Here is a 125,447-nt window from a genome sequence, read left to right on the forward strand (position 1 = left end):
CACACACACACACACACACACACACACACACACACACACACACACACACACACACACGCATGCACACATCACACGCACACACGCACACTCTTACTGGGCCACTGTGGGCCAGGGTGTCTTGAGAATTGACTGACAGCTATAGCTTGCCTCACGAAAGTCATGATTGTGCTCTGTGGACCAGATGTGGACCAGCTCCCTCCATGGAGCCCACCCTGTCTATCTCTCTTCTATTCTTTCTTCCTATTCCCCCTCTACCCCCCCCCCCCCCCCCCCCCTCTACCCCGAGACGGTCGAGGCAGATGGCCGCCCACCCTAGAGTCGGGTTCTGCCTGACGTTTCTTCCTAAAGGGGAGTTTTTCGTTACCATTGTCGCAATATTGCTTGCTCTGGGTGGATCTTTGTTGGTTGTAAAGTGTCTTGAGACAACTTGTTGTGATTTGACACTTTAATAAAATTGAATTGAATTGAATTGAATTGCTCACTACGAGTATTTTTGCTGAAACAGTAAAGGATGACAACAATGCAACAATGAGCGAGCCGTTGAGGCGCATTATGGTCAGTGAAATTAACTCACTCAGTGCCACAGGACGCCTTTGGACGCCTCCCCTTTAAAGAGCTGAGCTATGAGGCCGCTGGAGATGTGCCTCAAAAGGGTCTTATTCTTATTCTTGATAAAATAAAATAAATCTATTGTGGGGTAAGGTTAGGGTTCAATCGATGCTTCCATTTTGTAACTCGTATAAGTAAGCTAATTATCTGGATTCGGTAAGCTTGCAGTTAAACAAATCTATCACTGAATCTTTTAATCTCAATACTGCAGCCTTCCACAATGCACATCAATCCCAAATTAATTCACTCACTGCATGGCATGACCTTAGACAAGGTCATCATGACCTTAGACAAGGTAATTTATTTTATGCCACCAGCATAGAATAAATGAAGATGTCTCCATGATCATGGTATTCCATTCACTTTAACGTATGCAAGTGACGTGTCAAGATATACATACATTTTCATCAAGGTGTAGTATATGTTTTATCTTACTTTACATTATCTTACTTTTGAAGAAACAGGAATGCAGCATTTGGAATGGGGCAAAAAAACTCAGGCTGGTCAGTCTGAACTGTATGAGCAGTGCAGGGTGTGTGTGTGTGTGTGTGTGTGTGTGTGTGTGTGTGTGTGTGTGTGTGTGTGTGTGTGTGTGTGTGTGTGTGTGTGTGTGTGTGTGTGTGTGTGTGTGTGTGTGTGTGTGTGTGTGTGTGTGTGTGTGTGTGTGTGTGTGTGTGTGTGTGTGTGTGTGTGTGTGTGTGTGTGTGTGTGTGTGTGTGGCAGCGTTGGCCGAACGGTTTGCGGAGCGGTCTTGTTATCGGAAGGTCGCCAGTTCGAATCCCCGGACCGGCACGTTAAAATTACCACCGCTGAAGTGCCCTTGAGCAAGGCATTGAACCCCTACCATGAAATGTGTGTGTGTGTGCGCGCGCGTGGTGGTCAATGGGTGTTAGGCTGCTCAACAGTATGCTCATAGACGAAAAACTGTCCAAATTTCATTCTGACCCCTCCACGAAAAGGCCTCGTTGTCCTGAACCCTTATCTATCATTTATACATTATGGATCAATAGTGTGCACTGAAGTGCCCTTGAGCAAGGCATTGAACCCCTACCATGAAATGTTCTATGAGCAGGGTCTGGCTGTAAACAAGCATCTCGAGCTTAGTCCATTCACCCTGGGTAAACAAAGAACTTTGTGTGTGTGTGTGTGTGTGTGTGTGTGTGTGTGTGTGTGTGTGTGTGTGTGTGTGTGTGTGTGTGTGTGTGTGTGCGTGCGCGCGGTGGTCAATGGGTGTTAGGCTGCTCAACAGTAAACAAAAAATAGAAAGGAGAGGTCGCACAACTCGTAGTCCCGATGCCAAAAAAGTTTTATTGTCACCAACGTTTCGACGAACAAGTTGCCTTCTTCAGGGTATAACAGGGAAGGTAGAGATGCTCATATTTATAGAGGTTGGGACAAAGGTGAGTACCACAGACGAAAAACTGTCTAAGTCCAAATTTCATTCTGACCCCTCCACGAAAAGGCCTCGTTGTCCTGAACCCTTATCTATCATTTATACATTATGGATCAATAGTGTGCACTTAGACTGTTATTCGTCTGTGGCATTCAGGCCAACATCCAGATTGGATGATTGGTTCCTGGCAAATTTGTACCAAAATATGGAGACAGATATAAAGAATGCAACATGCGTCAGTACAAATACATATACATTTGTTAAATGCATTAAAAAGGCTGCTCAACAGTGCCACTTTAGGGCACCCAGCGGTATTGCCACACTCACAAGAGGACGAAGCAGGAGCAGGTCAGAGGATTATGTGAGGGTGGTTGCAGGGACGTGCACACATAGACATCAAAGGGGGCTTCAGCCCCTGCCCTTTTACCCTTCTGTAATACAACTGAGAGACTGCCCTCTCCAGACCGTACAAAAGAAATGCAAAACGCCTCTCCTTTTCATGCCATATACCGGAAGGCAGCATTCAGGAGAATTGCTTTTTTTCCCCCGAAGTCTCCTGAACTTGGAATTCAGAATTTTGTGTTGAACAAATTTGTGCGACGCGTTGTGAGCTTGTAGATCTGCTATTTTGGTCCAAAAGTGCCCTCTTACGGGATTTCAGCCCCTGCCCCTCTAACACTCTCTGCACGTCCCTGCATGGGTGATTGATTGATTGAAATATTTATTAACAGTTTGCAGAATTACAGTACATTTCAAGCACAAACTCAATACAAAGGCTGTTAACTGTGAGTGGACGACCCAATTAAGCATTACACTTGTTTACAAGAGGGTCCACCATGTTCAATTCATCAAAACATTTAGAGACGTACAAATAGACACTTCTATATAGACAAAGAACAGAACAGGAATTTATCATAATGGAGGTAAAAAGGGAAAAGAAACATATACAGTGAGGGAAAAAGGGGGGGGGGGGGGGGGGGGGGGGGGGCGGTGGGGGGGGATTCAGATTTTACGGGGGCCAGTTTCGAATTGCAGCCATCCGTAGGTGCCCTTTGAGAGCGGTTTTGAAGGATTCAAGGGATTCGCATGTCTTAATGACTGTTGGTAGGGCGTTCCACATTTTGGTGGTTGAACTGAAGAACACTACACTCAGACATGTAATGTTATCCACACCAGGAGACATGGCTCTTTAATCAGCACACCTGCAAAGTTCATTATTTGTACCGAATAGAGAAACCTTGAAAACCTTGTATGTCCAAAACATTTCCCTTTTTTTATCATTTTAAAAACATTGTAAAATAGTGATATCTGCTATTTTGGCTACATTTATGTGACACTTTTGTATGATGAAGTAGGGCCTCAATAGGTCCTGTTATTTATTTGCCTTGCTCATCATGAAATAAATTATTGAATTCTTCACCAAAGACCTTGGACTCTTTTCTTTTCAAATCTGCAATTTACACCCTGACAAGCAGTACTACTTGGAGGAAGGATACCTTTTGTCTATATTGTCTTACCTGTATCACCAAAGAGCACCCATCTAAGAGCCACTAACAGATCCCTGCAGTGCTTCCATTCCTCTATTTTCTGAAGTAGGGCCTTAACAGTTCTACTGCATGACCCACGTTCCTCGCTATTTAATCCAATATTCTACGCTGCCGAGATTGTTTTATTACCTTTAGAGCATATGCCGAAGTATTTGCAGCTTTCAACCACGAAAATCCGGCGAAAATTAGTCCCATGGTTTGTTGTTAAGTCAAAGTCAAAGTCGTACGATTAGTCACAGACGTTACCGCAGTGAAATTTGTTCTCCGCATTTGACCCATCTCTTAGAGCAGGGGTTCTCAACCCGTGGGTCGCCAAATTATTTTAAAAAAAAACACGATTTTTCAAAAATAGCAGACCTACAAGCTCGTAGCGCGCCACTCGGTGGCGCGCTATGAGCTTGTAGATCTGCTATTTTTCAATAGCTAAATTATAACAATGCTTAAAACACCAAAAGGGGTTCCCGCCCAAAATGGTTTAAGGTTATTGTAGCAGTCAATTTATATTGGGGGTCGGGAGGGGGCGGGGCGGGGGTCCCGAGACATTGCCAAAGCATTTCCGGGGGTCCCCGGCCAAAAACGTTGAGAACCCCTGTCTTAGAGCAGTGAGCCACAGCGTGCGCTGCGCTCGGGAATCATTAGTTGATTTGACCCCCAATCCAACCCATTGATGCTGAGTGCCAAGCAGGGAGGCATTGGGTCCCATTTTTATAGTCTTTTGTATATGACCCGGCCGGGGATCGAACCCCGACCTCCCAGTTTCAGGGCGGACACTCTAACAAGGCCACTGTCTGGTTGATCAGAAGAACCAGCGGCCATGACAATGCGAAACGAAACCACCCTGCACAGCATGTTGTAGTCTAAACAAACGGCCCGTCCACTTGCATTGGGCTCAATTTCCCAGAAGCCCTAGCAGAGGATGACTTGATTTCCGGTCTCGTCATCATAACGCGATGGCCTCGTCACCAGGTCAGGGACAAATCCGCTATTTATTTTTAAAACAGCGAATTAAACGCATTAAACAAACAGCGGGTTTAGCGTATTACGCGTGGAACCCTGGATTAAACAATTAGCCGCCGTCAAAGTGTTAATTTATGAAAAAAGATAAACATTTGGAGATGCAAGAGAACTTGGAGATAGATGCAAGGTTTCTGCCCGACAGCAACGATATTCTATATAGAAGAGAGAGAGACAGACAGACAGACAGACAGACAGACAGACAGACAGACAGACAGACAGACAGACAGACAGACAGACAGACAGACAGACAGACATGAATACAGCGACAGAAAGCAAGATAGAAAGCAAGAAAGGAAGCAAGAAAGGAAGCAAGAAAGAAAGCAAGAAAGAAAGCAAAAGAAAGCAAGCAAGCAAGAAAGAAAGAAAGAAAGAAAGAAAGCAAAGAGAACAAGACGCATCTGCAGGGTGGGGGAGGGAGAGAGGAGGGAAACGAAGCCCAGCAAAACGAGGTGGGAATTATTCATGAGTCATGACTCAAAAAAACCCATATGGACGATACGACATACAAGGATATCAAATATCTTATCAATTATGCATGCCGTTGGTTGGTTGGAAACCCCACTGCCCCAGATGGGGATCACTGACCTTTATGCAAAGTGGAAATCAGAATTAAACTCCTGGCGGAGCTTCCTGAGAAAATGCTTAACCCTCCCTTAATCCATTCTGGGCGGGAACCCCTGTTGGTGTTATGCTTTAGCTATTGAAAAAATAGCAGATCTACAAGCTCAAATCTACAAGCTCAAATCGTAAAAATGTGTTGCAAATCTTTGAATATATATTCTTTCAGAGCCAACGTTTTTAAGTCTTTGCTTCTGGGAGCTTCTGGAACGTTTTTTTTCAGATGTGGGGGGGGGGGGGGGGGGGGTCGGCCAATTACATATTATTCTGGAGCTCCTTGACATGAAAATGTTTGAGAACCACTGACACAGAAACATTGTTTTTTCAGAAAACGTTCAGCATTTAGAAGGCATTTGTAGAATCGTCCTCAGGTCTAATTGGGTTAATCTGCATCAAAAAAGGGCGTTCTTCAACACTAACCAGGACGGATGTACCTCCTCACGCACAGAGCATGGATTTTTGTATTACTATGAAGGTTGTGCATGGTATACTGTAGCCTGGCACCTCTTTGTATTACTATGAAGGTTGTGCAAGGTATACTGTAGCCTGGCGCCTCTTTGTATTACTATGAAGGTTGTGCAAGGTATACTGTAGCCTGGCGCCTCTTTGTATTACTATGAAGGTTGTGAAGGTATACTGTAGCCTGGTGCCTCTTTGTATTACTATGAAGGTTGTGAAGGTATACTGTAGCCTGGCGTCTCTTTGTATTACTATGAAGGTTGTGCAAGGTATACTGTAGCCTGGCGCCTCTTTGTATTACTATGAAGGTTGTGAAGGTATACTGTAGCCTGGCGCCTCTTTGTATTACTATGAAGGTTGTGAATGTATACTGTAGCCTGGCGCCTCTTTGTATTACTATGAAGGTTGTGAAGGTATACTGTAGTCTGGCGCCTCTTTGCCAGTCGACTGCAGACGGAGTACAATGAAGATGTTTAGGCTATTGATAACTTCCACTTCTGTGTGGGCTTTATCTACTTGATCCATACCTTGTTGTACGTCAAATAGCAAAAAAAGAATCACACCCGTGTGAAGTGAGGGGTGCTCTTATCATTATACATCATCATACATCTCATGAACAACTGAATTTATGTGATTGTTTTTGAGTGGTGCAACCACTCCAAGGAACAGCAATGTCCGTGTTAACCTACCTATGTGACACCTACCTGTGTGAATATGTGACTATGAGCACCAGTACCAATGAGTACCAAAAGTGGCGCTGTTGTGCCAGAAACAGAGAGAGAGAGATAGCGCTGCACTGTTGCCTGCTAATGACAGAGAGAGAGAGGGGGGGGGATTTGCAACACTCACAGTGTTCTCACAGTTCACAAAGGTGTGATTTTGTTTAATATTTACGTCATATTTGGCGGACATTTGACCTAATTTCTCCTTGCATTGTCAAATATTGAGACGTGTGGGGACAAAAGCTGTATATAGGAGGGGCCCCTCAGAAATAGTCAACGTTGGCCTACCATGACATGTCTAGATAGAATAGGGTTCAGGTGGTTACAATAAAAAGAACCGTCTGACAATGTATGTCCTTTTCATTTCATCTCTGATGTGTGTGTATCTCTCCGTCTCCTTGCTTGACATTTTGTCTCCATTGAGCCTTGCAGCCTTAATATTGCTGCATGCCAACCACAATAACTGGTCCATGGATCATCGTCGCCAAAACCACTTCTGCTCTTTCTCCCCGAGGGGGGGCCGATGATGGTGGAACGACACTTCCAGAAATATTACAATGGCCCTATCTCACATAGTTGAATACATAAACAGAGCAGAGTACTCCAGTCCAGAACTCTCTCTCTCCTCCCTTTGGAATTAATATCAGCTAAAAGCAATATGAGTTCTTGTTGTGTGCGCATGCATTGTGTGTCTCTGTGTGTGTGTGTGTGTGTGTGTGTGTGTGTGTGTGTGTGTGTGTGTGTGTGTGTGTGTGTGTGTGTGTGTGTGTGTGTGTGTACAGTTATACATATACAGCAGATGAAATGAAACCTTTATTAAAGCAGGGGAGGAGGCTGTAAATAGCAACCGCAGCTGAATGGAGGCAGACCAATCATGCAGGACAATCATGACCTTTAAAGGTGCGTGCATGATATACTTGATTTTCAAATAATAGTCCCATATTGCGCCCATATAGAGGATATGGGCATGCATAAAGTCAATGGCAAATCGAGACTAGTTAGGCACCCAGTTATTGCATGGGTGAAATGGGCTCTCTCACTCTCTCTCTCTCTCTCCCCCTCCCCCCAGATTGTGTGGGTGAAATAGGCGCTCTCTCCCTCTTCCTCTCTATCTCGCCAATCTAAGCCAGGGGTTCTCAACGTTTTTGGCCGGGGACCCCCGAAAATGCTTTGGCAACGTCTCGGGACCCCCGCCCCGCCCCCTCCCGACCCCCAATATAAATTGACTGCTACAATAACCTTAAACCATTTTGGGCGGGAACCCCTTTTGGTGTTTTAAGCATTGTTATAATTTAGCTATTTAAAAATAGCAGATCTACAAGCTCATAGCGCGCCACCGAGTGGCGCGCTACGAGCTTGTAGGTCTGCTATTTTTGAAAAATCGTGATTAAAAAAAAAATCTTTTTATTTTTTGAAAATAATTTGGGGACCCCCTAAAAGAATTTGGCGACCCCCCGAGGGGTCGCGACCCACGGGTTGAGAACCCCTGATCTAAGCTATGGTCTGATGTCACACATAAACCTAAAATGCCTACAGTACTGTATTTCCCCCCTGCATGCGCCATCTGGAAGCAGCCCCCCACATTGATTACATTTCGGTCAATGAATAATTAATTGTTTAATAATAATTCCACCCCTGTTTTGTAATTTCTTTCCTGCAGTTCAAACAATGACGATACGGCAACAGAGGGCGGGCCTCTCAAGGCCTGCTTTGGCCTGGAGGAGAGTTTACGCTTGCTGCTGCCCATGTGTAAAACTCCATTAACTCTGCATATCCCCTATAAGTCAGGCTCCCATCGTCTTCTCAATGCTTTTTTTATCTGCGTGATTCTGTTGGGGTTTATTTTCCGCCCCCGCAAATGCTAATGTGGAAATGTAATTATCAGATGTCCTTGAAGGAGAGATCGGAAGAGGTTGTTTTCCGCAAAAAGAGATGAGCTGTCCGATGGCTGACCAAGGACTCAACCCTCTCCTGTTTCGTAATTATTCTTCTGACAGTTCCCCCGGGGGCACGGAGACCAAACATGACCAGAATACAATACTTTGATGGACACGCAGGCTCCACGGCAGAAGAGAAACTGTATTTATTGTTGTTGTTTTAGTACGGTACGTGAAAACGGACACGTTATTCCACCTGGAGGTGTTTACACTCACACTGCACGGTGGGTGAGAATATTCAGCTGACAGGAAGCCAGTAACAGGTTGAAAAGGTGAAGGGCATTAGCACGTTGCACAGGGTGAGGATAGGCTGAGAACTGGGCATGCACCTGTAGGGTTAGCGCACGCACGCACGCGCACGCGCACACACACACACACACACACACACACCAGATCCAAACACTGATCAGAAGAAGGTTACATTACGGTCACACCAGATACAACTGCTGCACATGCTTAACACGCGCGCACGCGCACGTGCACGCACACACACACACACACACATAGGGCGTCAATGGCTCAGGGGTAAAGTGGCCGGAATTGTGAAGTTCCCAGTTCGATACTGGGCTCCCCCAGACTAAGTGTCAAAGTGTCCTTGAGCAAGATGCTGAAACACTCATTTCTCCCCATGTGCAGGTTGGTGCCTTGCATGGTTTCCTCTGCCATCGGTGTGTGAGTGAATGTAATGCACAAAGCGCTATATAAATGCATCATTTAGAACACACACACACACACACACACACACACACACACACACACACACACACACACACACACACACACACACACACACACACACACACACACACACACACACACACACACACACACACACACACACACACACACACACACACACACACACACACACAATCTCTCCCTTTCAAGTTCTAATGAGATAATTCTCCCCATTTCCCCCAGAATCATCGCTTCTTTATTTAATTAATATTTCTTTCATATTTAATCCCTGCCGTCGGGACTGGCTGGACCTGTCAGGATGGACGGGGTGAGAGAATGGAGGGAGCTGGGAGAGAGAGAGAGAGAGAGAGAGAGAGAGAGAGAGAGAGAGAGAGAGAGAGAGAGAGAGAGAGAGAGAGAGAGAGAGAGAGACCCATTCTGGACGGGAACCCCTTTTGGTGTTTTAAGCATTATGTTATACTTTAGCTATTTTAGCAGATCTACAAGCTCATAGCACAGCACCGAGTGCCGCACTACAAGCTTGTAGATCTGCTAATATTTTTTTTTTCGTGAAAATGTGGCACAAAACTTTGAATACATATTCATATTTAACTCAAATATGGGGGTGGGGGGGTCCCTGGAACAACATATTTTCAGATGGGGGTCGGCAGCCAAATACAGATAATTCCGGGGGTCCCTGACATGGAAAGGTTGAGAACGACTGACAGAGAAACAGGTTTTTCAGAAAACTGTTTTTAGAAGCCTTTTTTTAAAAGAATCTGCCTCAGGTCTGGGTTAAGAGTTGGACGGAGACTGAGGAAAGAGAGAATAGAACAAGAAATAGGCAACATGCGTGCACGTGTGTGTGTGTGTGTGTGTGTGTGTGTGTGTGTGTGTGTGTGTGTGTGTGTGTGTGTGTGTGTGTGTGTGTGTGTGTGTGTGTGTGTGTGTGTGTGTCGGGTGGGAAGCTCAGTGATCCCTGTTTGGGGGCAATATTCTGCACTTGACTGAAGTCCAATCAGTGACCAAAATTGTGGTCATGCCCCCCGAGGCAGCCGCCCGACTCCGACGCAAAGGAACATCATAAAAACACACAATGCACCACAGAGCCCTTTTGAAAGACATGAAAGACACATTCTTTTGTATGATCAAACAATAGGGGCCTAACAGTCGGCCACCATGTTTCTTTCCACCGGTGCAGGTTCCAAGTGTGTACAAAATCCCATTCATTTCTCCATAGACATTTCAGACAATCCTATTATTATTATTGAGTTCTAAGTCCTGGAACCGAGCCAACCAGGATCCCGGGAAAACGTGGCCGTAATAACATTCTGTTCATAGAAGATAATTGGAAAACGGGGAAAAAGGCGAAGGTATTAAGATTGTGTACATGTCCATCATGTTAAGAATGAAGAAAACGCAGAAACATGGTGAAATTTGAGTGTGTGTGTGTGTGTGTGTGTGTGTGTGTGTGTGTGTGTGTGTGTGTGTGTGTGTGTGTGTGTGTGTGTGTGTGTGTGTGTGTGTGTGTGTGTGTGTGTGTGTGTGTGTGTGTGTGTGTACTATAGTAACAATGCTATAACAATGTATAATGTTAAAACCTAAACCATATAAGATTGAGAAATGAAAAAAGATTGAGATTGATGGGAGTCAAGTGTGAGTGGCAACGTGCTGTTGATCATCTCTTTGAGATGTTTCTCCGATGTGTTACTATGGGTGTGAGTGCTATTAGGCTGCCGGGAATTTGGTTACTTTACTGTTTCTGCATTATTTAAAGCATGATGGTGCTCTACTCTCACAGAGGGATTGGATTCCAGAGGGAAATACATTTTGATTGCACGGCCTGCAGTCCAATTTTTATAAACCAATAAATATTGGTCTACTGTATATTGGGGAGGAACACCTTTCGGCATTAAGCCTTTGCGAAAAAAGGAAGCGTATGTTCATTAAGTCAAAAAAAGAAAAGCAATTGTCGGTGTTTCCATTAAACTGATAAAATGCGCATATGAAATAAGTTCATGAAATATGCAGTAGGTGGCACTGTTTTGCCAGTAAAGTGAGGCTCATGTAAAGTAGGCCTAATCCATGTTCACACCATTGATTTGACGCTCTTTCTGCATGCTCTCAGTTTAACGGACGGGACCCCATATACTGCGCTGTAATCTGATCCCTGGTCAGTGGCTGACCGTCAGCCAGTCTACAGCAGCTCGCCAGCGGGCATCTGCTGCTTTAACAGTATTGACACCTACAGTCAAAGAATGATTTGTTGTGTAATGCTTGTCTTAATATATTCGAGGCACATGTCGCCGGACTCGATTGGAGCATACTGGTCGTTTATACTGTAAATTGATTGATTGATTGATTGCAGCTGCAAACAGTTGTGAATAACTTGTTTCATCGGCTATAGCCTAGCCTACACGTTTATATTAGGTTGCTTATCTTATGCAATGAATATAAATATAATATAAGAATAGATGAAGCATATTGCATGGATCGAAATCGAATAGCCTGCAGGGACCCAGGCAGCTAGGTTATATAAAAGTTTAGTCCACTACTCGTAGTCTGTGTGTGTGTGTGTGTGTGTGTGTGTGTGTGTGTGTGTGTGTGTGTGTGTGTGTGTGTGTGTGTGTGTGTGTGTCTTGCATCCATACAGTAGCGATCCAGATATCAAAATGATCAGAGCGTCCTGATCAACTCGGGAGGATTCAGACTTCATATGGGATCTTTGAACACACGACACAATTATGAATCGGTCGGGTAGTAGTACATTGGGACCTTATATGTATCCACAACATCACTCCCTCTCCAGCCACCCTCCCACCGTTCACTCCACTGCCTCCCCATCGTTTGTTTTAGTTATTTTCCAACTGTTCAAAAGCGATATAATGCGAGTTCAATGCTTTCTAATTAAAAACCTTTTCCGCAAGTATTTACATACACCATTTGCGCATTTCCCTTTTTTCGAAAAAAACAAAATTCCGCCACCTTCAAGCGAAAAAGTGTTTTTGCGAAAAATGGAGACTTATTCGCATTTTGAGGTGTTTCCATCCAGGAGATTTTGCGCAAGAGCCTTAGGGCTGTATTTTGCGTGTCTTAAGTACCAGGTCTTATTACTTAACTTAAGACCTGGAGGCGTGATCAATGCCATTTGGCTATTCTGAGTGGCCAAAGAGCATTGACCATGCCTCCAGGTCTTAAGTTAAGTAATAAGACCTGGTACTTAAGACACGCAAAATACAGCCCTATTAATGCGCAAAAACACGGCTTTATGGAAACACACCTACTGACAGGTTTCTGCTACGGTGAAAAAAAAAGAAAAGTGTGTGAATAAAAGATCTCATTAATTGAGATTCAGTGTCATCTAGTACTCCCTGCCTGTTTAACATTAACAAGCTGCAGGCTATCTTCGTCCTATACTTTCTTTTGTCCTCCTGAGCCTCTACAATTGCAAAATTGAAAATATCACGGGTCGACACAAAATGCCATCATGTACGGTAACAATGCGCTGTCATGGTGTTGTGGGGCAACACACAGAATGCACACATACCCACCGACTCATTCAGGTCAGTGAAAACAGGACAAATTGCCAAGAATGAATGCATGAACTGAACGGAAAATGCCCTCTTTTGTGCACTCTGCTTGTACCACTCTTTAAACAAAAGCAAGTATTATGCGATTCCCTGTATTTCACAAAAGTAGTTAAACTAAATACTACTTCGATTTTTGCTTATGTGTATCTGTATTTTCACAGAGACAGAGATATTTGCCTGATGAAGACCTAGTCGGTCGAAATGTTGCAATTTGTTGCCTTAAAATAAAGTAAGTCTCGGAGCTCTACAAACTGGTGTGCGGATGTTCTTCCTCTTCCTATCTGTATTTTCAGACATAATAAAAATGAACTTTCAACGTTGCAGAGAGACTATTTATACAGTAGAGTTCCTATACAGTATTTTGAGTTATGAATTGTGCTGCAAGGATAAAATAAAACAAGATAATTACCATATGCATTACATTGTTAGATCACCTACTGCAATTGGTACTGTATCTGGTCAAACTGTTCATCCTCCACTATTGCACCGATAAAATCACATAAATCCAAATTACCTTTAAGCTATAATACTTCCTCTTTTAACCCATTCAGGATGCCCTTTTGGTGTTTTAAGCATCATGTTATACTTTAGCTGTTGAAAAATAGCAGATCTACATGCTCATAGCCGCACTATACGAGCTTGTAGATCTGCTATTTTTGAAAAATCATGAAAATGTGGCGCAAATCTATATTCTTTCAGAGCGAACGTTTTTAACTCAAATCTTTGCTTCTGGGGGGGTCCTTGGAACAACAAATTTTCATATGGGGGTCCATGGCCAAATACAGATAACTCTGGGGGCCATTGACATGACAAAGGTTGAGCACCGCTGACATAGAAACATGACAAAGGTTGAGCACCGCTGACATAGAAACATGACAAAGGTTGAGCACCGCTGACATAGAAACATGACAAAGGTTGAGCACCGCTGACATAGAAACATTCAGAGACATTCAGAAAACTTTAAGGATTTAGAAGACTTTTTTCCCGGCCTCAGTCCTAAAAGCGCCATTCATCAACGCTTTGCTGCCAAACAATTCTTCACCGCATGGAATTCCATGGTGACAAATTGACAGTTTTTAGATCACTATTGTGCTCAAAGCATGCATGTCTCATCGTAAATTCTGTCGCCAAGCTATATTATGCTTAGATGATTTCTATTTATATATTAGGATAAATTTGCGCGACTGTAAAGATGAAACGGAAGTGGGGAGGAGGCTCCACTTCCGCTTTATATATTACTCATGATAGAACTTCCGTTGCTCCAGACTGTATGAAGGAAGCATTTGGAAATTGCGAGAGGCAAAAGTCTGGTAACGGCAAGACTAGAGATGTAGAAGTAAAAGTAATAGAAATATTCAAGGAAAGTACATATACCTCAAAATTGTACTTAAGCAAGTATGTTACTGCACCACTCTGGCAACCATCAAGTGCTCAATTTGCTCTGCCGTGGGGCCATAATAGCTGAGCCCACTGAGGGACAAGCCTCTCATACTCTGACCAGATGGAGCCATCTGCCCTGTTCGCTCCAATCATACCGTAGGCTGTTTCAATTACTGGCACTCACCAAGATTCAAGATTCAAGAGCTGATCCCCCTGCGCTGGTTCACCAGAGTAACATTCTTTGGTTTTGGATCCTCAACATTGTAGCGACAATTAATACAATTTCAGAATATATACAGTGTGCTTGTGTACATTTATCTGTATGTTAATGTCTGCAATCATAACATGGTAAATTACAGTAAATGGTAAACGGTGAATTTATACAGCATTTTTATTCAAAGCGCTTTTACACACACACACATTCATGCACCCATTGGCGGAGGAAACCATGCAAGGCAGCAACCTGCACATCGGGATCAATTAGGGGTTCAGTGTCTTGGAATGGCTCAAGGACACTTCGACACTAACTCTGGGAAAGCCAGCCATCGAATTGGGCTACCGGCCACTCTACCTCAAGGGTGCCTGCCTGCCTCGCATCGCTCAGCCCACTCAGGTGGTATCAAAATAAACAGGGACCTGCACAGCAAGTTAACTTTTGTGTGTGTGTGTGTGTGTGTGTGTGTGTGTGTGTGCACGCGCGGCTTCTGTCTGCTTACGGTGCTGCGTCACTTTTGAGACACCCAAACAAACCACTTCAATATGATGGACACATTTAGTCAACACTCACACATGATTCTGTTCAACTGATCTGATTTATGATTAGTCGTATGACTGAGTCGCGCGCACGCGCACACACACACACACACACACACACACACACACACACACACACGCTCAGCGGGCTGTCGGCACGTCCCGTCTCTTGTTTGGGAACGACGGCTGTCTTTCTCTCGGCCCCCCGCTGGGCTGTTCCACACAGTAGCGATCCAGATAAATATCAAAGACGTTTGAAAATAGTCGGGGGGGGGCACGACCGTCCTGTAAGCAACTCGTGACAGTTCAGATTGGATCTTTGATCACTCACACTAGACGATATGTTATGCCCAAGAGAAGGGAGAGAGAGAGAGAGAGAGAGAGAGAGAGAGCGAGAGAGAGAGAGCTCAATAAAAACAACAATGTATCTATATACTAGGGCTAATAACTTTAACTATAGGCCATAGGCCTACCTATTATGTAACCCCCCCCCCCCCCCTTTTTTTAAATAATAGTTTAAAAACATTTAAAAACTGTGTACATTAGTGACTGACTATAATCTAGTTGATCTTGAGGCCTACAAAAACGGGGAAAAATTCAACTAGTACCAACAAGGTCAAATAGTGGACATACTAGTCGACTAGTTGAATAGTCGACTAGTTGAATAGTCGACTAGTTGAATAGTCGACCAGTTGAATAGTCGACCAGTTGAATAGTCGACCAGTTGAATAGTCGACTAGTTGAATAGTCGACTAGTTGCTTAAAGCCCTACTACAGTATATACAGTATATTTACACATAGTACAGTATATCTATCCGGTGCGGTACCTGATGTACAGTAAGACGTCTAGTGTCCAGTTGTCTTTGACAGGACGTCTAGTGTCCAGTTGTCTTTCCAGTTGTCTTTGACAGGACGTCTAGTGTCCAGTTGTCTTTGACAGGACGTCTAGTGTCCAGTTGTCTTTGACAGGACGTCTAGTGTCCAGTTGCACACTCTTGGGTGTAGCTCTCTGTCTCTGGGCACTGTGTCAAGCTTTGCTGTATTTAGACCTGAGGCTGATTCTAAAAAAAAATGGCTTCAAAATCCTAACAGTTTTCAGAAAGTGGTGCTCAACCTTTTTCATGTCAAGGACCCCCAGAATTATCTGTATTTGGCCGCGGACCCCCATCTGAAAATATGTTGTTCCAGGGACTCCCCCAGAAGGAAAGATTTGAGTTAAAAACGTTTGCTCTGAAAGAATATATATTCAAAGATTTGTGCCACATTTTCACGATTTTTCAAAAATAGCAGACCTACAAGCTCGTAGATCTGCTATTTTTCAATTGCTAAAGTATAACATAATGCTTCAAACACCAAAAGGGGTTCCCGTCCTGAATGGCTTAAGAACACCCTTTTGAGTGTAATATTGCAATTATACAACAGTTACCCTTAAAACTAAGATAATTGCTGAAAAAATATTTTTCAATGACAGAAGTAGCCACTACGACCACAAATGTCCCAAGAAACTAGCTACTGTAGCCTAACCACCGAGTCTGCTGTGCTCTGGGAGAAAAGCACGGCTGAATTCTTTGTTTTGATTAGCCGTTCCTATATCGTGGTTTAAGCACGGCTAGAAAGCCGTTTCAACCAATCAGATTGCTTCCTCGAAACGACCTGTTGTATAATATGTTAATCCCCCCCCCCCCCAATCATGTCACTGATAATAACCTTTTCATAGATTTTTAGTCCCTCTAGCGCGAGAGAGCAGAGCTCTTAGGATGGCAATGTCAGTCAGTTCAAACCACTTTGGTGCAGTTGCATGTAAGGAGCAGCATGGCTTCTAGAATGGCCGCTATAGTGGGGCTTTTAGACTCTTCCTACTTTATTTGATAGTAGCCCTATAGTGTAGCCTTCTTCTGACGCATATATGCATCGTGCACTCACATTGAGATGGAGGGCCCTTTGCCACTAGACACTTCAGACACCGCCACCCCACGCCATCAATCTCGGTGCGATGCTTCGCCACTGTCAGGAGGATGCCATTAACCCATTTAGGACTCAGACCAGATTCTACAAAATGTCTTCTAAATCCTGACAGTTTTCTGAAAACCCTGTGTTTCTATATCAGTGGTTCTCAGACCTTTTCGTGTCAAGGGCCCCCAGAATTATATATGTAAATGGCCGCTGACCACCATCTAAAAATATGTTGTTCCAGGGACCAGAAGAGGTCTGGTCCCTGGAGGTCCCTGGAAGGTCCCAGAAGCAAATATTTGAGTTAAAACGTTCACTGTGAAAGAATATATATTTTGCATTTTCACGCTTTGAGTGCCGCACTATGAGCTTGTAGATCTGCTTTTTTTCCAACGGCTAAAGCTTAAAATAATGGTTAAAGTGGTTCAAAGCTAAAGCGACACCGATGCGTTCCCCGTCCTAATGGGGTTAAAACACTGCAAAGGGCAGCGCAGCACAGGGAGCACCTTGAGCAAGCACCACTTACCTAGCCATCCGACACAAAGCAGCGCCGCGCGGCCACAAGAGCGCCGCCGCGCTGGCTCATTTAACTTTCAGTAGGATGTTCACAACAAGCCGCTCCAAGACCCTGCCATTGATACATGGCGTGTGAGCATTAGAGCCGTTCGAGAGGAACAACTTTACAAGGGCTCCTCCAAGAATGCTTTCCTCGATGGAAGATGAGCATGCGGAGGAGATTTTTATCCCCCCGCCACTTCCACGTCGCCGAACGAATGCTAATGTAACCGATGGCAAACCATTACCCTTTGAGAAAGGGGACCGGAGAAAGGCATTAATGATTAGATCCGCTGGAGTCACTGCTGTTGACTGGGCGGTGAAAAGCCATGGCCGTGAATCAGCGTCTTCTCAAAGCCGAGTAGTGTTTGTTTGTAATAGTATTTTGTTTACTAGTGTTTGTTTGTAATAGTATGCGCTCAGCCGGTGGCTTATAGAATTATACGCATGTATACTCGTATAATGGTAGTGTCGCATGTACCGAAAATAACCGATCGACAATCGACGCACTGTGCATGACGTGCGGTGCATGTGAAACTTAATCGTTTACCCGCCAGGAACATAGGAATTTTAAAACGTAGAATCTTGTAGCCTGCCACAAACGGAAAAGCCGTTTTAACAGCGATGTATTCATTAATGCATGTTTTAATACGATCGTATCGAAATCTACCGTCAGTTAGCTTTGTTATGCTTCTGACACAATGGGCGCGGCCATTTTGAAAATGCGCGCGCATCCACTTACATTGCCGGCTCTGGTTTCAGACGGCTTTATCTCACAGAAGCGACATTGCAGAGGACGCTTTGTCCCAGACAAGCGTTTTCAACGGCCTGTAGCAGGCGCTGTGATACTCGCGGTCCACTTTTTCCACCACCGACCGAGAGAACGAGCACACAGCTTCGTCAACACACACGGAATGGTTTCATAGTAAAATGCGATACGGATATTTGGCTCTTCAAAGTAAGTGTCACGCGTGATTAAACCATGGCAATACGCAATCGAGGGATTAATTAATGGCGGCAGGCTAAGAGTTAATGGTTGTGTAACAACACTACAGTCTACAGTGGGACCGATTTGCGGGCCAAGGACCAATTTTTGTGGGTCACGACTCAAGTAAAAATCCCATTTTCTTTTCATACGGTATATCTACAAACATCACACACACACACACACACACACACACACACACACACACACACACACACACACACACACACACACACACACACACACACACACACACACACACACACACACACACACACACACACACACACACACGCACACACACAGTCATATTTTTTGTTTTTTTAGTTAAAAGGTTAAATCACTATATTCTGATAGTAATCATTGCTATAGTGTTTGTTCAGTAACGGGGGTCTCCCAGTCTCTCCAGCTCTTCAATAAGTAGTGAAAATAGCTGATCTACAAGCTCGCAACGCGGTGGAAAGCGCATGTAGCTCTGCTATTTTCTCTATAGTTTGGGTCCCGGGGCAAACTTCTTTTGGGTCTCGAGTCGACCTGAGATGTTTTGGAACCACTGTTGTATAACACGCTGCACAACCAAGCGAACCAGTCACCTTGGATCAATAGAGGATATTTTATAATGGGGTCTTGACGTGTTCCAACGCTTAAGAGCCATTTTCGCTCAAACCAAAACTCTATTCGAGACAAATCGGAACCCCAATGCATCTCAGGTGATGAAACCCCTCGATGGCTCAACTGGCTGCAATAGAGGCGTGTAATCATTCTTTTCAATTTGTGTTTCCTGGGCGCGTCTCTGTGATTCTGCCTTACACTCTCACTGAGACACTCTGTCTCTCTCTTTCTTCTGCACAAACGTTCAGAGAAATATGCACACGCACAAACTCACGTGCACACAGAAACAGACACACATGCACATGCTATTTTCTGCACTGCCTATCTCTGCTGCTCTGCATACGCACACACAATACGCAGAAACGTGAAGGCCTTGCAATTTCTCATAACAGAAAATAATCATCCATGGAACGAACGCTAGCTAGCTTTCTCCACTTGCTTGGACATTTTCATGGGGTAATCATTGCTGTTGATGTAGTTATGCCACGAAAAAGAAAAAAAAGAAAAAGAAAAATCTGTTATTCTGCAAATTAATCACACCAGTAGTTATTCTGGGCTAAGCGAAACTGGTTGACATTCTGCTGATACACAAACATCCACAATGGTCCACCTTGGAATATTCATATTGCTGGATGACATTTAATCCATTCTGGGCGGGAACCCCTCTTGGTGTTTTAAACCATTATGTTATACTTTAGCTAATGAAAAATAGCAGATCTACAAGCGAGCTTCCTATTTTTTAATAATCGTGAAAATGTGGCGCAAATCTTTGAATATATATTCTTTCAGAGCACACGTTTTTTAACTCAAATCTTTGCTTCTGCAAGGTCCCTGGAACAACATTTTTTGAGATAGGGGGTCGGCCGGCGGTCAAATACATACAATTCTGGGGCTCCTTGACATGAAATAGTTTGAGAACGACTGACATTTCTGAGAACCGTCATGATTCAGAAGGCATTTTGTAGAATGGTACTCTGGTCTAAATGGGTTAAGCACCTTAAATGAAGTGATGACTCTCCAAATCCCACTCTCTCTCTCTCTCCTCTGGAAAACTTGCTATTTACCGAGTCTTAGTGAGTGGTGGGAGTGTGTAGGAGGGGAGGGCGCTCTCTGGCGCTCTCATGCTATACAGTTGCAGATGAAACCCCCCTGGAGGTTGAATAGCAGCTGCTCTAGCTGCAGGCGAGGCTTTGTACAGTACATCTGCATCTTCCAAAAGTCCATTTCCAGCCCTCCTTCTCTCCTGCCGCCTTCCCCTGGCACCCTCTCTCTCTCTCTTCTCTGAAACCTAAAGATAGCACAGGTTTTAGCCCCCGGGAAAACAGCCTGGTCGACAAACAGCAGCCCGCGCTGACAAGCATGCACGGCCGTTTCCCAGATTTTCCACTTTTACCCTTCTAACACGGCCCGAGACTCGTTTCTTGTACGGCTTTGACACCTACTATAGTAATATATACACACATCACAAGGACATGCAACCGTTTTGACCCCAAGCGTAGTCCTGTGTGGTTCCATCTGTCATCTTTGGTTCTCTGTGCAGGCTCAGGGGACAGTGTTGATTTTTGACACCACGTTTTTATTTTAGTTTTAGTCATAGCCGACTTGAATAGTTTATTTAGTTTTAGTCACATTTTAGTCACCTGGAATGTTTGTGTTAAGTCTAGTTTTAGTCGACTAAATCTACAGTTGATTGATGCCGTCGTAATGGCTGATTTTACACTTGCTGAAAATACAACACAAGTGAGTCTTGTAGATCTGCCATCAGCATGCAAACCAAGTATAAAATGACTTATACTGGAGCTCTTGTCCCTAGTCCCTTCCTAACATTTTGGTCTAGTTTTTATTTGTTAACGAAATTGTCAATATATTTAGTCTTAGTTTTAGTTATCGTAGCTTAGTTTTAATTTAGTTTCCATTTAGTTTGACAGTGAAAAAAAGGTAGTCGACGAACACTTTTCGTCACTGCATGGCAGTTTGGCTGAGCGCTGATGATGTGTTGGGGGGGGCATCCCCCTCATCCACCCCCCCCCCCCCCCCCCACCCCCTGAGGCTTGGGCTAAGGCCTTATCACTGCCTAAGGCGAGGGGGTCGTGTGTATACTTGAGCAGCCAAATGAAATAAATCAGCGGGTATTGGCTTTATACAGCCGGGGCCTGGCGTCGGCCTGTCTGGAAAGGTCAGTGGTGGAAATGCTGCGGCCTTGGGGGGGGGGGGGGGGGGGGGGGGGGGGTTGCACGTTGTCAGACTTTCACACAGCTTTGTCCTCCTCTGCTGCTTCGAGGACCCGCGCAGGCAGAGATCAAAGGGGCCCCATTTGCATCGCAGCTTTTTCACCCCCCCCAGGGTATGTGCATTTGTGTGTGTGCGTGTGCGTGTGCATGTGTGTGTGTGCGTATGTGCACACACGCACATGCTTACACGGGCTTAACCAACACAGCGTGAAACAGGAAGTATAATTATTCATAAGCATTCATAGTCAACTCAAGCCCCCCAGTAAGGCTATCCAACGTTGAAGCTGCCACTACCTACTGGCGAAATGTGGAACTGCAGCACTTTCATAGAGGTGGACGGACGTCACGTGCGTCAGCCCCGGACATCAAATGTGAGGTCCGGGGCTAGGCTAAACTTCCGCTCGCTCGAGCCATTGAGTTATAATTATACTTAATTATACTGCTTCAAAACGCCACTGAGCAACTTCTATTGAAATTAATAACCTTTTATTACTCGATGACTCAACTGCATCAGCAAGACCTCTTCCTGTGTGCACCGAGGGGAGGAGCTCCCAAAACACTCACTAGCCAATCACATACAACCAAAAGAACAACACACTTCTGTCTTCTGTCTACACAGGATGTTTTCACTTAGCACTCAGTGTGTTGCAGCGTGGCGTGCTCACCCATACTAGTAGGTAAAAAAGGGGACAAAATATTCAGTGGTTCACATGGGAGTGGTGTGAAGCCACAAGAAAGCCAGATCAAGTGGGCTTTGCTGCAGTTCGTTCAAGGATGTGCTCTTTTCTCCCAGGGTCAAAACTTTCTTCCAAAAACCTTCTGCCGAACTTCAGGGGGAACTACAGGTTGAATGCCGACAATTTACGGCCGTCTTTTAGGCTAGACTGCCTACGTTTAAAGTTACCTTTGAACAGCCTGCAGTGCACCGACCACTGAGTGGCTTGTCATGAAAATCCACTTTAAAATGGTGTAATCGGCCCAGGCGGTGGCGTAACCGTCTGGGCACCCGACTGGTAATCCAGTCGCAGTGTGCCGCGGGTTCGACTCCCGAGCCCGACACGGCCTTTACTGCATGTCTTCCCCCATCTCTCTCCCGTTTCCTGTCAGCCTACTGTCTGTCCCTTCAAAAAACCAATAAAAGGCATAAGCCGCAAAAAAAATATCTTTAAAAAAAGAATAAAAATGGTGTAATCGCTTGTTGTAGTGCTTTCGCGATGACGTCATCAAAACGCGTCTCATATCCTATTCTGTTTGGTGGATTGCCCGTATGACTAAAGTGTTTTACAGTTAATTAACTCGAGCAACTCGTGAACAGAAGTTCAGTTGGAATGCATCATTTATTCTCCGTTGTACGGTGTCGTTCAACAAAAATAGCCTATCTACAAGCTCGCAATATGTTGCATCGCGATACGTTGTGAATGTGATCTTGCAAATCGACTCCTTTCCTTCGTTATAGAATGCAAACAGGCGACATTGCACTACAAGGACTGGATTTATAGCGCTTTTTTCTAGTCTTTCCGAATTCCGACCACTCAATATGCTTCACTTTCCCCCGACAGAAGCAACCATGAAAATTGCCAACCGGCCCATCGGGAGCAGTTATGGGTTCAGTATGTCTTGCTCCATTAAGGACACTTCAACATAAAGGGGGAGAACCAGGGAATCGAACCAGGGACCTTCTCAGATGGCCTCTCTACCTCCTTTACCCTCAGTTAGCAACGCAAAGTGGCCATGCTTTGAATTGGCAAGGACGAAACCGGCAAGGGAGTGAGACGAGCATCTTCATGCATGAGAAAGGTTATAACATTCGAGAGACAAGAGAGAGATAGTAGAGAGATGATGCTGTGAACACTGACGTGAAAATGGACCATACAGTTGGAGGCCATCGATATTGTCCTTTTCTTTTTGCTGAGGTTTACGTGATCTGCGCAAAAGGACAGTTAACCCATTTTGGGCGGGAACCCCTTTTGGTGTTTTAAACATTATGTTATAATTTAGCTATTGAAAAATAGCAGATCTTCAAGCTCATAGCGCGCCACCGAGTGGCGCGCTACGAGCTTGTAGGTCTGCTATTTTTGAAAAATCGTGAAAATATTTATTTCAGAAAACTGGAGGATTTAGAAGGATTTTTTTAAATGTTGAGGTCAGGCCTAAATGGGTCAAATGATAAGGGACAATATCGGTGGCACCCAACTGTAACTGTAAAAGTCACACCCCGAGAAGAAGGCTGTGCCGAATGAACAGCAGGGGTGGTGGCAGGATAACACTGGTTTCGGTGACTCTGCCAAACCACTTATGTGAGAACAAAAGTATACCCTTGCTTTTACTCTCAAGAGTTGAGAATTGCGTGTGTAGGAATTGAGAGGTGGAAATAAATAGCAGGTTCACAGAAGGGAGACGAGAGGAGACGAGAGAAGAGGAGAGGAGAGTCTACGAAAAGTGTAGCTAAAAGGCTGCAAGATACAGTTGGGTGCCACCGATATTGTCCCTTATCATTTGACCCATTTAGGCCTGACCTCAAAACTTTTAAAAATCCTTCTAAATCCTTCTAAATCCTTCTAAATTTTCACGATTTTTCAAAAATAGCAGACCTACAAGCTCGTAGCGCGCCACTCGGTGGCGCGCTATGAGCTTGTAGTGCTTTGCCATTGGCAAAGCACCGTGGAGTGGAGAGTTCAAATTGCTCCTCCCCGCCCCTCTCTACGGAACTGAATTTTCTGTTTATATCAAGTACTTCCCAGTAGCCAGAGACGTGGCGTTCTTATTATAACTGTCAAGGGTGCTTGCCTTGAAACATACCTTGAAATTATTTATTTACAGTTTGCTAATAAACACAGTGGTACGGTTTCACAACAACCGAATGAATCACTCATGACTTGTTTCAGCATCTTGTTTCAACATTTCAGCACCATATCAACAGTAATGAATGAACGATCAACAGCAGTGGTGTAATGGTGATTTATTTTTCTCGGCACCACAGCATTTTAATGACATCACACGCACACACGTACATGTGCACATGGCATGCACACAGAACAGCTGATATGAGCCTATATTTATAGTGTATGAGTTTTAGACGCACAAACACAAAAGTATACTCCCAGGGTCAAACCTTTCTTCCAAAACCTTCTGCCGAACTTCAGGGGGTTTAATGCATAGTTTATTCTCCGTTGTACGGTGTTGTTCAACAAAAATAGCCTATCTACAAGCTCGCAATATGTTGCATCGCGATACATTGTGAATGTGATCTTGCAAATCGACTCCTTTCCCACGTTAATATAGAATGCAAAGAGGCGACATTGCACTACAAGGACGCATGCTTTCCTAATGTTGTGCAGCCTTAGTAGGTGAAAGAAAAAAAGAAAGGAAAAGTAATGATAGGGAAGGGCAGAGGAAAAGAGAAAATAGGAGTGTTCTGACAGAGGAGGGCGAGAGAAAAGCAAGTGAGGGACAATAGGTGAAGAGAAGAGAACCACAACCTCCAAACGATCTCCCCCTCTGCATCTCAATGACGGCACCGCATGAATATCAAAGCAGTGCTGTTGACTGACAACCACGATGAGATGCACGAGAGAGAGAGAGAGAGAGAGAGAGAGAGAGAGAGAGAGAGAGAGAGAGAGAGAGAGAGAGAGATCTCAGCGGTAATGAGGACTGGAGAGAGTGGGGAGACATTATTGCACACGCATCCCTTTCCCAAGATCAAGGGGCAAGGGGTTTTTGATTGCTATTGCGGACGCATGTAAATGTGAGCGCCGGTTCTTTTAGTGTAAAGGAAGAAAAAAAAGAAAAACGCGCTACGAGCTGGTAGATCTGCTATTTTTGAAGAATCGTGAAAACTGTCAGAATTTAGAAGACATTTTTTTTATTTTGACGTCAGGCCAAAAATGGGTTAAGAGAGCTAGCCCTCTCAGCTGAGCTAAACTAGTGAGATTATATTTTTTTAGCAGAGTGGTTTAGCTCAGTACTTATGCGATTATGGGATTTTCTGTGTTATTTTATGGGATTTTTTTTTTATCTGTCATTTTCACTTCCCGCCCTCTCCTCCATGTGCCCTCGGCTCGTACTTGCTGAACCCAAAACGTCTCTCTGGGCCGTAAAAAAAAAACGCTCTCATCCTTGCTTATTCTTTCACAAAGAGAAAAGAGGACGAATTATAGCTGGAGCGGTCTCTATACTCTCACACACACACGCAATTAAAAATGTTCCTCTCCCTTCCCCTGCCCTCATTCAAGTTAATTAACATATACGTCCACTCGCCTCTATCTCACAGTCTCAGCATTTGTTTGACGTCCCGTAACACAAAGGGACACTATAAAAAAGTAAGTATCCGGACCAGTGCACTCACAGATCACATCGGGACTCTTCCAGAAAAGAATAGCAGCAGTGGCTTTGGGGTGTCTCTCTCTCTCTCTCTCTCTCTGAACCGCAGCCCAACACAATTATTATCAGTGAGGGGTGATAATAGACGTCACAGGGAGGTGTAAATGGCTTTTAGATTTGCACCTCATCATCACATCATCATCGCCCAGGTCGAGGCGCCAGTCTAGTCAAACGCATTATCATAAAGGACTTTGTATGGTATACGTATCCATACTTGGATATATACGTAGATACACCACCTATTAGGTGTTTTAAAACAATCATGTGGTGTTTAATATGTGTTCAACTCATCGGTTCAATAGGCACAACTATAATAGTACATGTGTCTTTCTTTCTCTTTCGTTCTAATCTCTACACAGCCGGTGGAGGTTCTATAATGACCCAGTTTGAATGCATAGCCTTCAGTGTCATTGGTTGATAACAGCAGAAAATAAATGTTGCCGCTTGTGAGAGGGGCAGAGAAATTCAACCCTGGTTTTCCACGTGTGTGCATTATAGAATTAACACGTTTCCATCCCTGGAGCTTATTGTAAGCAAGAATTCGGTACGTGCTCATTTGGCCAGCCACATAGTGTATGAACTATAATGAGCAAAACAAAGGCACAGCATTATTCTCCAAGCTTAGGCAATAATCCCTTTATCTGCTCTTATAAATTGTTTCTTGTGTGAGGGAAACGTGTGCCAAATGCTCATCCTCTGTAGTGAAAATATTTTTCGTATGTTAACATATGAACAGAGAGAGAGAGAGAGAGGTCGCGCTGAAACAACAGAGCTTCATTTTTTCTTCTTTTTTCAGACTAAAAGGCCCGGCAGATGATCAATCCTAAAAACAAACGGAAGTCAATGCAGTGAAGCTAATTCTGGAGTAGGTCCAACACCAGGCTCTACATTTCTCACTGGAGAACACACACACACACACACACACACACACACACACACACACACACACACACACACACACACACACACACACACACACACACACACACACACACACACACACACACACACACACACACACACACACACACACACACACACACACACACACACACACACACACACACACACAAATTGTAAATTAAAATAAGTTCCAGCATGCAGATGCTACACACTGGATTGGACAATGTACAGTAGGAAGACCATGGAGTTCCACTATTGCGCCAACTGTATATTTCCCTGTTTTGGCACAGTAGCCGTGTTAAGTCTCAGGGGATGGCTGTTCATCAGACGGTGACCAAAACACAACAAAATATCCTGCAGCACCTCCTACACCTGCAATTTACTATAATGATTCACAGTGACTGCAGAGCCTCTGCCTGCAGCATATGCAGAGAGAGGTTAAGAGAGATAGGTAGAGTCAGAGAGAGACAGACAGACAGACAGAGAGAGAGACAGGAAGAAGGTAATGCAGTGAGAAAAGACAGAGAAAAACATAATAACAGAATGACTGACATCATATTGATGCAGTTTCATGTTACGCCGAAGCTCCAGTGCAGCCAGCGGGCGTCTGTCAGCGCTGCATCATCGTCAACGCAGGGAATGTTCTATATCCATTATTTTTGTCATAATCGTGTCCATATTGAAAAATGTAATTTCTAAAAAAGAAAAACGAACACACACACGCACACTGTCTTCAAATGCAGTGAAAAAATTCTAAAAAACTTAATTAGAGAAACAGCAACGTTTCGGCTCATCAGGCTATCTTTTCCTATGAAGGCCGCATAGGCCTAAACGTTGCTGTTTCCCTATTAAAGACTTTTCGCTGCATTTGAAGACAGTGTGCAGGTGTTTGTTCTTGTTCATTGTCGGGCACGTTACCCTATCCTACGCACCTGTCACCTGTAGGTGTGCAAAGGCCTTGCTTTTTATATTCATAATGTTCCAATTTCCAATGCCAAAAACACAATGAATTCGTTAATCACAATTATTAGTGTGGCTAAGGTCGATTAAAAAAAGGCTTCTAAATCCTAACATTTTCTAGAAAAACCCATGTTTCTATGTCAGTGGTGCTCAACATTTTTCATGTCAAGGACCCCCAGAATTATCTCTATTTGGCCACGGACCCCCATCTCAAAATATGTAGTTCCAGGGACCCCCCCAGAAGCAAAGCTTTGAGTTAAAAATGTTCCCTCTGAAAGAATATATATTCAAAGATTTTCACTACATTTTCACATTTTTTTTAAAATAGCAGACCTACAAGCTCATAGCGCGGCACTCGGTACTGCGCTATGAGCTTGTAGATCTGCTATTTTTCAATAGCTAATGTATAACAGAATGCTTAAAACACCAAAAGGGGTTCCCGTCCATGTGTAATGGTGACACCCCCGTATGAGGACGGGGTCCACGCAGTAACCATAGTCTGCATTGGCACAATAATGAAATGCTGTAGCAACCAAATATGAAGTCCACTAAGTGCTTTCCTCTGACGTTTAGTGACCTGACCAGTCTCCTTTAGGGAGAAATAAAAATAACTGTGGAGTGTGCTGATAGGATAGTGTGTCAACCACATAATGTGCACTGTGTGTGTTGTGGAAGAGTAGCCTAAAGCCTAGTCCTTGAACCACAAATCACATTGGTCCCTCGTTCCATTCCAGGTGGAAACATTGAGTGTTAATGTAAAGGGTGTAATTCTGTATGTACTTATATATCTCAATATTCCAATTGTAATGTGTTTGTTCATTAACAGGGGTCTCCCCGTCTAATATACATTACAGTGTATATAGTTTTTAACCATTTTTTAAATAAAAACATAACTTAGGCTACACTACCATTAACTCAAGAGTGTACAAATGTAACCAAATGGTATACAGTACACTCTCAGAGTTAAATTAACAATTTTCCAGTGCATACATACTGTATGTGTCCTTCCCCATCTCAATTATTTTTTTGTTTCCCTAATCTCTAATCTCTAGTTAACATTTTAGTTTAAGATACATAACAAAACAAACACTTAAACCAACAAACAAACAAATAATTTTCTGCAGTTACAAGAGAGGTTTAACGTTTGAGAGACCTGTACAATGTCGATGCCTCTAGACTTCATGTGTATACTGTACTGTCTACTCTACTGTAAACAGTGCCTGAACATGGCCTGGGGGGTTTAGGCACCACGGTAGGTTTCATGCGGCCCTAGCAGACCAGGTGTCAGTGGCTGTGCCTTGGGCACGCAGCAGCAGCAGGGCTGGACTGGCCACAGGTCATACCGGGCATATTCCCGGTGGGCCGCGACCGTAGGGGGTCGCCATTATTATTTTTTGGAAAGGCAGGTCAATAGGCGGCAGGCCACCAGGAAAGGTCCGGGCGTGCTGCCATTCTGCCAGTGCCATCATGATAATTTCACTGTACCTGTATCAGTGAGTGACAAATAAACCCTCTACAAAGGGTTGTGTAGTTGTCTGTTGGTTTGTATCATTTATGTTGTACTGTAAAAGTGGTGGTATTAGGGCTTGTTTGTTTGTGTGTGCCTAGACGGAGCGGGGGATAGAGTTTCTGCTATCTGCGCGCTGGTTGTGGTGGGCCGGTCTGGGCCAAATTCACGCGAAAATGACCGGGCCGAATTTTTGTCCCAGTCCAGCCCTGAGCAGCAGCAGCACCCATAGGGCCCTAGCAGACCAGGTGTCAGTGGCTGTGCCTTGGGCACGCAGCAGCAGCAGCACCCATAGGTAATACGATCAGTTGGAGCAAAGCCCCAGGTCTTCTTTTGGGTAGATACTAGTGTGAATTCTAATTACTGGAAGCTGGGCTGACAGCGGTCTCGGGCAGCCGGTGACGTCGGCCTTGACTCTTCACAACTGGCTTAAAAAAGACCAGACATTCCTGAGGGCAACTCTGGCTATTTTGTTTGTGTGGCCCTGCATTGTGGCCGTTTCAAGGTCCAGGGCAACATGATGGGGATTTGGGTGGGTTTGTACATCACTAGCAGTGTTGTTTTTGGCAGCAAATTTAGATTTTAGTTTTAGTCATAGTCTGTTGAATATAGTTTTCATTTAGTTTCAGTCACATTTTAGTCACCTGGAATGTTTTAGTGTTAGTTTAGTTTTAGTCGACTAAATATAATAACATTTTAGGTGACTAAATCTACAGTCGATTTAGTCGACTAAAATGTATTTTGGCAGGCCTTGATGCCGTCGTAATGATTTTTTTTGCTTGTAGATTGTCTATTTTCAGCATGCAACCAATTGAAAAATGACTTATACTGGATCTCTTCTCCACTAGTCCCTTCCAAAAATGTTAGTGTAATTTTTATTTGTTGACGAAATTCTCAATAATTATATTTAGTCATAGTTTTAGTCATCCTAGCTTAGTTTTCATTTAGTTTTCGTTGGTGGAAAAAGGTAGTCGACGAACATTTTTCGTCTTAAGTTTTAGTCGACGATATATCAACACACGATGTTGCTGGCACGTGTACAGACAAGCAATCAGCAGTATACACATGTTGCCATTCAGAAACCATCTGCTTTGCCCGACGCTGCGCCTGGTTTGGGATATACCTGCCGCAAATGTGCACAGCACGAAGGCTCTTCCGAATGACTCAGCTTTTTACAGTAAAACAATTCTAGCGGTTTTGGATGTTATCAGACGATTTAAGTAGCCGTCATCAGCCCTTATCGTGACCATGCAATGGCACCAGTATGGACATTTCTTACATACTGACGTGGTTGTCAGCCATTGTCCGACGTTGGTCACGTTTTCCGACTACTATGCCTATTACTAAACGCTAACCTCAGTCTTAACTGGCCACGTAACTAAACATAAAGCGATGTTGTACAGCGTTTCACATTGGTTTTCCTAGTCGCCTACTCGCGGTAGGCAGTACGTAGGAAATGTCCATAATGCCCCATCGCATGGTCTGATAAGGAGCATATTGGTTGATATCGGTTGATACCATCCGAAGCGGGTGCAAATGCGCCCAGCACATCTTGGACCTGTGTATTTAGTTTCTCTCGCTTATTGATGCAATTCCACATCTGTGGTTTGAAATGTCTTGTTGACAGCCGTGCGTGACGACGAAGGGATTGACAAGTAAATTGGAAAGAGGGAGCCAGTAGAGGCAGCAAGAACAAAACAACACAATCACTGAGAAGGCTATCACAAAGCAGGCTATCACACATAGTACATAACAGAACTGAATGCAAACACCCACCCACACCCAGGCGTGCGCAGTGCCTCACATGCCTCACATACACGCAGTGCCTCACATACACGCACGCGTGCGTGTATGTGAGGCCACCTGGCTGAAACAAACATAGTAAAACGTAGTAAAAGACTGTGGGTGTATGGGATTTTCTTCACTAAACCTGGGTAAAACACCTGCCTGTAGAAAACAAAAATATGCAGGGATGTGGACAAGGAAACAAACCTATACCTTCTATGATGACACTGAACATCATCAAGCTACCCAAGGACCGACCCACCTCAGACATCAGCAACATTATGAAAATCACAAAGATAATTGTCTGGGTGAAAATCACCCAAGTGTAGTGTTCCAAGGGTTTGTATAGGATTTATACATATAGAGGCGTATCATTCTATATAAACAGATGTATATTCTATTAACCCTTTGACCTATGTACAGTATGCTTCAATCTGTTCTCTGACTGAGTGTATTAATGTGGTCCCAGCACTGTGTCCTTTGCATGACATGTGTCCTGTGTGTGACATGTTGTTTTCCATCTGAACCCTGCACATATTCTGATTACTCCCACCTCAGATATTCTGAATATTCCCTCAAGATCAGAACTGGTTGGGTGGGGAATATGGTATGATGTTTTGTTCAGTACGATAACTTGTTGTCATGCCAAGTCGACTTTTTGGCAGTACCCAAATGTTCTGGAAAGTTCTGAGAAAAGGATGACTAATAGAACTTGGAAAAGGCCACGGAATATTCGTGTGCCGGCCCGGTATCGGTGATATTGTGAAATCATCTGTGTTGTGAAATCATCCTCTATATCAGGGGTTCTCAACCCGTGGGTCGCGACCCCTCGGGGGGGTCGCCAAATTATTTTAGGGGGTCCCCAAATTATAAAAAAAAAAAAAAAAAAAAGATTTTTATTTTTATTTTTTTCACGATTTTTCAAAAATAGCAGACCTACAAGCTCGTAGCGCGCCACTCGGTGGCGCGCTATGAGCTTGTAGATCTGCTATTTTTCAATAGCTAAATTATAACAATGCTTAAAACACCAAAAGGGGTTCCCGCCCAAAATGGTTTAAGGTTATTGTAGCAGTCAATTTATATTGGGGTTCGGGAGGGGCGGGGCGGGGGTCCCGAGACATTGCCAAAGCATTTCCGGGGGTCCCCGGCCAAAAACGTTGAGAACCCCTGCTCTATATAACCTGAGGGCAAGCAAAGTGAAGGAAGCTAATATGCCAGACTAACAACCGAGGAACAAGTGCGACTCTACTTCTGTACGGTTCATCGGCTGCTTGCACAGCTATCCTTTTTCGACTCTTGTACTTTTCTTTTTGGATTCATCGTTGTACTTTACTTTTGGACTTATTCTCATTTTTGTATTATCTTCAAATAAACCTTTTGATTACTAGACCTAATTGTTTTTGCCTCATTATCTACTGGAATATTGACATTCCTCAATAGGTTAAAGAAAAACAAGTCTTGTCTTTACGTGTGTCTTTATGAAAGGCACACTGAGAACCCTCTCATTTATCTGCATGACATGGCATGACTCAGATTTCTTTTGTGTCAGGCCAATTCAATAGGGTGGCAACATTGACGTAGAATGCGGTGTCATGTTTATTATGTCTATGGCAACAAAAGTACAGTAACAGCATAATTCTACAATGTACTGTAGTACTGTAGCTGCTCTAACCATTACAACTTACACCCACACATCCACAAAATGATCCCAGTCATTTCTTTGTATAGTTCAGTTATTTGCCATAAAGTATCTGCCCTGTGCATTTTTTGATTACCAGGCAAACAGAAATGTATTCTTTATTCATATGCTCCAATGTCCATATGAATCCAACGCCAAAAACACAATTCAATCGTTAATAGCAATTATTCGTGTGACAATTCATCCGCCAACTCAAATTTGTAATCATGACAGCCCTAATGACACCGACTCGTATCCAACCCTCAGGTCGGCTGGTCTGACTGCAAATACACCATTCATTTCCACTCACATTGGCGGTGTGTTGCTTCTACGGGATGAGACTGTTTAATTGGCCATTATTGTTGCAAGGAAGGGACTCATATGTCTCCCGAGTGTATTGGGTGAAGTGCTATTGATGTATGCATTGGGTGTGAGACCGCTGGATCCCATTGTCCCTGCATGCGTGCCACTCGATAGTCGGCGGGGGTATTAATGACATCCATGTGTGTGCCGTAAATGCGTTGCCATCTCCACGAGAGAGAGAGAGAGAGAGAGAGAGAGAGAGAGAGAGAGAGAGAGAGAGAGAGAGAGAGAGAGAGCACAACCTGAACAGACACCGATTATTCCCCTCTGTAGCCTGTATTGATCATTACACTCTAGACTCATCAATACGCTGCAACAGATGAGGTGGCTTCCTGAGAATTAGCTGCAGGACAGGACATGTAGAGAGAGAAAAAATGACAATTAGAAGTAATTATCTCTATTTACCACACAGCAAACAAAAACCGTGGGTGGTTTTGTCCAAATCTTGGAAACTGGAAAAAAAGACCCCCAGAGTGAATTCCGGCACCCTTGGAGACAACATGTCTGAGGAGTTTGGCCAGGAGTCAGGGTACACTTCTAAATCACTTCACAAAACATATACTGTACTGTGTACTGTACTGTACTGTATCTTCCTGACATTCGTGCTGAGCTACAAGCACGGGATATTGGGATAGTCTACTCTAGAAGGTTATTGAGAGTTCCAAAGGACACAGGGTCACAATTTAAAATGCAATATATAGAGAGCTCAACATGTAGAGACGAAGCACTGAAGTGAAACCCTACTGTTCCAAATCATACATCATGCCTCATACGACATAATGTCGTATGAGGCATGTCGTCGACATGCCTGAGGAACGATAAGCATTAATGAAGAAAATCTACAAGCATCTACAAGTTCACAATCGCGTTGCGTTTGCGAGCTTGTTAATGAATATGATTGTACCATCATTGAACAATGTTATCCAGAGGACTTATGTGGCAAATTATCATGCTGGGTTTTTCGTTTGTTTATTCTTTTCTTTACAACAGTCAGAAGGATAATAAATTGACAATACTAGTGTTGATTCATGCGTTTTATTGCCTCCACGGATATTCTTTACAAGTTGCAGGTTACAGCAGGCTACTAGTGCAGAGCGCTCTATCATGATGCATTGCTGCAGGGCTTACCAGTCCAGAATCATGTTGAACACTGGTTGTATCATGCATCTGTCACTGTAGCATCTGAACGATGCTTTGTTTCTGATCTCTTCACTACACTGACCCGACAACACTAAAAAAAGAAGTGGAGTCAAGTGTGGGAAGAAGCTAGGCTGCAATAAACGCTGGCAGTCTTTGATTCCTACTTCTTACCAATGCAACTTGAAAGAAGGGTGTATCTGTTGGAACTTGGAAGGAAGCCAGCAAGGGTTCTGGCAGAGAACAATCTGTGTTTATAATTGATAGTTAGAGAGCAAAGATGATTTCATAAGAGTACCGGGCGCAGCCAGAATGGAACTATATGCAATGATGATGATGTTGTACTGCTTTCGGAGACTGCAACTCATTTTGCTCATTTAAGAGCCCGATGGTCCGACCCATAACTGTGTTTACATCTATTGATTTTTTTTTTAAAGTGTGTATATTATAGTCATTACCACACAGTGGCTCCATATAATAGAGATGAAGGGCAGAATTAACAGTGCCACGGGAGGCAAGATGATGTGTACAGCATCTTGGGACTCTCAATTATTTCATCATCATTGTCAATATCCATGAGCTCGGTATATTTTCTCCTATAAGGCCAGTCCTCTCTCTTCTTCATACAACAATATGACGGGCGGTGTAAATAGCCGGTCACGATGGGTTGTGACGTGATGTTTGTTTGTAGATTATGGGACATTTTTCAACATATAATGTGGACATGTGTGTGTAAAAGATTAAAGGTATATTCAGTGATTTGACTTAATTCAAATATCACTTATTTTTTCTTTTTTTCTGGATAATCCTCCCTACTATAGAGTGTGCTGACCATATAAGGAGTTCCTCCCTGTCCCCAGTGAGCCCCTGGGGTCAAAAAACCCTAGTTTCAGTTTTGGTGGCGGGTGGCAAAACCGTCATCCAATCAGGATGAGTGGGGCCTTCCTCCAATCATGATCGAGTGGGGGCGGGCCTTGGTGCACATGCTGTTGGCCTGTTGCACTTCCCCCCACTGTAGAGCGTGCATGTGCACATTTTGTTACCGGGGCGGACTGGGTGGTTTTCCAAATCACCCAAATCACTGAATGCTCCTTTAAAGGGTTTAACTCCATTTGACTCCTTTTTTCGGGGTGCAATTGAGGTCAGAAAACCTTTAAAGGTATATTCAGTGATTTCACTTAATTCAAATATCACTTATTTGTTCTTATTTTTTGGATAATCCTCCCTACTATAGAGTGTGCTGACCATATAAGGAGTTCCTCCCTGTCCTCAGTGAGCCCCTGGGGTCCCCTCTCATCCAATCAGGATGAGAGGGGCCTTCCTCCAATCATGATCGAGTGGGGCGGGCCTTGGTGCACGTGCTGTTGGTCTGTTGTACTTCCCCCACTGTAGAGCGTGTGCATGTGCACATCTTGTTACCGGGGCGGACCGGGTTTTTTTCCAAATCACCCAAATCACTAAATGCTCCTTTAACAAAAAAAAGGCAGAACTTCAAGAATTAATTTGTGTTTCATACACAAAGGCAATAAAACGTTGCCTACATTTTTTCAAAAAGGAAAATATATAGTTTTTGCAGTGTGCAATTGTGCGTTTTATTTATCAGTAATAAACTCATATTCATAAAGCGTGTCGTTTTGTGTAGGAGCATTCTCCTGTTCAGGCAGCCATGAACGTGTGGAGGGCTCACCGAGGGGCTTCTCAACCCCTCTGAATAGTGCTGCTATTTCCAAGAGGAGAGCAATATACTGTACTGTACTGTATGTCTTAACCACTTTCAACCTGACGTCATGAAAATAGCTGATCTACAAGCTCACAATACACCACGCTGTGACACACTGTGAGATTGTAGATCGCCTATATATTTTCACTGAACAGCAAAACTCCACCGTATCAAATGGGGCTTATATGTGGAAAGAAACCTTCTCTTACTTGGGATGGGCCAGCTCTGTAGCAAGACAACGTTTAGTGCTGAAAGGCAAAAAAGAAAGCCAAACCTTTTCACCCTCACTGATGGAACTTCACACTCAAAAACGGGTATGAAAAAACTAATTTCCCGGCTAATGCTTGGCAAAAAAAACCCCACAGGGGAATGTCCAATATTGCAAATGTAACGTACAATATGTGCAAAGGTGTCTTTTTAGACTATACAGTGCTACACACATGTAGATTGAGACACACATTTCCTCACAATTGTGCTCAAGAAGGCAATGTGAGGCAATTTATTGCCATGTCAAAATAAATGCCACTTCAAGTGCAACCGTCATCCAATTCCGTAATCCGTACTGTCATTTTCAATTCAAAATGTTATTTCAGGGACACACACTGTGCTTCTATACTGCATCAATGGAGTGAGTTTATTTATTTTTTTCAAATCAAAATCTGATCATGTTCACTCAAGTGTATAAGCCTTACTTCCATTACACCAGGTATTCAGTAATGACATCTGTATTCATAATGCCTCCCCCTCGCTCTCTCAATAGCAACAGAACCAGGCAGCCACTAGCCTCGGAAACCCAGACGTTATTATTTCCAGGGAGAAAAGAAAAGTCTGGGTCCGAGCCCACTTCAATTCGGCATAGAGTAGCGCAAACATCACTCACTCTCTGCTGATTTCTGATCGTCTGCACCTTTGTTAAATTGACGCACACACGCACACATATACACACACACACACACTCCTCTCACTCTCTGTCGCTCTAATTAATTAGTCTCATGTCTAGCAGCTGCGCATAGTTTCTGCCGGCGGATCCTGCCGGGAGCTGCCTATGCAATAAAAAGCATAGGTGAGTTCCAGGCTAGGCAGCCACTGACCGCGCCGATGCCATCACTGCCCCTCAACTCACAGAGGACATGAGGCTGCAGTCACATTCCCTTTGTATCGATCAGAGCATGATCAGTAAACATGCCCTGTTTACTCTGAGTCTGTGTGTGGGACGGTGTGTGTAAATGGTGCATTTATATAGCACTCACACACACACCGATGCCGGAGGAAACCATGCAAGGCACCAACCTGCTCATCGGGAGCAGTTGGGGTACAGCGTCTTGCTCAAGGAGGACACTTCGACAATAACTCTGGGGGGAGAACTGGGAACCATACGGTTCACAAGCAGCCTCTCTACCCCTGAGCCACTGCTGCCACCACACTGTGTGTGTGTGTGTGTGTGTGTGTGTGAGTGAGTGAGTGAGTGAGTGAGTGAGTGAGTGAGTGAGTGAGTGAGTGAGTGAGTGTGTGTGTGTGTGTGTGTGTGTGTGTGTGTGTGTGTGTGAGTGAGTGAAAGAGAGACATAGCGACAGAGAAAGAGATATTCAGTATGTGCGTGTGTGCGTGCGTGCGTGCGTCCAGTTTACATCTGCAAGGCAGGGCCATGAAGACCAGTCCCCATGCAGCTGGCACCTCAGTAGACAGACCAGGTGTGTGTGTGTGTGTGTGTGTGTGTGTGTGTGTGTGTGTGTGTGTGTGTGTGTGTGTGTGTGTGTGTGTGTGTGTGTGTGTGTGTGTGTGTGTGTGTGTGTGTGTGTGTGTGTGTGTGTGTGTGCCTGTGAGGCAGCGTTTTGTCTGTGTGAGGGGGAGCCAGAGCTCAGCACAGTTGATGTGTCCTCGAGCAAGACAGAAATCGCAATGCTTATTTATCGTTGAGTCACACTGGAAAAGCACATCTGCTAAATGCCTAGAGGGTAAATGTAGTAGTGCGCGTGCGTGCATGTGCGCACGTGCACTACTACACTACTACGCACGCATGCAGGCACGCACACACGCACGCACACACACACTTATAATTGCATGGAAATAAGTGAGGCAGAGGCTCCTGTTGTACTCCTGTCGTAGTACGTGTTCAGTCCAGTTCAAAGAGCAGACAAAACTTATTTTACGCCTCATTTCAGCGTCCGCTGCCATTATGTTAATCAGCCAGATTTCTCTCTTGTGATTGCACTGCAGCACTTCAAAAAAGTGCACCAGATTGGACAGCTGAATGACATTTTCTAATATTCTCATTCCAACCTTTATCTGAACCAGAAAATAAGACTCTGTAACGTCTGGTGCAATGTGATGACATTCGGCTGTCATCTTGGAAATCAGAGCCTTCAAGGTGACAAAGGGACAAAGGGACCCCTTATACGCTGGATGGGCTAGAGAGTGTTGTTTTATTCTAATTCTAGTCTCAATCTAAGGGAGATGTATTGTCATTTAAGGTTTTGTATAAGGTTGCAACAGCACAAATAGACACTTAGGGTAAGTGATGTGTTTAGGTTAAAACAAAAAGTATTGCTGTATAGAGTGTTTGTTCAGTAACAGGGGTCCTCTTAAGGTAGTTATAATGTCCACTCAGCTTGTAATGCATTATGAACACCACTTACATTATACATTATGAATGTTATAAGTTGTCATATTGCATGATTTCAAACATTTATAACGTGTGTTATAATGCACCTGCCGTCCTGGGTGACGACAGACTGCTGGGCGAGTGCCGTCGCTTTGGCATGGGATCAACTTTGACCAAGAAATGCACAATGAAAAACAGGTATCTCACTTCAATTTGTGATGGAAATGCTGAGAAATGCTGGGAAATGCTGGGAAATGCTAGATTCCATAGTTAAATGCAACCTGCGGTCGCAATTATACCGGTAAATGTGATTATAATGCATTATAGACCCAACATTTATATAAAAGTACATTCATAAAATGTAATACATTTCCTTCATCTTGCATGTTTTTAGTGAAGTACAGAATACTGAAAAGTAGTTTCTTCTCACTGCACCAGAAATCATTTGTGTATATTTCTGCCATCCTAAATCCCCCAAAAAACGCTTCTGGGGTGCTTTTGTGTCGAGATCATGATCAGCAGCAGCATGGCTGAGCTCATTAGTTTACCCAATTCTGACATTAGCAGTGTCAACGAATTCCGGAGAGTTCAGGATGCTGAGGCAGTCAAAGTCAGAGGCGTTGGAAGTTTATTGCAGGATAACACGGAGAGAACTACATCAGACGTACTGTAGTTCTCTCCCAAAAAGAAAGAGAAGACGCGCCCAATAAGTAGGCCTACATTATAGTATGATTAAATATGGTGTTCCATCTGTTCCGTGTCAAAGGATAAAAAGACAGACCTTAATGTCAACTATTCGCATCTGTCTACTCAAAACGATTGTTGGAATCCCCCCCCCCCCCCCCCCTACACCAGCTAAGAAATGTAGAGATTAGTGTGTGGAGGAGTATAGTTAGTAACAACCTTCTGGTCACAAGGCCACGTTTCTAAAACCTCGGGCTGTCACATGGCTGAAACCGCTCAAAGAGATTGAGTGGCCCAGGAACGGAGATGGTTTATGCGTTGCCCTTCGGTGTTGGTACGATGACAAAGCGTTGATTCGGCGTGGCAATGATGAGCAGTGAGGCGATGGCATAGACAGCTTGTTACTTGTCACTGATAGCTGACAATTCATTTAATCCCGTAGACCGTAGTGTTGTACCCTAATGGCCAAAACCAATACAATCAGGGATCACAAAAGTCATAGGTCTGCACATTTACACATGCATACATACATACATACATGCATGTATGCATGTGGGCCTTCTATGTCTGGCGATGGCATAATTCACTTTTAGCAACGGTAACGTGATACGCAGATCATGCACATGGCAACCCTACTGTATGCAATATTGATGCGGGTGAGGAGAGATAGGGCGGTACACAGTAAAATCCTTGGTGTTTCATGAATCCATTTTTAACTAAGAGACCCTGAACCTCTCCCTAACCCCAACCCCTCATCCATTTATAATTCAGAGAGGGTACATGTACAGTATGTAACCAAATGGACCCTCATGGGTCCCTTTGTTTACATTTTGCACGCTCACATTAACCCATTCAGGCCTGACGTCGAAATAAAAAAAACGTTCGCTCTGAAAGAATATATATTCAAAGATTTGTGCCGCATTTTTACGATTTTTCAAAAATAGCAGACCTACAAGTTCATAGCGTGCCACTCGGTGGCGCGCTATGAGCTTGTAGATCTGCTATTTTTCAATAGCTAAAGTATAACATAATGCTTAGTTAAAACACCAAAAGGGGTTCCCGCCCAAAATGGGTTAAAAGCTATAATATGACACAGATGCGTCCTCAGGTCTAAATGGGTTAAGACCGAAGATTTTGCGGTGTACAGCGAGGAGTGGAGGACGGGAAGAGGAGGAAGAGAGAACAGAAACGAGCTATGACAGGAATAATACCAGGAAATGGAGCCCGTTCCCACTGACACGGCAAGGGCACAGCGATGACAAAGCGGTCTCGCCCGCGCGAAACACTTTCTCTCCGCGTAATGAAACCGTTAACGCGGAGCCATGTTCACCGTTGTTCCCCTTTTCGCCGCGCGGCCCTCTGCCTCATTACTCAGCTGGGTTCATTAAGGACTATTATAACCACATGAGGAAAAATGATGCCTTTTTTTCGGGCACTCCGCGACCCCAAATCAGCTAGCCGATCCGCTCGGACAGAAACCACAGGGGGAGATGGTTACGGCATGCCAGTGTGTGTGACTGTGCATGGTAATGGCTGTTTACCGCTGCTCGCTTCACCCCTGGTTGATGTGTCAGGCTTGATGAGACCACAGAGGCACTGACCATCCTCCAATCAAAGGCTATTTGGACAACATTGGACAAGAAACCATGCGTAGTGTGCGCGCGCACACACACACACACACACACACACACACACACACACACACACACACACACACACACACACACACACACACACACACACACACACACACACACACACACACACACACACACACACACACACACACACACACACACACACACACACACACACACACAGTGTCTGTGTGTGTGTGCATCCTCCCAAACTCCTGTGAGTTAGAACAAACACCCACAAATCGAAAAAGCGGCATTTGGGGCACGGTGGCGCAGTCGGTAGCACTGAGCCTCTGAGCTAGAAGGTCCTGGGTTTCGATTCCCGCTGTGGACGCTGTGGGCGTGTTCTCTCCTCCGCGTCATCAGTGGCCATAACCTAGGTGGGGTTGGCAAAAGGGCATTTCTGTGTGGAGTTTGCATGTTCTCCCCGTGTCTATAGGGTAGGTACCCTCACATGTTCTCCCTGTGTCTATAGGGTAGGTACCCTCACATGTTCTCCCTGTGTCTATAGGGTAGGTACCCTCACATGTTCTCCCTGTGTCCCCTAGGGTAGGTATACCCGTCCCTCACATGTTCTCCCCGTGTCCCCTAGGGTAGGTACCCTCACAAAACAACATGCAGTACTCCTGGTCTCTAAAACTGCCTCCCCCTGACCAGGCAGGGGTTTTACACTACAAATTTGAAACTGGGTGAAAAAAATGGGTTACAAAAATTGTGTGATAAAAAATAAATACAAATAAAATAGCGGCGATCCAAAACATGAACTGCAATGTACTTCAAGAAACACGTTCACACACTAAATCACAGAGAGGGACGCATACTGTACATCCAACTATACAGTACCAAATTATGTATGTCATACTGAATACCCTGGTTTACAGTATGGAACTGCATACAGTATTCACACAATACATGATGCAGACGTACACTAACACGGCACAGCACAACTGCCTCCCGGTGTCCAGTCAGCTGAACATAATCTGAGGGAGGGGAGGTCGGGCACGGCAGCCTCAAGTGGACGAGGTTTATTCCAACACATGTACTGGAGCTCTGCTCTCCCAAACTGAACTGGGCTTTGAACCAGAAAATGAGGCCAGCTTAATTTCGTTTCATGGGAGACGGGGGGAAAAGAAAACACACACACACACACACACACACACACACACACACACACACACACACACACACACACACACACACACACACACACACACACACACACACACACACACACACACACACACACACACACACACACACACACACACACACACACACACACACACACACACACACACACACACACAGTCTCTCTGCCACTTTATTTCAGCCTCAGGCAGCCATATCTCAGTCTGTTGGACAAAGTATTCAACAATGCTTCCAGCTTTGACAGCTTTCAGGGCCCTAACCCAAAATAAATGTTTTCTTGTTCGTGAAAATAATATTGGACTCAAGCCTGACTACCCTTGTCTTATGCTGATTTGTTTGTGATTGTTGTTGTTGGGGGGGGGGGGGGGGGGGTATGTTGACTATGTTTGGACAATCATTCTATTTTAATGAATTATGGCTGTAGTAGAGTTTGTCTCTTGTCGCTGTCCGGGACAGATGGCAAAGACGAGAACAGACATCCGATTGAACAGCTTTCACATTGTGGCCACAATGGACCAAAACATCCGATTTTTCTCAGTTGTTGAGTGAAATTGAAAGTGCACCCTAGTCACTCACATCTCAAAGAGCTCAACTATAGCGTCTGGAACTGTAGTCTAGACGGAAGTCTAGATATCGTGTGGGATTTTGTAAAATCCTGTTATGGCACACAGTAAGTGTTCACCATTGGACCTTATGGTCTTACATGAAGACATGAAGTCTTGTGTCTTGTTTCATAATGGGAAATTACGGTCACAACATCAATATTGAGGTATTTTGTTCACACCACTCCCAACCCTACAATACTGCACACCAGACATCCACAATCCTACTCCTAACTAACTATAGAATGCCCACACCGTGGTGTTCGTCAGCTATTGCCCAGCTTCAGATACATTTATTCAGATTCCGATACCTTTATTAGCCATTGTGTGTACACACATAGGACTTTGTTTCGGCATCATCGACACAAGACAGACACAAGCAAACAATGTGCAGGGAAGATAAAATAAATATAAAGTGCAGAGTTATAGTTCATAGTGCAACATATTGCCGGTGTCACTAAGGGGCAAGGGTTCTCAACCCGTAGGTCGCGACCCCTCGGGGGGTCGCCAAATTATTTTAGGGGGTCCCCAAAAATGTTTCAAAAAAAAAAAAAAAAAAAAAGGTTTTTTAATTTTTTATTTTCACGATTTTTTTTAAATAGCAGACCTACAAGCTCGTAGCGCGCCACTCGGTGGCGCGCTATGAGCTTGTAGAGACATTGCCAAAGCATTTCCGGGGGTCCCCGGCCAAAAACGTTGAGAACCCCTGTCATATAGTGCCGGTGTCACTAAGGGGCGGGGTGGGAGGGAAGCCAGAGTCATTGAGCAGCCTGGCATCCGAGGGGGGGGAAAACGTAGTCTGTGCCGGGCTTTCGTAGACTCCAGCAGACGCTCACGTCTCTTGTCGCCGCCCAGGACAGACAGATGGCAAAGACAAGTTCACGGCAAACAATTCCGAGCGCTAACTATCATCTGAACCGACATCATGCCCGCGACACAATTATGTTCTTCCTTTGTGCTTTCAGATTGTGGCCACAATAGAGCAGAATCTATTATCCATTACAGCCAGTCAATTATGTTAGACAACATGAGGACAAAAAACATTCCAATCGTATTGCCATTATGAATGTTTCCCGCAAATGTGCTACGTGAACATTGATTTCTCAGTTGTTCATTTGAGTGAAATTGATTTGAAAGTGCATCCTATAGTCACATCTCAAATTAAAGAGCTCATTTGGCGCCTGGAACTGTACTCCAGGAAGTCATAGAATGGAATCACCACCTGACATTGTTAATATTCACACAAAAAGATATGATTGCCCTTTTAGAGTGAATCGCACACCAATCATACCGATTTGTAATGCTTGAATTTAAATGTAACAATAAACTCAAGATACAAATGTAATGTCACTCAAATAATCGAAAAATAAATAAATGCAGAATTCCGTGAACGCCAAAGACATTCACATTTATATCCACAATCGTTCAGTTGGATGTTCTCTCCCAACAGAGAGGCAAGTGCAACCCTAGAGTAATTAGTACAGGAAATCTATGGAAAATACAGGATCAACCTCTAACTAATTGCACACAAAAAAAACTCAGCTGATTTTGCATCTTCAATATATCCTGAATAACAGAAAAAATGTTGCCTGGAATTGTCTGAGGGGAAAGTGTTGAAAATGGCCTGTACAGTATGGCCACCATTGACATCCTATATAAGGCAAATATTTTCTAGATTTCCTTTTGCTTTAAGTAACATGTGACATGTCAAACTAGAGGGTTTTCATGATGCTGAATCCATTCCAAGCATTAGTTTTGCATAAAAACACTCATTGGGCTAAATTTGGCCATAGCAACTAGCACTTTCCCTTCAGACAATTCCAGGGCCCTAACCCAAAATAAATGTTTTCTTGTTCATGAAAATAATATTGGACTCAAGCCTGACTACCCTTGTCTTATGCTGATTTGTTTGTGATTGTTGTTGTTGTGTGGGGGGGGGGGGGGGGGGGGTATGTTGACTATGTCTATTTGAATGGATACCATGTTGTAATTTAATGAATTATGGCTGTAGTAGAGTTTGTCTCTTGTCGCTGTCCAGGACAGATGGCAAAGACGAGACCACTGCAAGATTTTTCGAGATCTATCATCTGAACAGACATCAGATTGAACAGCTTTCAATGGACCAAAACATCTGATTTTTCTCAGTTGTTGAGTGAAATTGAAAGTGCACCCTAGTCACTCACATCTCAAAGAGCTCAACTATAGCGTCTGGAACTGTAGTCTAGACGGAAGTCTAGATATCGTGTGGGATTTTGTAAAATCCTGTTATGGCATACAGTAAGTGTTCACCATTGGACCTTATGGTCTTACATGAAGACATGAAGTCTTGTGTCTTGTTTTATAATGGGAAATTACGGTCACAACATCAATATTGAGGTATTTTGTTCACACCACTCCCAACCCTACAATACTGCACACCAGCCATCCACAATCCTACTCCTAACTAACTATAGAATGCATTTGGGCACTTTCCCTTCAGACAATTCCAGGCAACTTTTTTTCTGTTATTCAGGATATATTGAAGATGCTAAAATTTAGCATAACTAATTGCAAAAAAAACAAACTCAACTGATTTAATCAGTTGAGTTTTTTCTGTTATTCAGGATATATTGAAGATGCTAAAATTTAGCATAACTAATTGCAAAAAAACCAAACTCAACTGATTTAATCAGTTGAGTTTGTTTTTTTTGCAATTAGTTAGAGGTCAAATTACATTATGACTGTACTAAATCTAGTAAGAGAGTGGCGACACGCTTTGATCTCGCCGCAAAGCGGGGTGCTATGTGCTATAGTTCCAAACATTGGAACTATCCCATTGAGATAGAATGAGCACTTCCACATTCCATTGTTACAATGGGAGTCAACGCTAGTGTCGTCACTCTCATATCACGCTGGTGCAACCGTAACATCTGGAGTTTCGAACCCGGGGCTCAATCAATGGAAGAATAGAGACACCACCTGACCCCACTGCAGATGTTCTAGTTATATTGTATTAAGATATTCATATACGCAACGGATTGGGTAAAATAAGGTGTTTTAAGTAACTTCACTGATTCCCAGCTCCCCATTTCAGTCTTTTTATTTGCCATTATGCACAAATGCATAGCATAGGACAGCTCAGATCATCAAGTTTCTCTCTCTCTCTCTCTCTCTCTCTCTCTCTCTCTCTCTCTCTCTCTCTCTCTCTCTCTCTCTCTCTCTCTCTCTCTCTCTCTCTCTCTCTCTCTCTCTCTCTCTCTCTCTCTCTCTCTCTCTCTCTCTCTCTCTCTCTCTCATCAGTGGCTCAATGATCTCAGTTGCCTTGAAGTAAGTGCATCCTGCAGTAAAGACGACAACAGATATTTTATGGGTTTAATTCCTAGTCAGGTTAGAACTTTGACATAGCACATCATTAAAGGGCTTCAATGGTTGTAGATGGCCTGTGAACTGCAGTGCTCTTCTGGAGAGATGCCTAGAGGAACAATACAGTGGTTGTAGATGGCCTGTGAACTGCAGTGCTCTTCTGGAGAGATGCCTAGAGGAACAATACAGCGTCCCATACAGATGGCCTGTGAACTGCAGTGCTCTTCTGGAGAGATGCCTAGAGGAACAATACAGCGTCCCATACAGATGGCCTGTGAACTGCAGTGCTCTTCTGGAGAGATGCCTAGAGGAACAATACAGCGTCCCATACAGATGGCCTGTGAACTGCAGTGCTCTTCTGGAGAGATGCCTAGAGGAACAATACAGCGTCCCATACATACAGCAATTCAAATGTTTTTTTTACCCCTCCTGACGTGAAAGGATTCAGGCTAGGGCTGGGCAATATTACATTGATATAGTGATATGAGACTAGATATTGTGTGTTATTTTGTAATATCTTGTTATGGCATAAGTGTTGTGTTTTCCTTAAGCCCTGTATAGGTGTTTTTTACAGAATGGGACACAAAACGAATCATTAATGATGATCCATAGCATAATAGATAGATATTATTATATTAACCAACAAGTCCAGCTCCTCAAACGAAACAACAAAAACTTCAATCTCTACCACTTTCTCAAACACAGAAAGGCGCGCACACACACACACACACACACACACACACACACACACACACACACACACACACACACACACACACACACACACACACACACACACACACACACACTCAAGTGGTTAGGGTGCCAGGCTGCCAGCCAGACTATTAATGAAGGCCATTTGCCTACTCTCTCTCTCTCTCTCTCTGCATTTCCTGTCTCTCTATCCACTACGTGATAAGATGACTATAGATTGAGAGAGTGATCTACAGTATCTTGAGAGGAGTATTTCAATTTGTCATTCAAGATTCTTTCCCGACGATGATAAACGTCACTCGTTGTCGAAACATTAGCTTTGTCTCTATGATAACACAATTGCCAGACAGTCGACTGTGTGCTCAAGAACACTTGTCACTGTCAACAAAAAGATTTATATTCTTAATTTTAGAGGGCATTTGTAAGAGGTACACAAGAACAAACACAGAGAAGTCGGCCCGGACGGTTAGCTCAACCGTCTGGGCACCTAGGCTGCCAAGCCAGCCGGACGGTGTGCCGTGGGTTCGACTCCCGAGCCCGACGGCCTTTGCCGCGTGTCTTCCCCCCCCCATCTCTCTCCCCCTTTCCTGTCTGACTACTGTTCACTATCAATAAAGGCATAAAAAGCCCCAAAACACCCAGGCGGTGGCGTAACCGTCTGGGCACCCGACTGGTAATCCAGTCGCAGTGTGCCGCGGGTTCGACTCCCGAGCCCGACACGGCCTTTACTGCATGTCTTCCCCCATCTCTCTCCCGTTTCCTGTCAGCCTACTGTCTGTCCCTTCAAAAACCAATAAAAGGCATAAGCCGCAAAAAAATATCTTAAAAAAAAAAAAAAAAAAGCCCCAAAACAAATCTTAGGGAAACAAAAACCACAGAGAAGTCCACTCTGCCTGCACAGAATTCATATGAATGAAGACCCATCTGACCGATAGGTGCAATATAGTGTAAGTCCATTTGGAACTGGAATGTTTTGAGAGGACCACTGCCAACAAGTACCACACAGGACCCCAAACATTGTCTGCTAACCATTGTGTATTGTAAGTGAATTTGCCGCTTTAGATTCTTGTTACATATCTCTGCTGTCGGGAAGAAACCACTTAACTCCAAAATGTACATTTTTCAGGAAATGAAAAATACCGATTTTTCAGGAAATATAGAAAACCTTATATTTTCAAAACAAAGCAATACTGCCTCATCAAAGTTGGTGTTGTGACTTTATATATTGTCAATTATTACTTCCATGAGAAGGAGAGAGGTGGTGGAGTTAGTTGCTTTAGCAGACAGTTTGAGGGTCCAATGGAGTTAAGAGGTTTTGTACAAAGCGTTTTTACTACTTTCCATTGGTTCAATATTTTCGAAACAACACACAGACCTAAAGGATGTTCAATAGCACTGATTTATGCAAAAAAAAATCAAAAACCTCAAAATATTGTTACATTTCCTCCCGACAGCAACGATATGTTATATATTCTGTACTATATGTACTAGCTCACGCGCGCACGCACACGCGCAACCTCTACGTAAACATAGAGCTGGTTGCAGATCATTTTAGATACAGTAGTTCCAGCCTATCCAGACCGATGGAGATACCATAGGAACCCTTTTGTCCCTTTTGCTGGCAGCAAAAGGGACATTAAACTACCTGCAAACCTTTACGTCGGTCGACCCATCCCTTAACCCTGCTATTCTCAACAATGATCTTTTATTCAGCTCAGTAGTCCAATGAATGAGTCATTTCCTGCTATCCTGGCCCGTTATGAAGAATAGAAATGCGATGTTCTTCTCCCGGGAAGACACTGAATAGCAAGGGGAATATAGCGTAGTTGCTGGGAACAAAGTGACAGAGAGAGAGGGAGAGAGAGAGAGAGAGAGAGAGAGAGAGAGAGAGAGAGAGAGAGAGAGAGAGAGAGAGAGAGAGAGAGTGAGTGAGTTCTGGGAGTCCTTGCAATTCAAACAAAGAGCCATGTCAGTGGAACAGGCGGGTGTGGGGGTACTGGCATTAGAAAATGAGGCCATTAATAAAATGAACTATTGAAGTGGCTACATTATTTGGCTTAAATAGGGCCAGAAAAGCTGGCAGCAGCCACCATGACTAAGCTCTGAGAAGCACAAAGGAAAAGGACCCCGAAGATGTGTGCGTGGGATCACAAGAGAGAGCCAAACTGAGGGACATTCTTTCTTTGCGCTGTCTCTGCTCATCACAATCTCATGACTGCATTCTTTCTCCCCTTTTTCCCCCTCACGACATGAAACCTGCCATCCCTGTTCTGGGGTGAACATACATCAGCAATAATAGATCGACAAGCTCACAACGCGTTGCAGTACCGGTGTAGAGCAGTGGTTTCCAACCTTTTTTATATCAAGGTCCATTATTACTTGCGCGAGCAGAGGGTGCGCAAGTACCGTTTTCGGCTGCGTACGTCGGTGACACCCTCGGCCAATCAGGGCGCTGCGTACGTATGTCGGTGACACCCTCGGCCAATCAGGGCGCTGCGTGCGTACATCGGTGACACCCTCGGCCAATCAGGGCGCTGCGTGCGTACGTCGGTGACACCCTCGGCCAATCAGGGATTGTAATTTTTTGGTGGTCCCCTCGGCCAATCAGGAATTGTGAATTGGTTTTAAGTTAATTAGTTAATTAGGTGTGATGAACACAAGTTGTTCTTATTTTAGTTTTATTTTAAATATTTGTTTATGGGTTTCATCTTTATTTGTTATATTTTATAGAGGGAGGGACAGTAAGTTGACAAGAGTCGGCGATAAGTTGCGAGCTCTGCTCGCGCACAAGTAGGCCATTCATGGCCAACTTGTGTGCAAAGCGCAAATTGGCAGCTCGACAGAGTGCATTTCTAGTTTATTCTGCATTTGAGCCACGGACCACCATTTGATGAGATTAAGCACCCTATTTTCGTCAGAATTTATTTGCCTTTTTTTTTTATATATCATTTTAATACATTTATACATTTTAAAATACGTCACATCCCTCCAGGCTATGGGACGTAGTTCTGCTACATGCGCGACGTGCGCACACAGGCAACAAGGAATGTGTGCGCACAACAAGGAACACAGCATGTCAAGGAACGACAGGCAGCAAAACTCATGGATTATTTCTACCCTATAATGTTTTCAGATACATATTTTAGCGTGCTGCTGAAGTTTAAACAGAGTAATACACTGTCTGGATGTCATCTTGAATGGGATTAAAAACTGAGGATTTTCTGTAATCAGTAGCAGCTGTGTTTGGACAGACACACAGATATGGGAACCAAACAGGTGAATCTAATCAAGCTTCATGTGTACCTCTACACGTCATCACGCATCACGTTTTCGTGAAGGAAGTAATTAAAATTAGATATTTATGGACACAAAAATTTATATTTTCCTTTTTCTTTTGGCATCCATTGTTAGGTATGCCCATATGAGGACCCTGGATTATGGTCCAAAAAGTGTGAGAAACGTATTTTAAGTGTATATTTTTCATTTTTAAGTGGTTAATAAACCAGGATTCATGTACTGTACTCGTCGGGCGCAGCAGTTTGTTTCATTTGGCGAAGCCGGAGGCATACACTCAGTGAGGAAATTAATGGTGCAGTGGTTGTATTTCAGTCAGGTCCGTGCAGTCCAACCACCGCCACATCCTCTCCACTGATTTGTAACCAAGGCTCAACACATCCATTGTAGCTGTCAGCCCCCAACTTTTTTCCCACAGAATTACTTTCCCACATTAACCCATATAGGACGGGGAACGCATCTGTGTCACCATATAGCTTTTTAACCACTTTAACCATTATTCTAAACTTTAGCTGTTGAAAAATAGCAGATCTACAAGCTCATAGCGCGGTGCCGCACTATGAGCGTTTTCAACTCATATCTTTGCTTCTGGCGGGGGGGGGTCAACATATTTTCAGATGGGTGTCTGCGGCCAAATACAGATAATTCTGGGGGTCTGTGACATGAAAAAGTTTGAGCACCCCAGACATAGACCACATGTCACATAGGTTTTTCAAAAATACCGTAGAAGCCTCAGGTCAAAATTTGTTAAAACTGCAGTACTGTAGCTATACAGCTGCTGCTGCTGCAACGTTAAATGAATGTCTGGCTGCTGTCCATACCAGCACAGTACAGTACAGTACACTGAGAAACATTGCATGTAGGCCAATGGATGTACAAACACATGCATCAAAGATCAAACACACAAAACCCAGGCGTATACTGCACACGTACTGTATGTACAGTATGCACAGAAGGCCTACATATACAGTATATCAGTCTCGCTCTTTTATTTGGATCTGCACAAAAGATATGTACTTCAGATCCAAACGCTGATCAGAAAAAGCTTACATTACGGTCACACCAGATACAACTGCTGCACATGCTACGCACGCACGCACGCACGCACGCACGCACGCACGCAATAACAGCATGCACACACACACGCACACACACACACACACACACACAATACATAACAGCATGCACACACACACACAATAACAGCATGGGAGGGCGGACCTGTTCCACTTAAATCCCTAGAAGTGGGAGTCTGTCAGAAAATAACTTATTTATTACAATGTATTATTATTTATTATTAAGTCCACACCCCTACAGAGATGGAGTGGAAAAAAAACAGCTTGTTGGCTTTTTGAGGGTTTGAGCAACGCATGCGGTCAGGTCAGCATATTACACACACACACACACACACACACACACGCTGCCAGAAACTGCCGCTTCTGAGAATGTAATTTGGCACCTTCCCCGAGCATAGCTCGTTACTACAATGCATTACACACGTAAACACATCCAGACGTGCATGCATGCTGCAAGACTTTTGCACATGCTAATGTACGAATGCGCCCACGTGCACATTTTACATGCACACCTACACACACACACACATACAGAATCGTGTGTGCACGCACACACACACCTACACACACACACATACAGAATTGTGTGTGCACACACACACCTACACACACAGAATCGCATGTGCGCACACACACACACACACACACACATACAGAATCGCGTGCACACACACACACATACAGAACTAGTTTAGACAGTCATTAGTCCTACAACTACAACCTATCTCAAACCCTCACCCTAAACCTAACCTCCCACGGGGCAGCACACCTAAACCTAACCTTAACCCATGTCTAACCAATGACTAGTCCAAACTAAGTATGCACCACACACACAGAGAGAGACACAGACAGACAGACAGACAGACAGACACACAGACACACACACACACACACACACACACACACACACACACACACACACACACACACACACACACACACACACAGGCAGTGACTAAATTGGGGAGAAAGAAAGAGGGGAAAACAAAGGAGCAGGAATAGGATGCAGTGCTGTGGTTTCAAAGGTTATGATTTATCGATCTATTTAGTTTCACAAATAGCATAAATCATAAATGCGCCGCTCCCTTAATCCCAATCCTACTATAAATGCACGAAATCTCTGCACACAGAGCCATTCGCAACAGCGCGCGTGTCGCTGAGGACGCGAGGGAGTGAGGCGCCAAGTGGGGTTGGCGGGTTAGAGCTGCAAATTTGCACATCATTTTGGTCATGCCCGAGTCCGACACAGAACTCCCTATACCAGTGGTTTTCAACCCTTTTCACATCAGCTTGCATTGTTCCCATCCTGAGTATAGGCCGGTGCCCCACAGCCACGGCAAGAAGAGAAGGTCTGATTTCAGGAGCTTATGCGGCTGCATATATATCTCTGCTGTCGGGAAGAAACCACCTAAATCCAAAATGTTCATTTTTGTAGGAAATTAAATATATACATTTTACAGATTTTTTTACAGATCAATACTGCTTCATCAGAGTTGGTTTTGTGTCTTTATATAATGGTCAATTACTTGCATGAGAGGGGGAGAGGTAGTGGAGTTAGCTGCTTTGGCATACAGTTTGAGGGTCCAATGGAGTTAAGAGGTTTTGTCCGAAGCGCTTTTTGAGTGGTGCAAACCACTCCAACAACTGGCTTTGTACCCGGTTGCTATGGTTAGCAACCAAAAAAACGAGCATGGTTGCTATGGTTAGTATGTGACGTCACTGACATAGTTGCACCACTACTAATGTTAAAACTAATGTTTTTTGAGGGGTGCTAGCCCAGCATTGTGTGTTTGTGTGAATACTAGCAATGGAGGGGGGGGGGGGGTTCTCAGGTTTGCATGTACAATGGGGTTGTGCATTGGAAATAGCAGATCTACTGGCTCACAATAATGTGACATGTTAAGGGCTTGTGGATCTGCTGGTTTTGTAACTTTTACAACGCAGTATAGACTTTAGGTTTGCGTTTAGGTCACAAGGTCAGCTCAATGTGTATAACATGTACTACATTTTAGTAGTCTGTTATAACTGTGAATCTCTTAAAGGAGAATTCCATACTAAAAGGCTTTCTTACCTTTCTTTGTAGTTGTTACGTCCCCACCAAAGAGGTCCAGGTGTTATTTTGTGCAAAAGCTCCTTATTGGCTATTTCCCCTACCATAAGCCCTAAATGAATTGCATTGAATTGAATGGGAATTGAATGGGGCTATGGGGTGTTTCCATCGCTCAAAATTATAATGTTTTTGTATATATCCTCTCTTCATAATGTAAATAATATCCCAAGCGGCACACTTTACTACTTAATTTGATGGAAATAAGCGAATTAGCACAACACCCCATAGCCCCATTCAATTCCCATTCAATTCAATGCAATTCATTGAGGGCTTATGGTAGGGGAAATAGCCAATAAGGAGCTTTTGCACAAAAAAACACCTGGACCTCTTTGGTGGGGACGTAACGACTACAAAGAAAGGTAAGAAAGGTAAGAAATACTTCTAGCATGGAATTCTCCTTTAACCCTTAGACAGATTACTACTGGAAAACACGTGGAGTTTTGCATTAGTCTTTTCTGCCCTGTACGTGATTTTCCGTAGTTCTCTTTTTTTATTAATACCAATATATTAATTCGGTCCGCACCTCTGTATATAGTATTGAGCATAAATATCAACTACATTTCCCAGAATTCCCGTGTCACGTGACACACGTGTATGCTTTCCTATTGGAAACTGACGCCCAGCCCCCAGTGAACAGGGGGGTTGGTTGACTCCTCCGAGGTGGGCACTGGAGGAAGAGTTTTTCAGCCAGGTTTGCAGTCGCCACAAAACGGCCTGGCCAATCAGCAGCAGCTAGAAGCGAAGTTGCTCACAAAACGGCCTGGCCAATCAGCAGCAGCTAGTAGAAGCTAGAAGCTGCTGCTAGAAGTTGCTAGAAGCTGCTGCTGATTGGCCAGGCCGTTTTGTGGCCGGGCATCAAGTCTGCCTGAGAGTTCCCAGATGGGAGCAGGAGGGGGGAACACAGTGTACACTCTGCTGCCCCATATGGCGGAGTCAGGTTAACTCACACACACACACCGTCAAGGACTGGGTTTGGGGACATTTGGGAGGAGTAGCTCTGATCCATAGCTCTAAATGCGCATTTAGAGCTATGGATCAGAGCTAGGGGAGGAGTAACTGTTTTGTATGTAGGCCTATTTATTTTCTGTAATATTTATCATTTTATTATGTTAGTAGTCGTAAAAAATAAAAGACGCTTTTACAATGAGTTAGACCTGTCATGACTATTTTGTTCACTATTGTGAGGTTTATTGTATATGACTAAGCAAGTTTCAACTGTGATTTACTCTGTAACGGTAGATGGTAATAACTCAATTTCTTTTTTATAATACAGTATACATTCAAGTCTATATTTTGATACATATCATGGGCACCAAGTCATATCAAAACAATGTCCTTTGATGTGTTTTTTATCAAAACTGTGTTTCTTCATAACAGGTTTTTGAGATACATGCATGAATAGACAAGGTACTGGTAAGACTATGTAAACATGGTATATATCAAAATGTGCGTTAGAATGTCTAATTTTACCCCAAAAAAGAATTGAGTTTATATGATGTTCCAATTTCAGAGCTATGGGGACTTTTAGCTGGATAGGTCAGATTGATCATGACTGACCATGCTATTTATAGATGGCAAAATATCTACAGTGGTACATGTGAGAAACTTTTTATTTTATTTTAATTGAACTAGACAACTCACCCTTTAAAATGAGATATTGCATGGCTATGTATGCCCAGCAGAAAAAAAGTTATTTAGAAAATAAAACTTCAACCGGGCATAACTTTTTTTGGTTGTCCTAGAAACAGAAACAGTGTAAATGCAGGCTCTTTTAAATGGCTTCCAACACAAGAACTAAACATTTTATCAACTCAGTTCATTTTTTTCCTGTAAGCAGACAAGTCAAGCTTTCTCTGAAGGTCTTTCGTTGTCACACATTCACAACAGAGAATTTTCAATAAATCATTCAAAAACGCCATTCTGGCCATAGAGAAGTCTACCTACTATATAGAAATCCTTGAAACGCTCAAAGAGTTAAGACTTAAATCCATGCGCAAAACGAAAATGAGTTCCACCAGATCGAAGCACCACCCGGAAACGAATACAGCTTGGTTTGTGCAGTGTAGCGGAGCGCTCCGAATCCATGCCCCGCCACCAGAAACAGATGCAATTAGTAGCATTTAATTCACTGACAAATTATCTCTGCTGCCTTTACAATCTACAAGCTAAAGATTCACGCCATGCAACCACCCTATACCTCCCTCCACCTAGATAGGGTAGTCTATGTTTAACATGGCCTATAACTCTATAATTCACAATCCTTCCCCCATTTACATATTCAGCCATACAACTCCATGGCAACTCAGGTACTATGGCAACCATGGCTGACTATAATTACAGCATTAAAGGAATGTAAAATGATAATAGCACAGTGGTTCCCAAACCATTTCTGCGTCAGGATCCACTTGAAAATCTGTCACTCACCTAGGTACAGTAAATGTCAGCTTTCATAACAGTTGAGCATCAAAATAATATACTTTGTTGCATGCAGTGTCATGCACCGAATTTAACAGATCTACAAGCTCACAACACGTCACGTTTTCTTTGCATGACACCGGCGCGCAACAAAATAACAGAGCAGTAGTGGAAACAACCGTATACCAGCAAACACAATCGCAACAATAATGCTATCATTCTCAAGGAAAATTAACTGTTGTTTACCAGTCCTTTCTTTTTCATGAGGTGTTACAGGGGAAGAACACTGTCAGCAGCACCAAAGGCAAATGAAGTGTTTTGTCTTGTTCATTTTTAATACTAGAGAGGAAGAATAAAAGGAGAAGAGAGGAGTTGAAGCAGTTGGCAATTAAGTAATCTAATTGTGGTGACGTGCCGACTGCTGGCATTGTGTGGATTAAGGCTCAAAGGCCACACATGCAGAGATGCTAAAGCATGCATGGTAGAAGCCAAGCACGGTACGGTACACCCCCTCCCCGTCCATGATTATCAAACCATGTCCATGTCATGTTGTTTGTTTGCATGTTGCTTGTTTGTTGTCAAGGGTGTTCTTTTATTTATTTAAAAATGTATTCATGTTAAATCGGCATGTGACTTTTTTTAATTAATACAATTAGTAATGAGGAATTTTGTCCAATCTGAGATGGTAGTTATGTTAATACAATACAACTTACCACATTTGTCAGCCTTCGGATTGGTCCCTGACTGACTAACCAGCAGGCTCTTTCTGCCTTGTTCCGCCCTGGTCCCGCCTTGTTTATGTTGAATTTGTTAAAACATAATTTTTGGAAAGAACTCAAAACAAACATGATATGCCCAGTCACCATGCTGCACCTGTGATGTTCCTTTTTACTGACACCAAGTTTAATATAAGAATTGAATGCACAGAATATCAATATGAAGCATCTGAAAAACATGTTATTTCAAAGGTAGTGGATGGAGAGAAAGGATTTTTGTCCAACCATGAAACAGCAACCAATGAGTGCGAAGAGGGGCACAACCATGGGCGGGGCTTGACAAAGGGTGGTTTATTTTGTCTCCCTGCTCTTCTATTCAGTATTTAAGTCAGACGTCATTTTGTAGTGCTACGTTATGTCCGGGTCCAAGTGGCACCAGCTCCCGTCCGCATCTCATTGTAAATAGAATATCTAAACGCGTGAATCTTTTTACAATGACGTTATTTTTCAGAAAGGAAGCCATTGAGGGTTAAAATGGGTCTTAATGCTTCCAACTCGAGTAGAATTATTAATGTTTTGTACAAGTTTCCATGACAAAAGAAAATATGATGTGGAGACAATAAAGACTATTATTATCATTAGTATTGAAGGTGGTAACAGTCCATTTGCTCAGTAAAATATTTCGGGGGCATATTTAGAATGTTTGCAGGCTTGAGTATGTTGAATCTAGTTTGCATTAATGAGGATTTAGTTGACACAATGAAATAAAATGGCGATATTATTCCGTGTGGGGCAGACGGCCTGTCACAGCCAGATTTGGGAGAGCAGCGCAGCTTTGTTGTTGCGAGGAAAGTGGTAAAATGAGACTTTCGTGGTTGTTTTCGTCTCAGATTTAGTCCGACGGAGCGTCACAGTATAACTCTATGGGGACACAAAAGCGTATATGGGGACACAAAAGTAGGACCCGGAAGTATCTCACGTGCTCGCGCTCACGTCACAGCTAAAATACTGAATTGAGACATTTAGAACGTGCATCGCGCAAATTCCAGCTTTTCACCAGAGGAGAAAATGTTTTTTTTGTTTTTTTCCCCAAAATGAGTTATTAGCACAAGCAGACTCTTCACATACTAGAGCATGTCTGAAATAAGGGTCAGAGCTGAAATCGACATGTAAATATGAAATAAATGCTTAAACATGTAACTAGGTGTAATGTTAGAGACCACAGAAGTGAAACTTTCAAGCCTGTTTTCGCTGTTTTCTGCAAGACATTACTCTATAAGTCATACCTCCAAAACTGGTGGGTAAAACTGAACAACCAATGTCAATTTGAAGCTATGATTCCCTGCTTTCATAATTCATACGACATGGAAAAATGAAAATTCCAAAAAGATCCAATGGCAGTCCCTCAGTCAAATTTGGTCACAAATGTGTCCGTGGCAAAGACGACTTATTCTGTTTTACACACCGTTATAATTAGGGATGTCCCGATCGGGGGACATCCCTAAGAGACCCACAGCAGACTCTTGCCTCGTAGTAACCTCACTGAATTTGCCTAGCTTAATTAGAGCGAGTTTCTCATTCTCCATGTCCAGTTTAGCCCTTTCTGCTCTGTGTCTCAACCTCTCCATCTCCAAATTCCCTTTCCTTTAACTGCATTTTAGCAAAGTTAGCAATTCTTTCTGCTGCTCAAATGTTAAACCAACAGAGGCTGAACCCTCAACCTGATTAGCAACAGCAGTGGACTGAGGTGCAGTCAAAACGTCCATATCATATAGACATGCCTTAACAATAGCTTTTATATTCACTTTTAGTCTTTGATCACCCACATCAATGTTATAATGTTCAGCCATTTTTATCAGCTGATCTTTATTGAAGGTATTTAACACTTCCCCTGAGCATCCACAAATGCCTTAAGCTCTGCCATGACAAAAAAAAACAACAAAACAAAAACCCCAGGAACCAGGACAGAGTATTGGCCATCCAAATGAAATCTCAAGACAGTAAATTGAGCCTCCCCTCTTACCTGCCTATCCAAAAACGTCCCTTACACGGCACACTATAGTCTTCAAGGGATACTTGGGCGGGTATTGATGCACTGTAAACGCTAGCGTGGAAAAGGCGACCAACAAGCTGGCAACCCCCCAAGACCAGAGATGTGCCCCCGAGCATATAGCTCTAACCACTTTCTCCCCACACTACTTTTTAGAATGACTAATCTGCCCAACAAACTGAGGACTGAGTCAGTGGCCATGCTCGGGTGTGGCCCAGGTGGAAGAGAAAGAAGCACTGGCAAGGTGGCTTTTGTGATTGGAGGCAATGGCCAGCTGCCTCCAATCCTTGATTGCCACCACTCTCCAACCAGGTCCCATCACACTGAAAGACAGATTACTATTAGTAAAGCACACACATAAACCCTGACATAGGCCCTGGGACGACCCTGGCGTAATCGGCCCCCGATTTCCGATGACCCGATCCGATCGGGACAACCCAAATTATAATGTTCTTATTTTGATCATAACGCCCACTTACTGAATGTCAAGTCTCCAGGTATCCTTCAGAATATGTGTGACAATTATTTACTACGACTATATGGCATATTAGGATTCAAACTAGTACTAGTGGTTCTCAAATGCTTTATTTGCAAAGACCCCCTTAACTCTGAGTGTTCAAATGGAACCAAATGCACCAAACAGCAAATCAGCAAATGCACTCAGAAACCGTCTTATTTCAAGACAGTTGGCTGCCCTTTTCTTCCTCCATCGTCTCTCTCTCTCTCTCTCTCTCTCTCTCTCTCTCTCTCTCTCTCTCTCTCTCTCTCTCCTCAGCCAAAGCATTTATAATTGATTCTTTGAGGGATAAGCTCTCTCCCTCTCGCTCTCCCCCTCCCTCTCACATCGCGCATCCCAGCCACCCAAGTTATTAAAAATCAGATTTCTAAGGGCAGGAGCAGCGACAGGCCAGATGAAATAGATTCTCTCAGATCTCTCCTTGCTCCAAGTTTGCATGCCTCCATCCACACCCTCATTCCCTTTGCCCCCCCCCTTTTCCATGCTTTGTTTGCCACCACCACCCCCCCACCCACTACCGCGTACCATTTCCAAGGCGTATAACTTATCTCGCCAAAACCATTTCTTTTGCACTGTAATTAAAAAGGTGCCAGAGATGCCGTGATCACATCATCTTGTTGAAAATGGGAAAGCGTGTGTGTGCGTACGCGTGTGTGCTATTGCAATCTAGGCTTTGGAGCTCTCCCCCACTCCCTCCTTCCTTGCGAGAGGAGCCAGCGTGTGAGTAATCAGCTCCAGTTTAACAGCGTTAATGTGAGTAAACTAGGCTATAGGCAGTGTTGTACCTGAACGCGTTCAAAGAACGATCGTTCAAAGAACGATCGTTCACGAACGCGATCATGTTTTGGCTGAACGTGAACTGAACGTACTGTATTTCTGTTTGATGAACGTCATTGTGAACGCGTTCATTTCTGGTGTGTGTGTGAACATCACTTTCTCACGTTCAACTTCGTTCAAGAGTGAGTGAGCCTTCCAGGCGAAACCTCCGCTAAAACACACCCTAACCACTCCTTAATATCTATTGGAAAACCCACCAATAAGTCCTTATCCAACACAAATTAACTAATCTTTCTCAGCCGTACAATTTCACTGGAGCGCGCAGAGCGCATATGCACGTAGACAGCAGACACATACAGTCCTACATGTCCCGACCCAAACACTGAGGAGGTAAAGTAAACGTGACGTTGTTGTGATTAAACATAATGTGCCACGAAAAATAGCTGTCCAAAATAGCTGTCCATAGATGTCCAACTGTCCATACAATATGACGTAATGAGGCACATTAGGACGTACATTTTCCCTTCATTGTCAATGGCGTTTACAAAACAAACATTGAACTAAAATCCCACCTGTGTGATTTTTAGCACTGAGTGGTGCAACTCCCCTCTCCCCTCTCCCCCTGCCTCTCTCTCTCTCTGTAATTAGCACTAGGCAACAGTGCAACACTATCTCTCTCTCTCTGTTTCTGGCACAACAGCGCCACTTTTGCCCCTACTGGTACTCATAGCCACACACATAGCCACACACATAGGTTAACAGTTAACACGGACATTGCTGTTCCTTGGAGTGGTTGCACCACTCAAAAATATCGGATCGGGAAAATCGTCAGATACTCAAAATCAAATGATCGGAATCGGACTGGGAGTAAAAAGACTTTATCAGGACATCCCTAATAAACAGTGTTCTATTCGTTTTCACAGAATATGTGATTCAATCGTTTTCTATTCACTTTCTCTCCAGGGAAAAATATGTGATAAATAGTGTTCTCTTCATTTTCTTTCCAAAAAGTCAGTTCAAATAAAAAAAGATATGAAGATTGATAATGCCCGGGTTAGCTGCACAATGGTTTTGAATTGTCTCTTGATGAGAACTCTTCCACATTTGGTAATATGAGTAAAAGACAGTCACTGACCCCTGATTATGACCAAGGAGAAGGCTGTTATTTTCATTAGGGATGCATCCATTACTCAGCAACAACCTAATTGATCCTCGTCTTTGAACACTAGCTCAAATAATAGCAAATTGATTGATCTACCCTCATGGGGAGGAGTGGTGGGAATTATCCAGCTAACAGGAACAGCACACTCATCGTCTTAACTACAGCAGTGGTTCTCAAACCTTTTCATGTGAAGGACCCCCAATTTGATATGCATTTGGCAAGAAGAGAATATTTGTGTTAAAAAAAAGTATTCAACATTTAAAAGATTTAAAAACAAATGTTAAAAAAGAACCCCACTGCTCTACAGTATGAGCTTGAGGATGAGAGTGGAATAGCATTCACTGAAACGTCGGCTAATGTCACAAACCGTTGATGAGTTAAGTGAGATAAAAGCACATTTATACTATCTGACATCACAACTGGCAGGGAACATCAACCGACTTTCAGCCCTGAGCCTTCATCAAAGGTTCGTTATATAACAGCATTTTATATTATTCATGTCAAAGGAGGAAAAACGCATCATGCCTTGCAGACTTAGACAAAGCATTTATGTTTTTTAAACAAAAAGCAATCCCCCCCCGAGGGCATGAAGCGGTGTCGTGTGGCGTTTATGAAATGTGATCAACAAGCAGGTGTTTCTGACAGGCTCTCTCTATTGATCACATCTCATTAGCAGTGCCTCGATCGCTCCCTGCACCTCAGACCCGCTGAAATGGAGCCCATGGTTCAATACTAGTGATCATGGCCAATTATGTAAGAGTCTGGTGGGGGATAGGGGGAAGAAAACAAGTGTTGATTTCGTCGACTAAAACTAAGACGAAAAATGTTCGTCGACTACCATTTTTCACGGAGGGAAACTAAATGGAAACTAAATGAAAACTATAAGCTATGATGACTAAAACTGAGACTAGATATATTGACAATGTTGTCAACAAATAAAAGAAACTAGACGAAAATGCTAGGAAGGGACTAGTGGACAAGAGATCCAGTATAAGTCATTTTACACTTGGTTGCATGCTGAAAAGTGTAAAATCAGCATCAAGGCCCGCCAAGACACATTTTAGTCGACTAAATCAACTGTAGATTTATTCGACTAAAATCTTATGATATTTAGTCGACTAAAACTAGACTAACACTAAAACATTCCAGATGCATGACTAAAATATGACTAAAACTAAATGAAGTTTCATTCCAAAGACTATGACTATAAAACAGAAATTTGCTGCCAAAAAAACAACACTGAAAGAAAACAAGAGGGAGCATTAGAGCAGGGCTGGGCAACTTTGACGATGGAGAGGGCCACTATATTTCCACACTCACTCCCTAGGGCCATATATCGTCGTCGCAAAAATAGCCGATCTACAAGCTCAAAACGCGTCGCGCTGCGACGCGTTTTGAGCTTGTAGATCGGCTATTTTTGCTATATTCGAATTGAAATCTTGCATTTTTTTTTGCTATTTTTGAATTGGAATCTTGAAAATTAATTTCAAATGCCTTTAATTATACTTGTGTTGAGCATTGAGCTACTAATTTAGACTGAAGTAATTAAAGAGGGTCATGTTTGCATGTTGTGGAATTGTAAACAGCTGAAACCAATATTATATCAGTATTCTGACATTAACCTGAGGGCCGCATTAAGTGAAGGTAGGGGCCACATGTGGCCCCCGGGCCGCCAGTTGCCCACCCCTGCATTAGAGCTCCCAGGCTGGGCATGATGGGGAGACAGGATTGACCATGATGGGAACCATGGAGAGGCTGTGCAGAGGCTGGGCATGATGGGAGACAGGATTGACCATAATGGAGAGGCTGTGCAGAGGCTTGCTTGCTTGTTGCTCGTTTTTCTTTTCCTTCAGTGTGTTCTTTCGGTGTATGTCTGGCTTTAACAACAATCTTCACCACCGCCAGGGATAATAAAGTAGAATCTCTGTGGGAAAACCATCAACTGTCAAGCAGTGTGCAACGTCAGCTTATTGCAATAGGTGTATAATCTATAGTTCTATAAATAGTGGCTTTGGGAAGGAGGGAGGGGGGGGGGGCATTGTGTTGCCAATATGCTTGACTTTCAGATTGTCTCTGTCCAGGTTAGTTCACGCAGATCAGAGAGATCAGAATATAAATGTTTGAGGGGCGCTGCTGCTCCTATATTCAGCTACAGTTTAGATATATTCTTGTCCTATAGTAACACAAACATTAAATGCCATTGACAATGAATGGAGAATTTACGTCATATGTGTCTGAGCAAATGTTACGTCATGATGATGTCCGATGATAAGAACGCCCCTCACTTCACACGGGTGTGATTTTTATTTTTATGTTGGATACATATAATATTAAACAATTCTGGTGTTTCAACAGACTTACTGATTAATGTCCTTTCAAACTGTAAGAACAATATTTGTCATTGGGCTACAGGCAGACTTTGTTCAACAATGCCAGGTTAAACACTGAAATTGTGAGATCTCTCATTTGTGCCGTTTTTTTCCCAGTTCAGCTGCACAAAACATACTCCCCGCCATTCCTAATTTCATCCCAGCCCAATGAAAGTGGACGGGCCGTTTGTTTAGACTACAACTTGCTCTGCTCTGTGGTTTCGTTTCGCATTGTCATGGCCGCTGGTGCTTCTGATCATAACAAACCAACAGACCATTTTTCGCCGGATTTTCGTGGTTGAAAGCTGCAAATACTTCAGCGTATGCTCTAAAGGTAATAAAACAATCGGTGGTTGTGCGGTGGGTAGAACTCTATCGAAGTTGAAGATAAATTGGAGATCTCTGTTGGAAGAAAACTTGTAGAAACTGACTCTGCAGTGGTGCTCGCAGCTGTACATGAACCAATACACAATTTGAACCTAAGTGAGCATAACATGACTGGAATTTTAGTTGGAAATGTACTGTTCCTGACTACCAGTCACTGCACAGCCTGTCAAAAGAGAAGACTATGATAAATGGACGGGATTTGTTTTTGGTGATTCAAGTCCACATGTTGGGGTGTTCACACTTCACACATTTCAGAATGCATAGGAAACTAGGCACAGCAAAATGTGGAAATGTTTAAAAACACATGACTCGTAAGGGTCCATTTTGTTTCATTTTCACTCGAGTTACTTTTTTGCATTGCAACATCTGCAATAGTTAATTTACAAGAAATCAAGACAATTAGAGAATGTAAAATAAAAAATGTTTTTATCAATGTTTGCCTGTTATCCCTCCTATGGTACCAACATCAATACAAAATCTTATCCAACGATATAAAAATATTCTTTAGTCTTGTGTCTGCGAGGCTAAATCTCATCAAATGTATTTTCTTTCTGTGCAATGCACCCGGTTATCAAAATATAAAGGCTCCAATCACCCCAGTTGCTCCAGCACCTTCTTCATTCAGGTGTAAATGGGTTTTTACCATAGAGTATAAAGAAGGATAGAGACCGAACTGGAGCGTTAGCCCCGCCCCCCCGCTATTCATTTCAGTGGAAGTTGCTCAGTGGCGTTTTGAAGCACCCGGAAGACTTCCGGATGTATAATTATAACTCAATGGCTCGAGCGAGCGGAAGTTTAGCCTAGCCTAGCCCCGGCATGAATGTCCGTCCACCTCCATTAAGTGCTGCAATTCCACATTTCGCCAATAGGTAGTAGCATCTTCAACGTTGGATAGCCTTACTGGGGGCTTGGTTTTTACATAGTTGTTGGTAGCATGCTTTTGGCTAAAAGGGATGAGTTCCTGTGTGTCACGGAGAGAGAAAGCTCTGTTTTTGCACTGGTCCACAACGATTGTGTGCGACTGTGCGTGCGTGCGTGCGTGCGTGCGTGCGTGCGTGCGTGCGTGCGTGCGTGCGTGCGCATACAAGCATGTTACATGGGAAAATTAGTGTTGCATAATGTGCTGATGCGTGTGAATGTGTGGTATCGGAGTGCAAGTGTGCGAAATCTATAGCCTCAACATCTGCTGTAGAATAGTAACGAGGTCCTTTTCATCACTTTGGGTTTGCCCTGAGAATACAGCACCCGCACCCTGTTCTAGTCTAGAGCAGCCCTACAGCTATGGCCAAATGACCATCCATCCATTATAAATACATTAATATACTCTACACCAAAAGATCCCACTGCTGTACAGTATGTTAGGATTTCTTTCTGCACAGTATGTCACATAGCGGTACGTCCACGACACTGAAACTAGATTGCTGTTGCTTGCCAAAAACAGAACAGATTTTCAAGCTAGCAACACATTGCATTCCAAGCAACAGAACCATGCGATGGGGTATCAACATTTATTTATTTATTATTTCAAAAGAAGATAATTGGATAAAAAGTTGGAGACATCAGTCACGTCACTCTACAGCTGTCCATGCTAAAGAAAATGTATTGGCCAACAATTTTTGACCGGGGGGGGTGGGGGGTCTTTGTGCAACACACAGATTGATTATAAGGCCATGGGAAACGAGGGTGGGATATGACGCGGATATGACCCCTGTTAGAGTGGAGTGGGTGGGGTTCAAAACCCCAATCATGTTCAGAGAAGAGTGCCTCTGATGTTGCTTTGTTGAATGAAGTGTAACGGCCATCCATCACTTTCCTTTGTCTCAGTTTTGGCACGTTACTGTCACAGGCATGGTGGGAGTGATCCTATACGCAGTACACAGAACACAGGTACAGATAGATAGATGTCCAGTCGTTGATCCAGTTTGAGTGTTATTTATTGAAACAGAAGTGAGAAGTTGAAATTGTAAACATACCAGTTTTTATGCTCCGTCGCGATTCATCTCCTACGGCACCGTCCGCAGGCATGCATTAATGACAATAAAGAACACCCTCTCGTGTAATATTGCTTAATTTTAGAATGCCAACCTGTTCAAAATCATTTCCGTTCTATCCAATTGTATTAGAACCATAGAGGTTTAAACTCAGAGTGGAGGTCTGTTCACTGCTACTGTTGCGGTCATTAGGCAACAACTGTTCCACTGTCTATTTCCACACTATAGTGTATGCGCGTGACATCATCATCATACCCGAAGTTCCTACTGAGTGGCAAAAAAAAACCTAGTTTCTGGCTTTGACAGCAGAATATGACCATTCAAGGACAGCATTTCTGGTAGAGTGGACGCTATAAGGACTGTCTGAGATTGATGCTCAGGAGGCTTGTGCCCCGAGGGGCCGCTGGAAAAGGCCACGCAGGAGACTTGTTTCTTATGATCTGTATATGCTGCTCTTCTGCCTGAATCTTCAGAATGAGATGAGTGAACAGTAACACGTGGCCAGAATCTATCCACAGGCACATACACAGACACACAAAGTGAAAACACGTTTTCGTTGCTGTAAAACAAACTGGTTAAGTGTGTGCAAACCTCTACGCCCTTCAGCTGAGGTTGACTGTGGTCGCTTGACTACTGCTGCAAGAATCAGGGGGACCTTGCTGTTAGCATGTTGTCATCTCTCCCTCTGTGACTCCGTCACTATTCATCTCCATTTCTGTCTCTCCCTGCACCACCCCCCTTCTCTCTCGCAGAGGTTTCTCCAGTGACAACATAGTGTGTGTGTGTGTGTGTGTGTGTGTGTGTGTGTGTGTGTGTGTGTGTGTGTGTGTGCGTGCGCGTGTGTGCTGTTGATCTTCAGGATACTGTAACTTTGAGGTTGTGACATCAGTCAGCCGTCGACATCCCACCCGCAGAACAGCAGTATGACTGTGTGACAGAGTAGGTGCCCTTTGCTATGTTTTCCTCCCCAGTCTGTGCATTCACAACCGATACATTTTCCCTAATGTTGGTCGTTCGTAGACCAGGGCAGGCTGAGTGGCTGCTTCAGCCCTGAGCAGCGCGCATGCAACTAGGAGTGGACGTGCACACACAGGCGCTCTCTCGTTATTAAGTGTCGGAGCCATGGAGACAATTATTATTGTGAGGATCGGATTGGCACTTTTTGTTGCCCCTTTCAGATCACTTGACTAGCATAGCAAGTCTGCTGCGTTGTGACTGCTTCGGTCATTCACACCACGGCCAAATCTACACTGTACACATACCCCTCTTAATCATTTTTTTTGTGGTCCCTATGAAATCCACAGGACGGAAATCCGTCCGCAGGACGGAGAACTTTAAGCCCTTCTTAATGTTATAATGCGATCCAGCATCGCAAATTTACCAGTTCTTGGCTCTCCGTCGCCGGGCAGCGCTTTGCTTCCGTGTTGTGACGTCATTCAATATGTTCCCTCCGTCCAGACTATCTATAGAGACGATCTTTAGCTGCGTTTTTCTTAGAATTGAAGCTCAGATTGAGGTGATCATACAAAACATCCATGTTTTCGGAGCTCCCGCAACTTCACGATGCCGTTTTAGTGCTTCTGACGAAAACCCAGAAACCATTGCTCATTACTTCCGGTACATAAAATCAGCTGGTAGCTCTTAAAGATGGAGTGCCACAATTTTTGTATTTTTCCAGTTTTTCATGTGTCTATGAGGTGACAGTACTTCATTAGACACCCTGGAGTCGTTTTTATGTGCAATGATGTATTAACTTTGTATTTAGGGGTTTCTTCCTGGAGGCTGAACCCTTGACAGTCAAACGTGCCAATGAAAAAAACAGTAATATAGTGACATCACATTATCAGCCCCTCCCCTAACCCCTCCCCCTCTATCATACAACTACAGCTGTGGGTGCGGCTTCAGTTCAGGTGGATCACCACCCATCGTCACCCACCAGGCAAACCAGGCATACTTAATGAACTGGTGGGCATGCCCACATAAAAACGACATTTTAACAAATACTGTACACTTTTTTGAAAAACTTCTTCCTCCTTATATAACAATAAGACCTGATGATCATGTTTTAGGGTGGGGAAAAAATCATGGCACTCCATCTTTAACGGCAAAGGCTCTTATGATTGGTGGTCCACGGGCGTTTTTGTGACATTAAACGTTGGCAGGGAACGAGTTAATGAAACACAGGGACATAAAAATCTAATTAAGGGTCTTTGTATTTTAGACCCATTTTTACTGTTTCCTTATTATCCCCAGAGGCATTGGTACAGAAGCCATGTGAGATACTAATTATTAATATTAATTGAAGGTAATTTCTCCGTGCTGATGGTTAACATCAGGTGAGGAGGTAAAGTAAACTAAACTGCTTCAAGGCACCCCTTCCTGGTCAGGGAAGGTCCTCCCAAAGAGAGTTCAAGTGTGCATGTGTGTGTGAGAGAGAGAGAGAGAGAGAGAGAGAGAGAGAGAGAGAGAGAGAGAGAGAGAGGGAGAGAGAGAGAGAGAGAGAGACCGGAGAGTGTGTGTGAGAGAGTGGTCGACACAGAAAAAGAGGCTGCAATAAGCAATCCTTCCAACGGTAATGACTGTTGCAAATGGGTTTTCGCCACTTTGCCATATTGAATATTGAGACCAATAATACTTAATTGATTGCATTAACCGGTCAAATGTTAGCCTGTTAGTGCCGGTCAATGACAAGGACACACTGTACCAGGTTCCAGATAACAGGACTAATAGACATGATGCGTGAACCCAATATCGACACAGTTAGCGGCTTTCAAGTATAGCCACTCCAATCCCAGACTTGGTCAGTTCATCCACGCGATTACATTACACACTTAGCCCGGTGGAAGCACTGACAATGAAGTCTTAACGACGCCGCGGTCCGGTTGCTTTATCCTCCCAACTGTATCAGGGCAATTCACAGTCTAACTGGGTTCCCAGATGGAGCGCGGAGCCATTTGTTCCCACCTATCTCCCACGACCAGAGAGCGAGTGGTGCTGGAGGAAAACAAGCAGAAGCTGCCTGCAGTGTTAATCACAGTTTTACTGCGGCCCACAGTCTGGGCTTTCGGGGTGGGGGGGTTGAGTGGGAGTATTGGTCTGTCTTTCTTCACCAATGCAAGGGAAGATTCTTTCCACACCATTAGTGCTCTCTCCCTGCTGAGCCGTTCCATCCATCCTGGTCCACAAACTGTACTAATACAGCAGGGCACGACCACACGTATACCCTATCCTCTCTACTGCCATCAGCACAACGAGACATGGGGACATCAGCAGCTTTAGAGGAGCAAAGCCCGCACCAGTGCACTCACTGCTGTGGTACATAGTTTTGTGGGCCCTGGGGAAAAGTAGGTCTCTCTCTCTCTTATACCATAGGATATTTTAACGCAGGGAGCTTTGAAGGGCATTGTATATGGGGCGAGTATAACCTATATACACAAAAAGGAGAGGGACAAAGTGGATAAAAAAACCAGAGGGTTGACCGGACCCTAACGCAAACTGGAGAGGGAGGATCAAATAGAGAACGAGAGAAAGTTAGAGAACGAGAGAGAGGGCATTACACATTTCAAATTGGAGAAAAATGATAAAAGCGGTAGACATGATAAAAGACAGGGAAAACAGGCATTATAAGAAGATACTGCCAAATGTGTCAAACTGACATATTCGCAGGCTCAAACAAGTTCACAGATGGCAACGCAAAGCCCAGAAGATACTGCTAAAGTACGGCAGCCAAATAACGTGCAGTAAAGTGCTACGGTGTCAAGGCGTGTGATGCACCATATGGCATTGTATTACAAACCACACCAAAGGTTAGTGTGAAGGAATAAGATAAACCTTTATTTAGGGAAATTCAGATCTATAGCACCAACAAGGTTGAAAGACAGGAGAGGAGCAGGTAAAACACAAATAAACAAAGCAAAATAAATACAATAATTAATCTTAGACTCTGGCACCAAAATATCTGGGTCTCTGAATGAATATTCTGTATCAATAACTATGTATAGTCCATCAACAGTGAATATACAATCTCAATCACTGTATCCATTAGTACCGATAGATTCTGATCAGCCAGAGTTATGCAATTATAGAAAGACTGCAATGCATTGTGAGCTTGTAAATTGGCTATTTTCACTATTTATGAATCTTTGGAAATGTTCAGCTATGCTAGTGACACCAGGTTCAAAGTGGGTTTGATAAATATCCAGGATATTGCCCGCACACCAATTTTGTACCTGATTAAATCACATTTTGGGAGAAAGAAATGTTGTGTAGCGGATAATCCTTTCTTTTCTTGTATTTGTTTATCCTGCAACCAGTTTAATTATTGTTTGGACGTGCATGACTGCAGCTTTTCTAAATATTTAATGAACGAAATGAATTGTTAAAGTATTAGCTTGTGACTAAATATTAACTACATTGAAACACAGGTTCATTTCCTGTGGACATACAAGATGTCTCATGACAGCCTTCTTTGTCACTGAATCCCCCCCCCTCCCTCTCCCTCTCCCCCTCTCCCTCACTCTCTCTCCTAAAAGAAATCACACCCGTGTGAACTGAGTGGTGCAAATCCCCCCCCCCCCCCTCTCTCTCATTAGCAGGCAACAGTGCAGCACTATCTCTCTCTCTCCGTTTCTGGCACAACAGCGCCACTTTTGGTACTCATTGGTACTGGTGCTCATAGTCACATAGTCACACACAAACATAGTCACACACAAACATAGTTGAACACGGACATTGCTGTTCCTTGGAGTGGTTGCACCACTCAAAAAGAGTAAAGGAAAGTGCCAGTCAGAGCAGTGTCTGTCGATGGGACAAGGCAGTGAGATATTAGCCCAGAAGGATGCTTGCATGAACAGCACAGGTCGAGAGCTGTACAAGTGTGTGCAACGTGTAAAAAGACCACACACATATTAGATCCTATAGAGCACTTAAGTCTGACGTTAATATCGGTAGAGGGCGCAAATCCACGGGTTCATGTACTTTTTATTTGCATTGTAATCCCCATAGGAGGATTTTAGATCGCCTCATATAATAACTGTTTGAAAAATAAACATGTCATCCCGGCCGTTTCATCCATCCATCCATCTTCAACCGCTTATCCGTAGGGGGCAACAGCTCCACCAGAGAGCTCCAGACTTATCTGTAGGGGGCAACAGCTCCACCAGAGAGCTCCAGACTTATCCGTAGGGGGCAACAGCTCCACCAGAGAGCTCCAGACTTATCTGTAGGGGGCAACAGCTCCACCAGAGAGCTCCAGACTTATCTGTAGGGGGCAACAGCTCCACCAGAGAGCTCCAGACTTATCCGTAGGGGGCAACAGCTCCACCAGAGAGCTCCAGACTTATCTGTAGGGGGCAACAGCTCCACCAGAGAGCTCCAGACTTCCCTCTCCAGTGCAACATTAGTGACTTTCAGAGCAACATTAGTGAAATTCAACACCAATTAAAAAAACGCCTACAAAAATGTAAAATAAATCCAGCATTAAAAATGTCTTGTGACACTGTGAGTTACTGTACATACAGTTACCTGAAAAGTCAAGTTACTCACCACAATAAGAGAAAGTATAAGAGTATAAGGGAGTTATAAGAGTCTTATGCACACCTGAATAAAAAGTCATGCTGCATACATGTAGTACATAAATCACATAATTGTACTCTTAGTGTACAAAATGCATATAGTATGAGAGTGAAAACTCCCCCACACCTACAGTTACAGTACCTGCTGAATATTCATGACGTTTCAGCCGAAGACATTCAAAAGTACAGTATAGTCACCAATCTTCAGTGGTGGAAAAAGTACTCAAATGTTTTACTTAAGTAAAAGTATAAATACTGCAATGTAGATGTACAAGTAAAAGTCCCGTATTAAAAATGTACTCAAGTAAAAGTACAAAAGTAGCGGCATCAAAATGTACTTAAAGTACTAAAAGTAAAAGTACTCATATTGCAGAATGTCCCATTTCACAGGTTCAACATTTTCAAATGGCCAAAATGTATATGGTTAATGGATGTTTTCTAATCAAAATTACAATCTCCAAAGTAACTAATAACTAAAGTTTTTAAATAAATGTAGTGGAGTAAAAGTACAATATTTGGATCCAAAATGTAGTGAAGTAGAAGTGAAAGTATTGGAAATTGGAAATACTCAAGTAAAGTACAAATTCCTCAACATTGTACTTAAGTACAGTACTTAAGTACTGCCAAATTCCGTCTTTCCATGAGGGAAAGGTGCTTCCATCATCAACATAGTGGTAGAGACGGGGCCAGATTACATAGGACATTACCAGCAGCCGAGCTGAGACAAGGTAAACCCAGTGTGATAGCGAAGAGCTCAGAGAGGATTTACTCCAGCTATAACTGATAAATCCACAGAAAGGTCAAGCAGAGGAATTCGGTCACAAACTATATCTGTCAGTGAACCAAAACACAGGATTGATGTTCTAAGAGAAGAATCAACTAGCAGACACATGAAGAGGGAACCCCCAGAGTTATAGGCTCAAGCCTTTAACTGCCATAGCAAATCACGCCCCGCACAGAGCTCCCACTCAGTGAAAAGCCTCAGGTTTAAGTCCAATCCCTTCTCAGGTTCAACATACAGATGGTAAAAGGTGCATTTATATAGCGCCTTTATCCAAGGCGCTTTACATAGATTGTGTGAATGCACATTCCCCCATTCACACACACATTCATACACCGATAAATGGTAAATGGTGCATTTATATAGCGCCTTTATCCAAGGCGCTTTACATAGATTGTGCATTACATTCACCCATTCACACACACATTCATACACCGATTGCAGCGGAAGCCATGCAAGGTACCAACCAGCACACCGGGAGCAATTTGGGGTTCAGTGTCTTGCCCAAGGACACTTCGACATGTAGACAGGAGGAGCCGGGATTCGAACCGCCAACCCATGGATCATTGGACGACCTGCTCTACCTCCTGAGCCACAGTTGCCGATGGCGGCGGAAACCATGCAAGGCACCAACCTGCACATCAGGAGCAATTAGGGGTTCAGTGTCTTGCTCAAGGACACTTCGACACCAACTCTGGGGGAGCCCGGGTTCTTACTGGCAACCTTGCGGTTACCGTCCAGCCACTCTACCCCTGAGCCACCGCCGTCCCAAAGGACAAACAATCTTAATAGGCCTCGTCCGGGACGCAAACCCGGGGCCTCGTATCAACAAACGCGCGGAAGTTACCACTCGACTACCACGGTAGAATGTCAAGAGAAGAGGTATGATGCACGCAACAGTACAGTATACAAGTAGGACTTGGAGTGGCCTTGGAGTGAGTCGGCAAAGGATTTCGAGAAGGAACAGGCTACGTTAATGCCAGATTTCAATACTTGATTGCGTCTACAAGCTCAATTTACAATTTAGGCATTTAGCAGACGCTCTTAATCCAGAGCGATTTACATTAAGCAAGAACAAAAAGCATGGGAATACATCACATATATAAACAGCATTTATCAAGAAACATGCATAAGCTAAGAACGTAACTAGAACATATCTATATATAATGACACTATACATATAAGCTGTATATATATTATACTATGCTGTACTGTTATTGTGCTGTCTACATGACATGCTATAAGTCTGTTTCAAATGCTATCTAAGTCTAAAAAAGTGCTGTCTAAGGGGGTAGGGTAAGTGCTATGGGCCATGGGCTCACAATGCATCGCAGCACTACGGATTGCGAGCTTGTACATCAGCTATTTTCGCTAGCAGAACATAATAGGCCCATGTGTCTGTATAGCGACAAGTCTCGTTGTGACCGTCCCTTCACACTGCGTTCAGAGAACCGGCGGTGAAGAGTGCAGCTATGCAGCAGGAGGCGGATCCAGCACAGAGCAGAGCAGCAACGTTGAGAAGAGTCTGAGATTAGGCGTCGCCTGGCATGCACACTAAACAGACTACAGTAGTATGGATTGGACCGTACTGAATATTGATAACGTTTTAAACGAGCAGATGTACTGTTGATTAATCAAGATTGAGCAACTGGCCTATTTCCTGAATTGTACAGATCGTATATACATGATACAACCAAGCTGCCAGAGACGAACATTGATTGTCTGTGCTTTTCCTCCCTGCCTGTGAGCCCTCCCTCTCCTGGTCCTGGGGCACACCTGGTGGCTAGAGGCGCATATAGAGCAGCGGAGCGCACACACAGTTGGACCACAACAAACTTATGCGGGTGTCACATCATACCTCGGACACACCCCATTCAGCGGAATTGAGTACATTTCGACAACACAAGCGTATTTCTGTGAGCGCCGGTCCCTTGAAATTGACCAGACCTGGTTTCTGTTTAGCTTTTGTTTTATGCTTGCGTTGTCACGCCCCTCATGAGCAGACCTGGAGCAGACCTGGAGCAGACCTGTCGTTGATCCAGACGACAACGTCTGCGTTAATCGATGCCCGTCTGAAAGGCTGTACCTTAAAGCTGTACTGACATAACCGACAGTAAGAAGTTCTGAATGAGGATGAATGTATAGCATTATGTTTATTCCCTAAGAAAAGGCTTTTGCTTTCCTACCGAAAGCTCATCCAACACCCCACCGAACAGCAAACGTCAACGATGATTTGTCAGTAAGAACTGACTTAGGTCCGGGGCAATAAGCATTAAGCACTGGTCTCCGCCAGTGTGGAGAACCAGTATTTATTGTTTTGGGCAGCCGCGACTCACCACTCTGAAGTCTTCGGCGCTGCACTCGGATCCACGGTAGAAGCAGGAGAGCAGCATGTCCTTGATGTCGTGGCCCGTGCGGTCGTAGAACTCGCGCATGTTGAAGGGCCGCGGCTTGTAGCTGTCAAAGTCGGCCCGCTCCTTCAGGATCTGCAGCACGTTCTCCTCCACCATGTGAGTGTCCCGGATCTCGTACCTACAGAGAACAGGACGCTTCTCAGGTTAGGTCATATTATCTCTGCTGCCGGGAACAAACCACCTAACTCCAAAAGGGATCATTTTTTTCAAGAAATGAATAATATGCATTTTTCAGTAAATTAAAAAACCTTATATTTTTTGAGAGGGGGAGAGGTGGTGGAGTTAGCTGCTTTAGCAGACAGTTTGAGGCCGGTCCAATGGAGTTAATCATAACAGAGTCAGTCTGGTCAGTTCTGTTGTTTTCACAACAGAAGCAACACAAGGCATTCCAACAAACTATGTGAGGTGTTGTGGACTTGTAGATCGGCAATTTTCACAATATTTATCTGTGGAACCAAGTCAAAATAAATGTGATGCCGCCCTCAACTCCTACAATTCCTTGATAAAAAGAGAGGATCCGGGCACTCAAAGTTAAAAATGAGGAACGCCTTATTTTTTATTTCATTTAATAAAGGCGTTCCTCATTTTTAACTTCGAGTGCCCAGATCATCTCTTTTTATCTATGTCTTGATCCCATTTTTGATCCGTGTGAGCACCTTTTTATCTCCGTTGAGCACCTGGTTAGTTCCTCTTTTTCTCCTGCAATTCCTTGTTTTATATACAGTATAATGTTTTATCACAAGATTCTGGAATTTTTCACCCGGTGCCAATTGTAATCCTGGGCGCTACTCTCCCTCTGCCAGCCTGCGGAGAGCTCCGATATTCCCTTCAATGCATGAGGAGTGAGCAGGACGCTTCTTATTACCTGACAGTGGGGAGTTTCCCTGGTAGGACGTAGCGTGTGGAATGACCACGTTATTCCAACCAGTTCCTTTCCCCTCCATCAGGTGCCCCGGCTGACCAGCGGGATGCAGTATAGAGGGATTACTGCATGTTTTTGTGAGGGTTACCTACCCTAGGGAGGGACACGGGTAGAACATGCAAACTCCACACAGAAGTCTTTCTGTGTGGAGAAAGACTTCGGGCCTGGGCCATGGCTCAGCGGTCCAGGCACCTTGGCTGGTAATCCAGTCTGGCAGTGTGCCGCGGGTTCGACTCCCGATCCCGACGGCCTTTACTGCATGTCACCCCCCCATCTCTCTCCCCATTTCCTGTCAGCCTACTGTCTGTCCCTCCATAAAAAATATAAAATAAAGGCGAAAGCCACAAAAAAAACATTAAAAAAAAAAAAAAAAAAAAGAAAGACTCTTTCGACAACCTCACCTAGGGTAGGGTATGGGCGATGAGAACGCAGAGGAGAGAACACACCCCCAGGCAGCACCCACAGCGTAACCGGCGGGAATCGAACGCGGGACCTTCTAGCATTGAGGCGACATCGCTGCCGACTGCACAACCATGCTCCGAGCAACTTCTACAATTCCAAGTGCTCGTCATGTTCAAATGATTATTTCTTGATTATTTTGGGGCGGGTGTCGCGGTATGAAAAGGTTGGGAACCCTTGGTTTAAGTCAAACAATCTTCATTTTATTTCATCTACAGTTGGAGGCCATCGATATTGTCCTTTTCTTTTTGCTGAGGTTTGCGTGATCTGCGCAAAAGGACAGTTAACCCATTTTGGGGCGGAAACCCCTTTTGGTGTTTTAAACATTGTTATAATTTAGCTATTGAAAAATAGCAGATCTACAAGCTCGTAGCGCGCCACCGAGTGGCGCGCTACGAGCTTGTAGGTCTGCTATTTTTGAAAAATCGTGAAAATATTTATTTCAGAAAACTGGAGGATTTAGAAGGATTTTTTTTTAATTTTGAGGTCAGGCCTAAATGGGTCAAATGATAAGGGACAATATCGGTGGCACCCAACTGTACCTGCACATATCCTGCTGAATTCCCCCAGTGGGAAATGATCTGTATCATATCTTAATCTTTAATGTTGGATAACGCTCGCCTTGCAGTGAGGCTGGAGCCAGAGTGGAAGCAGCACATGCTATTCCACTGTGTCTTACAATGTGTCTGAAAAGCCATGCTCTCAGCAAGTTCTGCACTTGGTTATTGCTATAAGACAAGCCATAGTCAGTGTATTATTAAATATGGTTTTGATTCAGCCAGGAAACAGCAGTATCATTATATGTGTACAGTTCTTCAGTAAAAAAGGCATGTGTGTGTGTGTGTGTGTGTGTGTGTGTGTGTGTGTGTGTGGCCAACAAAATTGGCTACAAAAACATGCAGTAATTCCACATGCATTATCCAATCAGATAAAACCTGATATTGCTCCTTTAACTGAAAGCCAAGGGTGCAAGCCAAACGATAACAAAGTCAAAACCAAATGTGATAAATGATGTATCATGAATAGCAGAAACTGCCTGTCATAATTTCAGCCCCCTCCCTATCTAAGTAGTGGACAGTATTAAGATGTTGATATTCATTTTGTATTCATCTATCATACCCTAGAAAGTGCTAGTGTCTATTTAAAACACTATTTTTGACTGGGGAGTCATATTTTGACTTCGGACTCAGACTATTGTTTATTTATACACATTTAGCAATCATGTGTGTGCTGTGTGTGGATGTGCTTGCTCCTGTACTGTGCCCTGTTGATTGCTGCCCACATGATAAAATCTGAAAAACGATAAATAAAGTTGTAAAACAAAACAAAACAAAGGAAACAATCATAATAATTCAATTAATACAATTTGACATTTAACATTCAGTTACATTAACGTTAGCGTGTTTTGTTACTGGACAGAAACGGGTTCATATTCAGTTGAGTTGCACTACCACTGCTAACAATGTCGTATTGGCTTAGTAGAGACAAATAATTTAGGGCATTGAATTGTGATAGGCATATAAAAATTCAGAGCCTTCCTTTTTTTACTCCGAATGTCTTTTCTCTTTTACAAGATTTGCAGCAACAAATCCTCAGCGGTTTCTGCTTTTGCCAAACTTCAATTAGCGTCTATTAACACGAAGAATGAGCCACCAAAAAAAAGAAACCACTTCAGGGATGTCCCATAGGAGACAGAGCACGGGGAGCCGTAATCCTCTACAGCTCTAAAACATTTGAATAAAAAATTTAAAACAAAAAAGTTGTCCGGCTGGCAAACAATTTCGTCAAGACATGTGGGATTATCGTGTAAAACATTAATAGGGAAGCAGAACCATGGAGATTGTCTCCAACAAGAGCCAGAGCAGGGATTTGTTCTACAGTGTACACCAGGCTCTCAAAGTCATTGGTTCTCAAAGAAAGAGGGGTCCTTGAGGGGGTTCCAGGGGGTCCCCAGATATAGCAACAAAATCAGTTTAACCACTTTAACTCTATATAGTATATATAGGGTAAAGAAATATCCAATGTACAGTATCTATACAGTATCGTTGCTGTCGGGAGGAAACCTCATAACTCCATTTTTGAAGTTTTTGATTTTATTCCATAAATCAGCGCTATTGAACACCCTTTACGTCTGTGTGTTGTTTCGAAAATATTGAACCAATAGAAAGTAGTAAAAAATGCATTGGACAAAACTCCATTCCATTGGACCCTCAAACTGTCTGCTAAAACAGCTACTGTAACTCCACCACCTCTCTCCTTCTCATGCAAGTAATTGACAATATCTAAAGTCACAACACCAACTTTGATGAGGCAGTATTGCATCGCTTAACCAATATAAGGTTTTATTAATTTCCTTAAAAACGTATATTTTTCATTTCCTGAAAAATGAACATTCTGGAGTTATGAGGTTTCCTCCGGACTGCAGAGATATACTGTACATAAAATATTTTTTTAACGTTTCGAATATGTATGATACCGGTACATATTCAACCCGAGGCCAATTCTACAAATGCCTTCTAAATCAGTAGTTCTAAAACGATTTAGTGCCAAGGACCCCCAAAATGATGTGTATTTGGCTGCGGTCCCCCATCTAAAACATATTCTGTGCCAAGGACAAAGGACTTTGAGTGATTATTAATATTATCACTCAAAGTAACTACGGTATGCGGACTGAGATCAAGATCTCCACAAAGGTTTACTCATCAAAAATGGTTCTAAAACTGTAACCATCAAAGCAAAGACAGCACTCAACATGTAATGTTATGTGGCCATGTGCATATAATATAATAACGTTTTATATGATATCATTTTTATATTATAATATAAAAATCACACCCGTGTGAACTGAGTGGTGCAACTCCCCTCTCCGCCTCTCTCTCTCTCTCTCTCTCTCTCATTAGCAGGCAACAGTGCATCTCTCTCTCTCTCTCTCTCTCTCTCTCTCTCTCTCTCTCATTAGCAGGCAACAGTGCAACACTATCTCTCTCTCTCTCTCTCTGTTTCTGGCACAACAGCGCCACGTTTGCCCCTACTGGTACTCTAAACATAGTCACATAGTCCCATAGTAACATTGCTGTTCCTTGGGAGTGGTTGCAATGTCCTTGACGTGAACATGTTTGAGAACCACAGTGACTTGCACCATGCTGCTTTTCACTGTAATTATAATCATGTGTTGTGTTTGTATCTGGAAGCTGTGATGTACCAGTCGCCATGGGAGGTCACTCTGTACTGAATGAGAAGAGCTCATCACTGCAAGCAATGCATCCCCCGTAATAAGTACACAATCACGTTGATCACTCCCTCCATGGCAGGAGGCAAATTGTGGCGGCAGAGAATAGCTTCAGATTGTTAAGTCAAGCACGCTCACCACTAACCACGTGCATTGGTGACCACCATTATGATAAACACCATTAACCCATTCAGGCCTGACGTCGAAATTAAAAAAAAAAAGGTTTTCTAAATCATGACAATTTTCGGAAAGATTTGAGGCACATTTTAACGATTTTTCAAAAATAGCAGACCTACAAGTTCATAGCGCGCCACTCGGTGGCGCGCTATGAGCTTGTAGATCTGCTATTTTTCAATAGCTAAATTATAACATAATGTTTAAAACGCTAACGCTAACGTGACATGGATGCGTTCCAGGTATCAATGGATTAAGCATTGAATCCCAAGCAAAGTGCTGCATCAGAAGTGCATGTTTTTCTGGTGTAATGGCTCGTACACACTGCCCGATATTTGCTCCGATTATGCTGTCGGGGAGCATTTTTGGCGCTCGCCGACAAAACCCCCGATCTGACGTCAAATCGGGCTTTGATCGGCGAGGTTTTGCTCGCTGTGTGTGAAAGGAGCTGCGAGACCGGATGGGTTCCCAGCTGAATTCTTCAAGAGGTTCTCTGCGCACCTCTCTCCACAACTAGCGGCCGTCTTTGCTGAGTCCCTTGAGCGGGGCACACTTCCTCCCACCTTAAGTGAGGCCTGTATAACACTCATAGCCAAAAAGGGGAAAGACCCCATAGACTGTGCCTCATACAGACCAATTTCATTGTTGAATTTAGACGCTAAGGTTCTAGCAAAAGTCATAGCACGCCGACTAGAAGAAGTTCTCCCCCAAGTAATTTCTGAAGATCAGACTGGTTTCATTAAGAATCGCTACTCCTTCTTCAATGTCAGGCGGCTTTTTAATATACTATATTTGCCATCTGGAGAGGTGCCTGAGTGCGTCGCGTCGCTGGACGCAGAAAAAGCATTTGACCGTGTTGAGTTTGGGTACTTGTTTGCAGTTCTAGAAAAATTCGGTTTTGGACCAAAGTTTATTGCTTGGATTAGGTTGCTCTATGCGTCTCCCACCGCAGCTGTACAGACCAACGGTGTGTTCTCTCAGCCTCTCGCCTTGGGCCGTGGGACCCGCCAGGGTTGCCCACTAAGTCCGTTCCTCTTTGATCTGGCAATCGAGCCTCTTGCGATTTCTTTGCGCCAAAATGCCGACATTGTGGGCATTCAGAAAGGTGATAAAGAGCATAAAGTGTCCTTGTATGCAGATGACCTGCTGCTGTTTGTCTCTGACCCATTAACCTCCTTGCCAGCAGCTATATCATCACTTGACCAATTTGGTCGTATTTCTGGCTACAAAATAAACTTAAATAAAAGCATAATATTTCCAGCCAATGAAGCTGCATCTGACCTAGATTATAGTCACATACCCTTTAAGGTTGAGAAGGGTCAATTTACCTACTTAGGCGTATCGGTTACGCGCAAATTTAAGGATCTTTTCCCAAAAAACTTTGTCTCTCTTGTAAACAGAGTTAAGGAGTCATTACAGCAGTGGTCGCCTCTTACAATGTCCCTCGCTGGCCGCATAAATTCAATCAAAATGAATGTTCTTCCTAAATTCACATACCTCTTTCAATGCATCCCAGTGTTCATTCCAAAATCGTTCTTTTCCTCTTTAGACTCAACAATTTCATCATATATTTGGCAGAATAAGAGGCCGCGTGTGAGCAGAATGTTACTTAAAAGGGTAAAGAGGGATGGAGGCATGGGGCTCCCCGATTTTCGTCATTACTATTGGGCTGCTAACATCCGGTGTCTTGCCTTTTGGAATCATTTCTACCTTAAGCCTAATTGCCCGGAATGGACATCTCTGGAGCTGAAGTCGTGTAGGGATCTATCACTTCCAGCTATTCTTAGTACACCGCTTGGCCGCCCCCTGCCTGATTCAATAACTAACCCGGTGGTGCGTCATACGCTGAGAGTGTGGGCCCAGTTCAGGAAAACTTATAATTATAGAGACCTCTCCCTGGTCAGTCCTGTTGCTTCCAACCACCTTTTTGTTCCATCAACGCAAGACATGACCTTTCAGAGTTGGCATGGAAAGGGCATCAAATGGTTTAAAGACCTTTTTATAGAGGGGAGCTTTGCATCCTTTGATCAAATTTCAAAGAAATATAGTCTACCTAGACCACACTTCTACAGATTTTTGCAGGCCCGACATTATGTGAGCTCTATACTACCTGACTTCCCTAATAAGCCTAATGCTAACCCTATTGATGAATTTCTGTCTTTTGACCCGACGATTAAGGGCGCCATTTCAATATTATATGATATCATTTCAAATTCGAGGCCAGCGCCCTTAGATAAGATAAAGGCTGACTGGGAACATGATCTGGGCCTCACACTGTCTGATGAAGTTTGGGATTCTATTTTTTCTTCTATACATAAGTCTTCTCTTTGTGCACGACATTGCTTAGTGCAGTTTAAAATAGTCCATAGAGCTCATATGTCTAAGGCTAGACTGGCTAGTATTTATCCTGACGTAACTCCTACCTGTGACAAGTGCAGGAGCGGTGATGCAACTTTGATCCATCAGTATTGGATGTGTCCTAAATTACAACCATTTTGGGGGAATGTGTTCAATACTCTATCCAACATTCTACATCAAAATCTAGACCCAGATCCCTTAGTGGCTCTCCTTGGCACTGCTGGAAGGGATGACCTTCCTCTAACACGCATAGAGTGTCGTATGGTCGACTTTGCCTTGTTGCTCGCTAGGCGTGCCATTCTGTTCAAATGGAAGGATGCTGCCCCGCCCGTGCTCCGTCAGTGGCTTCGTGATATAATGTCCTGTCTTGAGTTGGAGATGTTAAGGTTTTCAATTGCCGGCTCTGAGAAAAAGTTTTACAAGACCTGGGGCCCGTTTATGACATTCTACCACAACACACAAACTGCATAGTGTGCCGTGCCTATGCCTCGGCCAACGCCAAACCACAACAGAAACAAAATCTGCTCTATGAAAAATCTGCTTTTTTATTTTATTATATTTTTATTTTTTGTAATTATGTATGCATGTATTTTGTGTATGTGTGTATGTATATATATATATATTTTATTTCCTCCAGACTGTTCCGACTATCCTTGGGATTGTGGGTGGGGGGAGGGTGGGATAGGGGATTGAGTTTTATTTTTATATTTTATGTGTCTGTCTAATACTTGCCCCTGGGCTATTGTCGAAAAACCTGAATAAAAAGATTTTGAAAAGAAAGAAAGGAGCTGCGAGAAGATACAGCGCCGATAAAAGCGCTCGCCGACGCCTCCCCGACCATTTCTGAACATCTAGCACGTTTGATATTTGACTCTGTCGTCCACTGGATATCATACAGTATGAACTGGGTTGCGACTGCGCCCCGATAAGGCCCGTATTACAGCCAATGAGAGCACACTGCTCACAGCACTGCTGTCTATCTGTCTGTCTGTCTGTCGACTGTATATATATATATAACCTTATATATATATAACCTTCATTCCGTCGGTAAATCCCTGTAGGCTACCCACATATTGGTAGCCTATATTAACCCAATATTGCCGTTACGCATTTCACTTGAATAATGTTGATACAACTGCATCGGATTCGGAATCAACAGTGCAGAGCAAACGTTTGTTTTGGACCTTGTGCGCTGTGTGTGTGTGTGCATCACGTGTGTGTGTGTGTGTGTGTGCATCACGTGTGTGTGTGTGTGTGGGCGCGCAGAGAGAGACAGTTATTTAATGAAACTCAAGATTATAACGTCCTGTCTATAGCGCTATCACAAACATGCCGCCCTGTGTGTCGCCTGCATGGCTATTCCTGTGTGTGTGTGGCGTGCCATGCACGGAGAGAGAGAGAGAGAGAGAGAGAGAGAGAGAGAGAGAGAGAGAGAGAGAGAGAGATGCGCCCTGTGTGGGTCTCGCGCTTGTATCACCGCATCCTGCACGTGCATGTCAAAATGAATTGGGATAAAAAAAACAAATGATGTAGCCGCTGCCTATATACATCGGGTCTGGAATTCTGGATCGCATCTTGGTGGACTCTTGCAGTGTGTGATCCCTGGTCGGCGATCAATCGTTTAGTGTGAAAGCCACAAAGATATAATGACAGCCGATTTAAGAAAAAGACTCCTGCAGTGTGAAATGCACAACGATCTGATGACTTGCCGACAACTTTAAAACTCCTGCAGTGTGTAGGGGCCATAAAGCTTAATTGCAATATACAGATATGGGACACACACACACACACACACACACACACACACACACACACACACACACACACACACACACACACACACACACACACACACACACACACACACACACACCACACACACACACACACACACACACAAGGAAGCTATTCATTACACACCTCTGCCTGGCTGCCAGCAATCATCAGCGTCCAGCACCTTCTCATATAGGCATTCCCAGATACTAATTAACCTCAATTACAGTTACTGTATTGGCCCGTCGACAAGATACAAGAGTCTGGTGACACCCCGCTATCTACTCTGTACATAGCGTTTTATATTTGTGATAATATAGATTTTGTTATTTTTATGCTATGTTGATGAATTAAATACATAGGACCTCAATGGCAACAAGTCCACTAGGACTATTTTGTGTGTAAATCCTTTTTGACCAAAGTGTTTGACTCTACTCTGTGTTTGCATTTCTGTCTAATAAAGAATTCAATCAATCAAGCCTTTACCCAAAGCCCTTTGCAATGTGCATAACGTGCCCAATAAGATTGATGAATTGCAAATGTCTCCTGGCTGTGCAAATCTGAGTTGTTGGGAATCCATGGTAACAGTTTGTGTTGCCTATGACTGACCATGGAGAGCTCTGACCATATAAGGTCAAGATAGAGACAACATCCAATAATGATCTCCGTCTGACCAGACCAAATAGTCCTAGAGCTCAATCCTGCGTCGGTCTGGTCAAGAGCCAAGTACTATCTAAAGACGTTAAAGTGCTCTGATTGGCCAGCTGAAATTGCTTTAAGAGTCCAGCACTTTATAATCGATGGACCTGTCACCAACAGACTGTACTTTATAAGTGATGGACAGACCGCGAAGTCTAGCGGCGGCCGCCACCCCGGGAGGAACAGCCAAACTAACCCACCCGGGGAAGGCCATCCTGGCAGGCGGCATTGCGGGCGGCCTGGAGATCTGTCTGACCTACCCCACGGAGTACGTGAAGACGCAGCTGCAGCTGGACGGCAGGGGCACGGCGGGGCCGCCGCGCTACACGGGAACCGCCGACTGCGTGCGGCAGACGCTGCGCTCGCACGGCGCCCGGGGGCTGTACCGAGGCCTGAGCTCGCTGCTCTACGGCTCCGTGCCCAAGTCGGCCGTCCGCTTCGGCGTGTTCGAGTTCCTCGCCAACCACGCCCGCGACGAGCGGAGCGGGCGGCTGGACGCTGCCCGCGGCCTGCTGTGCGGGCTGGGCGCCGGCGTGGCAGAGGCCGTGCTGGTGGTGTGCCCCATGGAGACTGTCAAGGTCAAGTTCATCCACGACCAGACGTCGGCACGGCCCCAGTACCGCGGCTTCTTCCACGGCGTGCGGGAGATCGTGCGGAGCCAGGGCGTGCGGGGCACGTACCAGGGCCTGACGGCCACCGTGCTCAAGCAGGGCTCCAACCAGGCCATCCGCTTCTACACCATGACCTCGCTGCGGAACTGGTACCGAGGCGACGACCCCGGCAGGGCCATCGGCCCCCTGGTGACCGGCGCCTTCGGAGCCGTGGCGGGCGCCGCCAGCGTGCTGGGGAACACGCCCCTGGACGTGGTGAAGACCCGGATGCAGGGCCTGGAGGCTCACCTCTACCGGAGCACGCTGGACTGCGCCAAGAAGATATGGCGTTACGAGGGCCCGGCGGCCTTCTACAAGGGGACGGTCCCGCGGCTGGGCCGCGTGTGCGCCGACGTGGCCGTGGTCTTTATCATCTACGAGGAGGTGGTGAAGCTTCTGAACGCTGTGTGGAAGACGTAGGACCCCCGGGAGCCCCTTTAGAACCTTCTGAGACATAGGGCCGAGAGCCCCTTTAGAACCTTCTGAGACATAGGGCCGGGAGCCCCTTTAGAACCTTATGAGACATAGGGCCGAGAGCCCCTTTCTGAACCTTCTGAGAAATATGGCCGGGGGCCCCTTTAGAACCTTATGAGAAATATGGCCGGGAGCCCCTTTAGAACCTTCTGAGACATATGGCCGGGAGCCCCTTTAGAACCTTCTGAGACATAGGGCCAGGAGCCCCTTTAGAACCTTCTGAGACATAGGGCCGGGAGCCCCTTTAGAACCTTCTGAGACATAGGGCCAGGAGCCCCTTTAGAACCTTCTGAGACATAGGGCCGGGAGCCCCTTTAGAACCTTCTGAGACATAGGGCCGGGAGCCCCTTTAGAACCTTCTGAGACATAGGGCCCCCGGGAGCCCCTTTAGAACCTTCTGAGACATAGGGCCGAGAGCCCCTTTAGAACCTTCTGAGACATAGGGCCGGGAGCCCCTTTAGAACCTTCTGAGAAATATGGCCGGGAGCCCCTTTAGAACCTTATGAGACATAGGGCCGGGAGCCCCTTTAGAACCTTATGAGACATAGGGCCGGGAGCCCCTTTAGAACCTTATGAGACATAGGGCCGGGAGCCCCTTTAGAACCTTCTGAGACATAGGGCCGGGAGCCCCTTTAGAACCTTATGAGACATAGGGCCGGGAGCCCCTTTAGAACCTTCTGAGACATAGGGCCGGGAGCCCCTTTAGAACCTTATGAGACATAGGGCCGGGAGCCCCTTTAGAACCTTCTGAGACATATGGCCGGGACCCCCTTTACTGGGACCCCCTTTAGAACCTTCTGAGATAGGGCCGGGACCCCCTTTACTGGGACCCCCTTTAGAACCTTCTGAGACATAGGGCTGGGACCCCCTTTAGAACATTTAGGACCTTTAGAACGTTCTGATTGTTAGTGAGGGGGATCCCAGATGACAGTAAAGTGACAATTTAAGGACCAAAAAGGAGTAAGGGGCACCCACTGTGGCCCACATGACGTCACAGGGCACATGAATAAGACAAACATTAAAATTCCATAGACTTGGCTGTCACATGATGTCATGTCTGAAAGCCAGAGAAGCGTAGTACTACTAAGAAATTGTATTATTTGCCATATATTTACAGCCAGTCTATCTGGCTGGCCATTCAATTATCTAACCAGCTTGACCAGCTGGGCTTTTCTGGTCAGTCCAGCCCACCGAGCTGACCAGCTTGACCAGCAGAATCAAGTTTATTGAACAGCACTACCAAGCTGGCCAACTATATACAGTGATAAACCAGCAAGACCAGCATGGCCAGCGTGTCCAACCTGGTAAACCAGCCTACAACCATCTTCAGCTGGTATATGCTGTTTTTTCAGCTGGGATAAGCTTTGCTTCAACTTTGAAATTTAAATAATCCTTGAAATGGGGTCCTGTAAGTGTGAGAACCTCTGGTCTACACCTAAGAACATGAATATGTTGCCCCAAAACTTCAGTACATGCTTAAAGACGTAGTGAAATGAAAAATAAGTTTTTCACACTTTTAGAGCATCATATGAGCATCATATGGGTCAAAAGTCCATAAAAAGCCAAATTGAATAATTTCCTGTGAACGAAAACGTGCTGCGTGATGACGTATCGCTACCCTTATGAATATAAATGAATCTTGATTTCAGAACCCGTTTCATTCCCACAGCTGCACGTTCGTTCGACCAAACGCAGCAGATTTTTATTACAGAACTATAGTTATCTCTGCTACACACCGTTTACAAGTGAGAGACCGGCGGCCAGCAAAGCATGTTTGCTACTATACGTGGCTTATTTCTAAACTATAATGTTACATTTTTTAGCATGCTCATTAGGATTAAAATGAGAAATACAGTCTGTTTTTAATCTCATTCAAGATGACATCCAGAGTAGTTCTGTAATCAATCAATCAGCTATTTGGAGGAACGTGCAGCAATGAGAATCAAACAGGTGAATGAAATCAAGATTCTTTCCTTCATCCCGCAGCACGCTTTTGTTCAAAGGAAGTAATTAAAATTGGCTTTTTGATATAAAAATAAAATACACTAAGTGGAAATCTTCCGATTGTTTTGGCATCTACTGTTGCCCATAATATGAATCCAGTGCAGCGATAGTTCATTACAACATGGAAGGCAGGAGGCTACTTCTAATTTCTCCCCAGACCCCCATTAATTTGCTAATAGTTAATTCATATATATACTACCACTAATCAGTCTGTCTGTTTCTCATTGGGTTCAAGCTAACTCACACACGCCCGGCCCGGCCCCACAGTACATAAGGCGGTTCATTTAACCAGTCTCTATTCCACCTTCACTTAATCTTCACCCGCATGTTAATATCAGAATACTGATATATAGTATTGATTTCAGCTGTTCAATTCCAAACCCGCTTTAATTACTTCATGACTAGTATTAAAATGACTAGTACTTAATGACTAGTATTAAAATGTTAGTCTTTTGTTAGTCTCTCATGTAGTTATGTTAACAGTTCATAAAGTTTAATAACATAACTATAACTAAATGCATTTGAAATTCAATAAAAGGGTTACTTTTCAGGATTCCAATTCAAAAATAGCAAAAAACTATTCAGGTTTTCAATTCAAATATAGCAAAAATAGCTCTGATCTACAAGCTCGTAGATCGGCTATTTTTGCTACGACAGTAACATGCACTGTGGCCCTCTGGAGTAAGTGTGGAAACATAGTGGCCCTCGCCAGCGTCAAAGTTGCCCACCCCTGCTCTACACACTAGCTGACAAAGTTGTTCAGATGTCGGCGTTCAAATGCCTCCACCTCCCCGGCCTCGTCCCTGTGGCATTTAGTTCTGTAATGGGTGTGATTTTAAGTGATTTATGGATTGTTCTATATGTGATTTGCATCACATGTGGTATATGGCTTACAATTGAAGTTATGTTGCCATGTAATGTCTTTATCTTGTGCTCTGCTCTGGGGGGGGGGGGGGGGGGGGTTGTTGTTTATATCAGATTCTGTGTAATCTGTAATATCACATGAGCAAAACTGCAACGCCAATGCAATAGCTTTGAAATGGTCAATCTTGAGCTAAGAGTCTTAATGAACCACGGATCTCCTCTAAAAGTGTGAAAAACATGTTTTGCCTTATAAGCACATTATAATGCATTATAAATGTGCTATAATGCATTATAAAGACGACCTTAATATAAAGTGTTACCACATGTTTTTCATTTCACTTCGTCTTTAAACACACAGCCAGGAGCAGCCAAGGATTGAACCGGGAACCTTCCAGCTCAGGTTCCAGGCGGCTGCCGCTCTACCTCCTGAGCCACTTCAACAACGTTGCATTGCTGATTTCAGTGAAAACAACTGTGTCTGAAATATAATACGGCTTGTTTCTTTTGATGTCATGCAACGTCTCTACAAACGGATGTACACAAGCCTCAAACAGAGCTAGGTGACTAGCCAATGTGAAAAATAACTGGATTTGGAGGGGAGAATGAGGATATCAAATAATATTATATATTTGAATACTCAATGTGTCAGGCTCATTATCTCCAGCCTCACAGTTTCTAAACTGCTGAAAGAAGTTCTAGGCGTGATTGACTTCAAAACCTGACCTGAACCTCTGTACGTGTGATGAAGTCTCACTATTATTGAGGTCCTTCGCCCGCCTTCTGCATTCAAATGAGTCGCAATTTTATTTTAAAGTGAGTTTGAAAGCCGTATACCGTTAAAGCCTGGAGGGATGATTGTTCTGCAATTGGCTATTCATTGCTATGCCATCCAGCCTAATGTACATTTACTCTGGCATCTTCTTTTTCGTGATATTTTTAGGAAATGTCTGCATCAAATGCACTAAATGCTCTGTCTGGACCAACTTGGACTTTATTCTCTGGACAAAATAACTGTCCGAGTTTCTCCGGATTGTCTGTCAATGGGAGCTTCTCAAAAGAGTATTTTTTCACATAGAGTTGCTGTCTTTTGTGAGGTGGATTTATTGTCCTCTCCTTTCAAGTGCAAGAAAGCCAATCTAAAGCTCACACTAAGAACAAATAGCTTTAGCAAAACAATATTGAATTTAAGTGATTGTGTGCATGCGTGTGCGTGTGTGTGCGTGTGCATGGACTTTCAACAGCGGCAGCAGCTACGTGAACATTATAGTGGTGTATGTATTGTGTGTGTACTGATGTGTGAGTGAAAGTGTGTGTAGCCTCTTAACTGGTTCCGCACCGGCCCCGAGAAAACGAGATTAATTCACCTTTGCAATGGATGCCATGCCCGGCATCCCGAGATTTGTTTTATTCCCCATAACAAATAGCTTAGATGTTTATGTAACTAAATGCAAATGCATGCCTTTCAGCCTTTGTATTGTAGCCTACTCGTTTGTCAGGTATATGTCTCTGTTATAAACTGTTTCCCGATTTCCAAACATCGGTGAAAAGTTGACTCTGTCCGCAGCAGCGGCTCATCAAGGGGTCAACAGCTGCAGCCTATTTTATCACGTTCGCGCTAATGAAACAAAACACTACAGTGGTTCAGGATTATTATTTCATGTCAAAACATTCAAGTATCAGAAGATGATGTTAACCAGGTAAAGTAACTTTTCCCATTTCATTTCTGAAAAAGACATAAGCCCAATCTTTTTTTTTAAATCATACGTTTTTTTTAAATTGTCGATATAACGCCATTTAGGTCAATGATATAACATTATGTTGTGATACAATAATAGAATATCAGCGGGTAGCCTATTTAAGGGCCAGTCAACTGTCTTCTGTGAGAACGTCGGGTTTTGGTACGATGACGTGCAACGCCTGACCTCATCAAACCCTGTACACTCAAGACACGCTCCATATATGGCCAGTACAGAATTAATTCCATATATGTTGATCTGACGCCCTCGCCCAGCAGTCTGTCATCTGCCGTCACCCAGGGCGTCTTACTGGTCCAATTATTATTTCAACGTTAACTCCAAGTCTCAAATAAATCTCTCCACCTCCATAAGCAACCGAAGCATGAGGTCCGATTCCGTCTCAAAACGAGAACAGATGTAAATGCCTTCCGCATCACTGTAATTCCTCTTAACCTTAAATCTTTAATGTATACGACACCCCCATACTCTCCAACTCCCACCACCCCTGTCGGTCAGATCGCATATACCACCGATGTTTAACGGCTACCACAACTCACGATATGAAAATAGCAAGGATTGCCCAAGCTTATTTGATGTCCCCAGGGATCACATAAAACCTTGCGCGTTTACTACTGCAATTTTCCCTGGGTCAAATATCGACCGGGCACATATTGACGCATCGTAAACATTTATCTTTTGTCATTGATTGCATGAACAATAAAGTATAGTTGTGTTTTCAACTCAGTGGTCCCTGCCAGACACAAACAAATATCATAATACGATCCGACTGCTGTTACTGGGATGTTTGTTCATGGCCAACAGAATGAAGGAAGTATAGTTGTGTTTTCAACTCAGTGGTCCCTGCCAGACACAAACAAATATCATAATACGATCCGACTGCTGTTACTGGGATGTTTGTTCATGGCCAACAGAATGAAGGAAGGAAATATTCACCGCGCGCCACGTACTATATGCACTGTAATTTCAAATGAGGAATAATACAGCCTTTTACTCTCCAATGGGCTCATCATTCTGGAGGTAGGTATACAGTTTGGGTGCCACCGATATTGTCCCTTATCATTTGACCCATTTAGGCCTGACCTCAACATTTTTAAAAATCCTTCTAAATCCTCCAGTTTTCTGAAATAAATATTTTCACGATTTTTCAAAAATAGCAGACCTACAAGCTCGTAGCGCGCCACTCGGTGGCGCGCTATGAGCTTGTAGATCTGCTATTTTTCAATAGCTAAATTATAACATAATGTTTAAAACACCAAAAGGGGTTCCCGCCCAAAATGGGTTAACTGTCCTTTTGCGCAGATCACGCAAACCTCAGCAAAAAGAAAAGGACAATATCGATGGCCTCCAACTGTAGGTGGCAATCCTTTTGCACTCCACATTAACCCATTTAGACCCGAGGCCGATTAAATTCTGGCTTCCGTTTGTTCTTCTGTTTCTATGTCAGTGGTGCTCAACCACTGACCACCACTTCTGCGGGGTCAGGGACCCCCAGAAGCAAAGGTATGAGTTAAAACGTTCATTGTGAAAGAATATAATAGACACAAAATTTGAACGATTTTTCAAAAATAGCAGATCTACAAGATCTCCGAGCTTGTAGATCAGCTATTTTCCAATGGCTAAAGTATAACATAATGATTAAAACACCAAAAGGGGTTCCCGCCCAGAATGGGTTAAATTACTATGTGAATGCAGTGTGACTGAGGAGGAAGATTGGCACGATTGTTCCAGGCTAGCCAGGGAGTTCTGCAAAATGTCATGAAATAGTAACCTGGAAAACAAGGGAGGGCTGTGCTGTACATCCCAGTGACACCAGATGTCAAGCAGTAACAAGAGGCAAAATTAGGCATTGGTCAATTTTGATAGGCAGTTAAAAATATGAAATTAATGAATTGAAGCATGAAAGAAAAAACGGCATTTATATTCAATATAAAACCAATGTCTGGGACTTAAGTTCTTGAGTCTCTGGTATTTTTGTAGCCTGGGATCTACATTCTGTGGATTCTTTTGTATTATTCTTTTTTGGTCACTTCGCTACTCAAGTGAACCGGCGGGGACCTTCTGATTCCCAGATCTATTCAGTGATGTGGCTGCCCTGTTATACCTCATTATGGCCCCCACTAAGCCATTTAGACCTGAGGACGCATCTGTGTCACCTCATAGCGTTTAACCACTTTAACCATTTAAAACTTTAGCTGAAAAAAGCAGATCTACAAGCTTGTAGATCTGCTATTTTTGAAAAATCGTGAAAACATGTGCAAATCCTTGAATATATATTCTTTCCCAGCTAACTAAAATCTTTGCTTCTAGAGGGAGTCAAAACATATTTTGAGATGGGGGGGGTCTGCGGCCAAATACATATAATTCTGGGGGTCCTTGACATGAAATGGTGTGAGCACCACTGATAAAGAAACATAGGTTTTTCAGAAAAAACGTCTCAGAATCTGTTCTCAATTCTTATTGGGTTAATATAATGGCTTCACATGGACATTGGAGGACCCCTGGTAACCATAGTGACCTCAGTTCATACTCTACCTAAGTGCCTTACCATTGACTATCCCTTCAAGGTCCTGTTAACGTTTGCCTCCAACTTAAAGAGATTATGCTAATAAGAAAAGACTGGGAAACCGTCTGGATATTTCCTCTCCTTGCAGATGCACGGCTGCTATCAGTAGTCGATAAGTACTAACATAAGCTGTAACGGCCCATAAGATTATTAATACAGTAATGAATGCAACAGACTGGTGTGTTGACAATTTTTACTAATTAAAATGCTTTCTATAGTTCACTCAAATATTATGACGTTTGGCATGGCCACACGTTTACACAAAACCAATGTTGACTGAAACTTTTTCAGCTAGGTCAAACTGAGGCTAAACAACTAAGACCCAGCTCAGTGCCCGAGCCTGTCTCTGTTGGGACTGCATCACCACCTTGTCATGTTGTGTTCTACTTGAAAGACACATCTTGTTGGGGTTGATTCCTCAACTTAATTGAATTGTATCCCTATAGCCTCCGCCTTACAAGTAGCACATGGTTGCCAGGAGAGCACTTACTGTAAGCGCTGCACTCGCATATTCCCCTAGTCAGGAGGCTTTCCTTTAACCCATTCAGGCCTGACGTCGAAATTTAAAAAAAAAAGTTTTCTAAATCATGACAATTTTCGGAAAGATTTGAGGCACATTTTAACGATTTTTCAAAAATAGCAGACCTACAAGTTCATAGCGCGCCACTCGGTGGCGCGCTATGAGCTTGTAGATCTGCTATTTTTCAATAGCTAAACTATAACAATGTTTAAAACACCAAAAGGGGTTCCCGCCCCAAAATGGGTTAATGGTTAATGTGGTTAAACGCTAACGTGACATGGATGCGTTCCAGGTCTCAATGGATTAAACGGATACAACCACAACAATATGGGTGGAATTTTAATATTGCCCCGCCACTACTCCCCAAAGCAATCACTGCATGCTCATTATGTGTGGTGGTTGGGGGGGGGGGGGGGACCAAATTGGATCATGGGCCACGACGAGCACTTTAATTTTCAGAAGGAGCCTAAAAGGAGTTAAGGAGCAATCTGTTGCCTTGTTTGTCACCACCTCACAAGAGAACAGTAAATAAAGACAACCCAGTGGGTTCTTCGACAATAGCCTTGTGGTCATTGAACCGAAAAACTGAAACGAAAAACTAGAATATAGATGCTCTATAACATTTCTTAAAGCTACTTGTCGGTTCTACAGTCCCTTGATTTGATACCCCAGGCCACGTGACAAAACAGGGATCACATTGTGTGTTATCCAGGGACGTCGCTGACCATTTGGTTGCCCTACGCGCAATACGTTTGTACTACCCCCCTCCCCCCCGACGACTTTCCTTATGTAGATTGACTACTTTCGCCATTTGATAACTTTGATTGGTCCTAATGTTGGTGCTAAATAACACTTAGGCCTCATTCACATTCATCAAACACCATCAAACAAATGTTTGGTCATTTTTTTAGGCCACCACAATGCTTTTCCAATGGGAGTCACATGGTTTGACCAAACATTTGTTTGATTGCTGATTGCTGATGGTGTTCTGCAACAAACCCCCCCCACCCCACCCCCTCCATCAAACAAAAATGTTTGGTCAAACCATGTGACTCCCATTGGAAAAGCATTGTGGTGGCCTAAAAAAAAAAAAAAAAAAAAAGAACAAACATTTGTTTAATTGGTGTTTGATACGTGTGAATGAGGCCTTAAACTCACTGCTAGAACATGGATGGGGAAGAGGGGCTGCTTCAGCTCTGAGCAGATCCACGTGGTCACGCATGAAACTCGAGGACACGCACACGGGCGCTCGCAATTAAGCGGCGGAGCAAAAATATTATTATGAGGATCGGCTTGGCGCATTTTGTTGCCCCCCGCGGCGTGTTGCCCTACGCACAGTGCGTATGCCTAACGAGTCACGACTGGTGTTGGTGTTATCTCAGTTAATCACCAAATTACCACTAATTGTGTTTATACAATTGTGTGTGGGTTGGATTGTTTGCTCAATGTCCTTGAAAATTAGTACATGCTGCCACTTCATTTCAGTTCTGCAAATTGCTGCTTAAAATGATGACTTGTTTGAAACTGTAACTTTAACAGGGAGACAAACTGAGAGTCATTGATCCTTTTTACAGAAGTGGCATGCAAATGCATACAAATTAGACGCATAAATAGTATAAAAATAAATGTATAAAAAGTAGTATTAGATATTAGTCATAGATCACTTATTCACACATTAAAAGATAATTGTTCCCTGAATGTCCTTAATTAATTCCTTTGTGATGCACCTGGCTGTGCAATTATATTGGTAAAGTGGTACAAATGACAACCGCGGCAGCGAAGATTGGCAACACAATTATGTGAACCCAGAAAATCTCTAATCTCTAATTAGCGATATGCAATGTCACAAACCAACCCCACAATAGTTGCAAAATATTGACGTTGCACATTACACTAAGTCAAGAATAGATGATACGGTACATCACCTAAATCCTATCTTAAAATTGCCTCCTTATGCGTCTCCAGTTATATTCTCTTCAGCACGCAGCAATCACACTACAAATGCAAATGAACAAAATGTATCCAAAATACAACATTGCAACAGGGCTTCGTCTGTCTCCACCAGTCTGTTTACATCATGTCATCTCACTTACAGTTATTATAAACTCCTTCACTCAGTGAATCGCCCTATGGGGAGTGCCATCTCTGGCACGAACACACAGAATTAAACCATATACTTCACGAACAATTCATTGGTCGGGACTTCTGCCCGCCCTGGCATGATGATCACCCCTCCCCCCGAGGTGATAAGAGATCCCATCATGCCCTGCGGGTCATTCCGATTGTCTTCTGCTTGCTGAACGCACGTTAAGCCACGCTACCTGTGTTTGTTATTGTACCTGTTGAACTTGTATCTCACCAAGACGGGCCCTCGGCTTGTACTCAGAGATTTCACAGCGTCTGCAAACTCTCTGGTAGCCCTCTTCACGTCTCTTGCAAAAGATCACGTAAGTGTTTACCGGTTGCTGAAAAGCGTCAAGGTTTTTGTGCAAATAACTGGGGTTACTAAAGTAACCTATAGTTGTCCTGCATGACATTATGTAGCATTCACACATACAGAATACAGTCTACTGATATTGTGAATGTACAGTATAGGGAATGCTTGCTCCGGTAAAGAAACAACGTGGGATTATAAATTGTGTTATTGAAAGAATTGCCCCGCTGACTTTCATCAGCTGATTTAACATTTTGCCAACAAAAAAAAACACATTAATGCTGCCTACTTCAAAATGACCTTTATTTTTGCTAATCACCATATAATTGCGTTCACTGTGGAATTAAAAAAGAAAAACCATTACAATTTACTTGCAATGTTCTGCTCTACGGAGCACAGCTGTGGCTACAAAAGACACAAGAGAGAGAGAGAGCAATTGATTTTCTTTGTTATAAAAATGCGGGACTGGAGTGGAGTAGTGGAATAAATATAAATTGTTATAATTGCGAGTCTAACTTCTAGACTGAAATCAGCCTAGCATAGACAGACTGCCTTCCCTGAAGGAGTGAAGAGTGAAGAGACTTTTTAATGTGGAAGGCCGAGGCCGAAACGTGTTCTCCATAAAATGTGGATTTGTATCGGAGTCTTGCATGCTTTATTTTTGGATTATTATTCAAAGAAACTGCATAATAACAAGTCAATATCACTCTTAATTTTAAGTGCTATAGAGCACCGAAGTCGGACGTCAATATCGGTAGAGGGCGCAAATCCACGGGTTCATGTACTTTTTATTTGCATTGTAATCCCCATAGGGGGATTTTAGATCGCCTCATATAAGAACTGTGTTTGACAAATAAACATGTCATCCCGGCCGTTTCACTCATATGGATATGAAGAATCAACTGACTGAGAGAAAACGCTATTGTTACTGCTACTGAATTAGTTACATTTTCGCTAGAAACAGACTATCATATATGAGTGACTGACTATACAAACGATACAGAGACACCTCCCTGACAATAACGCCGAGACAGCTTGTTTGTTTTGTTTTTGGACCACAATGCTATGAAACGATTTTAAGATGGACCCCATGTTATTCTCCATAGAGAAATTACTTCTGTGAACCAGGCAGAACCAGGGGATGAGGTCAGGACTTCAGCGCTCTATGGGTTCCCACACTTGTTATTCGATATTTTAAGTCTAGCAACAATGAAAACTATCATAAACAGAATAACTATAACAAGTCAGTATCACTCTTAACACTTATTTATATTAAATAATTATATACGTTAGTGTAGCACCAATGAAAACTAAGCATTCTTAAAAAAAATAAAAACAGGATTGACTCTGCCAGGTGCAACCAGCTCCCGTAGCGCCCATTTCTGTTAGTTTCCGACCAGTGTTGTTTTCGTCGACTAATACTAAGACGAAAAATGTTTGCCGACTACCTTTTTCCACTGACGTGGAAACTACATGGAAACTAAATGAAAACTAAGCTATGATGACTAAAACTAAGATTAAATATATTGACAATTTCGTCGACAAATAAAAACTAGACAAATGTGACCAGATTTGACTGAGAGACTGCCATCGCGCACATTCCAGCTTTTCACCAGAGGAGAAAATGTTTTTGTTTTGTTTTTTTCAAAAATGAGTTAATAGCACAGGCAGACTCTTCACATACTAGAGCATGTCTGAAATAAGTGTCAGAGCTGATATCGACATGTAAATATGAAATAAATGCTTAAACATGTATAGCTAGGTGTAATGTTAGAGACCACAGAAGTGAACCTTTCAAGCCTGTTTTCTCAACTCGCTGTTTTCTGCAAGACATTACTCTATAAGCCATATCTCCAAAACTGGTGGGTCAAACTGAACAACCAATATGTCAATTTGAAGCTATGATTCCCTGCTTTCATATGATATGAAAAAACAAAAATTCTAAAAGATCCAATGGCAGTCCCTCAGTCAAATTTAGTCACAAATTTTAGGAAGGGACTAGTGGACAAGAAATCCAGTATAAGTCATTTTACACTTGCTGAAAATAGCCGATCTACAACGCGTCACAGCGCGACGCGTTGTGAGCTTGTAGATCGGCTATTTTCAGCAAGTGTAAAAACAGTCATTACAACGGCACCAAAATACATTTTAGTCGACTAAATCAACTGTAGATTCAGTCGACTAAAATCTTATGATATTTAGTCGACTAAAACTAGACTAACACTAAAACATTCCAGGTGACTAAAACGTGACTGAAACTAAATGAAAACTATTCAAGAGACTATGACTAAAACTAAAATCAAAATTTGCTGCCAAAAACAACACTGTTTCCGACATTCTTTTGTTGGTTCACTCACTGTGTTTTGTCATGGCTTTCCCCTAGCTCCAATTAACTCATCAACATTAGCTTCTGTTGCCACTCGCTCCGCGTTGCGACTGTTTTTCAGAGTATGGGTTTTTATGTGGGTTTTATGGGTAAGTCTCGCATTGGCTTAGACGCAGCCTAGAGGCAGCCAGTCGTCTTTACGGTCGTCAGTAGTGACGAGTGCAAATGTAGTCCATGCGCTTTTCAAGCACCTGGCAAAAGAAATAGCAATTCAGATTTACTCTTATTTTGAAATTTCTATGACCGAAAGTGAAACGTTTCCTTTGCTATAGGACGCACGGTCTTATTCCGAAGGCAGACCGTTCGGAAGACAAGTGTTTACACTACTGGCACTGGCTTGACGAACACAACACAAGTCAAAGTCGTGGAAAATCATTGATTTCAATAAAACGAGCCTTAATCCAATGAATGGACATAATCAAGCTTTTCATAAGGAAGGCTTTAGGCAGCTTGGCTACATTAAGGACATTTCAGACGACACCTAGTAAGTCGTTATATCGCGATACCGTTGCCTTTTTGCAATACTGATCTGATACTGTTCATACCTCGATAACAGTATATATTGTGCAGCCTTAACCTGTGGCATGTCGCCCAGGTGTGAACAAATCCATGCTCAATATGGTCAACATTAACGCAGGAGGCCATTCTCCTACTTCGAGCTCAGCCAATTTCCTTCTCTGACATGGGTTATTATATCACACAAGAAGTTTCTACAGCAATACGATGGCTCCACCGCCACCGGCCAAAGTCACCTCCTGCATCACATCTCGCAGAGCGCGGCTGCAGGGAGGCAGGGAACACCTCCCTTGAGGCTCAGTTGGACAGAGGGTGAGAAATGCAGTGCGAGTGTTTATCGGTAGGACAACACGGTAGCTTCACAAACAGCGCTAATTACACAGGGATAAAGGCTTGTTCATCACACAGCTTACGAGCCACAAGTTAATTGCCTCTGCTTGTAGTCCCATCCCCCCTTCTGTCTGAAGTCTGCGATCATCCCAAAGTCACTCTGGCATGGAAGCGACTTCTCCCTACCTTTCATTTGCTGTTTACTTGACGTTTTCTTAATCGATTTTTTGGCATCGCAACATTTGTTCTTTTCCAAAATTCCGACAAGGTCTGCCAAGACATGCCATATAACAGCGATTCAGGGATTCAAGCCAACACGGACACAGTCAGAAGCTGTGAGTGAGTGTTAAATGAAACATACATGTGTAGTGTGTTTTAATGTATAGTCTGGTTTATGTTATACCACACTGCAATTGTAATGCCCCCTAGAGGTTGATTTAAATGAGACTTCCAGGATATGTTTCAGGTAGGGTTGTTGACTTTGTTCAATTTATTTGCCAAGCCACACCCTTTTGAAGTTCATTGGTCAATATCTTCAAACCTGAATAAGATATAACTAGAAAAAGTGCCCTTCTGGGCACAGGTCTCCACCAGGAGGATAGGAGTACTGTGTGTGATTTCTTCCTCAGCCTAGTGGGAATATGCATGCACAGTTTCACCACAATCGGACGCTGCGTTGAGTAGTTGTGGCAATTTGTACAAAACGGGTACAAAGCGGGCTACTCCTGAAAGGTTTAGAAGCCAATCGTAGGCAATGAAGGTGGATTATGAGAAATCAAACAAACGCGTCTTGATCACATGACTATGGAGAGCATGTGTACCGATTTGCGTGAAATTTGGATAAAATCTGAAGGAGTAATATTAGAAAATGTGTTTTACATATGTCAGCCTCCTGGTGGCGCTATAAAGAGCAGATGTGAAAAATTCCAGGCAAAGGTTTTTCCTTGGCCTCTAGGGAGTTGGCATACAAAGATCTGTGCAGTTAGAGGTGAAAACACCTTTCGACGAGTTATAGCGCCACCATGAGGCTGAGTTGAAAATGTTCACGTGGCATTTCTTCCTCGGCCTAGTGGGAATGTGCGTGCACAATTTCACGGAAATCACACGATGTGTTCATGATCTGCAGCATTTTGTTTGAAACTGAGCACTCCTGCGAACTTTGGAAGCCAATCTTAGCCAATCAGGATGGAGTCTGAGAAATCTGAAAGAGCCGTTTCGTTGGGTACATAGGCTCTAGAGAGACTGTGTACCAATTTGCGTCTATGGACAAAATATGTAGGTGTACTGTCCAAAAACTTGTTTTGCACATAGCGGCCTCCTGGTGGCGCTATAACAGGCCGTTCTGGAAATTCTGGGGCAGAGGTTCATCGTTGGCATCCAGGGAGTGTGTGTGCAAAATTTGACATCGACCGGGTTAACGGTGCCGGAGATTAGCTGTTCACAGACGGACGGACGGACGGACGGAGTGCAAAACATACTCTCTCCCCATGCCTTCGGCCTGGTGGAGACAATAAGTCATGTCACACTTGCATGCTGAAAATAGCAGATCTATTTTCAGCAAGTGAAAAGAACAGCATTTTGTTTGACTAAATCAACTGTAGATTTAGTCGACTAAAATCTTATGACATTTAGTCGACTAAAACTAGACTAACACTAAAACATTCCAGGTGACTAAAACGTGACTAAAACTAAATGAAAGCTATTCAAGAGACTACGACTAAAACTAAAATCTGCTGCCAAAAACAACACTGCTGTAGTGTTAGATGCATCTCCAGCAATCTGAATGCATATATGAAGAGTTCACAGAGGCCAAGTCATTCAATAGGGAAACGGACTGCATTTGCAACACAGTCCAGTCCTATGTACTGTACACTGTGCACCACAGAAGGCTGTGCCTTAGGCAATAGAGACCTGAGGATCAATAATAAAGAATGTGCACTGAGTGATGGGTTCAAAATGGCATTTAGATGTGTTTATTATGCAGATTTTTTTTTGCCATAACGGCATCGTGCGTGTGTGTGTGTTTGTCTGTGTGTCTGTGTGTGTGTGTGTGTTTGCGTGGATGATGCGTGTGTCTTGGGTCTGTGAATAGCTGTGAATAATAAGTGGAGGAAATCATATAAGAGTAGGTGGTTAGAATAATAATTGGATTATATATTGTAATTACTTATAGAGATGGTGAATATTTAAGAAGGGGGTAGGAGTAAATAAGTCTTTACTTCTTCCTACTCCTTTTTGAACTTCAGGTGGAAGATCAATGATCACATTGTTGTCATAACTTTCATATTTCATTCAAAAAAGAAATATACATGCATTGTGGTTCTTTTTTATTATTATTTTATTTTACTGTTTTACCTGAAGGTTCAAAATAAAGATAATCAAATCAAAATCAAAATCAAAATCAAATAATCTACTGTAGGACGCACAGTAGAGCACCCCCCCCCCCCCCCCCAAAGAAAAAACAAAACAACATTAAAGAGAAAATCATCGAGTACTCCAAGTTGGTTTCATCATGATGCTATATCCTACTATAAATGCGCCACGTCTCTGCGTGCGTGTGTGTACGGTTGTAATGCATGTAACTCGAGAACCGTTTGCACCACCGACTTCACATTCGACACACACGGTCCACATCCCCGCGGGGAGTGCAGTGCCCGGTATTGAATCAGACGGACCGACGGTTTTCCAGAACCACCCCAAAAGGCTCTGTCAGCTCTGCCAGTGGGCCTAATCAGCCTAAATCCCCTCACCTGTGCAATTTCCAGCCTCTGCCTCAGCCAATTGATTGCCATGGCAACCCCACACCTGCAAATGGATTACTTAACCACTCCACTTTACAGTCAGTTTGCACTCTTCACACATAGGCAGACAGACAAAACGGGTGCTATGACAAGTTGACAGCGGGTATTATTAGGTTCCCAAGTTGCATCGCTCTCAAGTAGGCCGGTGGCCGACTGGCACATACAGGTCTAGTTGAGATTTAAATACATGTGCACTTCAGCACCATGGACAGCTCTAAATAGAAATAAAGCAAGGAATTCCTCCTCCAATAGCATTAGCTTTTGGAGGAGGAGTTTGTTAACTCTAATGTTTTTCTGTTCTTTTTCTTATTTTTGTTCATGTACCGTAGCCCTGGTAGCATTTATAGTTTATTGGATATTAATATTTAAACCTAATTTAGGTTTACTACTTTGTGTTAGTTGACACCGCGTCACTATAGTGTCCGTAGTGAAAATTAATGACTTGCCTACTAGTTTTGCTGTGAATGTCGAGTTCCTTACTGGTCCTTCTGCCTGCAATTAAAGCTGGCTGTTCTTTTGAAGCCGTGTCTAGCGCGTCATCTTTGAACCGAGTAACCACACAACTCCCCACAATATACAATTGAGTTCTTGGCTCTTGCATGTCAGCCGGGGTCCTCTTGAGAGGGCGGGCCCATTTCAACTGAAAAGGAGTTTAACACAGAGCTAAGGCTGCCAATTCCCACATGTATATGCCCTGGCCTACACAGTCACACAGTACAGCACAGAGAAGGGCGAATAAATCTGCAGTTGACAGCTACACAAGTCAAAGATGGGGTGGTCATAGCAACCAGCAGTCTAATGGTCATACTAGCAAGGTTGAACAATTAGCAAGTGCAATAGCTGCGAATCCAAGTCTAAATTACACATCATTCATCTCCTCCTTGATGGCATATTGTCTGTCTGTCTGTCTGTCTGTCTGTCTGTCTGTCTGTCTGTCTGTCTGTCTGTCTGTGTGTGTGTGGGGGGGAGGGGGGTGGGGGTCTGCTCCCTGTAATAATGATTGAGAAACTAGTCGTACGTCTTCAATTACCCAACAGGAGTGTTGGTGATGTGATGTGTAAAATGACAAGTTCTCTTTTCATCAACACATACTACTGTATCAATCCAGGTTCAGCCCTGCAGTTTAATAACGTCCTGTGTTTCACCCTGGAGAGTCAGGCACAAATGAGTCTGTAGAAAATGATTGATACGGCGACATTGTCCCAAGAAAATAAACTCTCTCATGCCTTTCATTTTCATTTAACGTTTTCTCTATTTGCTACTTCCACAGATGACCAGTGGTAGAAGAACTACTCGGATGTTTTACTTTAGTTAAAGTAGTAGTAAAAAAATACTTTGTTACAAAGTAAATCGCCTATACATTCAACATTTTACTTGAGTAAAAGTATAAAGGTGTTGTAGGATCTTGATGTGATATTGCAGAATGAGAAACAGGGAGACTCAGGTTGTAACGTCTCTTCAGTAAACATGGTTTATTAGAAAAGGTTACAAGTCAATCTTGGAGTCCGGTGCGAGGGACAGGCCATCTGAGTCCGCTGCCAGTCCGCGAGTTCATTTGCTGTACATCTCCCGTCCAAGGCTGAGTCTATATACCTCTACCAGTCCGAGTCTATGAGTCCATCTCTGTCCACCGCCCAGTTCCTTTGTTCAACCATATAATAAGGGAAAGTTAGCTTAAGTTATGGATAATCTGGAAAAGAAATGCTTACCACTAGCTTTCTTCACATATGTGTTCATAAAGGTGTCTACTATCACAGAAGAAATTGTTCCAAGCCAACTCCCTTGGGAAACTTCATGGGAGCCAATCAAAGTTGGGGTACACGGAGAGCCTATAGGCTAACAGCAGTCCAATATCAGCTTGTGAGGTGTGTAAATAGGGTTTTATTTGGGGTGCTGAATCCGTTCCAACCATTCATTTTCAGTAAAAATGACTTCTGGCCATACAATTGGCCATGCCTGCTTTTGTATGTCCCAGACATACTAGTGTAATAACTAATAATCCATTTATGCATATCTCAATGGATGTCTATGGTGTTTTCTTGTTTGTGTGTTGGTGTGGGGGGCATATTAAAATATAAAAAGCATTTTATTAATATATCACAAATGCATCTTAATTGAAACTAACTGTTGAAACAGAAGTAGATGGACAATCTTTAATGGATTTAACTGATTTATTATTTTCAGAATCAGAAAGACTTTATTGTCACACCTTTAAAACAATTAAAGGTAAAATAAGGGGGAAATTAATGTGCCGATTTTCATGGCTCTATGATATCACAATGTCACACATTGATCAACACATAATAAAAAACTAAGGTGCTAAAATGTAAGTATGCTTTTGTAAACAATAATTACAAATATGAATAAACATACAACTATCTCTACTCTTCCAACTCCCTGGCATCTCCCTCACTGCTCTTGTCATCTAGCTTGTTGTTCTTGCAAAATTTGCCATGGCAGTTACCACAAGCAGAAATGCACTGTGCATTAAAATGCAGTGTGTACTGTGTACACTCCCCCTCATAGATGCAACTGACTAACTTCAGAAGATAGTCTGGTGTGATGGGGTCTGTTCATTGACGGTACAGACTCATAGCCTTTGTCACCAAGCTTCCATCCATACTCCAGTACATTATGGATGGAGATTATGGATGGATCATGGAAGCTTGGTGGTGGTACACTGGATGTACTGTACATCCAGTGATGGACTTTGCAGCAGCAGCCTCTGGTCTGGATATAAGCTCGGAGAGAGTGCTGTGCTGCGGCTCCTGCTGTTGGGGGCAGTTTTTCTGGTTTGATACTCCCAGTAGCGGTAGTAGTTCTGCAAGACTGACAAAGTGGAGAGGGCTATGGAAGTTTTGGACATCCAAGCCAACAAGGAGGACATCATCACAGCCAGTTGTGAACTATTCAAGTTCATGTTCCATGGGAAATCGCACGAATGTTTTGGGGACTGGAGATTTGACATCTTCAGCAAGCAGGCCTGGAAGTATCAAAACAGAAAAACTGCCCCCAACAACAGGAGCAGCAGCACAGCACTCTCTCCGAGCTTATATCCAGACCAGAGATTGGCAGCTTCCATTCATACTCCAGTATACATACTGGAGAATGGATGGAAGCTTGGTGACAAAGGTGACATATTAGTTATTATGCATGTTTGGGACATACAAAAGCAGCCAATTTTATAGCCAGGAAGTCATTTTTACTGAAAGGTATTGGCTGGAACAGATTCAGCACCCCCAAAAAAACCTATTTACACACCTCAGAAGCTAATAATGTCCTGCATTTATCCTAGGCCCTCCGTGTACCCCGACTTTGATTGGCTCCCACAAAGTTTCCCAAGGGAGTTGGCTTGGAACTAATTTTGCTGTGATAGTAGACACCTTTATGAACACATCTGTGAAGAAAGCTAGTGGTAAGCATTTTTTTTCCAGATTTGCCAAAACTTAAGCTAATTTTCCCTAACTAATACTACTTATATGGAGAATTACCATGAGTGTCTATGTACAAGCAATGTATATATTAATGTGTGTTGGACACGCACAGGGTTAAATAACGTGTGTGTGTGTGTGTGTGTGTGTGTGTGTGTGTGTGTGTGTGTGTGTGTGTGTGTGTGTGTGTGTGTGTGTGTGTGTGTGTGTGTGTCTTATATGATCGAGGACCAAGAGGGTGCATGAGTGTGCGTGAGCTTATGCAAGTTGGGAGTGCTGTTGATTAATTGTACCCCTCCAAGATACAGTATGTATGTGAGTTGATGTAATCCAGCTGTGGGGCTAACCAATCGTGACTGTGTGTGGCTGTGTGCTTGTCTCCCTATGGCTCTCTGCCAGTGAGCTAGTGTACTCTGTAATATTGTATCCAGATACTTAATGTCAATACACGACAGTGTGTTGCCATCAAAATACTTACAGTACTCATTGTGCAAAATGGCCCAATTTTAAAATTTCTCTCTAAATCTGATCTCCAAGCACACAAAGCATCTCAATTTTATAGTATAAAAGCAGGCGTCACATCGAACTTTGATTCTGCCTATGACTGAGGGCGGATTCTGTCAATGCATTTCAATATTAATGGAGCGATTTGTTGCCATTTGCGGATTTCCACTCATGGAACAAACATTGAAAAGCATTGGCAGGAATCCACCCTCATAGGCAGAATAAAAGTCCGGTGTGACCACACCGGAGTGGTTAATCCTGCAAAGAAACTAAAACTGTCAAATAATTTGCAGTGGAGTAAAATGTACAATATTTGCCTCTGAGATGTAGTGGAGTAGAAGTATAAAGTATTGCATTTTTCTAATGTTCAAGTAAAGTACGTCAGAACTTTAAGCCTACTTAACAGTACAAGTACTTGAGTAAACGTGCCTACAGTTACTTTCAACCACAGAGAACCTCTCTTTGACCCTCAATTATCTCTGGTCGAAGTCAGTGCAGGTTCATAAATTCACAGAGTGCCTAAAGAGGTTTTGCATGTAATAGCAGCATGGAATTTGTACTGCTGCCAAGTTGAACAGCGAAAGCCAGCCAGAGATGGGTGTTAAAACACCAGATATATGATAGCATGAGACATGATCGCTTCAAGCCCAGCATCAATCAACATAATATCAAACCAGCCATACGATGACCCTGTCAGTGTCAATTATTCAAATATATCGGATTATTTCATAGGCGTAGGTGTGCAGCAGCATTCACAGTTCACACAACCTGTAGCATACTCTACTGCCTAATAATGTAAGTCCATAGTCAACTGTTTAAGAATCTATAGGGTGATGCTTTAATATTGAGAGTCCGTACCTCTTCTCGTTATCATCATGAGAACAACAACAGTGATGGATTCAGCCAGGTGAGCTAACACATTGAAGAACTCATTGCAAACTTTTAAGTGACAGCCTGTGGTAACAGAGATTCTCACACACACACACACACACACAATCTTAAGTGACAACATGTGGTGTTGGCAAAAAGTACAGATGAGACAGACAACAGAGATGCTCTTTCACACACACACACACACACACACACACACAGAGTGCACGCACCTGCCGTTTAGCAACGCGAGGAGCTCGCCGGCGTGGTACAGGTCGTTGCGCGTCACCCGGCTGAAGCGGAACGAGTTGAGGTTGCAGAAGGTGACGGCCGGGAACACCATGAGGTTGGCCGCCACCTCGTCCAGCTTGGTGACGTGCGGGTACTGGAAGTAGAGCTGCACGCGGTCCACGCACACCAGCACCAGCACGCCCAGGGAGCCCAGGAAGAACAGGATCCAGAGCGTGCGCTTGATGCACATGCGCTCGTACGTGAACATGTGCGAGATGCCGTGAAGCGTGGAGCGGCTGGCGAACACCTCGATGGGCGCCGGCCGCTTGTACGTATTATCCATGGTGTCCATGTCTTCTCCTGACTCCGCGGCTTTGGCGTCCATGGTTGGTGGGTTGGTTGGTGGTGGAGTTGAGAGGATAGGATGATGAGGGGGAGAATAATCTCAAGACTTTTTCCTCCACACACACACACACGCTCTCAACTGGAAGGAGGTGACTGTAGTGCTGCGAGTTCACGCCCCTCTATAGATACGCTGCATGTGTTTGTAATGTTTTTCATTCAAGTCAGTGAGATGATGTTGCGTCACTCACTCACTCACCACCAGCGAGATCAGCAGCACCGGCGAAATGGAAGCAAAGATCCATCAAACAAGCCAGACCATTTCACATGAAGAGAGATTATTTCAACCTATTTGTTGTTTCGTTAACCTGCAGATTAAAACGGACCAATCAAGCGAATAACGATATATCCTCCACTAGCGCGCACGGATAGAATCCAACCCTGTATATGTCCACTCCTTACGCGCTGCTGGAACGATATAGTATGAACTGAAGCTCAAGTGGATATTCCGTCTTCAAACTTGAACTGTATCATAATCGATGGAACAGAAAGAATTCAATGGGTGCAACAATTAAAAAAATAATCCTGAAAACAAAAAGAATCACAGCAGCAAAACGTCGTAGACAGCTATAGAGCTGTACGCCTTTCTCTGTGTCGTCCCCCAGGCAGCTGTGTAACAACAAACACTCTTGAATTGTTTTCATATGCCTGTTGTTAAAACAATTGCGATTTAAGCCAGTTGGTTATAACCAAACAAACAGCCGCATCATGGGCAGGGAGGGAAGGTTTCTGTCAGATCCCGGCGGTGCGCGGCGACTGCACGCTTGTATCCCTGTCGAGCGGACGCCACCACCACAACAATGCAGTCATAATAATAACTCCGTTCTTTTTTTTTTCCTCCTGCGGGGCTTATCCTTTTAAAAGAACGTCTCCCGAATGAAGCGATGCGAGACCAGAGCAGAAGAAAAGGAAAAAAAAAACATAATCCCCAAATGAGCAGCAGAAGCTTCTCTCTCTTTCTCTCTCTCTCTCTCGGGGAATTCTCGGGAAACCCTCCGAGACACAGCCGTGTGGCTTACCCGGATCAATTAAATTCGCCCCTATCACGAGAGAGCAAGGATTGGATGGATGGCACGTGTTTTACAATGGGGGGGCGACGAGGAGGGGTGCTGTTGTTGCGGCCGCCTGCCTGCAAGTCGCAGTCACTTCGTCACTTCTTGTCTGATGTAACTCATACTCAGTTATGATGATGAACACATGGTTCAGCATTCTCGTGTAGAACACATGTGTGGGTTATTATATAGGAGCACAAACAGGGCATGGGGAAATATGAGGGTTTGAGAGAGAGAGAGAGGTCAGAGCAGAGGTAGAACTGCTGACGTGAGCTGTAAGGTAGGCATAGGCTAGGCGCCTGCAGCTCTCTCTCTCACACACACACACACACACACACACACACACACACACACACATACATCCAAGGGGCAGACCACCACTAATACGCTCCCCCCCTACACACACACACACACACACAGTCACACACACACACACACACAGTCACACACACACACACACACACACACACACATCCAAGGGGCAGACCACCACTAATACGCCCATATAAATAACAACACAGACACACTCACAGTGACTCTCTCTCTCTCTCTCTCTCTCCACTAATACACAAAACAATAACAACACAAACAAACACACACTCACAAGTCACGACAGACTCTCACACACACACACACACACACACACACACACACACACACACACACACAGATCATCACCATGCATTTGTGCACATGCACACACACACACACACATCCAAGGGGCAGACCACCACTAATACGCCCATATAAATAACGACATAGACACACTCACAGTGACTCTCTCTCTCTCTCCCTCACACACACACACACACACATACACACACACACACACATCCAAGGGGCAGACCACCACTAATACGCCCCCCCCCCCCCCCCCCCCTACACACACGCACACACACACACACACACATCCAAGGGGCAGACCACCACTAATACGCCCATATAATTAACGACATAGACACACTCACAGTGACTCTCTCTCTCTCTCTCTCCCTCACACACACACACACACACACACACACACACACAGGAAAAAATCTATTTCCTCCCAGACCAATCCTCAGTTGTTTGGTGTTGACTGGAATGGAAAAATGTGTCAGGGAGAATAAGGGATCCGAGCGGAGATAGGCAGCCAAGATGTGCTGTAGGAGACTGTTAATGCCAAACGTGTCATAGAAACCCTATCTCCACACAGAGAGCAGCTCACCCGTGAAATTGCTCATAATGCGTCCATAATCGCCATTTGCCACAGTATTGACTGCAACAATGTGGCAGTCATCTATAAAGGGAACGTCTTTATTGATCAGCAGCATATTGGGAAGCTGCCTGTGAGACATGTCTCATATTCTCCACTGGGGTGATGTGAATAGTGAATTCTAGGCAGCCACTGTGACACAGCCCAACGCAGAACAAGATCTAAGATATGAAATTACTCTGTAACCTGTGCTGGGCTAAGTGCATCCAGATCTCTTTTTGTCATTGCTATACCTGGTAGTGTATGACGATAGATTGGCCTACAAGGAGGCTAGTCATATCCTTTTACGTTATTCTGAAGAACCCAATACTATAATGGTCTTTCAGTGCTATACCTGTGTATAGCACATGTCTGCATGACAAAGCCATTCTTATGTTGTATCGGCTCTAAGGTTCTAATCTAAGGTTTGAAGTTTGAACCAAAATAAATTGCATTTGCAATAGTAATCATTCAAGGTTTTTTATAATCCTTAGGGTCATCATCCATAACATATACATAATTGTCAATGAAATAATTAGTGGATCATGGTAAATTCAGGGGTTGAAAGTTGGGGTACCATTTACAACCTATATAAGGCTACATTTTCACATTTTCATTATGCTTTAAGTAGCATGTGAAGTGTGAAACTAGGGGGTTTTCAGGATTCTGAATCCATTCCAAGCATTCATTTTGCATGAAAAACACTCCTTGGGCTAAATTAGGCCATATAGCCACTTGACCTCATCACATTTGTGGTGACCGCTATAGGCATTTTTAGCCCTTGCAATCCATTCAGAATCATGAAAACCCCCTAGTTTGACACGTCACATGCTACTTAAGGCATAATGAAAATGTGAACATGCCTCCCAAAGGATCATAAAGAACCTTGAACGATTATTGCAATTTATTTTGGGTCACAGCCCTTTTTAGCTTAGATTGACTGGCCTATTGTGGCGTAGCCTTCACGGTACCTGCCTTTACCCTATCGTTCATCCAACCTGCTCAGACTTCCCTGGAGGTTGAGAATGATTCTCCTTCAATGGTATCTGGATGGATCTCTTGACAAAGGCATTGTTCTGTGCAGCCTATAGTTAAGCCAGCTTGCTCAGATCTCCCTGTGAATCGGGCCTGAGAACTCTTCCCACTGGTGTTTATGTCAACCCATGAATATGAGCCTCTTTCCCAAAGCACTGAGGTTAGCAGAAAAGTCGGAATCAAACAGTAGGTCCAGACTCCAGAGACCATCTGATGACAAGGAATGATTGTATTATTATGCCTATACAAGATTATACAGGAACGGCTGCAAGGAATGCTTCTGTTCCAAGTAAGCACACAATTATCCAGTATTTCAATCTCTCAAATGTTACGGCAGCACTAAATAGGTTAATTGATTTATTTTGTGGAAAATAAGTGCCGTTTTCTTTTTTCTTTTACAGTAGCACACATTGATTTTATGTTGGCATATGTGCAGACGTCAAGGTATAATGTATCGGTCTTGATACTGTACCTTGACATGTATCAATTGTACAAATATATTAATATTCTATGGGGATTGACATTATTACTGCATGGGAGCCCCTCTCAGGTCGCTGCCAGCTAGGCATGCATGCATACTACTGGCCTTTCCGTTGGCCAGAGCCGCATGTGGTGTGCCAGCCCACAAACTGGAAGGGAAGGTGAATATGTGCACTGTGCAGTCTGCACTCACACTGACAAATCTGCTTCGCTATTGCACTGCCAGCAGTGCATCGAGGGAGCAAGAGGCTCTTGACCCACAGAACTCGAAGACCCTATCCACCTATTACCTCCCCAGGAATAATTACAGGACAAAACCACCAACCAATCCCACATCCCAATCCTAACGTGCTTCTTCTGAGCAACTGTTGTCTTGGCGCCATACCAGAGGGATGATGCCAAGGGACACACAAGGTCTTGCGCAGACAGATGGCTATTAGTTCTAATAATGGGTAACTGCGGGTTCTAACCCAGGATGAATACATGGTAGGCTGGCAGCTGTGTGATCATTAGCATTCAAGGACACCTTAATCAAAGGCAGGGGAAACCGTTCACTGAACACATCAAGACATGACAGATAGAGGTGTTTAAAACTCATCGTGTCATCTCACTCATGTGATGACACTTTTATATGGAAAATGTAACTTCATTGTATCACATTTATCACACTCACTAGTCACTACACCTGTGTAATGGTCAGCAGCAAGCAATTTTTTGCCCCGACGAAAATGAAAGCCTGGGTATCGAGGCTAGCTGCAAGCTTACTTCTCATTTAGATTTTTCATGCACATAATTGCCAGGAATAGGCCCTCGAGGCCGGGTCGTGCCTGGACCTTTATTTCACATACTTTAATGATAGTAATCAGTCTATATAAACAACTATGGGCTATGTGCAATACAACCCCATTATTGACAGAGAACATTGATGTTTTTCTGTCCGTTTCGGACTTTTGTCCACATAGTCTATGATGTATTTTGTGGGTAGGCATTGGTAATTTGGCCACATGAACCTGAAGTCAAGATAGCACTTTGCTGTGAGCACAGCAAGCCCTGCTGTCTGTTAACTCATGGATTAAGAGCTGTCTGCCCTGCTGAGAGTGTAACTCTTCTAACCGTTCAGACTACTTAAGAGCCACCAGTGCACCACTGCACCAGCTCTGAAGTAAGACATAATGCTTAGAATTGTTTATTTCAAAAATCCCTAGATTTAGAGCTGACCCACAAACTACAAAGACATGCTTTTGAATCATTGCTTGCTACACAGCTATACTGTAACTCCATGCAACGTTGGTTTGATTGATTTAATACTTTAACAGTTTGCAATAAATAGTGGGCCTACAGTGGTAAAAGTAAGACGCGCGAACGCGGGAAGCGAACACAGCTCGTAAATTGCAATAACAACAATTAGAATAAATGACGTACTTTAAGGTTTTTTTAAGTTTTTTTTTAGTGTGTGTATGTGTGCGTGCGTGTGTTTTTTTAAAAGTTTTTTGTAGTGCTACGTTACGTCCGAGTCCAAGTGGCACCAGCTCCCGTCCGCATCTCATTGTAAATAGAATATCTAAACGCGTGAATCTTTTTACAATGACGTTATTTTTCAGAAAGGAAGCCATTGAGGGTTAAAATGGGTCTTAATGCTTCCAACTCGAGTAGAATTATTAATGTTTTGTACTGTGTCCATGACAAAGAAAATATATGATGTGGAGACAATAAAGGCTATTATTATCATTATTATTGAAGGTGTTAACAGTCCATTTGCTCAGTACAATATTTCGGGGGCATATTTAGAATGTGTGCAGGCTTGAGTATGTTGAATCTAGTTTGCAATTAATGATGATTTAGTTGAAATGGCGATAGTATTCCGTGTGGGGCAGACGGCCTAGCTGTCACAGACAGATTTGGGAGAGCAGCAGCTTTGTTGTTGCGAGGAAAGCGGTAAAATGAGACTTTCATGGTTGTTTTCGTCTCAGATTTAGTCCGACGGAGCGTCACAGTATAACTCTATGGGGACACAAAAGCGACACAAAAGTAGGACCCGGAAGTATCTCTGGAGGGGGCGCTCACGTCATGGCTAAAATGCTGAATTGGCCTGTGTTCAAGGGAGGCCAGGCAGTATAGGGTGATATTTGTCTCTGCATGTACTACTACCGTAGCCCTACAGGCTGGAGCAGCATCATGCGCCTGTCAGCAGTCTTGTTTTTGGCAGCAGTTTTTTATTTTAATTTCATAGTCTTTTGAATACATTTAGTTTTAGTCACATTTTAGTCACATGGAATGTTTTAGTTTTAGTCTAGTTTTAGTCGACTAAATAACATAAGATTTTAGTCGACTAAATCTACAGTTGATTTAGTCGAACAAAATGTGTTTAGCCGGGCCTTGATGCCGTCGTAATGACAGTTTTTTTTCACTTGCCGAAAATAGCCAATCTACAAGCCCACAATGCGTCGCAGCGTGACGTGTGACCTGTAGATCTGCTATTTTCAGCATGCAACCAAGTGTGAAATTACTTATACTGGATGTCTTGTCCACTAGTCCCTTCCTAACATTTTAGTCTAGATTTTATTTGTTGTCGAAATTGTCAGTATATATATATAGTCTTAGTTTTAGTCATCATAGCTTAGTTTTCATCAGTGAAAAAAGGTGGTTGGCGAACATTTTTCGTCTTGGTTTTAGTCGACGAAAACAACACTGCCCGGTGGGGGCTCCTCACTGGCAGGTGAGTCAGTAGGATACAACAGCAGTGACAACACTAATGTGTGTGCATGGGGAGGAAAGGAATCAATTGGCATGATGACAAAATTGGGGAGAAAAGAAGCTGGGGGGGGGGAGCAAAAAAAGAAAATTGACCTTGAGGAATTAATCCTAATGATTCTTTTCACTAACACATCAAATATTCACATATGTGCAGTCTCAATCTTTCTTCCTTTCTCTTCCCTTTCTCGCTAATGTATGGTTTCACGCTGTACTTGCAACAAAGAAGGCAAATGTAAATTGTATTGTATACCACTGTATGAATGAGATATGGATGATTTAACAAAATAGACATGCCGTTTTATAATGTGACATGAAAGCAAACTGTTTTCAGTGACGAGATAATTGAAAATTAACTGCCAATTACATTTGAATGGATGAAAGTGTTGTGCTCACTGTCACTGAAGCAATTGTGAGCGAATTCAACATTGACTTTGAACAGAACTAATACATCTAGCTCATTATTTCTTCTAGTTCTATATAGAACTAGAAAAAGTGCCCTTCTGGGCACAGGTCTCCACCAGGAGGATAGGAGTGTGTGTGCTGTTTGGCAAAATGTTGTGTGGCAATTTGTAATGCTGTTGTGGCAATTTGTACAAAACGGGTACAAAGCGGGCTACTCCTGAAAGGTTTAGAAGCCAATCGTAGGCAATGAAGGTGGATTATGAGAAATCAAACAAACGCGTCTTGATCACATGACTATGGAGAGCATGTGTGAAATTTGGATAAAATCTGAAGGAGTAATATTAGAAAATGTGTTTTACATATGTCGGCCTCCTGGTGGCGCTATAAAGAGCAGATGTGAAAAATTCCAGGCAAAGGTTTTTCCTTGGCCTCTAGGGAGTTGGCATACAAAGTTATCCACAGATCCGTGCAGTTAGAGGTGAAAACACTTTTCGGCGAGTTATAGCGCCACCATGAGGCTGAGTTGAAAATGTTCACGTGGCATTTCTTCCTCGGCCTAGTGGGAATGTGCGTGCACAATTTCACGGAAATCACACGATGTGTTCATGATTTGCAGCATTTTGTTTGAAACTGAGCACTCCTGCGAACTTTGGAAGCCAATCTTAGCCAATCAGGATGGAGTCTGAGAAATCTGAAAGACCCGTTTCGTTGAATGGCTCTAGAGAGACTGTGTACCAATTTGCGTGATGTTTGGACGAAATCTGTAGGTGTACTGTCCAAAAACTTGTTTTGCACAAAGCAGCCTCCTGGTGGCGCTATAACAGGCCGTTCTGGAAATTCTGGGGGAGAGGTTCATCGACCGGGTTAACGGTGCCGGAGATTAGCTGTTCACAGACGGACGGACGGACACACACACACGGACGGACGGACGGACGGACGGACGGACGGACGGACGGACGGAGTGCAAAACATACTCTCTCCCCATGCCTTCGGCCTGGTGGAGACAATAACTCTGTCAATAAGAATTACAATTTAGTAACTCCCACTATGGTTCAAAGTCAATTCTGAGTGTAACCTAGAAAAATATTGTCAATATCTGTATATGTTCACAGCTGTTGCTTTTTATGATTCGTGAACCAGTAGCCAGGCAGTACACAGCCCAGCCTTACAAATCAAAGCAAAGGATTTCCAAGAACAGAATCCTAGAACGATGGTACATTTTAAAGAGGTCATCATTTACCTTTATTGATACAGGAAAGTCATCTAAGCCAGGGTATCAGTGAAGGGATAAACCAAGTAGCCTAGAAGATAAGACCACAATCATATCCCACTTTAAGTAGGATATGACCACCAGGGTTCAAGTGGTTACAATCTTTATGTGTTGGTTTACAGTTTCTTTTTATTTACTGAATGAGCCGTGAAATACACAGCCGAGCGCATCAGTGGATGTGAGCTTCCCTCTATCCCTTATAGTGCTTATACAATATAGTCTATGATGTCTAGAGTCTAGACTAGACATTGTGTCAGCAAAGCTTGCAAGATCTTCATCCTGACCATTGCCATTTGCCAAGGCAAAATATTATGAGTAGGGAACGATGACAAAGCAAAGCAAAGTCCTTTGTTTACCCAGGGAAGTGGACTAAGCTCGAGATGCTTGTTTACAGCCACACCCTGCTCATAGAACATTTCATGGTAGGGGTTCAAATATGCCTTGCTCAAGGGCACTTCAGCGGTGGTAATTTTAACGTGCCGGTCCGGGGATTCGAACTGGCGACCTTCCGGTATCAAGACCGCCCCGCAAACCGTTCTGCCACCGCTGCCCCAGAATACGGACCATGTTGAAAACATTGAAAACATTGAGAGGTATAAGTGCATTACCATTCATGGAGAAGGCAAGAGCAAAACGGACACCGCGGACAAAGAAAGTGGCTGCTGGGTTTAAGTGATCAAAATGTCATGCAAGGCTGCAATTGGTGGTATAATGTTGCGCTTTAAGAGAGTTGCCTAATGGTTGCCATGTGTGGACACTGGGTTTTGTTTTGTTTTTAGGGGGGAAATTCGTGGAGGCAGGGAGCTACGAGGGTCTGAGGCAAGGAGGCCATAGCGTGAAGGAAGGAGCAGCCTGGTACAGGAGATGGGAGCACGGAAAGCTGAGAGAGAGAGAGAGAGAGAGAGAGAGAGAGAGAGAGGGAGGGAGAGAGAAGTCTCACGGAGAGGCTCAGAAAAGGCCAGCCATATGAGATTACAGCATACCGAAGAAATGTGCACGTTGGGAAAGTTTGTGTATTTTGGGAAGTGCTCCAAATTGTCCACAGACAAGCTTTTTTATTTTTGGGGTTATCTCACTCTCTCCTCCCGCACCCACTCTCTCACTCCCTCGTCATCTCTCTCTCTCTCTCTCTTCATACTTTGGACTAATAGTAATAATCCTATCTCACAGAATTTCCCCGCCCCCCAAAATACGCCCCCTTTCGGGGTTAGTGGTGATAGCGTGACGTCACTCCATAGACGCTACATGTTAACAGAAGTAATTTAAGAAGTCTACAACTTTTGTTTTCTCAAGGTAAGGTTTGTTCTATCTGTTCGACCTGATTTACCATCTTGTTTGCTTCATAATAATATTGGTCTGTCACATTTTTACATTAGAAAATGTACTTAGATTCTCCAGAGAAAAAAACGTGTAAATGCTCATGTTAAAGACACCACTATTTACCGGAAGTGGGCGTGGAAAGCGGGCTGTGAGATAGGCCTATTGCGTGGCGTAGCGCCCGCTGAGTCAATACGAGAAAGTCTTCTCCCAACTCCCCACCTCACCCCTCTCCACCCCTCTCTCTCTCTCTCCTCACCTCTCTTTCCAAACATTCAGTGATAGTGTGTGTATTTTTCAATGCGAAGAATAACATGTCTGTATATTTTTCAAGCGCATGTGTCCAGCCTTCTTTTGTGAAATTTGTGGGCTTTCATTTAAATAAGACGACTGTTTGTATCGGGGGAGACCGGGGTTGAGGTTGAGAGAGGAAACCGGCGCAGTAGCAACACATGTTCTTAGGGGACACACACACGACGGCGTCCCAAGAAAATAAGCATGAGAAATAAAGATGTTTGATTAAACCGGCGCAAAGGTTCACGTGATATTTTTCAAGTAATTTTAGTATTTATTTTCTCTGAAAGTACATAAATTTTTTGGAATCCAGAGCACACACACAGACGCCACTGCTATTCGAAGGAATGGGAACTCAAAATTGGCTCAAAACAATATTTTCATTCTGATTTTACAAAGCAATCATATCTGAGTGAGTGAGTCAAATGAACTCAAATGAGTTTAAGGTTATATTTCCCATACTTCAATAATCATACATGACACATGAACAAATGTTGTCGTTGCTGTGCTTTTGGGAACGAAGGCTAAAGCGCAACACAGCACACACAACAGGACACATCTCAGACTGGAGTGAGTTGTTAGGCCTATATGCAGAGGCGTATCTACAATAAGGCGAGGGCAGGCGGCCGCCTGTCCAAATCCATTTCTGGCCTGGCCAAAATCCATACAATGAGGAAAAAAAGGACAAAAACAAGACATGAGAACTATTAAAATGAATAGCTGATTGGCCGTTGCGGTAGAGCGCGACCCTCAATCACCCATTGGAATGTAAATGCAAGCCTTTCAGCCTTTGTATCCCACTCGTCTGGCAGGTATATCTCTTTGAAAACCTACGATTGTGCGCGGGGAGACGACAATTAACATATCTTGCCTGGCCAAAACGTAATTCCTGGATACGCCACTGCCATGTGCACAGATCTGCCCCAAGTTTTTATATATATATATATATATATATATATATATATATATATATATATATATATATATATATACACTGTACTGATTAAATGAGTTATGATCATTGTGTAGTCATCAGAATGGTACGCAAAAGGGCATCCTCAGTGTCAGCAGACACTTTTTCTGTCCTCACAGTAGTGTACATTTTCTGAAATTACAATGCTGTCTTTCCCAGGCAGGGGCTGACAAAGATGATTGTGATTGATGATTGCAGAGTGGTTCTGGAGTAGTTCCAACGGATTGTGTGGCCCTGGTTTTGCCCTAGTGGGACTGATTGAGGGTATAGCTACTGGGACGTAAGTCGGGACTTGATCACCCCGGCTGGGTCGCCTGAGTGAGGAGTATGATGTTGGTACAGTTGGGTGCCACCGATATTGTCCCTTATCATTTGACCCATTTAGGCCTGACCTCAAAATTTTAAAAAATCCATCTAAATCCTTCAGTTTGCTGAAATAAATATTTTCACGATTTTTCAAAAATAGCAGACCTACAAGCTCGTAGCGCGCCACTCGGTGGCGCGCTATGAGCTTGTAGATCTGCTATTTTTCAATAGCTAAATTATAACAATGTTTAAAACACCAAAAGGGGTTCCCGCCCAAATGGGTTAACTGTCCTTTTGCGCAGATCACGCAAACCTCAGCAAAAAGAAAAGGACAATATCGGTGGCAACTGTAGACCCGAAACCCTGTTGACCTCAGGATACATCACTGAGGATACGTCCCAGGTGCATCCATGCAATGTATTTTTTAGCCACAGATTTTGTCCAAACATCACGCAAATCAGTAGTATCTCTATGGCCATTCAACGAAACGAAGTCTTTCAAATTTTCCCTATTCCATCCCGATTCGCCAAAGTTAACAGTTTTGAGCAAAACGCCTCAAATCATGAACACAGCGTTCAATTTCCATGAAGTTTTGCACACACAAAATATTCCATCCTGATTGGCGAATTCCGAACATTGCTGGCCCACAATAACCTACCTGACATGGCAGACCTGTGCTCCGAGGAGCACTTTTTCTAGTTAAAATATGTGCCCCAAATGTGTGAACTCTGCATGTCCCCATCCATTTTTATCATGGGTGAGGTCAGTTGATCTGAAATCGTCGGCATGGCATTGAAGAAGCTGATTATTCACTTCACATAAACCCACCTGCCTGGGATATATGGACTAGTGTTCAATCCCTAATTCCCTCTTGCACAGGCCAGGCTGAATAGTCTTTCAGCAGACTAAATCCTGAACATAATATGCCCTACTATGTGTGAGGAGTATTTCTTACAGCATGTTCTCCTCTTTTTTTTAGAGAGAGAAGTAACCCAAAATGTCATTTTGGAGTTATTGATGAATTTGCAAAGATGAAACCGAGGAAAATAAATGAGTATGCTTGGTGCACTGTGGATTTGTAAAATGTTTTACCGTGACAATGTCATTGTTATAAATGTCACTTTTCATCTGAACACTTAACGTCATTGTTGCCATTTTTTATTAAATAACCATAGTACCCTCCCCTCTCCTCTAAGCTCCGAAAGTGAATGAAGAAGTTTATTTCGGTTTATCTCAGGCACCTGAAGAAGTTTGGTATAGGTCCCGAGGTCCTTTGGGCCTTATATATATCAATGAGAGTGTCACAGCCTGGTATGGGAATTGTACTGACCCCAACTACAAAGCAATGGAGAGGGTTGTGCAAACAGCTGAGCACATCAGCATGTGTGTGTGTGTGTGTGTGTGTGTGTGTGTGTGTGTGTGTGTGTGTGTGTGTGTGTGTGTGTGTGTGTGTGTGTGTGTGTGTGTGTGTGTGTGTGGATGTAGCAGAAACATACAGAAAAATAATATATAATAATGAACACTGTACATTTATACAATTTCCAACATACTAGAGTAGACAACTATAGGAAGAAAAAACATACGTAGCCTACTCTAAATGGAAACTGTTATCTGTGTGACTGTGTGTCCCTGTATCCCTGTGTCCGAGCACGGAAATAACATATTGTCACCACCAAGTGTCACTGTTGTGCAGCCTAACACACAGAGGCCAGGGAGGAGAGCTAGTACAGTACAGTACAGTACAGTACAGTACAGTACAGTACAGTACAGTACAGTACAGTACAGTACAGTACAGTACAGTACAGTACAGTACAGTACAGTACAGTACAGTACAGTACATGTTTGCTACAGTATATGAACTATAGAACAAAAGAAAATCAGAAAATCAAGAAAATCTCCATCCCAATGTCGCACCACAAAGTGCACAAACCAAACCTTTTTTTTTATGCAGTTATATGCATAATAACGAGTGGCCGTGTGTGCGTCCTCACAAACGGCGAAAATAGCCGATCTGAATGAGGAAATGCAGCGCTCTCGTCGGAGTGTGTGTGTCAGAGCCGGATTGACCTTGCTGAGGGCCCCCGGGCTGGAGCAAATTTGAGGGCCCCCCTTGGGGCGCGCGGCACAGCCGCGCGGCCTGCGATTCGGCCTCGCGGCACAGCCGCGAGGCCGAAAAAAATTTGGGCTATTTTGTTTTCATTTTGGGGTACCCAGGCCCCTAAAAAGAGAGGCAGGCAGGCAGGCAGGCAGGCAGGCAGGCAGGCAGGCAGGCAGGCAGGCAGACAGGCAGGCAGGCAGACAGACTAGTCGCTGTCCATGGTGCTGAATGAATGCAGCCACTAGTAGGCAATAGTGCACTAATGCAGTTTTACAGCAGCTCTCTCTCAATGAACCATAATACAACTAAATACAATAACTATACACACATTTCACTTGAATTGGTCAATTGGATTTCAATACTTTAGTTATAAAAAAAAAAAAAAAAAAAATATATATATATATATAATTTTTTTTTTTTTTATTATTATTTTTTTCGGGGGCCCCTCTAGTCGTGGGCCCCCGGGCTTCAGCCCACCCTAGCCCAACGGTAAGTCCGGCTCTGGTGTGTGTGTGTGTGTGTGTGTGTGTATTCTTGTTAATGATCTCCCATCATTCAACATGTTATTCTATAGTTAGCGTTAGCCCCTTCTTCACTTAAATTGTGCTAATTGACAGCAGTTATTTTTCTCCCTTCTCCTCAGGGAATAATTAGGATGACAGCACAGCAGACGACCGGTATATTGAAATGTGCAGCACATCCTTTAAAAAAAAAAGAACTACACTGACTGCCTCGCGGTTCATCTTAATCACAGATGCATTATTTTTTTCTTTTTTATATATCACTTTCAGGGTAAATCATCTGGGGTTAATCAGGTATTATTTATTGTATTTGTGCTATTTGTTGTTATTTTTTTGTAGTAGTATTCTTTTAACCAGGAATCCTTCCATGAATGAATGTTTTGCACAGTGCGCTGAGTGCGCTGAGTGCGGATTGTTTGAAGGCATTCTGAACGTCCTCATAATAGAGTCTGCCTCCTCCTCCTCCTCCTCCTCCGGTGAACCATGCTGACATGTGTGCGCGCGTGCGTGCGTGCACGCGTGCGTGCGTGCGTGCGTGCGTGCGTGCGCACAATCCGCACATGTGTGTGTGTGACACAAGTGAAGAGATATAACATCCTTAATCATCTCTCGACCCTCTCCTATCTGTCAGGAGGGGTGAGAGACAGTGCAGGCAGCACAGAGAAGCTCCTCCATGCAGTTCCACTCCAGTGGCCTCTGACTATCCCTGCTGCATCTGAGGGCCACGGGGGCCATGATGTCACGCCCTGCCTCTCACCCACCACAGCTGAGACCTCAGGGTGTGTGTGTGTGTGGGGGGGGGGGGGATGCAGTACAGGGCAGTATAGCCCATTCTGGGCGAGAGGAACCTTTTTTGGTGTTTCAAGCATTATGTTATACTTTAGCTATTGAAAAACAGCAGATCTACAAGCTCATAGCGCGGCACCGAGTGCCGCGCTACGAGCTTGTAGATCTGCTATTTTTGAAAAATCGTGAAAATGTGGCGCAAATCTTTGAATATATATTCTTTCACATGCAAACGTTTTAAACTCAAATCTTTGCTTCTGGGGGGGGGTCCCTGGAACTACATATTTTCAGGCCAAATACAGATAATTCTGGGGGTCCTTGACGTGAAAAAGGTTGAGCACCACTGATATAGAAACATGGGGTTTTTCAAAAAGCTGGCAGGATTTTAGAAGACATTTTTTTTAGAATCTGATCTCGGGTCTAAATGGGATAGGCAGCACAGCAGTAAGGCCGCTCCGCGAGACAGTGATCGATGAACGGCACACCGGGGGGGATCAATCAGAGCCTCCTGGGCCACGGCAGAGCATCCGTCTCTGGTATGATCGAGGCACGTTGGTTTACTCTTTCCGTGCTGGCTGCGTTCGCCAACCCACTCCTCCCACTCTCCCGCTCTTCTCCACATCCCATATTATTATCGCCCGCTGCCTTTTCATGCATGCTAGATAAAGATAAATGAGGATCGGGGGGGAGAGAGAGCGGAAAAGAATAATGCCAAATTCACGCCTAATGTCGTATGACAGTGTCACACGGCGAAAATAGCAGATATGCCTACATTATACAAGCTCGAGCATGTTGCATCCCTGATGTGTTAGTGAGCTTGTAGAACCGACGATGAAGTACAAATCAGGTTTGAACCTAGCTTAAAGGGCCACTTTCACCCCTTTTGCAACCAGATATTTTTGTTGATCTGTTTGTCCAGTATCCATGATGTCATACATGGACACTGGGCTCACTTCCTTCCTGGACTACAATTCCCATAATGCTTTGGTGCACTGCTCCTCCTTGTGGATAGGAGGAGGGCTGTCTTACTGAGACTACCAAGCCCCCAGTGAGGCTCTCCAGCATTGAAGCACTCGGCCCTAGTGGCTGGAGCGTGAACTGCAGGATTCATGACGTGGAAACCCCGTGCAGCTGGTCTTTAACATTGAGCGCTCGGGTGCACTTCCGCATTTGCCAACCAAAGGTTGGGAAATGCGGAAGTAGACGGTTCTTCCGGGTGCTTCAAAACGCCACTGAGCAACTTCCACTGTTAATTAATACCGTGGGGGCGGGGCTAACGCTCCGGTTCAGTCTCTATCCTTTTATTACTCTATGTAGTCCAGGAAGTAAGTGAGCCCATGCAGTGTCCATGACATCATGGAGTCCATGGACAATACTAAAATATCTAAAAACACAGGAAAGTGTTTGTCTCCCAAACATCATTAAAATAAGATCTGGTTGCAAAAGGGGTGAAGTGGCCCTTTAAGAGACAATGATATTGGGGACGAGCATAGCAGTCAGAGGGAGTGAGCAGGGTGAAAGAGATGGAGAACAGGGGGGTGGGGTGGGGTGGGGTGGGGGTTGTCGGGGACTGTATTGATTGTTTCTTCTGTGGTGTAATTGCAATTAAAGTTTGCAAAGACAGAGCCCAGCAGTAGATCGGTTTCACCGCTGGATGACATCCAGCAGGATTCATGGGAGCACTGATGCGATGTTACACATCTCTCACTCTCAGCATCAAGCAGGGAAACCGCTAATAATACACTGGGGACTTATAGCAGACGTGGGCATGCAATAAGTTAGTGCCCCCACATGCTCACACCTTAAAGGCATGTATGGAGTATTTTACAGACAAGCAAAAGGACAGAACAAAAGGGACCAGTGGCTGCCAGTCAGACTCCCACAGGAGTCTTCTTATCAAGTGTACAGTCAGGCTCAAGAAAGATGTTTAGTATAATTGAGCAAATAGACATGCCTATTATTATTATTATTATTATTATTATTATTATAATAATAATAATAATTATTATTATTATTGTTTATTTTGTTGTTGATCTTGTCCTCCAGATTTTGTAAGGAACTTCAGTTTAAAGGACCTGTATTCTGATCACGATACCCTACTTGTCATGTTTTTCTGCTTGGTCGGGTTGAAGATTTGATTTCCTTTTATTTTTTTCAAATACAGGCCATCAGAGACAATAGTGCAATTCTGTAAGCTCTCTGATCAAGTGTGAAGGAACAAGAAAACGGAAACAAAAAGTAAGTATGGGAGAAAGAAAAAGGATGAATAGCGTTTCCTTCACTGGTTTCCATTTGCTGCCCATACAGAACAAAGCATTGGTGATGGCAAGGGAATCATGGTATAGTATACACTGACACCACGGCGCGTAATCAGCGCCTCAAACTGTGACTCCGCCCACCCCCGGGGGAAGTTGTGATTTGCGCTCGTTCACTGCAATGCAATTTGAGGCATTTTCAAAACAATATTGAGCAGAGTAGCGATTATCAAACCTATTTGCAATGCCATACGTTGAAAGATCTGTTGCCCGTGGACAAGGCACGCTACCTCCGCAAGTTAGATAACATCGGCATAGATGTTTGTCCGTATGTGATTAAGGATTGGACCAAGTTGCATTGGCAGCCATAGAAAATTCTTACCCCAGGCTAAAACCGGATGTGATGTTTTTGGGCGTTCCTGTCTAGCGTGGTGTCAGTGTATATATACTCCCCTTATCTTCAGGACATGATCAAATCCCACAGGCCTCCCCGCTCACTTAGATCAACTAACACAGGACTCTTCCCTAAAACACAGTGGCCAATGCTCCACACGTACTACTCTTCTCCCGCCTGTCTCCTAAGCTATGGAATAAACTACCTCTTGCAGTCAGAACTGCAAACTCACTCCCCGCTTTAACCTTTTCAGACTCGACATCAGCCCCTGGCACTTCTCCCTGCTTTCATTACTTCTTGAAGTTCTTGTCACCTTTAGCATTTCTTTAAGCCAATTATCATATGAGTCAGGGGTGACATATTCTCCACGTCAATAAAATTTGATGAAATGAACAGGGCAGTGCAGGCTATGCAAAGGCGCCTCATAGACCTCCCATAACTTACTGGAATTGGAATTCCAAACATCACCGTAAGGGGTCAGGGTTTAGTGTCTCACCAAAAACAGCTCCAAGAGCTTTACAGTACTGACAGACTGACAGACAGACAAGAAACTGCCAAAGGAGCCTATTCTATTTGATGAAATGAACAGGGCAGTGCAGGCTATGAAAAGGCGCCTCATAGACCTCCCATAACTTACTGGAATTGGAATTCCAAACATCGCCGTAAGGGGTCAGGGTTTAGTGTCTCACCAAAAACAGCTCCAAGAGCTTTACAGTACTGACAGACTGACAGACAAGAAACTGCCAAAGGAGCCTATTCTATTTGATATAGAGTTTACTGTTATAAACGTTTAGAAATATACTGGCCTCTCTTCTGGCCCAGTATTGATGAAAGAGAAGACAAAAGGCTATTGTTGCAAAGCCAAAACAGCAACAGCTGGGTCAGATTTTACATTCTGGGAATGAAGCTAACATTCAACATTGTTCTGTAAGTTACTGTAACAAGAAGAACAAGAGAACAAAGCCCTTTGAAGGATTGAAAAGGGGTTAGGGGTAGGGTTAGAGTTCATGTGAAATGTGTAGAGCGGCTAGAGGTTGAATGAGTGCAGGCAGCGATCTTGTGAAAACCTAAAACATCTTGTGCTGATGCATTATTGTGTTGGAAAAACCTCATATTCCCTCATAGGAAGCTCTAAACAATTAATGGACAATTAATTAAGTATAGACCAAAGACCAAAGGCCCATTCAACTCACACAACTTAAATGATGGCGTGCAGTAGGTTTTAAACATACATGAAGAGGGACATGCACATTCACGAGGCAAAATCTCAAGCTTATTTTTAATGCAGCAGCAGCCACAGAAACAAAGGCGTTTTGGCTATAAGGGCTTTGGGTAAGCAAGCACTGACGAAGTTGTGACAGCTACCTGTACATTAAAATAAGCATGAAACGTATGTTGTTTGGTAATTATTTTATTTTTTAAATCACACCAGTGTTGACAAATGAGTACTTTGGATTAAATTATCAATTCACACCGCAGAGATATATAGTTTAATTTTAATGAGGTTTAAATCTTTTAGCAGCTGCCCTGACAGCAGTTTGGGCATTTTGTGTTGGCATAATCAACAGTTGCACTCGTGATAATAATAACCCCAGTAGGACTTAATATCGTCGAACCCAATCAAAGCATCCCATTAATTTATTTTGGAAGCTCAATTTCCTGCCATGCGTGCGCGAGACATCTTTATGAGAAGCAAATCAACTGTTCATTAACAGGGGGGGAAGCAGTATCAAGAATAAACATCTTTAATTATACATGTCCCCAGCATTTCCCCTCTTTGATCTATACACCCATTTTGATTTATGCCTCTGCAGGGAGAGAAAATCAGACCAGAGAACAAACAGGGGATGAGCAGAGACGGATCGAGGGAGAGGCGGAGGAGGAGGTCAGTCCAAACTCTGTGAGAAAATGCCAGAAAACCTGTTGTTGTGGAATCACTCGAGGGCACCAGAACGGTTTTCCCTGCGTGTCGTGGGGAACCGACTCAATTACCAGAGAACATGGCTATCTCTTTAACCGATTTAGACCTGAGAACTGATTCTACAAATGTCTTTTAAATCATGACAGTTTTCTGATAAACCTATGTTTCTATGT

The 125,447-nt window shown here is 43.6% G+C and overlaps 2 protein-coding genes across 2 annotated transcripts; one reads left to right on the forward strand and one right to left on the reverse strand.

The window, feature by feature from the left end:
* Positions 1–8,514: 8,514 nt before the first annotated feature.
* On the reverse strand, positions 8,515–106,165 carry LOC306930012 (acid-sensing ion channel 1-like; the record flags this gene model as incomplete). The annotated part of the gene is made up of 3 exons (XM_079510749.1): positions 8,515–8,631; positions 73,754–73,949; positions 105,783–106,165. The coding sequence occupies 3 exons, from the start codon at positions 106,163–106,165 to the stop codon at positions 8,515–8,517; spliced, it is 696 nt and encodes a 231-aa protein (XP_079366875.1).
* Positions 83,583–84,515, forward strand: LOC306929240 (tricarboxylate transport protein B, mitochondrial-like; the record flags this gene model as incomplete). Its single annotated transcript, XM_079509682.1, has 1 exon — positions 83,583–84,515. One exon carries the CDS (start codon positions 83,583–83,585, stop codon positions 84,513–84,515), a length of 933 nt encoding a protein of 310 aa, XP_079365808.1.
* Positions 106,166–125,447: the final 19,282 nt, after the last annotated feature.

Source organism: Electrona antarctica, assembly GCF_951216825.1.
Source record: "Electrona antarctica genome assembly, chromosome: 9".
NCBI classification, from domain to species: Eukaryota; Metazoa; Chordata; class Actinopteri; order Myctophiformes; family Myctophidae; genus Electrona; species Electrona antarctica.